Consider the following 121,896-nt stretch of genomic DNA (forward strand, 5'->3'; position numbering starts at 1 on the left):
GTGGGGTTTGTGGGGTTTTGTCAGACTTTAAAGGATTTGTAAGGCACGGCTGGGGGCACAAGCATCCCGTGGGGACATCAGGGTGCAGGTCCCCAGCTCTGCCTCCTCCTCACAGGTGGCTCCTGCAGCCTCACAAGGCCAAATTAAAATGCAAATAATCTCCCTGCCTGCTGGGAACAGATAGTGAACCACTGAACAGGGAAAAGGCAGCAGGAATAAACACAGGGAGCACTGAGAGAGCTGCTTTCTCATTATTTTACCCTTTTTTTTTCTTTCTGTGGCTCTTGGCTGTTTGGTTGGGGATTATTTAATGGGGTCTGAGGCAGCCAAGGGTTTGGGGTAGCACTGGTGGGTTTGGGGCTTGTCCAGCCCCCAGCTGCTACCTCCATCTCCCCATCTCCAACAGCACTCTGGGGTCTTTTTTAAAATTATTGTGTCCCAACTGGATCATTCCTATGGGAAAAAAAATAACTTGGCAGTGGTAGGAGTGAAGAGGACCAGACACCATCAGAGCTTCCAGAGAATTCCCATTTTCCTGGGGTTTGTCCCTGGGTGTTTTGCATTTGCTGATGGACTTCCAGGGCATCAGGACCTTTGAAAAATTGGTGGGGAGTTGTTTTCCTGGTATTGTGAATTCCCAGAGAGACTGGGAGGGTGGGTGAGACTCAGGGGAGTGTATTTAGGCGTGTCTGTAAGTGCACCCCTGCCCCTCAGCAAAGCCTTTTTACATTATACAGCATTTATATATATATATATATGTATACACATCAGAGATTCATATATATGTATGAAGTCTAAATGCATCCATATGTATGAATTATAAATATCTACACCTAAAGGTACCAATAAATAGATGGAGCTACACAGAAGGGTTTGCTCTCTTCACCCTGAGCAGGAGAGGCAGCAGGAACAAACACAAAACCCTGAGCAGGGATTTTTCCCTGGTCCCTCACCCAGGAATGATTGGAACCAGGGATTCTGGGATGCTGGGACTTGCCTGGAGAAGATGCCAGGGGTTGCAGGGATGCTGCAGGACACAAACTGGGGGTACACAACCCTGAGAGCCTCCTGCAAACACCGTGGGGCTGTGGGTGCTGAATTCCCAAAGCTGAGCTGGATCCATCAGCTGGGATGGGAAGTGATGGGCTGGAAAACCTCTGCTGGGGCTTGGTGTCAGACCTTGGGCTTGGCTACAGCTGGGAGAGCAGCCAGGAGAGCTGGGAGAGCCTGGCAGTGGGGACAGCCCCTGCCAAGCCTGGCCAAGCTCCCTGATTCCCACAGATCTGTCCCTGCTGCCTCCATCTCCCACCTCCTCATGGACTGGAGTCAGGCACCGCCAGCTCTTATTACAACTACAAAATTTTATTCCACCCTTTTCTGACCCTTCCCCCCCCTGTTTTTCTTCCCTTTGTAAATTATTTCCCCCCCCCCCCAAATATTCATTTATGGTAATTCAGCAGGGAGGTTTGGAGGCTCCAGGCAGGGGAGGCAGCTGTGTTAATTTTCCTGCTCAGAGCCACAATCAGCTCTGTGGCTGGTTCAGACAAAACCAACTCCCTGCATGCCCTGCCTGCACTCTGAGCACGTCTCAACCACCCTGTATTTATATTTATATGTACATATATGTATATGGAAAACCAGCACAGAGCTCTCAGGTAAATTTTAAGGCCACCCAGGGGAGAAACTTTCACACATCCAAAATTGATAAACTCCTTAAAGAGGCTTTTGAAACACCACACACCACCCCAGACCATGACTCACCTGCCAGGGAAAATGAGGCACGGGTGGGGCTGCTCTCTGCCCACCCAGGCTGCCCAACAGGAGAGGATTTTGGAGGGGAAACCTTCAAAACCACATTTTGACCCCAAAATGCTCAGTCAAAGCTGAGCCATCCCCCAGCAGACCCCACAGCCACCCCCAAACCCACTGGGAAGCCCCACCCCAGGCACCACAGCAGAGATAGGGCCCATGACAGTGCTGCCACTTTGCTTTTTGTTTCATTTTTTTCCTTTTCTGGTCTTTTATTTAAGAAAAAAAAAAAAAAGAAAAGAAAAAAGAAAAAAAAAAAAAGAGACACAGTGGTGGGTAACTTTCGATCCAGAAATAATCTGCTGCCAACTTCCACCAGGTGATGCTGGGGGGTTCCCTGTCCCCACATGCTCAGTGCCCATGGGGACAATTGCACAGCCCAGGGTACCCTGGTGTCCCCCCCCAGGCTGGGGATGCTCCACACTGGGCTGGGAGATGGGGTGGCCCCGGGCTGGGGGGGCCCCTTGGGTGAGCCAGAGGGGCTGGGGGGTGCCACCAGCACGGGGGGACCGGGAGGCATCGGGTTATGGCAGTCAGAAGGCACCACACAGGCTGAGCCTGGCCCCGGGCATCCCTGCTGGGCTGGCACTGGGGAGCTGGGCTGGCACCGGGACACAGGGGCCAAGTCCCATTGAGGGTGTCCCCAGGGCACTGGGAAGCCCCCAGACCACATTCCCAGCCACATTCCAGCAGTGGAATGCCCCTGGAGACCCCAGCGGGGCTGTGGGGTGGAGGGGCTCAGCACTGGCCCCATGGCTGGGACAGAGGGACAGGCAGGGTGGCCCCACTGGTCATCCCCCAAACTGCCCAAGCAGCCTGGGAGCGGGGCACAGTGGGAATTTGGGGCTGGGACACAGCAGGTGATGGGGACAGCAGTGCCTGGGCCTGTGGCCATAGTGCCCCCCACTCCTGCCTCCCCCAGCATCACCCAGCGTGGGCCAACACCCCAAACACCACGGGGCGACCCAGCACTCACCTCCAAAATTGTGCAACTGAGTGCAGCAAAGGCTGGGGGAGACCCTTGGGGAGCCCTCCCCCACCACCTCCCTGCTGAGCTCCGGGGGAAATCGGGATCTCCCCCTTCTCCCAGCCCCTTCCCGGCAGGACCCCCAGCCTCCTCCTGCCCGGGCCACACGCACACCCTGAGCTGTGACCCCATCCCCTCATCCCCTCTGCCCTGTGGGCGGCTGGGGGGCCACGCTGTGCTGCTGCTCCCCTGGGACACCCGCTGGGGAAAGGGCAAGAACTGAAACAAGGCCCCCCCCGGAGGTGCCTTTGGACGGGGTGAGGACGTGAGATGTGCGGAAGAAGGAGCCGAAGGTGCGTCCGGCCCCGGGGAAGCGTGGTGGCGTGGCGTGGCACGGCGTGGCGTGGCGTGGCACAGCGTGGCGGCCCCTCCCTCCCGCCCCGTCCCCGCTGCCCCTGCGTTAAGCGATCTCCTTGATCCTGCGGATGTAGTTGTGGAGCTCCTCGGGGTCCTGCAGCCCCATGTCCTGGCACACCCATTCCAAGTCCTCCTCATCGGCGATGGGGATGGAGTTGTAGGCCAGCTCGTCCGAGGGCATGGTGGCGAAGGTGGTGAACTTCACCCGCTTCCGTTTGGAGGTGGGTGAGTTGAGTGGGTCCTCGCTCTGGTCCCGCGTGGAGCCCCCCGAGGAGCCGTCCCCGCGCCCGTGCACCTGGCTCTGCACGCTGGTCTGCGAGCTCCCGCTGCTGTGGTGGTCCCCGTGGCAGCAGGTCTGCACGTTTTCCAGCGGGTTCCCCGGGCTCTCGGGCTGCGGGGAGAGGTCATTGTGAGCCCTCAAGGGCTGCCCGTTGCCCAGAAAGACCCAGTGGTGGGAGTGGTCCATGTTGGTCTGGCCTTCCGGCGGGATGCGCTTGTGCCGGTACTTCAGCACAAAGACGATGCAGTTGATGAGGAAGACCAAGATGGCCAGGCAGAAGACGCCCAGCAGGGCGTACATCCCGATCTCCAGGTCCGTCAGCCCCCGCGTCACCTGCACGAAGCCGGTGGGGATGGTGGGGAAGTCCTCGGTGGGGTGAGACGCGCTGGACATCCGGCTGTCCTGGCTCGGGTCCGCTTTCCTGTCCACCTCTGCCCGCAGGGTGGTGCTGGCCCCAGCCTCCCCCAGCCCCGGCCTGCTGGACACGTGGTCGTAGTCGTAGGTGGGGTCCTCCTCGGAGCCGAAGTGCACGCGCACCGTGGCCAAGGCCGTGGAGAGGACGCTCTTGCGCTTGGTCTTCTGGCAGCTCTCGCAGATGACCAGCTCCACCCGCAGCAGCTCCCCCGCGCCCTCGCTCTCCGCCACCACCAAGGGGAACGCCCGGTCCTGGGTCACCGTCACCACCTTCTCGTCCAGGCTGCTCACCACCAGGTTGTAGTCCTTGGGGTCGTACAGGGACAGGGGGGCCGTGGTGCCGTCGCTGTAGGAAATCCACAGGCTCAGCAGCGCTTCCTGCGGGACCAACACAGGCACCGGTTGCCCAGCAGGAGGCCAGTCCCACCCCTTTGTCCATCCCCCATCCACCTCTCCGTCCAATCCGCCCTTTATCCCTCCATAATCCATCTTGTTCCAACCATTCCCTGTTTTTTCTCCTCAGCCTATTCTTTCCACCTTCCCTGTGCTTGCCCGGGCTCTACCCAAGTTCCAGATGTGGCTACCAGAGCCAGGCCAGGAGCTGTAGAGGATTCCATCCCTCCTCTTTGTCCCCACGGTTGTGTCCTGTCCCCTGGCTTGGATCACAGGTCTCCGTGAAGGTTTCTGGGGTGTTTTGGGGTCACCAGGGTGCCATGAGGACAGTGGGTGCTGTGAGGGCTGGAGTGTGGGCAGGATTTGGGAGGAGGGGGCTGCACCCTAAGTTCCCCCCCAAGCCAGGGTGCCTCCCCGGCCTCACCTGCTTGAAGAAGCTCAGGGTTTGCTGCACGGACGTGCGGGCGATGATGGTGTGGCTGTTGCCAGGGCTGGGGTGGAGGGACAGCGAGAGGCTGGAGACCACCTGGGCCTTCAGGTCCGTGATGCTGACCTTCTCCTCCGCCACCGTCACCAGCGTCTCGCCCAGCACCGCCTCCACCAGCGGGGACACCACCTGCAGGGGACAGGGTTCCTGTCACCGCCTGCCAGCCCAGCCAGGCTGGCAGAGGTGGGAAAGGTGGCCAGGGATACCTTGAAGAGGGTGGTCCCTGGCTCCCGCCCTGCCAGTGTGGAGCTGTCCACCATGTGGGCCACCCGCGGGTCGTCCACGCGCATGAAGTCGCTGACCAGGTCAGTGACCTCCACCAGCCAGTCCGGGCCCAGCATGGTGACCACCTGGCCCGTGCCCTCGGCCGCCGTGGTGTGGAACTGGGTGAAGACCTGCAGCGTGGAGTGCTGGTACTGCAGGGCACAGCCCCGGCTCTGCTTCCGCTCATCCTCATCTTCCTCGTGCTCGCTGTCCCGCACCGACCTGCGGGATGGATGGACGGGCAGATGGACAGGGCAGAGGGTGGGAAGTGCTGCCAAACTCCCCCCACCATGGCTCCTCAGGCCCTCCCAGGAAAGGTGGTCAATGAGGAAAAAACAAGATGTCACCAAAAATGGTGGCTCCTGGGCAAAAGATGCCTGCTGTCCATGAGGGATTCAGGGGATTTAGCAGGAGATGGTAATAGCAGGGTCACCAGCATCTCTGCCCACTCAACAAATGAGAGGACAAGGTATCTCTGCTTGGGATGGACACCTGGAGGTCTCTAGACCTCAAAAAAGGGACTTGGGAGCTTGGCTGTTCCCAGTTTCATCCACAGAACTTTTGACCACTGCCGAGGAGGGATGTTCTCCACCAGCCTCACTGTGAAATTTATTCCTTCCCCCTAACCTGTGTCCATGACCTCTCCCCTTTCCACCCAAGACCCCTGAGATGCCCCTGTCCCCACCACCTTTAAAACCTCCTCATGAAATAACTGAGCAAGACAATTAACCCATGACCACCACCTCCACCTCGCCTTCTCCAGGCCGGCCAGTGCGGCTCCTCAGCACCCACCTCCTGTCCGGCAGGATGGGCACCCTCCAGCCCTTGACCTGGCTCAGCCGGGCGTCCGAGAGCTCGATGTGCAGGGGCAGTTTGGGCACCCACACCGTCATCTCCAGCGGGGCCGACAGGTGCTCGTAGGTGAAGGTGACCCGGGCGCTCATGGAGCCCCGCGACTCCTTCCCGCTGACGAAGACGTAGTCGCAGCTGCTGGAAACCTGTGGGACAAGAGAGGGTGGGGATGGTCCTGTAGGCACGGCAGAGATGCTGGCAGGAGGCTGGAAGAGCAGAATGTCACCCGGCATGAATCCAGTTCATGCCCCTGGAGCAGAGATGATCCCTCCTCCCAGAGATCCTGCTCAGAGGGAGGTCCACACCCTGTGTCCACCATGCAAAGTGTGCCCTGACCCAGATGCTCCTGAGATACAGATCCACACCTCATGTCCACCATGCAAAGTGTGCCCTGACCCAGGTCCTCCTGAGGCACAGATCCACAGATCCATGTCCACCCAAAGCATCCCTTGGCCCAGGTCCTCCTGAGGCACAGATCCACATCTCGTGACCACCATAAAAGATGTCTCCTGACTCAGGTCCCCCAGCCAGCCCTCACTCTCTCTCACCTCACCAAGAACCTCCACTTGGTGCCTCAGTTTCTCTTTGGCCTCCACACTGAATCATTCCTGAGCTAGAGGCACCCATGGGTGCTTCACAGGGGCTGCAAATTGCTCAACCTGGAATTTTGCCCCAAAATCTCCTCCAGAGGAGGCAGCAAACACAGACCCCTCTCATTCCTGTCCCCACTGGTGTCTTGTTCCCATCCCTCCTGCTCACTCTAGAGCAGGATTTCTGTGGTTTGAATGAATCCTTCTGAACCTCTTCTCACTCCTCCTCTTTTAATTCCCACTTATTTAAATACCTTTGGTGAAATTTGCTATAAAACAAATCCATCCTGCAGGGAGGTCACTCAATACCACCACCTGAGCCAACAAAGGAGCTCAGGGGACACCAGGCCAGCATCTCCCAGGGTTTGAGCTCAGCTCACCAGCCAGCAGCTCCTTCCCAGCCAGAGTGGCAGAGGACAACCAGAAGGGCACTCCAACCTCTGATCTGCAGCAGCCCCATGGTCCAACCCCCTGTCAGGAATTGCATCTGATTTGTTGGATGCTGGAGAAGAGCAGAACCCGTTGGCTCAGCCAGCAGCACTGAGCACCTGAAGAGCACAGAAGAGCTGATCTCCAGCAGTCAGGAATCCCTGGATTCTCTGATGGCTGATAAAGGGCTGAGGCCAGGCTGCAGGTGACAGCAGCTGACAGTGGTGGTGACAGCATCCCTGTCTATCTCCCAGCCTATTCCTTGAGAACCTCTGGGCAACCAGATGCAGGAACTTTGCATTTCTAAGCCCACAGCAGGGTTTGACTTCTACAACAGCTCCAGGAGCTCAGTGCACGGTGTCCATGGTCCCCTGGGGCTGGTGGAGGAGGCAGAGCTCCTGGGGACATCCCTGAGCCCAGGAGGGAAGGACGATGCAGGAGGGTTTGTTCCTTGTCTTCCTATCCGAGGTACCAGCTCAGCAAGTCTGACAAGACAATCTCATCCGTGGAGAGGCAGAGCCTGAATAAAGATGAGCTCCCAGGTGAATCCTGCAGCAGAGGATCTCTGAATATTGTGCCATTTATCACAATAAACACGATGGGCTCTGCTTGCTTTACCTCGGCTAATAAACCCCCCGGCACCTCCTTCTGGGCACCACTTGCTCTGCACCCGGGAGGGGGTTGAAACTATGACAACAAAAAATCCCTGCACACCAGGCCTGTCCCGAAGATGGAGTGACTGCAGATTAGCTCGGAAATGAAGCTTGTTCGGGGAAACTTCCCGGATTTACAGCCAGGTGTCAGGAACAGAGAGGCTGAGGGCTGCCTGGGCTCCCAGCCAAGGCGCTGCTGCCTCTGCTGCTGTGGCCAGGAGTTCCCGGCTTGGCACGGGGACAGGCGTGGGATCAAGGGGACATGTGTTCTCCAAAGCCCCCAGGAGTGGGGAGAGCCACCATGGTGCTGGTGGTGGCTGTGGGTGAGCAAGGTCCCTGAGGATTGGTCCCATTGAGCTTCTGGGGGTTTCTCCAGGGAATGTGGAATATGGGGTTCTCAGAAGGGTCACACACAGGTGAGGCTGAGCATCTCCCACTCCCTGTGTGACCCTCCACAGCCCACAAGGTCACCACCCATTTTAAAAATGGGGGGTGATTTCTACACTCCCCTGAGTAGTGATGTCCTCCTGTACAACTTTGTCACCACAGAAGGGGACGAGCATGACAACTCCCACTCATTCTCTCCCACCACATCCTTCAGAGCCACTTCCACACCAAGCCCAGGACAAATTCCACGTTACACAAGAGAGCAACCACCAGGGAGTCACCCCAGAGTGGGGAGAGGCAGCTCCCCAGCCCGCCCTCACGTTAAATTATTTACAGTAACAGATAGCACATCCCACTCCGTAAGCTGTGATTTATGGAGCAGGTTTAGAGCCCTGACACCGCAATCATACTCCCCGATCTCAGCAGGTAACTGAGAGCTCCCTCGGAAATGAAGCTCCAACACAAACACCAAATAACTCAGCAAGAAATTGCGCAGGGCTGCGAGCGGGATGAGAGCCGGGGCCGGAGGGCTGCTCCCTGCATCATTCATCCCAGCTCCTGGGCATGTGCCTGCTCCCCCCAGGCCTGGGGACAGAGTGTCAATAGATTTATGAGCAGAAAGGCAGCACATTAAACAGTTTAAGTGTCTTGGAGTCCATCCTGAAGTGTATTATTGCTCCAGTGTTTTATCACGCTGGGGAGGACTGGGCTCCATAAATTAGAGCCGGTCCTGTAAATCCCACGGATGTGAGTTTTAGTCAAGAACTTGGGTAAGCACTTTGTGGCACTGGATGTCCCCCATGGAGAGCAAATCCCAGCAGGGACAGAGCTCTGCCATCACCCCTGTGGCAAAGAGAACAAGGGGATACAGCCTCCTGGAGAATCCAGACCCCTTCCCTGCCTCTGCCCAACGCAGCAGAGCATGGAAAGGCAGAGCTGGCTGGGTGCATGCAGGGAGAGGGGTGGGAGGTGTTCAGGAGAAGGGAATGATGTCTGGGGGTGGATGGATGGATGGAAATGGCGGCAGAGTGACACGGGCAGGTGGGCAGATGGATTTATTCAGGGATGGAAAAATGTATATGGATGAACAGGACTGGTGATGGAAAATTGGAGGGTTCGAGGATCAGGGGCTGCCTCGGGGCAGGGAGACTTTGGCACAGGCCCCATCAGCACCTCTCCCACCTGGATCTTCCCCCTCAGCTCCCGTTTTCCCTCCATCATTCCCATCTCACCAATCCCTTGATCCAATCAGGACACCAATGTCACTCCAAGGCCTGAGTGCCAGCGCTGATGGGAACGTGCAGCTCAGCCCACAGTGACAATATTTCCCCTTATCAGCACTAACTGTTGTGATAACCCACAGTCATTGCTGCTGCCTGCTGCCAGAGTGGGAGCATCCCATGGCCTCTCCAGGGACAGTGACAAAGTGCCTTGTCCTCCCAGCAGGCCCCAGGGAGAAGCTTGCACAGACTGGAGCCACCAAGAGGTTGACACTTGGTTTGGGTGGGCTTGTGAGCCAATCAGCTCAGCCACCAGCCCCACCCCAGGGCGCTGTTGGGGTCAGCACTCCTGGAAGAACCCCAGCCACTCACGAGGGTCACAAGACCCCCCCATTCCCCACACCCACCTTGATGATGTCCTCGTTGTTGGACTTGCACTCCACCATGGCCGAGACATCCACGATGACGCCGCTGAGCTCGATGGCAATGACCTTCACGGGAATGGCCACCGTGCGCCCCGTCAGGATGGCTGTGTTGATGATCTCTGTGTCCTGGGGGTGGCATGGAGAGGGCACCATCGTGTTAGAAGGCAGAGAAGGACCTGGGTGTGCGTGGGATGGAGGGATGGAGGGAGGGAGGGAGGGATGGATGGATGGATGGATGGATGGATGGATGGATGGAGGGAGGGAGGGAGGGATGGAGGGAGGGATGGATGGATGGAGAGGTGCTATAGGGTAGGTGGTCCATCCCTCAGGGGGTGCCAGCCCCTCAAAACAGATAACAACTGAGAGCAGGAACCTGCTCACCATGGCCAGGGGCACGATGGCCCTGATGTCCCTCTGGATGACCGTCAGCTCCGTGACCACCTTCTCCAGGTCGGGCGGGGGGTTGCGGCCCCGGTAGTCGATGTGCCACATGATGCGGCGCGTCACCGACTGGCTCGTGAAGTTCTCCATCTCGAAATCCAGCTGCATGATCTCAGACGAAGAGTCCCCATCCCTGGGCAGGGGCACAGGAGGAGGGGACATGGTGAGGTGGCTGTCCCAGGTCCCACAGACGCCCTGGGATAAGCACCATGCCACCATAGTCCCCAGCAGGTGTCCTTGGTGTCCCCAAGCTGCCAAGGACAGTTGGTGCCACCCAAAAGCAGCAGCCCTGACCCCACCTCTGCAGAGGCTGCTCTGACGGGATCCTGCAGATTCTCACGGGAATCTTCCCGGTGGGAGAGAGAAATGTTTTTCACCACCTCCCCCAGCAGGACCAAAACCTCATCAGCTCTGTCAGGGCTGCTGGGTGACATCAGAGGGTGGGCGTGTGGCCATGGTCTCGGGGGACAGTGGGTGGCTGCAGGTGCTGGCCTTGTCTCCCTGACTCCATCTTCCCAGCAGTGTGGATGGATTTACTGCTCCTGCCTGGACACTCATGTCCCACAGGTCAGATCCCGAGTGTCCCACACCCAGAGCACTCAGGAATGACAAACAAGTGTCAACACATGAGCTCAGCCCAAGCTGGTGACTTTACAGGCCTTTCCAAGGGGATCCCACAGGGAAACTGAGTCACAGGAGAGTTTCAAGCCCACACAGCAGGTGGGACAGCACTGAGCTGGGACATGGGACAGGGCTGTCCCCAGCCTGTGAGGACAGGGGAGAACAGCCTGGGACCATCAGCTCAGCAAACACACACAGATTAATGCCAGGGCTGAGGACAGCAGGACATGGAACTAAAGGACAGGGTGGACACCACCTCTGGGGTGTCCCCAAGGCAGGACATCATGGCTTGGACACAAACCCACAGCTGCAACATAAATTATTCCTACACCCCATCCCTACAAATCAAGCCTTCCCAGACCTGATCCCGCCCTCCCAGCTCTGCAAATCCTGGGAGTGACACAGGGCTCAACCTGCCCCAAGTCAAACTTCACTGCTCCCCAAAAGTTGAACAGCCCCAGAGGAAACCCCAGAGCCCCCACAAACCACAGCACTGGTAAAAGCCCCCCAGAGCCAGCGAGGAGGGGAGGAGAAGTGAAATTCCAGTGGGAGGGAAGCCAGGACTGGCTCCAGTTCCATCTCAGTGCAGCAGCAATTGAGAAGGTCCCATCGATCTGGGGATGCAGGGCACAGCTGGGTTTCTCTCTAATCAATATCTAGTGAGTGACAGGGAGCAGGGAGAGAGCAGAGAAAGAAGCTGGAGCTGCTCCAGGCCACGGCAAGCCCTGATCCCTGCTCCCTTCTCCCTCATCCCACAGCAGCTGTGAAGGGCTTTGCAGTGGAGCAGATCCACAGGGGCTGGTGGGGTCTTGCTCTGCCCCAAGGCAGCTCTGGGGTTCAGGAGGACTCATCAAAGGCCACAGGGTTTAAAAAGCAGATTTGGCTGCTTTCCCAATGCCAGGAGTACCAAACCCAGCTGGGAAGAGGCAGGTCCAAAGGCAAAGCAGAGCCAGAGGTGGTGTGGCAATGGGACTCCTCGCTGTGGGGTGCCCCAAGGTGTCCCAGGAGCACTGCCAGGCCCAGCCACCACCCTCTGCCCTCCCCCAGCACCACCTGCTCCAAACAGACAGGAGCCAGGCTGCCATCATTGGGGGAACAACTCAGGATGCATCTGCTGGGCTGTAAAACACCCCAAAGTGGCCATTCTGACCCCAAAGCTCAGGGCTCGCAGCCCCTCCCTGCACAGCCAGCGCTGCCAAAAGCCCCCAGGGCTCCAGAGAAGCAACTCCTCTGTTTGCACAGCCTGGAGGGCAACACGGCTTGGAGTCATTCATCCTCTCCATTCCGTTAATATTTGATGGAGTTGTTTGTCTAAAAGGTGATTGTAATCACTTGAAATTCCTCCCCCGCCTCTAACCTTTGCAGGCTGATTGGAAGCGGTGCTGGCAGCGGGAGAGGGGGAAGGGGGAGAGGATCCTACTGCTGGCAGCTCTGCTCTGGGTGCCGTGGGGTGGCCATGGATGGGACAGGAGGCTGGTGGCCCTGGGGACACTCCTGAATCAGCCATGGGGCCGTGGATGCTTTTCCTGCCTAGGGTGAGGGTTACACCTAGGGTTATCATCTCAGAAACCACAAAGCCCAGAGCTCCAGGCACACTGCAGCTGCCAAAGGCATCCCAAGGGGAACTCAAAACTGCCACGACATGCCTTTCTCCACGGCTTTTTCCTTGGAAACAGCCCTGGCCCAAGGCTGCCTTTACTGACAGGGGTTAGGGTTAGGGTTATACCTAGGGTTAGGATTTTGAAACCACAAAGCCCAGAGCTCTACAGCTGCAAAAGGCATCCCAAGGGAAGCACAAAAGTGCCACAACATGCCTGCCTCCACAGCTTTTTCCTTGGAACCAGCCCTGGCCCAAGGCTGCCTTTGCTGACTGGGGTTAAGGTTAGGGTTATACCTAGGGTTAGGGTTAGAGTTAGGGTTAGGGTTTTGAAACCACAAAGCCCAGAGCTCCAGGCACACTGCAGCTGCCAAAGCCATCCCAAGGGAAACAAAATGCTGCCACATCATGCCTTCCTCCATGGCTTTTTCCTTGGGAACAACCCTGGCTGGTTTCGATGCTGGGGGTGCAGTTTGGAAGCAGCGGGATGGGGTGAAGGAAAATCTGCTCTGCTGGTAAGAAAGGGGTTCTGCAGGGCTTTGGAGGTCACACCAGGGTAGGCAGAGCTGAGGGGATCTTTCTCCAAGAGACTGGCCCCAGATTAGCTCAGTTTTGGGGTGGAGGACAGAGATGTGGGGAGATTTCCGTGGCAGAGGACAGGAATGGCGTGAGCACATCCTGTTGCTTTCACCCAGCTCCTGGAGACACTTGTGTCCCTTTCTCCAAGGCGCAGTGACAGAGACATCAGTGCTGTTTTCCAGCACTTCAGAATCTTTCCTGCTGCTGTTTTTGACCCCATGCCCTCACATGCCATGTTCTGCCAGTCTCACATCTCCCCTTCAGGCTGAGAACCCTCTGAGGTCTCAACTTGGCTTTGTGGGTCCTTTCTCCTTCAGATCATTCTCAGTTCCATCTCCAGGGCTCTCCTCAGCTGCTCTTTCCCAGCCTTTCCCAGAGCCTCAGGAATGTGTGAGCAGGGCAGAACTGCCTGTCTCAGGGGCTGACTTGGATCCTGCTCCCCAGCCAACACTCATCCATCACTTTAGAGCTCAGATGGGACCTTGCCTTTCTCCCCTTCCTTCCCAGAGGAGACACCAGGATAGACAGCAAAGAGCTGCTGCTTCTCACAGCATTAAAACCTAATAACAAAACTAAAATTCTTCCATCCCAGTCTAAGGAATCCTCTATAGCTTCACAACTCAGCCCTGAAATCCTCATTTTCCCCTGCCAGCACCCAGGTGGCACTGCAGCCACCCAGGGACAACTGCTCCAGGCCCAATCCCAGCACTCCCCCGGCATTCCCAGAGGTGCAGCCCTTACCTGGGCCCAGCCCCATCCACCCTGGACACGTCGACGGTGGCAGTGGAGTGTTTGCCTCCCGTCAGCAGCTCCGAGCTCACCAGCCACTGCCCGCTCCTGGACTTGGTGCTGAGCAGGTTCACACCTTTCTTGGCCTTCACCCTGCAGAGAGCAAGTCAGGGATGGATCCTCACCCTCAGGCACTCCTGGATCCCCTGGGATACCCTGCCATGGCACAGGTGGAGTTTTTTCCCTGATCCCTTCAGGCTGTAGGAAGCATCACCCAGGCTGGCAGCAACAGCCCATTCCAGCTCCTCTTTCATGGCATTGTGTCCCTTCAATCACTGCTCCAGCAGGATTTCAGACCCCCAGCCCCAGTGCTGACTCCAGGCATTGGGCACCCCTGGCATGAAGGTCAGGGGAGCCTGGAGCAGCACATCCCCCATTGCAGGGGCTCCCTGCTGGTCCAGAGGCCATAGGAACACTTGCAAGTGCCCTTTGAAGAGGTGTGGCCAGGGCTTGTGTCCCCATCTTTAGGGACACGCAGCGATGGGGGTCCCCCTTGCACACCTGCCCACACTGGGGTTCTCAGCACCTCCTGCCCACCACCCCATTCTGCTCCCACCTGGCTCTGGGGCAGGAGGAGGGGATATGGGGGGCCCCCCTCAGTCCACAGCAGCCCCAAGGCCATACCACACCTTGTCCCCAAAGTGGCTGGGAATAAACCCAGAGCTGCTGGCAGGATCCCAGTGCAACTGGGAACACTGGGAGAGCAAAGGCAGCAGTGCACAGAGCCAGTGTAGAGATGTCCTGCATGGACAGCCCTTCCCTTTCCTGCAGGAAGATCCCACTGCAAACCCACATTCCAGATATTCCAGACCCGCTCCAGCCTCCAGCAGATCCTACAAACACCACACCCTCCCACAGCTGCTTTTCCACACTCACCCCTTGGCAAAAGGAGCGGGAACAGCCCCGGTGCCTCACCTGAGGGTGAAGTGCTCCACCGTGGAGTTGGACATCAGGTAGAGGAGGATGCTCAGCACCTCCCCCGGCTTCAGGGGCTTGTCGGGCAGGCGGATGAAGACGTTTCCATCCAGGTGATGCTCCTGCAGGGCGGGCCCGGGCGGGGGCTGCAGGAGGCTGACGCTGCCGATGCGCAGCAGCGGGTGCTGCGTGGGACCCTCGGTGCGAGCACCCCCGGCCCCGCGGCGAGCGGCCGCGTCCCCGAGGCACTGCCCGGCGCTGTCGGGAGCGTGCAGGGTGTAGTACAGCTCGGCCTGCTGGCTCTCCCCCTCCAGGGCTTCAGGACTCTTCCTCCTGCCCAGCGGCACGGCTGAGGGGCCGAACCAGGCGTGGGGCAGCTCGGCCTGCACCAGGCACATGGCCAGGCTGCCCCGCAGCCGGCACGAGCTCTTGAGCTCGCGGGCGTCGCGGAAGGCGTGGAGCCGCACGCAGGGCAGGCGGTCCGTCACGTCGAAGTCATCCCAATCCCGGCCGGCCACGTAGAAGAGCACTTGGACCACGGGCTGGCTGGCCACCAGCCGGGGCTGGACGATGAAGGCGCGCACCTTCCAGTTGACGGTGAGGCGGTCGGGCACCTCCAGGGTGCTGGAGGGCTGCAGGTGCTCCTTGGGCAGCACCAGCCCCGTGCTGAAGGGCCCCAGGGTGACGTTGAGGACGGGCAGCTCCTTGGTCTGGAAGACGACGAAGGGCTCGGAGCGCTGCAGAGGGGCGCTGCCGTTGCCCGCCGGGCTGGCTCCCAGCTCCTTGAGGAAGAAGGCCAGGCGGGTGTTGGACAGGCGGTAGCTGACGGGCAGCAGGATGGCACCAGGGGGCTCGGCGGGCTCGGGGCTGGGGGCTGGGCCCTTGGCGTGGGCTGCAGAGGGGAGGGAGAGTGCTGGTTAGCATGGGCATCCCCTCTGGAACAGCTCCTGAGCAGGGAATGCTGAGCCAGGCACGAGCAGAGCGAGGAGGAGTTGGAGTTTCAGCCCTCAAACCTCTGAGGAGGGCAGCAAGAGCCTGACTGGGTTTCTGTGCCACAAACCAAAAATGCAGAAGATCACGGGCGCTCAAGCAGGATTGTGCCTCCTGACGGGTGGCAGCTGCCTCACCAATGCCACACTCATGGGATGGGGTGTCCAGGGTGTGCTGAAGCCACCTCCAGCCTCGTGTTGTCCCTGGGGAGCCCAAAGCACGGGTCACCCTCCCCAGAACTGCCTGAACCAGCACAAACCCTTCCACAGAAACAGGGCTGGCTTCATCCCAGCTCCTCCCTGCTTCCTGAGGCACAGATGCTGAGTTTCTCCAGAGGCTCACAACCAAAAGTTACATCCAGGTTAATTTTTGGCTGGCAGATCCCACCATGTATTTATTATTATCATCAAGGCTTTCCTTCTCCTTCCAGCTCCTAGATCTTCCAGGGAAGGTGGCTAAATCAGCCCTCAGATCTGCTCTGTCCCCACAACTGCCTTAAGATTGGTGTCACAGCCAGTCTGTCACCTGCCACCCACCCAGGGATGTCACCCACATTCTGCTGTCCCCATGTGATAAACCTGTCCCAGACCAAATTATCCTAGACCTGGTGGAAAGGTGACACAGATTATGTTGGTGCCACTTTGTGCAAACCCCAGCAGCACCCAGGACCCTTCAAAACTCCCCTTTTGTCCTTCATTTTGATCAATTTTGCCTTAATAAAATAACTCCACGGCTGGCAGAGCAGGGAACCCCTGCCAGCCGAGGGGCAGAGCTGCCCGAGCCCCTCGGAATGATCTGGTTACAGCACTCCAAGCAGAGGGAAAACCCATGGAAATCTTCCTGGGAAAGGCGGCCGGCGCCCGGCACGCGTTGTGCTGGCAGCTGCGGGAGCCTGGAAGACATCTCAAGGTCTTTGCCTTCTCCAGCGGCTGCCAGGAATTCCCAAGAGAGCTGGATCCCCCCCGCTCCCCTCGGCTCCCCGCATCCCCCGCTCCCGGCGCTGATTGCAGCCGCTCCCAAGCGGCTCCCGAGCAGCAGAGCCCAAATTACCGGTGTCAAACGGCGAGGAAAGGTGTGGATGTGACGGCTCCGCTCCCGGCAATCACTCAGTCCCCCTTCCCCACAGGACCCGGAGGAATTTTCCAGCCGTGAAAAGTGGCCCCAGCCGCTTTCCTCGGGGCTCAAGGGATGCAGGAACCCCCGGCCCAGCCGGGGAGGTCTCTGCTGCGGGGCACAGGGGGGTTAAGCAGCTTAGAGGGCTCATAAAAGGATTAGCACTGGATACGGGACAGGCAGAATCCGCATCCCGGGATGGGAGCTGTCCCGAGCCAAGCAGAGAATTCCCCCGGGCTGTGGGAATGCTGGGGATGCGCTGCCACAGCTCCAGCCCCTGCCACCCCATCCCACTTGCTCTGCCTGTTTTCCCATCTCCCGGAGAGCCAGGAGCTGCAGGAGAGGTGTTAAACGCTGGGAAGCTCCCCTGGGTGTCCCTGTGCTCAGTGACACCAGCACTGCTCCAGAACCAGCAGCTTTCCTCCCTCGGGATTCATGGAAGTTGTTTTCTGCTGTGAAGGGTGAAGGTTTGCATCCTCCTGCCATCCCCAACAGGTGGAAAAGGGGATTTTTTTCCAAGGCCTGAGATTATTTGAGGAAAAGGATCCAGCAGCTGGAGCGACACGAGCTGGACCCACTTGGGTACAAGGAAAAGGGCTTTGCTCAACCCACAGATTTCAGCCCTTCAAAACCTCCAGGGCTCACAGCAGGATCAGGACATTTCACAGGGAAACCCACCCAAATCCCACCCAGCTCACTGCCCAGCACAGCCCCAAGCAGAATCCAGCCTTGAGGGGCTGCAGAATTTCTGGTGTCACCCTTGAGCAGGGGACAAGGGAAGCTCTGTGCCACCCTGGTGAGCACCCAGTGCCTGCAGTGAGGGGCACCCTCTGTCACCCATCCTCTGTCACAGGGTTTGGGTGCGATTTGGCCCCTCCAGCACCCAGCTCCTCCCTCCCTGCGTGGGGATTCTCAGCTGGATAATCAGGGCTGGGTGTAGCAGGACGAGGAAAGCGCCTCCCAAACTCGTTTTGGTGCCACAATGGGGACACGCAGGGTGGCCCTGTCACCGAGCCCTGTGCCCCGGCTGTGCCAGCTGGGGCGGGGACGGGGACAGGGACAGAGCCAGGCTGGGCTGGAGATTAATGGCATGGCCATGATTAGTTGAGCTCCGGCGGATTGGCGGCACCCAGGGAAGCGATTTCCTTCCCAGACAAAATGCATTTAAATGATGCTCTAATCTGTAGCCGCGAGGGGACGGGAGCGGCGCCTCCCTTCCCTGGCCCTAAACTAATCCTGCCAGGACCGGGTCTAACCCAGGCTGGAATTACAGGGACGGGAGGGAAGGAGAAGGGAGGCAGGAGGTGCGTGGAGTTGCGGGTGCGAGAAAGAGGGAATAGGGATAAATAAAACAGGAGGGAGAATAAAGGATGGATGGGGGTCATAAATGGCTGGACAGCAAGAGAACAGGTCCAGGATGGGGGAAAAGAGGGGAAGGAAGGGAAGGAAGGGAAGGACCCAACAACTCAAGAGATGGCAGAAGGGTGCCTGGAAGGAGACAGGAAGGATGGACAGACAGCCCAGCTCAGCAGACTGCAGTCCCCACACCACTGTCCCCAGCCCCTGTCCTTCTTCCTTGTCACCCCCAGGAGGGGAGGTGGCCTCACGTCCCCCTCTGGCCGGGTCTGGGCGACCAAAGGGTTAAGCCCTGCCGGCTGGCTCTGCTCTGCAGCCCTGCTGCCGCTGTGGTGAGCGGGATTTGCAGCACCTGACCTGCATTCCGGGTTTATTGGGCCGGCACTGAGGGGCCCATATGGCCCTTCCAGCCCGGCAGCTCAGCACGGGCAGCCAGAGCACAGCTCTCCGTGCCTGGCCACATCCCCACTGGCCCGGGGACTTCCCGAGCCCCCCGGGCTGAGGAGCCACCCCCAGCCCCACGGCGGGACGGGGTGGGACTCCCGTGTGTCCCCTGGGGAAGCTGAGGTGACCTGCCCAGATGTAAACACACAACTGGTGACCCCTTTGTGGAGCCCCACATCTGCCCGGCCAGATGTGCCCCAGACATGGGGCCAGATGGGCCGAGCTGCTCTGCCTGCCCGGGAGGGCACGTGGGGACAGTGGCAGCGCCCTCCAGCCCTGCCTTAAATCCCAGACCTGGAAAAAACAGCACCAAAAGCCCCTGCACACCCTCCCAACATCGGGCAGGCGGATGCCCCATGAAAATAAATTCATCCTCATGTTTTGCCAGTCCTGGGGAAGAGCTCGGAGCAAACCCAAACTCCTGCAGGGGATGGGAGGTGACAGCACCACGTGAGGTGGCAAAGCCACCCCAGCAGAACCTGGTTGGGCTTTTAGGGAAAATCCAGGATGACATCATCATCATCATCATCATCATCATCCCCACTCCTGATGCAGGGGATGCTGGGCTCAGCCAGCCTGGTGGAGAGGAGCCTGATGGACAGACTGGATGGAGCCACCAGCTCAGCCACCTTGCCGTCCTGCCCTGAATCCCCAGAAAATGGGGCATGGGCAGAGCCTCCCCATCCTGCTGCCTCCATCCCTGCTCTTCTAGGGCTGGAGACCCTCCTCCTCCTCCTCCTCCTCCTCCTCCTCTTGTTCCCCTGCTCCAGAACCAGCAGCTTAGCCCAGCCCAGCTGTCGGCCCTCGGGATCACTGCAGCCACGCTCCAGGGGGGAATCTTGATCCTGGCTTATCCCCTGGGCCACAGCGGGGGCTCCCGGGGCTATATCCCCACTTATGGGGGGAAAGCACACAGGGAAAGCCCTGGAGAGGAGGGAGGGGAGGTTTGAGGTCAGCCCAGGAGGGTTCAAAGCTCCCTGGATGTTAATGGGTGGCACTGGGGGCTTGGAGGATCGATGGATGAATGCAGCTCCAAGGAATGTGGGGCTCCAGGCCCAGCTCTCACAGCTCCTGCCAGGTTCCCACGGTGGTCCCAGCTGGAACAAGGCAGGAGAGATGTCCCTAAAGCAGTGACTTGAGCTGCCATAGTGACAAAGCCACCCCAAATGCCCAGGGAGGGATGGAGGGGCTGTCACTGTCCCTGCCAGAGGGCTCCACCCCAGCTCCCACCCTGGCTCAGGGTTCTTCTGGAGGGGTTTTGGTGCCCACCAGTCCCCAGTACCACCAGTGCTCCTTATCCCCAGCTCCAGTGCCATTCCAAGGTGACAATTTTAGCCCTGAGCAGGGTGATGATGGCAGGACACACCCAGAGGAGTCAGTGGGGTGACGGATCCTCCCAAAACCCTGAGCACCAGAAGCCCCCAAAGAGGACACCCAGCCTGGCTATTCCCCACGGGACACCAGCATGGACCTTTCACTTCCCTTTGCTTCCACCCCATTGCCCTGAGCATCCTGTGGATCCCAGGCCCAGCCCCAAAATCTGCTGGTTCAGGCTTTGCCACAGCATCCATCGGGACCACACACGAAGGGAAAACAGGGCTGACAGCAGCCCCAAATACCTGGGATGTGCCACATCTGGAGCTTCTAGATATGCCCCACACCTGGAGCTCCCACAGCTGGAGCTGGTCCCAGGGAAGGGTCAGGCTCAGACATCTCCCTACCTGTCCTGGGAATCCCTTCCCTCCTCATCCCACAGCATCGACCCTGCCGCCCCCACTCCCAGTGGGGTCAGCACCTCAAACACCCTAAAAAGCAACAAAAGGGGAGAAAAGAATCCTCCAGGCCTCCACTAAATCTCAGCCAGCCCCAACACGTGCCCCTCTCCACTCCACATCCCAGAGTGAAGCAAAAAAAAGAGCCAAGAATTAAATACAAAGCAAAAGCAGAAAATACAGAGAGACCCCTCATGGAAACCTCCAAAACATTCCCTCCAGGCAGAGCCTTGGAAATTGGTTTTGGTGACATAAATGACAACAAGCTCCCCCTTCCCTCTGATGCATCCAGAGCCTCCATCTCCAGTCCCAGCTAATTGGAACTCAATTAAGTGAATAATTGTTACAAATGTGGAATCACCTTCCCTTGGCGTGCGGCGGGGAGAGCGTGGGAAGAGCAGGAAGCAGGGATGCTCCTGGAACTGTCCAGGAGCCAGGGCAGGGATGAGCTGGGAATTCCCATGGCTCTGAGGCTAAACTGCTTCCCAAAATCAGCCTGGGGTTGGAATTGAGTGGGAGCTGGATGGGATTGGAGTTCTGGGATTGGAGTTCTGGGATTGGAGTCCTGGGAGCAGCAGGAGTGGATTCTCTAACACAGGGCTGTGCCTGGTGGGCTTTTCTTGTAGATCCCTGAGATTTCTCCCTCTCCAAAAAGTCCAACCTGGCTCTTCCATCAACAGGAGCAATAAAATCCAGTAACAGTGGTGGGACATATCCTGAGATTTTTTTGGGGGGAGAAGCAGCATGGAACAAAAGGGAACCATTCCAGCAGTGCCGAGGGCTGTGCTTCCCCCAGGAAATTAATAAAAGGGAATAAACAAAACAGGGAAGGAAAAAACCAACAAACCAGAGACCTAAAGGAATAAATAAATATGGCCTAAATGGGATGTGCCGTGCAGAGGCACAGCCTGCCATAAATTCCTGGAGCCAGCAAGGCTTTTACACAGCAGCTACTTTAGAGCAATTTCCACAAATCACACAAGGGACAGGCTGGGGGACAGGGAGGAGAAAGCCTTTCCAGAGGAGGGAGGAAAAAGAAGAAATTAATTAAAAAGGGGAGGATAAAAAAAGGAGAGGGAAGTGGCTGATTATGAATGTCCAAAAAGGAATGGGAGGGGAAATACCCCGGGATTAACGGGGCAGCCCCAGAATGTTCTGTGGGGCTGCTGGGCTGGGGGAGCCCCACGCCGGGAGCAGCCCAGGTGGCTTCTCCTAAAAACCACCCTGGGGAGCCAGAAATGGGAATCAGGGACAGCAGCTCTCAAGGGACAAACCCCCAACAGCCCAGTGTGGAGACAGAGGCACTGCAGGCACACCCCCAAGGCCACGTGTCCTGCTCGGATCACCCCATCCCCTCTCCATCCCTTGCCAGCAGGGCCAGGAGCAGGAACATCCCCCCAGCACCCTCTGAGCACTGAATTTGTCCCCAGGCTGCCCTCCCCAGCACTCCAGGCTGTGCCCAGCAACCCCTTCCAGAAGGATTCTGTGCCAGCTCCCTCCTTTCCCTCTGGTGGCGCGTGGTGGAGCCGGATTCAATTCCAGAGGATTTTCCAAGGGAAATCCAGCCTCAGATCTCAGGTTTGGGGTCCAACATCAGCCCCAGACCCCCAAAAGCAGGGCTGGAAGCTGGTACCAGCTCAAACACAGCTGGAATTCATCCCCTTCCCTGGCTCCAGGAGAGGAGCTGATCCCGCAGCCGCACCGAGCTGGCAGCAGCAGGGATTGCATTTCCAACCTGATTTATCCTCCACAGCAAAAACCACAGCTTCTCCTTAAAGGAAAAATAAATGAAAAATTAATTCATTCTCATGTTTTGCCAGTCCTGGGGAAGAGCTCGGAGCAAACCCAAACTCCTGCAGGGGATGGGAGGTGACAGCACCACGTGAGGTGGCAAAGCCACCCCAGCAGCACCTGGTTGGGCTTTTAGGGAAAATCCAGGATGAGAAATATTATCCAGGTGGTGGGAAAATGCTCACCAGAAGGTGACAGTGGCTTCAGAAGACTGAATTGGCCTTGCTGGTGCTGTCCTCCCCAAGGCCAGGGCAGAGGTGAGGGGGGATGAGGGACATGAGACAGGCCAGGAGCAGCAACAGGTCAGGGAGCAGCTCAAGGAGAAGGGAGAGGCACATCCTGAGGAACAACCTCTGCATGCCAGCTCTGGGGTGCTGGTGGCACAGGTGACAGCCCAGAAATCCCCCTGCCCAGCTGGTGCCTCCCCAAACGTGGCTGGAGGAGCCCAGAGCTCCCAAATTCCACTTAGGGGAGCTCCAGCCTCCTTTTCCCAGGGGAATGAGCAGCAGGACTGCCTCACTCCAGCCCACTGAACCATTTCTCCTTCTGCCACCACCACCTCCAGGGGAGGTCTCATCCCCAGAGCCACCCCTGGTGTCCCCAACCTCAATCCCACGTGTCCCACCCCAGGAGCAGCCACTTCCCTGCCTGCCTGCCCGGGGGCTGCTCGTTAGCAGAGCCAAGTATTTAATAAAAAAAGATTCTGATTAGATTAGCAAGAGTGACCTTTTCCAGATGGATGGGACGCTCCTGTGGTGGCAGTGACGGGTGCCACGCGGGAGGGGACACCCAGCAGCTCCCACACACCCAACATTATTTTGGCCAGGCAATGCAGGAGCCAAAACAATCAGGTGGTGCTGTCTAAGCAGCCCTTCCCTCCCCCACCATCCCCCAGGGTGATGCCACTTCCCCCTGACTCCCTCCACAAGAGGCTCTGGAGCTGGGATGTGCTGAAGGAATGTTTGGGATGCTCTGCAGGGATCCTCAGTTTTCCCTTTTTTTGGTCTTTTTTAGGACGCTGAGGAGCTGGAGAAGGACCTCAGCAGCTGGAGTGGTTTAAATAATAGCACTTCAAAAAAAAAAAATTCTCAAGGAAATAGCCTGGTTTTCAAAAGGCCTGAGCAATCCCCATCCCCTGCCTCAGTTTCCCCCAAAAGGACAGGTCTGGATGAGGACCAAACCCTGTGGCTTCTGCTCCCCAAAATCATTGCTCAAAGGATCTCCCTCAGCCTTTTCCCTTCCCTCAAAATCACCAAGAGGGCAAAAGGGAGAGAAGAAAAGACAATTTCCCAGGGGTGTGCCCAGCCTCACCCCCCTAAATCCCAGCATTTAGGATTTCAGGTATTGGGGTTTGGGGGAGCTGGAGTGGGTTTTGGGGTCCCAAAGGGGCACTTCAGAGCCAAAATCCAAAAGGAATATCCCTTTCCTGTGGCACCAAAGGTAAAACTCGTGCCAGCTTTAACCCAGCTCAGAGGCCGGGTCCTCCCTCCTTACCCACCTGCCAAAAATCCTATCGCCCTTCCCTGCTCCTGGCAATGCTCAGCTGCTCCGAGCCCATCCCAAAAGCCGGCCTGGGGGCTGCAAACCCCGGGCGGGGGTCCCGGGGCGCATTCCCGGTGTTCCCTGAGCCCAGGCTGGTGTAGGTTCCCGGTTCCCGGCAAGTTATGGCACATCTCCACCTGCTGGTGCGAGAGCCCCGGAGCTGGAGCCGCTCACAGGGACGGGCACGGGGCACGGGGTGTGTCCCCCGCTGGCTGTGGGGGGTCCGGGCTGGACCCCCCGGCAGGGATGGAGCCCTGGAGCACCATCCTCCTCCTCCAGGATCCCACTGGCCGGGGGTGGGGGGCAGCCAGGGATGGAAACACGGGGAGGGCAGCACAGCCCAGCAGTGGGATGGGATGGGGGATCCAGCCCAGGACCCCAAACCTGCCGGAATGCTGGCACAGGATCACCCCAGCAGAGCCTCCAGGCTCGTTTGGGAGCAGGGAAACTGAGGCACGCTGCAGGGAGCTGAGGGAGGATGCAGAGAACAGGTTCAACCCTACAGACAGCTGAAATCACCCCATAAACCCATCAATCCCCCGTGCTGCATCCCAACAGGTCCCAACACAACTGCACCGAGCAGACACCACCAGCATCCATGCTCCACACGTCCATCTGTCCATCCTGCCACCCTGGGGCCACCCCAACCCAGAGATGCCAAAAAAAACCCCCAAAATCCCATTTCTGGAAGCAGCTGATCCGGGGCCTCGGCCAAGCAGCTCCCGGGGAGCGCAGCGGGAGCGAGGCTGGCACAGAGGCTGCTCTTAAATAAAAAACAAGGGGAAAAGGGAAAAAGGGAGTGAAATCCTGCGAGCAGGAGAGGCAGGCACTGCTTCACCGCGGGCTGACCCCGCCGCTAGCCCGAGCCATTTGGAAGGAGCTCTGGAGAATCGGGAGCTCTCGGCCGCTTTTTCCGCCTCCCTCCGAGACCTTTATTTGTCCACGAAAGGCCAGAGAGGGCAGCTGAGTGTCCTGGAAGGGGAATAAAAACTCCTGGCTGAGGTTTCCCTTCCCATAGGCACAGGCAGCACAGCCAGCCCTGGCACGGGCCACTACGGGCCACTCTCGCCCACCTCCCAGTGGTACCAGGGACCCCCCAGTGACGGGGACATCGCATCCCCCAGCCCAGGGGACACGTCCAGGCCTGACCCTGTGGGTCTGTGGGGTCCCAGCAGCCTTGGGGGATCAGAAACCCCCAGGAGGGGATGGGGAGCAGGGGGCACGTTCAGCCCCTGCAGCAGAGGCCGTTCCCCGTGGATCACATTCCTACAGGGATGCTTCCCACAGCCCAGGCAGACAGCTGGATCTGATCCAGGGCAATGGGGCAGGAGGAGATCCTGCTTCTCTCCAGGCTGCCAGACCCCTGAGCTGGTGCTCCCAACGAGCTGTGCCAGCAAAGCCTGCCCAGGGAGCACCCCAGGAACAGGCTGAGGTGGGGACAGGGAGCTCTGCCACCCCCGAGGATGCTACGGAAAGTTGTGGCTTCATAGCCTGGAGCATCCCTGCTCCTCCGCTGGGCTCTGAATTTCCAGGGTGGAAAACCCCTTCCAGCCCCCATCAATGCTCCCAACATCCCCCTCCTCATTATTTCAGCCCTCCTCAAGCTCCTCCAAGACCCTCAGGTGCTGCAGTTGCTGGGAGAGCCCTGCCTGAGCCCCCAGAGTGCCTGGCCGTGGGCTGCTGGTGTGACACAGAGCCAGGCACGGTCCAGGGATCCCTGCAGCTCCTGGAGGGATCACTTGAGCCAGACAGTGTCCCCAGGACACCCCGAGCCCGAGGCCAGGGCCAGGTGTCCCCCCAGACTGCAAACAGCCCCCGCTTTCTGCTTGGCCAGGCTGGGGAAAGCGGCTTCAGCCGGGGCTCGATTTTAAATGGAAAGCACCCACAAAAATCATTCCTGGAAACCAGCCCCGTGTCCCTCGGGGTGTGTGACCCCTCGCTGGCCCCGCTGGCCCATCACAGCCCCCAGCAGCAGGTGCTGTCACCGGGGCAGGCCGGGATGCCACCGCAGCCCGGCGGTGGCACGGCAGCGCTTGGGATGCCACTCAGAGCGAGGGGGTGCAGGGCCCCTGAGCCCCACGGGTGGGAGAAGGAGGGAGGGGGATGCCAGGGGCTGCACCCCCACCCCAAATCGCTGCCACCTGGGCAGAGCCTGCCCAGCAACTCGGCGTGGAGCGGGGAAGTGTCTGGGTGGGGGTCAGGGGGATCAGCGAGTGGATAATAGCGGATAAACCCCTGATCCTGCCGCTAAAGCAGCTCTGCATTAAGGAGACAAGATTCGGGAGGGGGGTCAGGGGACACCCCCTCGCCTCGTGTGTCCCCCTGCCACCCTGCTGGCAGCCCAGGCTCAGCCCAGCCCGCTGCCAGCTCTCACAAGCACAAGCTGTCATTTTGTTAAGCCAGGAATAAACTCTAATCTTCACCCATTTGGCTTTGGGGGGGCACGGAGGGAGCCAGGGAGGGGTGGCCGTGGGAGGGGGGAGCCAGGCAGGCACGGAGGGGCCGGGGGTGCCCCGGGGGGGGCAGATGGTGCAGAGCCCCGTATTGCAGGCATGTATAACATAGAGATGTATTTGTAAATATTGCCCCCTCCCCATCTCCCCCGGTGCCAGCACTTACCGGGGAGCAGCAGGGAGCACAGGCAGCAGAGCAGCGCTGCCGGTCCGGGCAGCATCTTCTCCAGAGAGGCCATTGCAAGGTGGGGGACAGCCAGAAAAAGCGAGGGGGGAAGAAAAAAACCCGAGGCACCCCAGCGGCGAAAAAAAAAATTAAAAAAAAATAAATAAATAAAAGGAATCCAAACCAAGCACCGAAAAACCCGCAGAAATCCCCCTAAATCCAACCACGTGCGAGCCGGGAGCAGCAGCCAACGGCGGAATTTGGGGAGGGGGGGGAACCGGGTCAGACTGGGGGGGCTCGGCTTTGCCCCCCCCAGCTCAGCGAGCAGAGCGCCCCATCTCCGGTCCCCCACCCCTCCCCACCCCGCACCCCAAAGCTGCCGCAACCCCCCCCCAGTGCCTGCAGGGCGGCCGGGGGAGCGCCCAGCTGGCGGGGGAGGGTCCCCCTCCTCTTCCTCCTCCTCCTCTTCCTCCTCAGGAGCCGCGAGCGGGGGGAGCAGAGCACGTGGAACCCCCTCCCGGAGGCAAAAGCAGCCCCGATGTGCTGATGGAGGATGATGCTGCAGGGTTCGGGTCGCCAGCCCCCCCTGCACGAGAAGAAAAATCAGAATTCCAAGCGCTTTTCTTCCAAAGGGGGGAAAAAATAATTGGGGGGGTGGGAGGGGAGGAAGCAAAAAAAAAAAAAAAAAAGCGGAATTAACGCGCTCCCCCCGAGGAAAAAGATAAACAGGCCAAAAAAAAAAAAAAAAAACCAACCAAAAAACAAGAAAACAAGAAGAACGTAACACAAAAACCACAACCCAGAGCCGGGTGAATAATTAATCCCAGGCAGATGCGATTAATCGGCGGCAGGAGCAGCTCGGCGGCGGAGTCCCCGCATCCGAAGGCAAAGTTTGGGGGGGTGGGGGGACACCCCGGGGCTCGGCGCTGGCAGCGGGGGGACCCCGCCAGGACCGCTCCAAGGAGGGGGTCCCCGCCTCCCCCGCCTTAAAGAGGGGGTGCCCCCCCCGCTGCTCGCAGGTGGAGGCAGACAGGGGGTGCCGGGGGCTCGGGCAGTGGAGGGGGGCTCTGCCGCGGCCCCCCCAGCCTGTGCCGGGCCGGGCTGGGCGCTCCGGTGCCCGCTCGCCCGGCCCGAGCCGCATCGGGCTCCGCTGGGTGCCAGAGAGCGGCAGGGGGAGGCGCCTTCCTCCTCCTCCTCCTCCTCCTCCTCCTCCACTCCCTCCTCCTCCTCCTCCTCCCTCTCCTCGCAGCCCCCACCTCCCGCTCCCCGAGCGCCCCCGGGGGTGCCCGGCCCTGCCCCGGGGTGGTGAAAATTGGGGGGTTCCGAGCCCTCCTGGGCAAGGTGAGTGTGGGGAGGAGCAGCCGGGCTTGGCCGCTTGTGGCCACTCTGGCGGCCCCCGAGTCACACCTGTCGCGTGTGTCCCCCCCCCCGAGTCACACCTGCGGCGTGTGTCCCCCCCCACCGTGCCACACCTGCGGCGTGTGTCCCCCCTGTGTCATCCGGGGGGATCAGCCCTGTCACCCCCTCCTGGCTGTGCACATGGGCTGGGTGTATTGGGGACCCCCTGTGGCCCCCTGGGGGGGGGGATCTCTCACCCCGTCCCTTCCTTGTGCCCTCCACACCCTGGCACATCCCGGGATTGCTCCTACAGGGCCTGGAGATGCTCCCAGCAAGGCTGGGGAGGGGATTCCCTTATCCCTTATTCCATCTTGCTGGAGGCACGGGAGAGTTGGGTTTTTGGGAATGCCACACTCCCCTCAGCTGCCCAACGGGAATGGGAGAGCATTTGGGGGCTGAGACCCCCATTCCCAGCCATTCCCACCAGGGCTGGCTGGTTTTTCCTGCCCACACCAAGCCCGGGTGCCTCCCCTCTCCCTGCTGGGCTTCCATCCATTCCCCCATCTCCCTTTCCCAGGAAAGCTCGGCCAGCACGTTCCTCCTGGCAGCCTCATTCGCAGTGGAAGCGCACAAGACATCTCCATTAACGCCAAAATAATTCATGGCAATTAATGGGACTGACCTTGAGCAGTGACAGGAGCTGGAGATGCCCCCGGGAAGAGGCAGCCCCGCAGCGCTGAGGAGGAGGATGGATCCCCCCGAGGGCCCCCAGCACCTTTGGGTGCTGCTGGGAGAGCTTTGGGAACAGCACCAGGGTGAGGAAGAGGAGGGAGATGGGGATGTGCCTCAATCCCCGCCACCTGGAATTCCGCAGGAATGGCCGAGCGTTGTTTTGGAGCGGCCCCGCCACCTCCCAGGCTGGTTTCCATAAAAATCCCATGATTTATAATCCAATCTCCCAATTGCTTCGGGAGGGGAGGGCTGACCCCCGGGCTGAGCCCCCCGGGACGGCACCGCCCAGCCCCTGATCTCCTCCTCCCCAGCCTGCCCAGGTGGGACAAAGCCTCAATTTCCCCACTCCAGAACGAGGCCTGGGAGCTGGAGATGGTGCCCTGTCCTTCCCCGCCTCGGGATCCTTTTCCCACTGATGGATGAGGCTTTTAAAGAGGGATGTTTGGGTGCAATCCCTCCCGCGTTCCCGCGGTGCCTCTGGCAGGTTCTTGGCAGCACCGCTGCGAGATAATTTTTTTTTTTCAGCCGTTCCAGAAAGGAGTATTTTTACCCCAGCTGGATTTTATTTATGACTCCGGCGCTGGCGGGCGGAGGGGGCTGGAGTGGGCTGGGATCTCTCCCAGGGAGTGAGGAGCAAATCCAGGGGGAGATGCCAGAGATAAATCCCCTTATTTCAGCGGGAGCTGAGGCAGGGAAGGGCAAAACGTAACCCCAGAACAATTTCCCACCTGTCCTTGTGGAGACCCACCCGAGCAACTCCCGGATGGATTTTCCAAGGAGTCATCCCAAAAAAAAAATCCACTGAGGGATGTTCAGGCAGGATTGGGTCTGGACAAATCCCCCAAATGGTGATTCCCAAATGGTGATTCCCAAATGGTGATTCCCAAATCACTCACTCCAAAACACCTCGAGCACCCCGTGGTCACAGAGCGGGACGGGACGGGCTGGAGGCGCTTCCCACGTGGATAAATCCCGGCTGCGGGAGCCAACCCCACGGATGCGGTGCCAGCTCGGGCAGGGAGCACGGCCGGCCTCTCCATCCCGGGAATCCCTGGCCGGCGTTTCACCTGCCCTAATCCCGGGCAGCACTAATCGCTGGGATAACAGGGCGCTGATCACCCGAGCCAGCCCTAATCCCTGTGGGAGCCGCTCTGGAGGTGTCGCTGCTGCCAGTGGACCTCCGGAGGTGGCATCAGAAGGGAGCCACTTTTCCCGGGGAAACTGAGGCACGGCCTCTCTCCAGCTCTGCTGTTTCCAAGGTTTTGCTGGGATGAATCCATGAGGAGCAAGGAGAGCTCCTGGCGTGCAAACCCCTCCTCTGGGTGCATGAAAACACATCCCAAACCCCATTTTTGGGGGGCTTTACCAAAAAGCCAAGGGCCAGCACTAAGCTTTGCACCTGGAGTTGATTTTTTTCACCCCCAGGACCCTCCAAAGAAGATAAATCCCTCACAAACCAGAAAGAATTAATCCAAACCAGCTCTGGGGACACGTCAGGTGAGTGAAAGCCTCACTCCAAGCCTCTGTTTTCCCCATTATTTTCCAATAATGCACGCAGGGAAATTCCTTGGTAGTGGCAGGAGCATCCCAGCCCTGCCCCAGAGCTAACCCTGGGTGGGAGCTGAGTCACTGATCCTAAAACATGATTAAAAATACACCCCAATTCCCTCCCTTCCAGAAATCCATTTGTATCCTCAGCCCTTCCTCCTACAGGTCTGATAATGACAGAAATAGAGAAATCCTGTAATTGCCATAAATTCATTTTATGTGATTATTTCTAAGGAGATGGGGGTGGGGGGGAAAGCCTTTTATTGGAATTAATTGTCCAGATGGATTCATGGTTTATTCTGTGGATCCATGGCTCTGTCACTGGTCCCAGAGGCCACCCCAAGGTTCTCCATCCTCCCTGAAAAATGGGTGGGAAAAGCAAAAATAAAAAGGGCTGAAATACTTCAGGTATTTGCTGCAGGTCCAGAGCACCTCCCAGCAAATTGGTCTGACTTTTGGGTGCCCCAAAGAGTGCAAAGGCACATTAGGTATGGAATGCAATATTTATAATATTAAAATGAATATTTTAATGGCCCCATAAAAGGAGAGGAAGGAAGAAGCAAAGCAGTGGCGCCAAAGCCGCTCCTTCCTGCCAGATAAAAATGTTTCATTTCAGTTTTACTGCTCAGCTCCATCCCTGCCTCGACTTTTATATTCTATTAAAATATTAATTTCGGGGTAGAACGGAGGAATTTAATATTTTAGCTGATTTAAAAAGTCAATATTATCAAAGTTGGGGGTTGGGGGGGGTCTCAGAGGAGAACATCTCAATAGACCAGCAGTGACACTATTTCCCTTTTCCTTCCAAAAATTTTCATCCCGTGGGGAAATTTCTCCATTTCCACTTTTACCTCTACTTTTGAGAGGAAAGAAAACACCAAGGATGGGTTCCCCGATGTTTAAATCACTGTTTGGTGTGCATCCAGAACTCCCTGATGGAAACAGAGCATCCCAACATCCTCCAAATCCAGGGAATTGATGAGCACCCCCTTCCTCCAGCAGCAGGGAATCAAAGCACCTAATTACAGCAGCTCGTTAGGAGGGGGGTTATCTTGGCAGCCAGAGAGGCCAACAAGAGAGTTTCTCTCCTTGGCTTGCTGTTTGTTTTGGGTTCAAAAAAAAAAAGAAATAAATTAAAATGTGGAGGTTTGGAGTTGGGTTTAAGCACTGGGTGAGCTCAAAAGCAGCTCCTCTGAAATCAGGGTTGGGCTGGCCAAGGGAATTTGGGGTTGGGAGCAGTGGGGTGAGGACCAGAACATCATTTTACCCCACTTTTGGAAGGGCTGAGGGGATTTATGGCACAGTGAGGACCAACACCTCATTTTATCCTCGTTTTTGAGGGAATTTATGGCATGGTGAGGACCAGCACCTCATTTTATCCTCATTTTGGAGGGGCTGAGGGGGCATTTGCAGCACAGTGAGGACCAGCCCATCATTTTATCCTCATTTTGGAGGGTTTGAGGGCATTTGCAGCCCCTAAATCAGGCTCTTGAAGTGAGCAAGGCCTAGCAGATGCTGATAAAACCCAAAAGCAACAGGTCCTGCCTTAAACAAAGCCCATTTTGCCTGCTGACCCCGAGTTGTCGTGAGGGCAGGACCCCAAATATATAAACACATAAAAATTGAAGCATCCTTTCTTTTCCAGCCCTGCTCCACTCCCTGTGCAGGTGGGAGCTTGCAGGAGAGCACCTGGAGGTGTCCCCAGCAGCATCAAGGGACACCCTGGGGACTGTCCCCACTCCCTCCCCAGCCTGATTGGGTTTTGGGGTGCCTTGAAATCAATTTAGTCCATCCCACAGCCTGGTTTGGGGTTTGGGGTGCCTTGGGATCAGTTTGCTCCATCCCACAGCCTGATTTGGGTTTTGATTTCGGTTTTTTTGGTTTTTTGATTTGGGGTGCTTTGGGATCAGTTTGCTCCATGCCACAGCCTGATTTGGATTTTTGGGGTGCTTTGAGATCAGCTTTCTCCATCCCACAGCCTGATTTGGTTTCTCAGGGTTCCTTGGCATCAATTTGCTCCATGCCACAGCCTGACTTGGATTTTTGGGATTCTTTGGATCAATTTTCTCCATCCCACAGCCTGATTTTGTTTGGAGGTGCCTTGGGATCAGTTTGCTCCATCCCACAGCCTGATTTGAATTTTTGGGGTGCTTTGAGATCAGCTTTCTCCATCCCACAGCCTGATTTGGTTTCTCAGGGTTCCTTGGCATCAATTTGCTCCATGCCACAGCCTGATTTGAATTTTTGGGGTGCTTCGGGATCTGTTTGCTCCATGCCACAGCCTGATTTGAATTTTTGGGGTGCTTTGGAAACAATTTGCTCCATCCCACAGCCTGATTTGAATTTTTGGGGTGCTTTGGAAACAATTTGCTCCATCCCACAGCCTGATTTGGATTTTTGGGGTGCTTTGGGATCAGTTTGGTCCTGACCACGGGGTGGTGGCAGCTCAGGGGTCCCACCACCCCCAGGAGTGTCACCTGTGTCCCCAGCTGGGCACTGCTGCACCCCAAACCCCAACAGCAGCGGCAGGAGGGGGTTCCCATTCTCCCTCCCCCGGGGGATTTTAACCCAAACACTCCCCAAGGGAATCTCCCCGAGCAAGGAGGGACCAAACCGATCCCAAAGCGCCCCCGGAGCCCCAGCGGGCACTGCCCAGCCCGGAGCCCTCCGGAGCCTGGCTTTGATCCCGGAGCTCCCTCCCGGCTGCCGCGTCCAGCGGGATAACGATGGAGCAGCTGCGAAACCAGCTGGGTCAGCCTAATGGGCATCCCATAATAGCCAGGGGGTGCTGGGGCTGTGGATCCCAGCTGGAACAGGAACAGGATCCGGGAAAATCCTTCCCTCGCTGCCATTAGCAATCCCAGCTGGGATGGGGGCCGCTCCCATCCCGCCTGGACGGGCAGAACCCCCCTGGAAAGAGCATTTAGGAGCATGAATTTTTCAGGAGCTCGTTTAGCAGCGAGCATCTTCCCAGCTGGCTCTGGGCAAAGGGGATTAACCCCTTGGGGTGGGGACGGAGGGGGCAGATCCCCAGCGTGAATGGGGCAGCTGGGATTTGGGGGTGGAAAAAGCAGAATTAGGAGCAAGGGGATGGGTTTGGCTCCTTGTTTTCCTCTCCGGGAGCAGGGAATGGCAGCAGGAATTGGGTGTCACCCAAAAATATCCCTGAAACAAGCAGGAAAACCCCTCACGGTGCTCCTGGGGAGGCAAAACCTGCCGGGAAATCCGTGCCGAGGGTTTTGCCTGCATCCCCCATCAGCTGCTCGGAGCCTCCGGGATCCCGGGCAAACCTGGATCCGACGGGAAGGAGCCACCGGCAGGACTGGGAGGCGTCGGGGAAAATTGCATTTGAAGCACAGCCAGTGCTGGAGTCTGGAATAATTATAGCAGCGGGGTCAAAAGAGCCTCCTGCAACATCGTTTTTCCCTGCTCAATAGGCAGCAGCTGTTTAAAATAAAATAAAAAAGCCCCCAGAAAGTCCACACGAGGGAAAGGTGGAGAACAACCAGGAGAGAGGGAGGATTCTCCAGTGGGAGCATGGCTGGGCTGTCCTGGGGGCAGAATCAGCATTTTCTGGCCAACTCTGCTGCTGAAGGTTTCTAGCAATGATTTCTCTCCGAGGTTTTCCAGCCAGACTCCCCTGCCCTCGGTGCTGCCTGGCCAAAAATGGTTCAGGGTTTGGCTGCAGGTGGGCACAGCTCGATTAGAGCCTCTGGGGAGTGTCTGATCGATCCTTTCCATCGACCTGCTAATGGGGCTGGCTGTGGGGAGGGATTTTCTGATGTCTCCAACCCTTTCAGACCCTCTGGGAGCTGAGGGAGGGTCTGCTGGGTTATCCCACCCTTCCTCAGCCTCATCTTCCTCCCCGGAGCTGGGAGGGCAGAGGGTGCCCATAGCTGCATTTCTCCAGCCTGGGATTAGGGTTTGTAAATCCCAACAGCCTTGGAGGGCTCTGAGGTGCTGTCACCGATGTCCAGGGTGCCCTTAAAGTGTCACCTCCCCTCACTTGAAAAAAAATTCAAAGCCAAACACCCTGGGAATTTTGACCAAAATCCCACAAATTCGAAGCCAAACCCCCTGGAATGGCCAAACCATCTGATCCCAGAGCATCTCTGCCCAGTGGGGGATGGCAGAGAAGAGCCTGGATCCACACAGGGAGCAATTCCTGGGAGGAATAAAAAACTTCCCAACCAATGGATGGGAGTTGTACCAGCAGCTTTTGGTAATATCCCAGTTTTATTGCTGGGGAAAATGTGAGGATTCCAAGTGGCTTTTGGGGTCCTTAAAAGCATTTTTCAGTCATTTCTCCCTTCTCCCATCACTGCTGCTTCATCCAGGGGTGCTGAAGGATCTGGGAGAGGGATGGGAAGGTGGAGAATCCCAGTGAAACCAGTGGGCAGGTGGATGGGATGCACTGGTGAGGATTTGTGGTTTGGGATGGGATGGATTGGGATGGGTTCATCCCACCAGGGCAGCTGCTGCAAGCACCAGGGATTATCCTGAGAAAAACCCCTGAATTCCCTTTCCTCCAGACAGAATGCCTGGTTCTGTGCCTGACATGGGATATTTGTTCCTCTTTTCAGGGGTAAAATAGGGGAAATTCCCGAGGGATCCTCAGCCCCTCCTCATCCTGGTGATGGAGGGAGGAAGGGGAGCATGGAGAGTGGGGAAATGGCCAAAATGCTGGGAAAAGGGGTTGGAAAACCCAGGAGAGGGCTGGGCAGGGAGTGAGGGGTGGCAGCTCCTCCGTGCCTGCAGCTGAATTCTGGCACTGGCTTTGGGCAAAGACAGGAAAGAAAATCCCCCTCTGGGACTGCAGGCTGGGATGCTCTGGATCACCCAAATGGGGTTATTTTCCTGCTTTTTGGCCAAAGCTGCTGGAACTTGACCTTGAACCAGTGTCTGGTTCCCTCCTGCCAGCCCTGAACTGCTGGGTTTCCAGCAGAATGAAATCAGGAGCTGGGTGAGAGCTGCTCCTGCCCAGCCCTGGGTCCAGGGAGCTTGGCTGGCATCCCAAACATCCCAAACGACCTCAGGGTGGCTGCCAGGCTCCAGGGGGGGGGTTGCAGGTGAATTTTGGGGGCTCCAGCAGCAGTGAAAGGGGAGCCTGGGGAAGGAGGGGAAGCAAACAGCCCCTCCCACCCCCAAATCTCCCAATTAATGCCCCTAATTCCCCGTTTGCAGCCCAATCATGGTGCTGATGGAATCAAGGATCCCTCTGGAGGCTCGGGGAGCCACGGGCCGAGCCTGACTCCACCTCGGCGGCGTCACACGGGGGATATTGAATTATTTCCCTGCCTTTTTCTGGGAATTGCCAGTTAAGGCTCTCAGGCAGGGCTCACTCCCAGCTCCTAATCTCATTCACCTGCCATTTCCCCCAGGAGCAGAGCAGGAGGCAGCCCTGCCTCCCCAGCATGCTCAGACATGGGGGAGCACGCCACTAATTAGGGGGAATAATCAATATTTATCAATGGGATGGCATTGCTTAGGAGAGGGAATAATCAATATTTATCAATGGGATGGCATTGCTTAGGAGAGGGAATAATCAATATTTATCAATGGGATGGCATTGCTTAGGAGAGGGAATAATCAATATTTACCAGGGTGCTGTAAATTGCAGAGCAGGGCAATTCCAGGTGTGTGGAGTTGGGGTGCAGCAAAGGGAAAAATGGGTCCTGGCACCCTAAAATTCCTCAAGAAAGGAAATGGAAAAGAAATTGGGGTTTGTTGTGAGTGTGGATTAATCAAATTAATAAAAAATCAAAATAATTACCGAGCTTTTTAAATTAAAAAAATATATTATATTATATTATATTATATTATATTATATTATATTATATTATATTATATTATATTATATTATATTATATTATATTATATTATATTATATTATATTATATTATATTATATTATATTATATATTACAATATATTGTAATACTTTATATATTAAATTATATTTAATTTAAAATTTTATTTTAATTTAAAAAATTAAAGTAATTCCCTAAGCACCCAAAACTCCAGCCTGGCACCTGGGAGTCTCAAGGGAATGTTCTCCCAATCCCCAGGATTTCTGGGCCCTAAAACCAGATTTAGGGACACCAAAACCATTTCCAAGCTCGATCAAACTTGGCCAAGTTGCTCATGAAATAACGAGAGAGGAAATCTGACAGTTTGGGTTTCACACTGGCAGAGGGAGAGGCTTTGTCCTGAATTCCCTTCTCCACTTCCAAGTTGCCTTCAGGGATGCTGGAAATGCCCTTAAATCCAAGGAGCCCCCCTCAAATCCCTTCCTTTCAGCCCTCAAAGTTATCATTTAATTAAATACAACCCAAAATGCTTTGATTAGGGCCCAAGACTGATATGTCTCTTTTTTCAAAAAATTAAAAACCCCAGAAGCCATGGGGGTGGAAGTTCCCATCAGTTTTGAGGCAGAACAGGGACAAAGCAGCACCAGGAATGGATGAGGTGCCACAGAGGCAGATGGAAGAGAGTTCTGGATGAGAAATCCTCTTTAACCCACCTATATTTTGCTAAATTTTGATTCTTTTTTGACCACAAAGTTTTTTACAAACCCTGGTTTTTAACACCTTCCCGAGGGCTGCAGCTCCCTGCCGAAAATAGGGAGGCTGCTGACACCCACTCCACGACTCCTCCCGTCCTCAGTTCCACTTTTTTGTGCTATTGATATGATTTTTTTCTTTCTCCTGGCTCATTTCAAGCCTGAGCTCCCCAGACTCCCTGCTGACATCTGTTAATATCCTGAAACCCGAGCCCCGAGGCTTTGGAACCACACTGCAGCTATTTTCAGGCCACGCTGGGATCAGGAGGGGTTTTCCCCACCCTGGGCTCCCTGGCAGCCCCGGGCGGTGCAGGACATCAACTCGCCGAGTTTCCCACTGGATTTGTTCTCCAGGGACTGCAGAGGCTGCAGAGAAAGTGGAGAAGCTGCTGGGAGAGGGTGAAACCAAAATTGTCCCCAATAGCAGGGACAGAGGTGAGAGGAACAGTGAGTTTGTCTTTCCAAACCAGCTGTGGGTCTGCTGGGAGATAAAACCAGCACTGGGAGATAAACAACAGGAAGGATTCCACTGATGGATGAATGGAAAAAGATATTTATTTTTATAAATAAACTTTAGGTTTGCTGAGAAATGAAATTAGACATTGAGAGATGAAAGAAACAATGGGGAAGAAAAAAAACTAAATTCCATAAAAATTAAAAATTAAAAGGGAAGGTTGTACATTAGAGGGGAATCTTTGGGATTGGGTGTTCTGGGAAGTCTGTACCTCTCAAGTGCCCCAGCCAGTGGGGAAAGAGAGAAGGGAAATGTGGCTGGGAAATTGGGATAAAAAGGGAGGCTGCATCCTCCAAAAATCTGAGAGATCCCAGGGGAATGCCCCATGGCCTCTCCCTTTATTGGAATAAAGTCAAAGGACTCCTCTGTCTCCTTTTAGGACATAAACCTCTGGTGTTTGTGCATTAATTTTCCTAACAGAGGGGACCAGCAGACCCTGGGAAAGACAAAGCACATCCCGTCATGCCCAGCCCACCTTCCAGCCTCGCCTCCTTATTCTGCTAACTCCAAACAAGGAAAACTCCGTTGTGGAGAAGAGAAAAAAATAATTTAATTTTTTTTAATTACTTTTTCCAGTGTATATTGAGTGTGCCGCGCTCTCTGCCCGAGCCCAGCCTCTGTTTTACTGTACTAATGACTTTTTACACTCCAGGTAAAATCAGAACAAGACGAGAAGGCTTTTCGAAAGCTCGTTCTGACAAATTCCTCACTGTAATTACTGGAGCAGAAAGAACTCATCAGCAGCACACGCCGTTGCTCGGGGCGCTAAAAGTCTCGAGTGGCGGTGAATGGCCCAGATCCGGGAGCGGGGCAGGGCTCGGCAGGTCCCGCACGCCCAGCCCCGCTCCCCTCCCCGACCCAGCAGCGATTTTATACCCCAGTGATCCCGGGAAATGCCCGTCCCCCCGGGCACGGCGGGGGCTGGGCTGGGTTTGGTGGTTCACGGAGATTTGGGGCTGGTTGGATTCCCTGTGAAGGGTCAGGGTCCCCCGGGATGGTTCTCGCTGCTCACCCAGCTCTGCGTGCTGTGGTGGGGGAAAAACCAAAAAAAATCCATTTCCATCAAAATCAAAATGAAATTCGTGGAAAGCAAGAGGGGGAAATAAAACCCAGCCTGGGCTGGTGGCAAAGCACACGGTGCAGGGCTTCAGCAGCCAGCTGAACATCCCTTGGAATATCCCTTGGAATATCCCTTGGAACGTCCCTTGGAACATCCTTGGAACATCCCTTGGAACGTCCCTTGGAACGTCCTTGGAATATCCCTTGGAACGTCCCTTGGAACGTCCCTTGGAATATCCTTGGGATATCCCTTGGAATATCCTTGTAACATCCCTTGGAATATCCCTTGTAAGGTCCCTTGTAACATGCCTTGGAATATCCCTTGGAATATCCTTGGAATATCCCTTGGAATATCCTTGAAATATCCCTTGGGATATCCCTTGGAACGTCCCTTGGAACATCCCTTGGAATATCCCTTGGAACATCCCTTGGAATATCCTTGGGATATCCCTTGGAACATCCCTTGGAACGTCCCTTGGGATATCCCTTGGAACGTCCCTTGGAACGTCCCTTGGAACATCCCTGGGAACGTCCCTTGGAACGTCCCTTGGAACGTCCCTTGGAATGTCCCTTTTGGGCTGCATCCACAGCTGAGGAGACGCTGGGGAACAGCTCAGGAGGGGAAAGCCCCCGGGTGTCCCCAGGTGCAGGAGGAGGTGGCAGCTGAGGGGCACGGGCTGGGGGAGCAGCACTGGGGTGGCAGGAGGGGACAGGGCAGGGGGTCCCAGGACCATCCCAAGCCCAGGCCAGGCACCCTCCTGCTCACACCCACAAAATGTTTCCCTTCCACGAGCGATGGCTTGGCCGGGAAGGGGTTTGGGAAGAGCTTTTGGGGCATTTTGAGGGAACTGCAGGTGTGCTGTGACATTCCTGGCCCTCATCTTGTAAGGGGTAGAATACAAGGAAATGAAGATGGTGTAGAAAGTAATCTTACCCCCAAGGAGCTGCAGCTGGGTCAATTATCAAAGATCAGGAGCAGGCCTGACTTGAACAGGCCACAGCTGTGACCAGTGAGAAGAAGAGTGCTATAAAAGAGTGGGGTGGGTGGTTGAGAGGGGAACTGGAGGCAGTTGGCTGCTTTGTGGAGAAGAAAGAGTCAGTGCTCTGAGGAGCTGCCCACGAGAAACACCAAGGAGGTGTGAAACTTTTGTGATGAGGAGACAACAGTATGAACCTCAATTCATCCAGAGCATGGATGGATCCATGATGGACCTGGATGCATCCAGAGCATGGATGGATCCATGATGGACCTGGATGCATCCAGAGCATGGATGGATCCATGATGGAAATGGATGGATCCAGAGCATGGATGGAAATGGATGGGTCCATGATGGACCTGGATGGATCCAGAGCATGGATACATCCATGACGGACCTGGATGGATCCAGAGCATGGATGGATCCATGATGGACCTGGATGGATCCATAGACCTGGATGGATCCAGAGCAAGGGAAGTGACCTCCAGCTCACCCCCATGGAGGTCAGCCCCACAGAGCATCCCAAAGTGAGCACTTCCAGCAGCACCATGATCCCACAAAGCTTTCCCTGCCCCCTGGAAAAGCTGGAGCTTGGATCCTGACCCACCCTCTGCACTCTCCAACTGCGTGTGCTGCCCTCAGCAGCCAATCCATTAATGGGCAAAGCTGCTTTTTTGGAGCATCCTAAATCTCCAAAAAGACTTTTAGATGTTTCCTTGGCTGGCTGGTTTGGATTTACAACACCCAGGTCATGCAAGAGTTCTCTCTGCCCTCTCCCAGAATGTGACTTGGAAAACAAAACCTTCCCTTTTGGGGGGCTCCCTCCCTTCCTTTGGGGTCCCTGCGCCCCGATTTTGGCACAGAGTGTGACCCCAAGAGTCCCCCAGCACCCCGAGAGTGAGGCTGGAGCAAACAGGGAGAATGGATCCCTCTGCTCATAATCTCCCTCTATCTTCTAATTAAATATTGATGGTCGTTAAATATTCATAGAACATTTGGCTCGGAGTTTTTATCCGTCTTCAGGCGGACGTGGGGTCTTTGATGTGTTACTTTCCTGGTCACCCAAGGTCCCAGAAGCCTCCAGACTTGTCAACACTCTTTTGAGGGAGTTTTTTCACCCCCCTTTTGCCACGTGTTGTTGGGAGAGGGTTTGGCTTCTTTCATCCCCAGCTTCTTTTCCCTTTTTATCCTCTTTCCTCCTGGATCCCTCCCCCAGTTGATTCCCATGGTTCTGGAGGTGTCTGGGAGCCTCGTGGTGCCTCCAAAGGGAAGGGTGAGCATCACCCGCTGTTCTGGGAGCCTCTCCATCAGCAGGGAGAAGCCCCGGTGGGTCCCTGCAGGTACAGGGGGGCACGTCCGGACCCCGGGGTGCTGCACCCCGGCTTGGGGATCCCCAAGGAGCACCGTGACCCGGCCAGGCCGTGTGGAGGAACAGCACCGAGAGCCGTTCGTGGGGCAGCACTGACATCTTGTGCCAGACGCCGGGAAAACATCCAGGGATTGCTGGGATGGATGCAGGAGCTCCTGCGCTGCTGCTGCGCCCCAAACCCTGCCCGTGCCCACCCGGGGCTGGCACCTCACCCAGCTCAGGGCTGGGCCACTGCCATGAACGCCCTGAGGTGCCAAAAATGACAGAGGGACCCAGGACTAAGCCCAGCCCTGCATTGCTGGTGCTCATCCCCCACCATCATCCCCCCCATCATTCTCATCTCCATCTTCATCCCTACATTCATCCCCATCATCCCCATCTTCACCATCTTCATCCCCCTTGATCATCCCCAGCTTCACTCCCACCATCTCCCTCATCCCCTTCGAGCTGTCCCATCCCAACCTTTCCCACCTGGAACGTTCCCTGCAGCAAACTCCTGGGGACATCAGGAAGGTTCTTCCCCACTCCCAGCCCAGGAAATATTTCTGGAAGGATTTTAGGGGAGTTTCCAAAGCGGGGGAAGGGGAATCCACACCGGGGCTCCACCCACCCCACCTGCTCGGAACGGAACGATGCCAGGGGAGCATTCTCAAGGAAAATACCCCGGGGTGGGCCTGGAGGAAATTAATTCATCTGCCCTGGGTTGTCTTTTCCTCCCTGGTCAGGCGGTGGCAGAAAATACGTGTGAAAAAGGTCACCGAGGCCACAAAGGCAGATCGGAGCTGCTGATAGCTGGGAAAACCCCGCGGGAAGCAGCGGCCAGCTCGGGGAGGGGGATTCGGGTGGGCTGAAACAGAATTCTCCAAACCCTGGTGATGCTGATCCCCCTCACCCATCACCACCTCCCTGCATCCCATGGGCACTGCCCAGCCTTGGGGCTGGAGCCTGGAGAAAACCCAGAGAGCTCCCAGTGTGGATTGCTGGGATTAGTTTTGATCCCAGCACCTGGGTGCAGAGGATTTTACGAGATCTTCCTTGCTGGTTTGGGATTTATCCTTCTTTTTCTTGCTCTGTGCCTTTCAGGTTGCTGGGAAATAATGAGGAGTGGAAACTGCAGGAATGGAGATGCAGATCAGGAATGGGGGTAGGGATCAGGAATGGGAGTGCAGATCAGGAGTCAGAGGAGGCTTTGGCTTTATTTGAGTTCTAAACTCGGGGTTTTCAAAGGCCAGGGTTGGCAAGAGCTCACTCAGCTCGAGCAGCCCAGCCCTGATCGCAATCTCAGGCAGAGGAGTTCGGTGTGAAATCAGCGTCTGAGCCGGGGCCGTCCCTGCGGGGGCAGCCAGGATGCCGGGGCCAGAGGACACGGGAAATGAGTCAGTGAGCACCCGGAGATGTGTCGGGAAGGGGGAGAGTTCAGCTCGGGACAGCTGAGAGAGGATGAAATGCCCAGGGACAAGGGGACAGCCACAAAACCCCTGTCCTGTGCCCAGGGACAAGGGGACAGCCACAAAACCCCTGTCCTGTGCCCAGGGACAAGGGGACAGCCACAAAACCCCTTCCCAGGGACAAGGGGACAGCCACAAAACCCCTGCCCAGGGACAAGGGGACAAACACAAAACCCCTGTCCTGTGCCCAGGGACAAGGGGACAGCCACAAAACCCCTGCCCTCAGGAGATGGGGACAGGGATTGTCATCCCAAATGGGAATTTTTCACCTCTCTGAGGTCCCCACCACTGTTTTGGGCTCAAACCCCTTCCCTTTGGGGCTGCTCTCCCTCTGGGCCAGCGGGATGTGGGGGCACAGCTCCAAATTCAAGAGAGGAGCCCAAACCCCCAGAGATTTGCACCAAAGCCACACAATGCCACGTTTTTCACAGTGTTTCCACTTCCCACAGGTGGGAACATCGCTCCCAACCTTTCCCTGAGCCAGAATTAGGGAGGTGAGGGTAACATGGGCTGGTCCAAGCCTGGACCAGCTTCTTCTTCCAGCAACACCTGTGGCATGGCCAGCATTCCTCCCACGGGAGATATCTCTGAAATTGGGTTTAGCTGTGATTTTCCTGGTGAAATCTCCCCTGGAGAAGGATGGCAGCACTCATTCCATCCTAATTCCATAGGAGGAAGGAGTCTCAGGCCAGCTGGGTGCCAGGCAATGCCTTGGACAAAAAAAAAAAAAAAAAAACCAAAACATCTCCATTGCTTTCTGGGAGCAGAATGCAGCTGGGAGCTGCAGGGATGTGGGTGGCAAAGGGGACACCTATTTTTGGGGACGTTTTTTTGGTGACCCAATCTGATAGAAACCATCTCTGCAGCAGCTGGGGAAGTCCTGGGTGGCTGGGGCCGGACAAGGACTTTAAAAAAGGAAACGGCCCCAATGAGGTGTGAATTCAGTGGTTACCTCAGCGTCAGATGGAAAAGCTGACCTGACCACGCTTGAAAAGGGAGAAGAAGAAATCAAACAGAGGCAGAAGAAGAAATCAAACAAATCCTCGTTAGAAACAGCCCTGACCTGGCAAAGCAGCTCCGCTCCGGGCTGACTTTGGCTGCCCCAGCCGCAGCAGCAGCCCCGGGGGTTATTGATCGGCTGGGAGGGAAATGCAGCATCGATAAAGCATCGGCTGGAAAAGCAGCTCTGCCCCGGGGGCGAGCGGCATTCCCGGTGTGCCCCGGTGTGTCCCGGGCTGTCCCAGACTGTCCCGGTGTGTCCCGGTGTGTCCTGGGCTGTCCCGGGCTGTCCTGGTGTGTCCCCGGCTGTCTCACAGCCAGAGCTGGGAGTGCAGCCACGGAGCCCCCAAGAAACAGTGTTGTTTTGTTTTTCAAAGTTTTTCTAAGCCTTCTGATGTTTAAATTTTTGTAACGATTATTTTTAACGCCCTTTATGTAAATAGCTTATTGTTTTGTATCCTTCTACAGAGGAAGAAAAATTTAATAATTTTGTTAAATTGTTAATTTGTCTAGAGTCATTGGAGAGGTAGCACTGTCATCTTCTAATCTACTGTCACTTTTGGAAATCTGTAAATACTAAAGTCAGAAATTAAACTTTCTTCTTTTTTGTTTTAGCGAGCTGCGTGTCGGCGTCGTTTTATTTCGTGTCCTATAGCAACAGAAACAGGGAAAGAAAGGGAGGAAAAAGATGTTTTCCAGCCCAGATGATTTGTGGGATCCGTGGATTTTGGGGCCACCCCAGAGCAGAGACTCTGCCCATGTCCCGTGCCCCTCTCTGCATCAAACACTGATGAGCTGGGAATGTCATTCCCGGCCTTCTTTCCCTGCTGCAATTTTAAAAATTCCTGCAATGGAATTTTACCTCGGAGTCATTAAAAGGGGTTTTCTCAGAAATATAAACCCTGTTTTGTTTCCCTGTCTTTTGTTTTCCAGGAAACATTTTCTACCCTGAGAGGGCCGAGTTTGCCCCAGCTGCAGCAGGAGCTCTGTGGGGGTAGGAAAAGGGATGAGGGAAAAGAAGGATCCAGCCAGGGAAAGTCAAGCCAAGGGCTGGGCTGAGAGCCAGAGACATCTCTGCTCCCCCAGGAGGGATGAACTGGGAATTTGGGTGATGACAAAAGGTGCTCAGCTCTGCCAGACAAACACAGACCCCAGCTATCTGCCCCCACCACCCCTGGGGCATCACCCGGCACCTCACTGTCATCCCAAACAAACTGAGGCTGGTTTCTGGGAAGTGGCTTTGGAGATGAGCAAATTCCCATTCCCATTCCAGGAGCAGCACCTCAAGGCAGTGCAGGACACAGTCTCAAGCTGCACCAAGGGAAGTACAGGTTGGAGGTTAGGAAGAAGTTTTTCATAGAGCGATAAAGTTCTGGAATGGCTGCCTGGGGAGGTGGTGGAGTCCCCATCCCTGGGTGTGTTTAACAAAGCCTGGATGTGGCACTGGGTGCCAGGGTTTAGTTGGGGTGTTAGGGCTGAGTTGAACTCGATCTTGAAGGTCTTTTCCAACCTGGTGGATCTGTGATTCTGTGTTCCCAGGTCCCCAGGAGCCCTCGGCGTTCCCAGCGCAGCCTCTGCCCCTCCCCACTGCTCCCCTTCCTCCACCAGCTGCCGGCAGCTGGGAAGTGCCCTGGGATCTGCAGGGCTGGGGGGAGAAGGGGCTTTTTTGACAGCTGCATCCAGGCAAAATCCACCAGGGATTCCCTCTCTGGCCCCTGCCTTTCCCAGCCCAGCACGGCCAAGAACATGAGCTGCTGCTTTGGCAGCGAGAGTGGGGAAGTGGAGCCACCTGCCCGTCCTCCCCCTGGGCCCCAAACACCCCCAAAAATGCACAGAGGAGTTTGTGTGCCTGATGCAACCAGGCAGAACATGTTTCTCTACGTTTTGTGGGTTTTCTCTATGGCTGTTTTTTTGTGGGGGAGAGGTAAAAGGGTTTTTGGCTGGTGGTCCCAAGGGCCGGATACAAAACTGCAGGGCAGGGGAAGGACAGGGACCATGGGAGAGCCTGCAGGATGCTGTGCCTGTCCCCTGACCCATCCAAAGGACATCCCCAAACCCTCTCACCTCCCCTGGGCTCCTTCCACGAGGCCTGGACACAGCCTCCTCAGGGAGTCAGGGTACAGAGCCAAGCTTTGGGAACAGCCTGTCCATCAGCCCCAACGCTGGGGGCCCGAGCTCAGGAAAAATCCCAAGCCCATCGGTGCCAGAAGCACGGCCTGGGAGCACATTTTTCCTTTCCCAGGGCTGGGGAGGGGATGAGGGGATGAGTATCACTTACCCTCTGTGCTTTGGGACCTGGCAGGGGCCAGGCCCTCCCCCTGGCCCTGGGGGAAGATCCCCCATAAAAGCAGCCGGGGCGGGCTGGCCCCAGCACAGGCGGCTCAGCCACTGCCACAGCCCGGCATGGGGACAGCCACCAGGGTGGTCTGTGCCCTCCTCATCCTCTGCACGCTGTGCTGGCACAGCCTGGCTCAGAGTGAGCATTGCCCCCACCCCAGGGGCTGGGGATGGGGACAGAACCCAGGGATGGGGGGGACAGGGACAGAACCCAGGGCTGGGGGACAGAGGCAGAACCCAGGGCTGTGGGGGATAGGGACAGAACCCAGGGACAGGGACAGAACCCAGGGATGGGGACAGAGCCCAGGGCTGGGGAACAGGGACAGAACCCAGGGCTGTGGGGTCGGGTTTGCTTCATGCACAGAGTGCAGGGGGATCCCACCAAAGAGCTGCCACTGCCATGGCAGGAGGGCTGAGGAGGGGCTGGGGGTCTCCAGGCTGAGCCAGGCTTGTGCTGCCCCCCAGGAGCTCCAGCCATGCCGGACAAGTGCTGCTTCAACTTCCAGACCAGAAGGATCAAGAGGGACAACGTGGTGGCCTGCTACCCCACCAGCCCCGAGTGCCCGCACCAGGCTGTGATGTGAGTACCCCAAACCAGCCCTGCACCCTGCCACAGCCCTGGCCCTGCTCTGGTGGGACCAGTCCCGACCCCCTGTGCCCCTGAGCCCCTCAGAAGCTCAGTGTTGGGGTCCCCACTGACCCCAGCCTCTCTGTGCCCCAGCTTCAAGGTGAGGAACGGGAAGGAGATCTGCACCCAGGCCAGCAGGGCGTGGGTCAAGAGGTACCAGCAGAGCTTCCAAGTCAGCTCCTTCTCCATCCCCAGCTAGTGGGGGGGCTGGGGACAGCCCCGTGGGGGACACCACCCTGGCAGAGGGGACACTTCTGGAAGGAGCAGCTCACAAGGATGGACATCCTCCCCGTCACGATGACCCTCACCACCTCCCTGAGGGCAAAGGGTCTTTGCCAACCCAGCAGGAAGGAGAGTCCAGACCCTCTGTGGTCCATGGAGAGGCTGCAGCAGTGGGGAGTGAAGGGGGAGCAGCTCCACAGTTGTTTTTTGCCGACTCTGAACAGAATTAAACGTGATTCCCACATGCAAACATCTGTCTGTGCGAGTCTCTCGGGCCTGGGCAGATCCTGCTGCCGCCTTTCCTGCCCAGGTGTTGGGATCAGCAAGGAGCCAGAGGCAGCTGGAGCCTCAGCCAGGTCTCTGTGAGGGTGTCCAGGGGTGAATGGGGCCAAACCAAACCCAGGAGGGCTCTGGGGAAGAACCAGAGGGAAACAAGCCCAGGAGGAGGGGGCTTCCTCTGCTCCTCATCCACCATCCTAATTACCAGCCCAAATTCCCTTAGAGGGGGATCCCAGGGATGCCTGAGCCAGCCCCAAAACACAGGATGCCACCAGGAAATGTGATGGGTGCTGTGACAGAGCCACCCAGCAATGGGTGATGGAGAAACAAACCCAGCCACCACCCCAGAGCAAGCAGAGGCCCCAGGGCCAGTGGCAAGGGGATGGTTTTTGCACAGGAACTCACAAGTGTGAGCATCATCCTGTGCTCTTTGCTGGTGGCCGCAACCCAACCCAAAATAGACTCCCAGCCCAGCACCAGCAGCCTCTCCCACACCTCTCAGCAGCCCTGGGGTGTCACGGTGGCCAAAGTGGCCACCAGGAGGAATTTCCCCTCACCACTCTCCCCTCACGGAGAGATCCCAGCGGTTCTTTCCACGGGGAGGGTCCAGAGCTGTCATGGAAAGCCTGGCAGGGGCTGTTATAAATCACACAGGGCTGCAGGCAGGAGGGCAGGCAGCTCCTGGAGGGCTGAGGAGAACCAGAGCTGCTGGTGCCAACAGAACCCCGGGGTGGACATGAGGATCTCCTTGGCCCTGCTCATCCTGCTGCTGGCAGCTGCCTGGACTGGAAGCCAGGGGATGTCCTGTAAGTACCAGCAGGGAGATTTTCCCTTCTGAGTGGTCCCAGCTCCTCCTCTGATGGGATTTGGGGCTGGGGAAGGGGAGGAGAGCTCAGCTCCTGATGGGGTTGTGGGGCATCAGCAGCTGCCTGAGCACGGGGCTGGCCTGGATGTGTTCAAAATGAGTAAAACTGGGGTTGGTTCAGCCCCAGAGTGCCAGCTGGAGAGCTCCACGGGCAGGGTGGGCACACCCTGGGGCAGAGCATCACCCCTGGGGCTGCAAGATGCTCCCTTTGTGGGATGGGGAGCAGGAGCAGAACCCACAGCCCTCGTGCCAGGGGTGGGAGAGCACTGAACCCTCCCTGCTGCTCTCAGTCCGCAGCTCCAGAGCCCAGTGCTGCTCCAAGGAAATGTTCTCCCGACGGAAAATCCCCGAGTTCAGGATCCGGGGCTACCTGGAAACAGCCCCCACCTGCACCCACAGGGCTGTTCTGTGAGTAACCCCAGCTCCCAGCCAGCCTTCCTCCCCTCCACCCCATCCTCACCTCCTCCCCCTCCTTCCCCACCAGCTGCTCTGCTTTTGGGTGTGGCAGTGTTCACAAAGGTCCCAGGGTGAGGGAAGAGATGAGAAAGTTGACTCTATGTTCAAAAGGCTTGATTTATTATTTTATGATATATATTATATTTATACTAAAAGAATAGAAGAAAGGATTCCATCAGAAGGAAGCTCAGAATAGAAAGGGAATGAATCACAAAGGTTTGGGACTGACCAAGACAGTCTGGACAGCTGGGCTGGGATTGGCCATTGATTAGAAACAACCAGGTGAGACCAATCCCAGATCCACCTGCTGCATTCCACAGCAGCAGAGAATCATTGTTTGCATTTTGTTCCTGAGGCCTCTCAGCTTCTCAGGAGGGAAAATCCCAAGGAAAGGGTTTTCCATAAAACATGTCGGTGACATTTGGGGACTCCCCAAAAACGAGTCCCCTGCACAGGGGGAGCTGTGTTTACCTGGCTTTCCACACTCACGTCTCTCCCTGCTTGACCCAAAGAGCCCCAAATGGCCCATCTGTGCTGCCAGCAGACCAAGAGTCCCCCCTGGCAGGGAAAAGGGGGCAGGATGCTGCAGGAACCCCTCAGGGGATCCTCCACTCCTGACTCAGGATATTCTTTCCCCCCAAGGGTGAAGCTGCTGAAGGGGATGGTCTGTGTGGACCGGGAGGAGAAATGGTTCCAGGAATACCTGAGGAAGCAGAAGAAGCCAAACAGCACCTCCACGTGAAGCTGCCTTCCCCAAATCTCTATTTAATTATCTACCCCCTAATTCTCCGTGTGGTTTTGTGTCATTAATTTACAGAGCTGGCTCTGTCCCCTCCCCTGCACTCAATAAACCCTCTTGTAAATAAACCTGCAGCTGGAGTGAGATGTCAATCCTGGGCAGGAAATGGGTCACACCCAGGCTCAGCCTTGCCAGGAAGAGCCCAGGAAACCCAAAGGACCCAGCTCCCCTCCAAGGTGGAGCAGCCCTGCCAGGTGTGGGGTTTAAGGATGCCCTGGGCATGCCATGGGATGGGGATAAACGGGAGAAAAATTCCCTCTGGGGTGTTTGAGGGTGTTTAGGGGTTGGGTTGGCTCAGTCCCTGGGGAGCAGCACTGGTGACAGCCCCAGCTGGGTGTCACTGCCTTCCCCACCACCCCTGGGCCATCAGCCAGCTTGTCACCCCAACAGGGCACCCGTCCCAGCCATGGGCAGGCAGCTGCTCCAGAAAAACTCTTCCCTGTTCTCTTCCCTGCTTGTTTGTGACTCACTTGAATCATCTTTTTGATGAGCTAGGACATGCCTCACTCTTAAAGACACCTTTACACACACTGCCAGATTTGCTGCCATTTATCTGCCCCCATTTAGGGCATTTTTTGCACAATCAATGACCAATGGACAATTAATCTGCCACAATGCCCACAGGACTACATCACCTGGAACTGGTCTGGAATTAGAAGGAATATTCTTGCCTAGGACTGTGGAACTGCAATTCTCAATTTTTGCAGGGAAAATGAGATTTAACCAGACTTTTCTAGTTGCTCTTTGGTGCTGGAAATCCCAGAATCCAGCAGAATATTTGAAGGACAGGGCAGGAATTGGTTCCCTAAACCATAGGAGCATTAAGGAAAAGATCTTTAAGGTCAAGTCCAAGCATTGACCCAGCACAAACCACCTCCCCAGGTGACACATCTTTGGGACACCTCCAGGGGTGGGGATCCCACTCAAAGGCCACGTTCACCCCGAGAATGTGACTCAGAGATGGAGCCCACGCAGAGGTGCCAGCTGATGAAGAACTGAACCCTTGGAGATGGAAGATTGCCAAGGCTGGGGCTGAGGGCACCAGCTCCGTGTCCCTGTGCCTCTGGTGGTGCTGGGTGGCAGGAGGGGGGCAGGCAGGATGCCTCAGGTTTTGGCTTTTCTATTTTTCACACTCTGTGCTGCTTCAGTGTGTGGGTCTGGGCTTCATATTATGGGATGGTGAGCTCTGTGCACAGAGCAGGGAGACAAAACAATTCCTGCTCCAGCTGGGCACCAAGGACAAATGAGCCAAATCTCAGCCCAGGAGCACAAACCCCGTGGGCTGGAGAGAGAAAAACAAGCAGGGTGGGACTGCCTGGGCTAAAGCTGGGATGGGACAATGAACTGCAAGGTGCAAATGGAGCAGAACTTTCCTTTTTCACTGAGGCATCTCAGCTTCCCAGGAGAGGAATCCTGGGCAAGGGGATTTTTCAGAAAATGTGATGGTAACAGGGGTCTCACCACAGGATCCTCAGGGAGGGAAGGAACTTGTGGAAATTTGAATTACAAATCCATCAGCAGGGCCTGTTGTAGGAACTTTGCTTTGAAAGCAGAATTACTCCCACAAAACCCCCCCCAGCAGGGTCAGGGCCAGCTCATGAGGCTGCCCCGTGCTCTCCTCGGAACCCCGAGCCACAGGTGCTCTCTGCAGCAATTTTATCAATGAGAGTCACTTCCAGGGGGATGTTGCATAACCCCTGTGGCTTCCTCTGCTCTGGCACGGGATCGGGGTGCTGGCAGTGACTTTCATTTCTTCCTGCTGTGGGTTCCTGCCTTGGGGAAGGCAGAGGATGCTCTGATCCTTTGGTGCTCCCTGGAAAGGGGTGCCCAGAGCATCCCTCTGCCTCATGGTCAGAGCTGGACTTGATGATCCTTGTGGATCCCTTCCAGCTCAAGAATATCCAGTGATTCTCCTCTTATCCCTTATTTCTGGGGCAAGAGCCCTAAGGGAGAGGTTCCTCACCCTGGGACTGAGCAAATTTGGGATCTGCTCTGGCCTCACACCATCCCTGCTGCTCCCCCTTGTCCTGCCTCAGTCAGGGATGGTCCCTCTGCACAGCCCCAGGGGGGGAGGGGGTTCCAGACCTAATTCCCTCCTTTTCTTTGGGATACTCATGCAAGGCAGTGCCAAAATCATCAGGTTTTGTGAGACCAGTGCCACGTTTGCTCTCCCACCCCGTGTGAGTTTGTCTGGTGGTGAGGTGGCCACAGTCTGGATCAGGAGCAATTTATGGGAATCTTTGTAGCCCTTTTTGTTTTGGCCTCAACTGCTTCTTCCTTCCTTATTTATTCCTTATTTATTATTTGTTCTCTTTATTATTTGCCTCTTCCTTCCTTATTTATTCCTTATTTATTATTCCTTATTTATTATTTGTTCTCTTTTCCCTTTTCTTTCCTGGGTGCACAATATTTTGGTGGTGTTGAGTACTCAACCATAACCAGACAAACCAAAAAAGAAATGGCATCTTTGACTCTTTACTCCCCTTCCCAACTAATGGGCTTTTTCTTCCTTTAGTTTTTCAAATTTGCATTTGTAAAGCTGAAGTTTCTCTTTCCCTGTGTTTCCTCCCCTCCAAATCCTTGTTCCTCTGCTGGATTCAAACGTCACCTGCTCACAGAGATCTTCCAAGGCAGGAGAAATAAAACCAGAAGTCATTTCTTTACTCTCCCTTTATACCAGTTCCTGATATGTAATTCCTTAAACAGAATTAAACACCAACTGCCTGCTCTTGCTGAGCTGCCCTTTTGTGCAATTCTCTGTAATATCCTCCATTCCAGTCACAATGGAAAGTATTTCATCAGCATCCAGTAAGAAGTCCCATCCGGCCCTCAGCTGAATGGAGAACTGAAAGCTTGGCCAGTCACTTCTGCAGCAAAGAGGAAATATTTTTTGCTTTTTCCATCAGAAATATTCTATTAATTGTGAGATTTTCCGTGGTCCCTGCCGGATGAGAATTCATCCTCTGCAACCTGCAGTGCCCACAGTGCCCTGATCTCAGTTTCCAGGCTTTTCTGGCTGGGGGATATTCCTCACCAGGCTCCTGGTGTTTGTTGGCCCCCAGTGCTGCTCTCTTGCCCATCCTGCCCCTTTTCCCTCTGTTTGGGCACCCACCAAGCCAAGCTCAGCTCATCCCTGGCTCACGGCTGCTCTCTCCAGAAAAAATTCCATCCAGGCTTTGGATAGCTCAGGATCTCATTCCTGTGTTGTCACAGACAGCAATTCCCAGTTTCCTTCCCCATGTCAGTCCCACTCCCACTTCTCCCCCATGCACAAACCCAGCTGGCCCTGGTGAGGCAGGAGAGGTGCCAGAACTCCAGGGGTGGCTGGAGAGCAGAGCTGTGGGGAAATCTCTGTGGGACACGTGGGGTTTACAGGGAGAGAGGGTCATGAAAACACAAAAAACTTCCACTGGCTGATCTGAACTTGGGGCTCCTCTGCACACAGAGGGTGCTCTGAGCTCTAGAGAAACCTCTTGGTGTCTCTGCAATCAGCAGGGGCAGAAAAGCAGAATAAACTCATGCAGATCTGCATTACTCTGGGGAACTGAGCCCTTTCCCTCTGCCTCTGTGTATCCAGGGACAGGTGACAAGCAGGAGCCTTTGCAGCAGGTGAATTTTCCAAGCCTTCCTTCAACCACCACAAATGGTTATTGGCAAATCCAAAGGATTTATTGATTTATTTATTCCTTTGTAGCTCCATGCACAGAGTGGCTGAAACACAAAGAGCTGAAAATTGGGAGGTGGAAAAAGAGCTGGAACAGCTGGAACAGCTGGATCTGTTCTTCCACCAGCCCAAGGCCAGACCAGCCCTGCCCAGCTCCTCCTGAGCAGCTCCAGATGATTTGCACCCATTTGCACCAGGCAGGACCTGGTGGCTGGGGAAGCTTTGCTGGACAAGAAGAGGCAGTGCCATGGCTCAGCATTTTGGGCAGTTGGACCTTTCCCTTGAATCAGTCAGGAATTAGTCATACCCCAGGCAGGGTCAGCAGCAGGGCCAGGGCAAGCTGGGGTTTGCAAACCCTCTGTGGCAGCATCAGGAAAAGGCTGGAAAAGGCCAAAAAAATGGAGGAAGGAGTGATTTTGGCAGCTCACTCTGTCTGGGTGTGCAGCAGAGGGGGAAGTTTGGGGAATTACCCTCTGGAATTGCAAATGCTTCCCTTTTTCTGTCACTCTGCAGTTTCCTGGGGATTTTATCTGCAATGAGCTGATCCCAGTGGGTACCAGCAGGATCCTCTCCTCCCTCTGGCTCCAGCCTTTAATGCTGTGTCCTGCCATGGGAGTCTCTGCTTGTTGGGGCTAAATCAGAAGAGATCAAATTGGATTAAATGATCCTGCTTGGGAAGAAGTGGGCAAGCAGTTATTGCAGCAACTTCAGCGTGGAGAGGCTGCAGCCAAAACTGAAACTCCTCTGTGTAAATTCAGTCAGAGGAAAGGGAAGGTGACAGGATCAGCTGCAGCCAAAATGAAACCCTTAGAGAGGTGTAAATTCAGCCAGGGGACAGGGGAGGGTGGCAGGGTGAGCTGCTGGCCTGGATCAGGACACAGAGTCCAGGCCCTGCACCTGCACCTGCAGGGACTCCGTGTCTCTGCAGCCTTTCCAGTCAGGAAATTATTCTTTTGACCAACCAGCAGCAAAAAGGGACAAATGTGAGACCCACAGTGACTTCTAGCTCGACACAACCTCATTCCCTCATCATTTTCCCTGTCCAAGCAGGAGTTGGTGCTATCAGCAGGGATGAACGTGCGTGCCGTGGTTGTGGACTTCACTCTGGTGGCATTTGTGGCAAACCCAGGGAGAAGCTGGCATCAGTCTCCTGGCAGGGCTTTCCTGCCAGCACCCCCAGAGCTGCTGCAGAGCCCTGACACAGTCTGGGAGCACCAGGCACCCAAGGAGCACTCGGAAGCTGCAGCCTCGTGGACGGCGCTTCCCTTTCTGCGGTTTCGTTGCCTTTTCCAGCTCAGCAAAATTGGGTGGTCCTGACATAATTTTCCTGGTATGATGCTCTCACTTTCCTTCTCTGAAACCCTGCAACCGCCCCTGGGATGGGAATAAAAGGGGAGCACGGCCCCAGGTCCACAGAGAGAGTCCTGCAGCCTCCCCAGCTCCAGCTCCAGCTCCTCGCAGAGCCCACAGCGACAGCACCATGAAGGTCCTGGCAGCCACCCTGGCCACTCTGCTCCTCCTGGCCACCTGCTCCCCAGCTGAAGGTCACCTCGGTGAGTCCAGCATGGCTGTGTCCTCCTGGAGAGTCCCAGCCCTGTCAGGGTGGCTCTGGGGAGGGTTGGGGGGGGGTCTGTGTCACACTGGAGGATGCAGGTTCGGAGCTGGGGGTTCTGCCAGGGGATGTGGAAATCCCTGAGGGGGGCAGAGGCTGTGCTGGGCTCTCACCAGGGCCATGTGTGTGTCCCTTGTCCTCACAGATGGTGTCCCCAGCACCTGCTGCTTCAGCTACCAGAGGCAGCCCATCCCTCGGCGCCGCGTCAGCTCCGTCTTTGTCACCAGCAGCTCCTGCAGCCAGCCGGGCGTGATGTGAGTACCCAGCAGGGCCAGGGGGGACCTGGGGGACCTGGGGACACACATGGGGGTGATGTGAGTACCCAGCAGTGCCAGCACTGAGGGGGGACCTGGGGACACACATGGGACACTCAGGGTGCTGCTGCTGGCGCTCAGATCCTGCTGCCCCAGCCCAGCAGCTCAAGGCAGGTTTTGTCCTGGCAGTGTGGTCACCCAGAAGAAGAAGCAGCTGTGTGCAGATCCACAGGCAGCATGGGTGCAGCAGCTCCTGAAGCACTTCCAGAGCCTGGAAAACTGAGCCTTCCCTGCTGGCAGCCACCAGCCCACCCCTGCACAGCTTCCAGCCTCGGACACAACTGAGAGGATTTGACCCCCAGCCGTCTTCAACAGAGAAAATTATTTTATTTAAATTATTTAAGTTAAACTAAATATTGTTTTTCTAAGCATTATTTTTAAATAATTTCTAAAAATTATTTAAACTATGTCAGAATAATACACTAAAATAAAGATAATTTCAATCATATCCTCTGTTAATGGTCAGTTTTGATGCCTCATTGCACCAAGGTGGGAGAAGGGACCACAGGGACCCCTGGGTTTGCTGTTCCCCAGCCTGGTCCAGCTCTGGTGCCACCCAGTTTGTCCCCATAGGTGACACCTGTGTCTCACCTGGAGCTGCCAGTGGTGCCTATTGTTTGGGGAATGTTCTGGAAGTACCTGGGGTATGATTTTCCATGGGATGGAAAATCCTTTGGTCAGCTTGGATCACCTAGCCTGACTGCCCCCTCACAGCAGCTCCTGAGTCCTTGATGAAGGAAAACACCTCTCAGGAATAGCTAAAACATCAACATCATTCTCATGCTGAATCCATCAGCAAATAGCTAAAAAAAAATAATAAAATTGAGCTGCAGATCCTTCCCCAGCTCCATTGTCCCACACCACCAGCCAGCAGACAGGACACAGGGCATGGGGACAGCAGACCCAAATTTCTGTGCCACCCAACTCTTCCTCTACAGGCACATTGATTTAATGGAAACTATTTTTGTGTGAACTTATTACCCAGACATATTTGAAATACCACACCTAATAGCTGCCTTCTGTAAGTTCAGAGGTATTTGTGCTGAAGGAAATGCAGTAGGTTTCACTCATCTGGGCTCCAGGAAGACACTTGAATTAAGGCCAGATAGTAAATTATGAGCAAAGGCAGAGAAGATGTGACTGGCATGTGAAAAGTAAATTTGAAAGGGGCATGGTAATTGCTTCAGCTGGAAGGGGCTGTGTCACACTCACAGGGGCTTACCCACACAGTTCCTTCAGTTTCTGCCTTAAAAATTATCCTGCTTGACATTTGCATTAATGACCTTGGCACACAAAGCAGGAGAAGGCAGAGGAAATGTGCTGATGAGGCAAAACGAGATGGGATCATCAATCTGGAGCAGGCCAGGACATCACACAGAAGGATTCCAACGACCTTGGGGGGTGGAGGAGGCTCCAAGGCAGCGGTGCAGAGCAGGATCCTGCTGGTGGGGACAGGGATAACAGCAACAGGCACTCCAGTCTGGGAGCTGGGAATGGCTGGGGCAGGGAAAAGCCCTTGGCACACATCACAGGACTGATGTTACCATGAAAAGAGTTAAATGCAAAAGGTTGGGGTTGAAAAGTGAGGGACTGGTCCATGGGAAGGCACCAGGGGTTGGAAGGAGGTGCAGGGGGCACTGCTGGTGCGAGGCCAGGCTGGAAACCAACAGAGAGGAAATCAGGTTTGCACAGGGATGTTGTAGGGTTCTCATGCAGGTTCTGACCCAAGATAAAAACCAAGCACTGCTCCCAGGGACACCAGTCCCACCGATGGCTCAGGTTTTGGCTTTTCTATTTTTCAGATCATGTGCTGCTTCAGTGTGTGGGTCTGGGCTTCATATGGGATGGTGAGCTCTGCACAGAGCAGGGAAACAAAACAATTCCTGCTCCAGCTGGGACCAAGGACAAATGATCCAAATCTCAGCCCAAGAGCACAAACAACAGTGAACTGATGAGAGAAAAACAAGCATGATCTAAAGCTGTAACTGGACAATGAACTGCAAGGTGCAAATGGAGCAGAACTGATCCCAGGGAGAGACCCCGTGACCAGTTGTGCATTTTGGGACCATTTTGGTTCATTTTGGGTTCATTTTGGGACCATTTTGGTTCACCTTGGGTGCAGCCCTGGCTGGGCTCTTGCACTGCCCAAGGTGTTCCATGGAGGAATGGATTTTAATAAATCCCTGCTCTATTCTTTAGCTCTGTCCAGCCTCTGCTCTGGCTCAGCCTGCACAAGCACCACCACCACCATGGTTCCACAGCCATCCTGCAGCTGAGATTCCTTCCCAGGAGAGCTGCCCTGTCTTCAATTCCCAGAGGCCTTTCAGAGCCCAAGGTGTCCCCCAAAGCAGCACTGCTGTGGAATCCACAGTTCTCCAAGGCTGTCCAAGCACCCCAGGAAACTCCTTCCCAGGAAAAGCTTCCCTCATTCCCCTGCAGGCCTGGAGGTGGTTTTGGTGGGAGCTGCCTCACTCTGAAGCTGCTCAGCTCATCCCTGCAGTCTGGAGCAGCAGAATAGCAGCACCTCTGCCCAATTTCCTCCAGAATTTCCTTTTGGACACTCCAGCCTCCAACCCCTCTCGTTCTGTGCCCTGAAGGAGCAGAGCTGAGGCAGCCTGGGTGCAGACACCCCCATTTCTTGAGCTGACCCCTTGTGCTCATTTTGTGGTTCCAACCTTCCCTGGGTGTGCCCATCCCAGCTCACTGGCCTTGGGATGTGTCACCATCTCCGCAGTACTCCAGGACATCAATCCTCCTCTGGGCTCATCAGAGGTTTCTATTTCTTTATTTCCCTCCTTTTGGTTTCCTCCACATCCTCATCTCTGACCAAGTCCCTCAGAGCTTCCTGGGCCACCTCACTGCTGAGCTGGAAGATTTTTATAGCACTGTTTTAAATTTTCAGGCTTTTTCTGTCAACTTCCTCTTTCTCTGGAATTTCTCTTTCGAATTAACTGGGACAGACTAATCCTGGGGTCTGCTTGGATCCTTTTCCTTTTCAACCACAGGATGTGGGACTGACTCACATTTTAGGGAGAAATACTTCTATCCCCCCTGATCTGTGCATCCCAGCACCCACAGCATCCCTGCACTCCCAAATGCCAGCCAAAGCTGTCTCTCTGGACACTCTCCTGAATTTTCCTTCTGTGAATTCCCCAGCAGGACAGCTGTGAAACTTTTGCTTTGCTTTTAGGACCAAGCCAGGAGTAATGGCAACCATCAGCCCTTTCCCATCCTTTTCAGAGTCACTTTTTTCCTGCAGCCTCCATGCCTGGACCCTGCTGGGTGTAATTCAGCATGACAAAGCCTCCTCCTCCTCCCAGGAGAGGCATCACTCCTGATTCCAAGTGCTTTTTGGTGTGAAATCTGCTTTTTACCCTGGGTTAAATGCCTCAGAGCAGCCCCAGGGTGGGCTCCCCTGTGTGCCTCCAAAAAGCTGACCCTGCTACCCCCAAAAATGCCTTGCAGGAAGGTGGGGAAGAGTCCAGAGAGTGCAGAGAACCAGAAATAACAAAACACAGGCAGGTTTTGCATCTGGGCCTGCCTTTTGCCCATGGAGATGAGTGAAAAAAAAGGTGATTTTACAAGTGAGGACTCACCACAGCAGGACTGTGTCCTCATCACCAAGAGCAGCAGGCTGGGAGCTCAGGTGACAATGACAAATGACAGGTGCCAGCCTGGAGCTCCATGCAGAGCCCTGAGGGTGGGGCACAAGTGGCAGGGATGCTCTGGGAAGCAAACACCAACCTCCAGCAAACACCCTGGGCACCAGAGGCAGCAGATCTTGGTGGCTCAGGGGGCACAAGCAGAGGGACAAGGCAGACACAGGGATGTCTGCAAGGAGAAAGAGGAAGGAATTTGCTCTGGGTGTGATTCTGCAAGAGGCAAGATGTCAACTCACCCTGCTGCTGGTAAGTGGCTCCAGAGCAGCAGCACGGGCAGGAAAGGGTCAGGATGAGTCAGGGCTCAGCCACTTGTGTGCTGGTGCCCAAATTCCAGGGCCAGGTCAACCCTGGATCATCGAGGAGGTGAAAATAATCAGGTTTTTGAGAGATAGTCCCAGCAGAGGATGTGCTGTCTCCAAGGATTGAACATTCACAGTTCCCCCTCCAAGGGCTTCTGAGGGAAGGGAGAGGCCCTTGGGCTTAGAGCACGTGGTTTGTCAGAGAAACAGAGCAGGCAGGGCTGGGGAAACACAACTTCCACTCCCTGGGTCCTCTAGGAACAGACTTCCCCTCTGCCCAGGTGATCTCACTGCTGCAGGATTTTTCCTCCCTTTTTTTTTTTTTTTTTTTTGCTGTTTGAGATCAGAACACAGTCACCAACATGTTCCATGAAAAATCCTTTCCTTAGGATTTTTCCTCCTGAGAAGCTGAGAGGCCTGAAGAACAAAATGCAAACAATGATTATCTGCTGCTGTGGAATGCAACAGGTGGATCTGGGATTGGTCTCACCTGGTTGTTTCTGATTAAAACAGTTAATTAGACAGTTTAATTTCTAATTAAAACAGTCCACGTGTCCAGACTGTCTTGGTCAGAGACAAACCTTTGTGATTCATTTCTTCTCTATTCTTAGCTAAGCTTTCTGATGAAATCCTTTCTTCTATTCTTTTAGTATAGTTTTTAACATAATATATATCATAAAATAATAAACCAAGCCTTCTGAACATGGAGTCAACTTTCTCTTCACTTCCCTCATCCTGGGACCCCTGTGAACATTGTCACAGAACACCATGTCCTTTCCAGCAGAAATAACAAAGGATGAAATTGCTCAGTGACCCCTGTGGCCCATTCTCAGGCCTCTCTCACCCTCTTTGCACTGCACACCACCATTCTTCCACGCTCTGCAAATGTAACAGATCCACACTTGGTTCAAGCAGCATTAATAAAAACAGCACACAGCAGCAGAGCTGTGGGGTCCCACACACCCCTGGCAGGCAGGGGTGAAATCCACCCAGGCCATTTCCACAGGCTGACAAGGACAATGAGGTGTCAGAAGCATTAGGGGATTTTTTTGCAATTTGGGGAGCTGCACAGGACTGAGCTGCTCATGCCCAGAGCACACCACTCCCAGGTTTTGAATCCCTGTCAAAAATGACGTCAGGGTAAACTCCAGGAAAAGAACAGGAGCGAGTGCCTGCTGGTGTGGGAACACAGGGCTGGGCAGAGATTCCCAAGGATTTCCCAGCCAGCTCTTCTCAAGCTGCAGCAGAGCAGCATTGCAGCACCATCTGCTGCCTGCTGCTCCTCAGCTCCTCAGCAGGCAGCTGAGAAATGCCTCACTCTCCCCTCAGGGTGACAAATCCTGCAGTCACTGCTGAGAAAGTGGATCTGTCTTCTCTTCTTGGGGGAAATCAGGGCTCAGGCTCCCCAGAGGTCCCTCAGCTGAAGCACAGGCTCAGATCTCGTGGTCAGTGCTGCAGGTGAGTGTGAGCAGCAGAAGCACCAACTCACAGAGGTTAATTGCTGCAAATATTTACTCAGGGTTTAAGCAAATTAACACCCTGCTGGCACTTCTCTTTGCAGCAGCCTCCCTGGGAGGGCACAGCACACCTGACTCTGTGTGGGGCTGTGCCTTTCTCAAGCTGATCCCAGCTCCTCCTGCCCCATCTGAAAGGCTCACAGGAGAGTCCAACTTCTCCTGATATCTAAAAGGCTCACAGCAGATCTCAGCTGCTCCTGACACATCTGAAAGGCTCACATGAGATCCCAGCTCCTCCTGTTATCTAAAAGGTTCACAGCACATCCAAGCTCCTCCTTGCCCATCTAAAAGGTTCACAGCAGATCCCAGCTCCTCTTTCTTGATCTAAAAGGTTCAACACCACATCCAAGCTCCTCCTTGCTCATCTAAAGGGCTCACAACAGTTCCCAGCTCCCCTTTCTCCATCTAAAAGGGTCACAGCAGATCCCAGCTCCTCTTTCTTGATCTAAAAGGGTCACAGCAGATCCCAGCTCCTCTTTCTTGATCTAAAAGGGTCACATCAGATCCCAGCTCCTCTTTCTTGATCTTAAAGGTTCACAGCACATCCCAGCTCCTCCTTGCTCATCTAAAGGGCCCACAACAGTTCCCAGCTCCCCTTTCTCCATCTAAAGGGCTCACAACAGTTCCCAGCTCCCCTTTCTCCATCTAAAAGGTTCACAGCAGATCCCAGCTCCTCTTTCTCCTTTTAAAAGGTTCACAGGAGACCTCCCCAGCTCCTCCTGGCCCACCTCAGAGCTCAAACACCCAGCCCAGCCTGCAGGAAGGGGGTGCTGCACAGGAGCAGTGCCCAGCAAGGACACAGCAGGCTGAGAACACCATGGAAAGGCAGGTTTTGTATTTGAGCTGGCAGGAGTGTGACCTTGTCCTTTTCTCACCAGGATTTACAGGATTGAATCCCAAGAAATCAAAGGTGCACATGGAGCAGGTCTCCTCCTCTGAGCCCTGCTGCACAGGGCAGCTCAGCCACAGGAGCAGAAGGAAGGCCCAGCACATGTGGAGGATGAGGGCACAAGCTCCCTTGGCTGTGGGAAGGCACATGCCAGAAAAGAAGAGGGAACAGGAAAAGAAGAACCAGGGGAATCCCAGTATTTCTCTTCACCCTCAAATCCGAGAATGCCACATTCAAAGCTGCTGCAGCACTTCCTGGCTAATACAGGAGATGGTTCACTGTCCCAAATCCTGGCCCATGCCCCCCTCCCCAGCCTTGGGACCATGACAGCATCTGCCTCATCATTCTGGCATTTCTGACAGCTTCACACACCAGGCTCCTGCAGACAGCTCAGGAACTGTGTGTAACAGCCAATATTCTGCAAACATCTCGTGCCAGATGGAGCTGGGAGAGAATGACCACAGCCCAAGGCACCCAGGCAAGGCAGGGCAGCCCTGCAGAGCACTCCTGGCCCTCTGCACAGGCAGCTGCCATCCCCCCCTGTGCTCAGCCTGCTGCAGATGTGTACAGGGGAGATTTGGGTGTTTGCTCTCCAAAGCTGCCTTGTTCATGCTGGAGGAATATTGACACAATGCTCCCTTTGAAGCAAGTGGAAATTGAAGCTTTTTGTTGAACCTGTTTTTTTTTTCTTTAATCTTAGCTTTTAGAACAAGACATTTAACAACATTACCATTCATTTTTACATCACATGTCACAAGTTCAGCTGGGCTCCTGCTTTGGCTGCAGCTGAATGTTGCCTGCTCCCCCAGAAGTCCTCAGAGTGAAGATTTATGGAGAAGCAGACACTTAAACACACACAAAACCAGAAAATGCAAGTGGGTTTTACTAATGAGGCAGGCACTTTGCTGCATGCACCTCTCCACCAGAAACAAGTCCCACTTTAGCAGACACCAAGAGCATCTTTTGTCTTTGTCTAATTTGGGAGCTGTGCTGCACAGAAGTGGAAAGGCACTTAATGTATGCAAAGTTTGCTCGAGCAGAAAATGCTTGATCTGGTCAGGGACTGGAAGAACAGAAGCTTTGCATTCCAAACAAAGGATTCCCCCAGGAATGGGAGGTCCTTGAAGATGTCCACTTCTGCATCTGGAATTAAAAGCTGAGATTTCTCACAGAGAAATGCAAATCAATTAAGTGAACCAAGAAATGTTTGGGGAGGAGAAGGAAAATACTTGGCAGGCAAACACTAAAACGTCGAGCAGCTCTGTGGGAGTCATGTCCCAGGGACTGGACCAAAACCATAATTAGTCTTTTGTGGAGATAAACACCAAGCTTATGTTCTGTTTTCTCATCCCAGACACCTCCTGGGCACTTGCTGCCTCACATCCTTCCTCCAGCAGCAGAGCTCTAAGTGTGTGAAACACCTGGGGGAGGAAGGGTTTTAGCAAAGTGGGAAGTGTTCCTTCCAAAGTGCACAGGCAGTAAACAACATTTCCTCTGGCTCTGCACTGCTCCCAGCCTCACTGGGGGCACTTGTGGCATTCCCAGCTGATGGCACCTGCCTGGGAGCTGGATGGCAGCTCTGGATCCCCAGGGCCTTGTCTCTCACACCTGGCAGCAGCCAGAGCTGCCCAAGTGTCCCCACAGAGGCAAAAAGGCCACCAGTCCCAGCAGGCTGGCAGGGAAATGAGGGGCTTCAAATGTAGATCACATCTGAGTCATGCTGCTGAACCTGCAGGCAAATCAAAGAGGGAGAGTTAGTGCTGGCTGAAAGTAACTCCCTTTGTTCTGGGTCTTCCTCTCCTCCAACTCTGGAGTCTTTTGCAAGATGCTCTCCAGTAGTTTTTTCCTCCTTCTTTAAACAAATTTGCCTCACCCCTGAGTTTAGTCTTAAAAGTTGCTTCTGTTGCCTCAGAAGGAGCTGCTCCCTCAGCTGCTGCTGCACTCAGCTGTGTCCTTTAGTTCCAAGCACACCAACCCTGAAGGAGGTACTGAATGTTATATTCAGGAGCTTTTAATTGATCCTAAACCCCTCCAGTTGTGTTCAGATAAACCACAGCAAATCCATCAGGCTTTCCCCATTCCCAAAGCCTTGCCCAATTAGCATTGCCTACAGGCAGCTGATTGCCTTCCCACTGCTCCAGACCACATTTCCTTCCAGCTCTTCCTCATTCTCTAGCCCAGTGACATTTCAAAGCAGGCTGTTTTCTCCTGACACCCAGCTCATTGCTCTTCAGGCCTCTTTGACAGGGAGCACATGGAAGAGAACTGAGCTGTTGGGAGCCTGGGGATTTACTGGTCTCTTCCTCCCTGCCTTTTAAAAGCAGGAGACAGGCACAGTATGTTTTAAGCTCTCTATACCTGGGAGCACATTTCTCATTTCCAAGTCTGGCTGGTAGAAATAAAATTTAACACAGATCCTCCTACTGTGTACAGACATCTCTGCTTCATTTACCAAGGCTTACAGCTTTGCACTCCAGCTTAGATCAGAAGTGAGAAAAAACAGGCAGCCTCGAGTTATAAACATTCCCAAATGATGTGCCAGCACCAGGGGCTCCAAAATCCTGCAAAATCCTTGTCAGCTCTGAGGCTGGGACAGAGCAGGACAAACCAGGTCCCTACAGGCAGCCACGCTCTCTGAACTCTCAACTTTCAGGCAACATTTAGGAATTTATTTATGAATCTGATTACCTTTATAATCTGTTTTCTGGTTCCTGTGCCCACACTGTTGGCAGCCAGGGAATTGGCTTGGGAAGATGACTTTTCCACTGGCACCATGTGCTGAATTTTGTTGGTGCAGGGCCAGCTGCTTGCAGTGTTTAACAAGTAAGCAGGGAAAGGTCTTTCAAGATTTACATCCACTGCCTCTCCAGTTTCGAAGGTTTTCATCCATGATGGGGCCTTTGAAAGAACAGAGCACATGGAAATTTAATGCCCTCTCTATATCAACACTCATCAAGCCAAAAAGAACATCAGATGAGTAGTCAGAAAATAAAGGCCATCTTTCCTCATCATTTTTCAAGCCTCCCTTCTGTCTCCAAAAAACCATTGAGTCAGAGCCATTTTTGCTACATGAGGAACAACCTGCAGACAAAGCCAGCCCTATTCCTGACCTGCTGCAGGAAGAAGCCAAAGAGTTTATTTAAATAACAAGCAACTTATGACAAAAATCTGGGTCGAGTTCCTCATTGCTTTCAAAAAAAAAAAAAAAGACACCAAGGCTTTTATGACTTTCAGCAACCACAAAGCACATGAATGAGAATGTGAAGCAAACTGTAAGAAACCACATTTAAATGTGTTAGTCACAACAATTTCATTTGCTCCAAGACCTTAAACCCTGACTGCGATTTCATAATCATAAAATGAGATTATTATTTTTTGCTGATGGTGCTGGTATTCAGTGCAGGAAAAAAGGCCTTAAGATTTTGTTTTGACATGAATTTTCCTCTAAAAGTGCTCATGCTTCTAATATTTTATCATCAAGGGTAGTGAAGGCTTGGACTGGAATAGAGCAGCTCCCTTTGGCACAACCATACTGTTCCATTTGGGGCTCATGGTGGAGAAAGGGGCAGGGATTTGGGGTTCTTACACTTCCTAAGGAGCGATCCAAGGAGCCCAGGACTTCATTCCAGGGACTGTAAAGCCCAGCCTGTTTCTCCTCCAGCTTCAGAGCATGAATTTCAGACTTCAGTTCTTTCAGTCGATCTTCGAATTTCCTGCTGTTTTCTAAGTAGTCCAGCCTGAGCCCACACATTGGAGGCAAAAGGTTTAGGGTGGCACAGTTTAACCCAAGAACAGGTGTTTGTGGAAGGAGGAGAGGTTTTTGTTTCCTTTTATGTTTTATAAGTAAAATGAACTCTTGCAATGCCAGCCTGGCTCCCCTGACCCAGTGACAAGTTCAGTTCTTTCCTTTTTGCTGCCTAACTTTGCACCAACATTTCCTTCCAGACCAAGGGATGGCTGATGGATCAGCCCCAGCACTTCCACACTTTAGCACTAGAGGGAAACTTCTATCCTCTCACATGCTGTTAGCTCAGCAAGGTGCTTTGTCCCTCCCCAAGACAGAAGGTTCTGGATTTATCATGGCTTGATGCCACCAAAAAACCCTTCCCCTGCGTGAAAAGCCAGTGTGACACAGACATCACCCACACCAGCTCAGTAAAAGGCCTCCAGCCACATGCACATCCCAAATTATTTAAAAATTAACTGTGATTCCCAAAGATTTCATTGCCTTTCTCATCCATTTGCACCACAAGCATGCTGATACCTCTCTCTCTCTATCTCAAAGGAGAGTCTCTTGAGGTCGATGTCCTTCAAATCCAGCTTGATGGATCCTTTGTCAAAGTTGGCATCTCTGCTGTCACCTGGGGAGTACTGGGGGTACTTGGCCATGTGCTGGAAGAGGCAACACAAGCACTGTCAGCCAGCTCTGATGGACTGATTTGGGATTTCTCTCCCCAGTTCTGCAAGACTGCCATGTTGAGCTATTTCCTACGTTTCTGAGACACACAGATCCTCCTGCAGCCCTTCCCTTGCACCCAGCTCAAGTCCACAACCCACAGATCCAAGAGCAGAGATTTATCCTGGCTGCAGTGCTTCCATTTCAGCAGAGAATGGAAACCCAGCCTCAGCAGGGCTGGAGCAGAAGAGGGAGTTGGGGCACAGACCTTCAGCAGTGCCTTCTTGCTGGGGAACTTCAACCTGCTTTGCTTCAAGACAGATGGATGTGCCAGGATGACACAGCTGGCTCAGCACAACCACAAAAACTGCCTGGCTGAGTGGCACCACAACTTGGGCATGAAGGCAAGACAGCCTCTGCTCCCTAAGTGCATCACCAGTTCTGGTTTTAACTCCTGCCTTGCCTTTCTGACCACCCTGCACAAACCCAGCTCCCACCCTCACTACGCTGCTTTTCCACACCACTTTGTCCCCCAGCTGGATGCAGCCATGCCACCACTCAGCTTGATGAGGGCTATAAAAATGGCATCAACACCTAGACTAGCCCTGAGGAAGAAGTGGTGCCCAGTGGAGCAGAACTTACAGGATAATTCAGCCTGGTTATGTCTAAGAGCTTCTGCTTGGCTTTGCGCTCGGCCTCGCGGGCTTCGTGCAGGTCTTGTTTCAGGTGCTCTGCTTCCTTGGCTCTGCAACAGAAACATCCTGAGGGCAATGGCTGATGGTTTCCAACCAACACATGGATTTCAGGGCTCACTACCTCCCAGAGAAGTTATCTTTACACCAAGGCACTCATGGAGGATGCTCCTGACTGGGCACAGCAGGACAGAGACACCGCTGCACAAAGTGGCTGAACTACCATGATTTTCCTACTCCTAATTTCCATGGGCTCAGTTACAACCTGCTGATACAGATTCTCTCCAGGCCATCAGATCCTCCCTGAGGTGGGGAGAGGTTGCTCTTTATTTTGGCAAGCTTCTTGGCAGTATCCTAAAACAAGTAGAAGGATTTCTTAATAACAGGGTTAAAAATCCTCTGCCAACACTGGCCTGCTCTGCACGCTCAGGGAACATGCAAACACTCAGAGCTGTTTATATTCCACATGAGTTTACCTGGTTTTACACTTCCTAAAGATGGGAAAGAGAAACAAGAGACCATTCACTTGGTACTAATGACTGAGAACAGCTCCATATCTCACAGGGTATAAAGAGTGAATTTAGATAGGTAGCAGTGCTCATTTAATAACACTAAACAGAAGATGCTTCAGCATTCTGGATCTTTCTTGCTAAACATCTCTTTCTTGTCAAACAAGCTTTGCATCTGATCCTCTGTAAACTTGACCTGCAACACAACAACTGCATCCAGGTGGAACAAACCAGGCCCAAGGAGGCTTAGTCCCTCTGAAGTGTCACTTCAGGAGTAATTCCCCCTTCCTGGGCTGGGCTCTGGGGAAAGCAGCACTCCCTGCAGGCCAGCTGAGAGCACACAGAGCCGGGGAAGCAAACCCCACCTCCTGTCAGACTCCTTCACCAGCTTCACGGCGATCAGCTCCGCCTCCCGCATCTTCTGCTCCATCAGCCGCTTCTCCTCCTTGCTCTTCAGAGCTGTGATCTCCAGCCTCTGGCGTTCCTGCTCGGCCTCTGCAGCATTCTGAGCCAGCAGCTTGGCCTCTTCTTCTGCAATCTGGGCTTTCTCAGCCAGCAGCTCTGCTGCTTCCTGGGATCGGAGCTGAGGAGAAAGAATTTTCCTTAGTTCCTCGTCTAGAACCTCCAAAATCACCCCTGCAGGCAGAGGACATCTTTTACCAAGTGATAAAATATTATTTCTTAAATAAAAACCAGACAATTTAAGGGTCTGTTCCTCCTCTGCTCCAGAATTTCCTGTGTCTCACCTCTACAAAGCAAGGAGGAAAATCTTAGAGCTGGGCAAAGCTGAAGTCAGCCCCTTCAGTTGCCTCTTTCTCCCAATTTTTCAGCTCCAAGATTGTTTCCTTTCCCCTCCTCTTAGCCTGCAGAGAGCACTGTGAGCCAAACACAGGGAGGGAATGGCTCAGATTATGGCAGACCAGGGTTTTCCCAGGGATTCCTGCATGCCCTTTCCACCAGTGATCAGAAACTCTCCAGCCTCATCTGAGCTACAACTCCCAGTGTCAAAAAAAATCCTGCTCCCAAACCAAGAAAGCCCATCAAGCACAAGAATATTCAGTCTGACCCACCAGGGCCTCGTTGGCCTGCCTGGCTTCATCTTCCAGCTGGAAAAGGCGCCTTTCCAGCTCTTCTTTGGCTCTCTCAGCTTCTTCCCTGAGCTGCTTCTCCCTGGCCAGCCTCTGGTTCTCCATCTGGAAGCAGGATGAGCAATGGTTGGTGGGATGTTGTATTTTCAGGGACCCCCAAGGAAAGGAGGAATGATGGATCTGACTCCATGTTCTTAGAAGGCTATTATATTATATATTATGATATGATAAATTATTTATGATATATTCTTTATTATTTATGATTTATTATTTATGATTTATGATTTATGAAATTATATTATATTACATTATACAGAAAGGATTCAGACAGAAGGCTAAAAGATAATAATGAAAACTCCTGGCTCCTTCTAGAGTCCCAATACAGCTTGACAGTAATTGGTCCTTAAGTTAAAACAATTCACATGGAACCAATCAAACAATGACCAGTTGGTAAACAATGTCCAAACCACATTCCAAAGCAGCAAAACACAGGAGAAGCAAATGAGATAATGATTGTTTTCCTTTTTCTCTGAGGCTTCTCAGCTTCCCAGGAGAAGAAATCCTAGGCAAAGAGATTTTTCAGACAATGTGACAGTGGGATTGCAGCAGAATCTCACCTGGGCCTGAGTGAAATGCATCAAATGAAGAAGGAGCTGCTCTCCAGCTCACCAGAGATGCTGAAGCTGCCTGAACTTTGCAGCAGTGAACTCCTCAGGCAGCACTCCTGGTTATTTCAGAGTGCTGGGAGAGCCCTTGGGTTGATCTGGTTTGTGCCCCAAATCTTTGGGATCACCTCTCCACACAAACACCTCTGACCTCCTCAGATGCCAGAGCTGTTCCCACGCTCAATCCTGCTGCACTTCCTCACCTCCCACACACACACTGATGGAATACAGAGCTGCAGTAATAATCACTGTCTTCAACAACAGAGGAGCAGGAAAATTCTACCTTTTTTCTAGCTTTTTCTTCCCTGGCTTGTGCTTTCATCTGCTGGATCTCTATGGAGTCCACTTTTCTCCTCCTCATAAAGAGGTCGTGGTTTCCAATGCACAGCTGGAAAATCTGGATGGGAAAGGCAAAGCAAATGGGGTTTTGATGGATTTGTGCCCCTGCCAGAGGGACAGAAGGCCCACACTGGCCTCACAGGACAATTCTGACTTCAGCACAAGGGCTGGCAGCTCCAAGAAAATCAGCACCCAGGGCAGGCTCACAGCCAGGCACACAACAGCTCAGGTAAATTTGTAACAGGATCAGAGATTCCTCCTGTCCTTCATCTCCCTCTGATCCCATTTTCCTGAATTACACAGGCTGAGATCCCAAGATCACAATTTGGTTTACAAACAATATTTCTCAGTCAGTATCACCAGGCTCAGCTTTAAAGCAGGAAAGCAGTTCACTCACCAGTTTGTTCACTTTGAGCTGAGAGGAGAAGAACTTGAAGACCTCTGCTTTTTTGTCAAGGGGTTTAATAGTTAACTACACAGGCAAAAAGAAAAAAAAAAAAAAAGAAAGGAAGCACAGTGAGGAGGAAAGTAAGTTTAAACTATTAAACCAATGCAAACTTGAGCTCATCTCCATTTCCCTCTGGGGAGGCAGTGATTTATGCCACAAATAGGGGCAGAGTGATGTAAAACTGGTTTTGTTCAGTGATTTATGCCACAAATAGGGGCAGGGTGATGTAAAACTGGTTTTGGTCACAGAATTAAGCTGTGTTGGAGGATAAACCCCAGGCCCAGCCCAGTGCCAGTGGGGATGGGGATTTTCCTGATGCCACCTGTGCACTGTCCCCAGAGCTCTGGAACAAGCCCTGGATATCAGGAGAACAGGACACAGCAGCTACACCTGGAAGCAACTCCTAGAACCTGGCCTTAAAGCCAGGGAAATGTCAAACCTCTCAGAGCAGCAACAATTGAAGGGATAAACAAATGTGTCAAGGGCCTAAGGGCTTGTTCTTCAGAGCAGCAGGTCAAAGTCCTGGAGACTTCCTCACTGTTTCAGTCCCAAGCTGCTCCCAGAGGCCAGGCAGGTTTTCCTGCTGCCAGCTCAGTGCTCCACTCCATACCTTGGGCTCTGTTTGGCTGCAGAACAAAATTTGGCCTTTTTTTTTTTTTTTTTTTTTTTTTTTAAGGTCCTGTTTTCTGTTCCTTAGGGCTCCCTGGCATTCAATTCCTCTAATTCAGCTGCAAGGTAATTCCTGTTTAATTCCAGGGCATCTGAGTCACCAGGATCATGTCCTAGAGCTCCTTTCACCCTCTAGGTAATGACTGGCTGCTTTTTGAGGGGCAAGGCTGTGATGTGTCACTGAATAAAGTGAACCTTAAACACAAAATTTCCCCCCAAAAGGGAGTTAAAGCAGTTTATTCACACATCTCAGGGGAAGTTTGATGATATCAGAGACCAAAACTGTTGTGGAGGCAGCAGACCTGCAGTCCCCTCTGATTTAATGGATGTGAATCTAAAATCTCATCTCAATTTTAGACCTCAGTTTCTGTGGGCTGTTTTCCAAAAGTCCCACAGAAAATGGAACAGGCTGTGCTGCCCTTTGCCTGACAAATTCCAGGTATTCCAGTACCACTGTAGTTTCCCTGGGTTTGTTTTTTCTGATTACAGCTTTCCACACAGCCCATGATTTGGACTGAGAATCAATTTTCCCCACTCCTTCCCTTTCTAGAAGCAAAAGCTGAGCTTCCCAGTGAAATTGCAGTGGTGGGGAGTGAAATCATGTCCCAGCAAACTGGCAGAAGTGAGGCAGAAAACCATTAATACCTCCCTGCATGTCTCCTCTTGCCACTGGGCTCCAAGGCTCAGCTGCAAGGACTTCTGTGTGTGCAAACAGCATTTAGGTTTTATGGATCATGGAGTTCCTGCTGGGATAACTGAGGAAGGCAGGCACGCTGGCATTCATAATATCTGTCTTTTTCAGAGATCAACACATTTGTTTTGCAAAGGCCAAGCAGCAGGGAAGGAGCCAGAAGAGAGTCAGAGCTCAGAGCAGCCTCAGGGAACTGAGCTTTCGAGCTCATCTGCGAGGCAGGGCTGTTATTTTTAGTTTTGTAACAAAGCTCCCCAGGATTTTCCCCTTCTCCCCCAAAATTATTTCAACAGAGGAAGCTTTCAGCCTGTTCCAAGAATCCCAGTCCACACCCATGCCCATGGAAAAAGAATAATACATCAAAGCCATCATACCTCTTTCTCACTACAGGAAATGTTTCTGATGGAGCTCCACTCAAAGGATTTATTGGGGGAGAACCTGTTATTAATGCTGTAGATATGAATACCCTTGGCATCAACTCCAAGCAGGAGATCTGTGTGGTTTTTGTTTTGCTAAAAAACAAGAGAGATGAGTAAATGGCATTTTTTGGTGACATTAAACAACCACAGACAAGAAGCACCTATTTTAATATACTGATATTTGTTTGTATTCAGGCAATTGGTGTTAATATAAAATATTATGAGTGCTGTCACTGGTAATATTAAACTCAGTCCTCTAGGCTGCTTATAGCAGCTCAAACTATTTCTCCTTCCTATTCCATACCTGAGTTACTCAAAACTTTTTGTCAGGTTGTAAAATATTAATCTTAACTGTTTTATTCACCTGCTTATTTAGCAGGCAAGAAAAACCAAGTCAGAACAAAACCAGAAGTCAGGAGTCTCAGTTCCAACCTCCCTGGAGGACTTGGAAAGGACAACACCATCATCTGCAGCAAGTGAAAACTGCTAAAATAAGGCACTTACAGCAATTGGGAAATAATTGACACCATACATTTCCAAGTCTTGGGCAATTTTCAGATAGTTCATCTCAGCTTCATCCCTGGAGAATAAAGCCATGATTATGAAATGCCTTTCCAGCCTTTCTCTCCTGGCTGACTCTCCATTTCCCACTCAGAACAGGCAATCTGACCCTTTGTACAAACTTAGTTTTGCCATCTTGCTCTCAATAATAGAAAAAAAAAAAAAAAAAAAGGATAATAAAAACAGCATCTGGACAGAATAAAGAATAAAATAAAGAATAATAAAGAATAAAAGTTGCATCTATTTCAAAAGATGACTCATGGATAGTGTAATCTTCATTAAAATTCATTAAAAGTCTTATCCTTGTGTTAGTTTTGCCACTCCATGTCTTGGAAAACCACCCTCCCATTGTTTTCCATGAATATATTTCTTTCAGGAAATAGAGTTCATTGAGAAATGAGTCTTGGACAGAGCTTTTGGCCAAGGCCAAAGAAGAGTGAGAATCTCTCCACCCACTTTTCTCCTCCCTTCAGGGTAAATCAGTAAATCTTGAGGAAAATACTCACAAAAAATAATCCTGAGAAGTCTCCAGAACAGAGAGAAACAGAACCCAAATATTAGGAAAAGCTGCCTCTGGGTGCTAACAGATCCTAATGTTTAATTAGATTTCCAGACAGGCTGAATTACACTGAAAACAACAAATCCCATAAATAAAGAATTTTTCCAAGAGATGCAAAGGTTTCCTACCTGGCAATACCCCTGTGCTCAGCATACCAAGCAGTGATCTTCTCTTCCCACATCTCTGCTGTCAGCTGGTACTGCCTGAGCACCTGCAGGACAAGGAGGGAGGTTGGATCCTTGGGAAAATCCAAATCCAACCTCTGCCTCTCCCAAGCAAGGTGAATGCAGAGGTGCAGTTCACAGCCTGAGCATTTTGCAGGGTTTTTAATGCTCTGATTAATCCCCAGCAACATCAGCACTGCAAAGAGGAGACTCAAAGATTTTGCACTGCAAAAAGGAAACTCAAATGTTTTGCACTTCAAAAAGGAGATTTAAAGATTTTGCACTGCAAAAGAGAATCAAAGATTTGGTTTTTTATCAAAGACTCACCCTTTTGGGCAACAGCTCATCATGGGCTAGAAAGCCTGGCTCGTGGAAATTTGGGTCGTAGTCACCATACTGCCCCAAAAAAAGAAAAATTATTTCAGTTTGTTAGAGGCAGAATGCTGAGGGAGTTGTTCCTTGCATAGTTGGAAGTGAAAGCTTTGAGGCAGATTTTATTTTGGTTCCCCTGAATACATCCCCTCATCTGAGCAGTCCATGGAAGATCCTTCCAGAAAGATTACACTAAAATCTTAGGCCCAAATAAATCCCCTAAAATGCAGAAGCATAGAAAAAACTCCTTCTAGTGGCATTTAATGTTGGTTGTTTTTGTTTTTTTTTTCCCTGGCTGTGCTTGTACCTCCCAGGATGACCAGCTTTACCAGCAAATTTTAACCCTGCTGTGTTTTACACATGTAGATGTGTTGGGTTAAACCAGAAAAAAGTCAATTAAAAAAGAGATTTTCTAAGCACAAACCTTGGCCTGAACAGCATAAGAAGCCAGTAAAACTGTAGCTTCTGGTGAGCAATAGATTTCCTCATCCAGGATCTGCTTCTTAACCTAAACCAACAGAAAAAGGGAGCACAAGAAGCTCAAAGTCAGGACTAAGTCAGTCTTGAAATGAAAGCAGGCATGCCCAGACTAGAGCTTGGCACCAAATATCACCTTTAGGAGTTAATAACAGCAACAAGAAATTGGCATTCAGGAACACAGGAAGCCTTTAGTTAGCATTGCATTTAATGAGAGCAAAAATGCCAGTCAGCTCTCTGCACACACTTACATAAAGAGTCCTATAAAAGAAAATCCCATAAAACATCAATTTTATCGTCTGTGCTTCATTTCTTTTAACAATCCTTCTTTTTTTTCTTTTTCCTGCCTTTGGAGAAGTCAGCTTTGCATCACATCAGACATCAGATTTTAGGTTGGGAGGGAGCTCTGGAGGTCAGGTCCAAGCAGGACTGTGCAGCTGCCATATAAAAACCATAAGAAATGTTCTCCAGCTTTCCAGAATGAGACAATAAAGGAGACCCTCAAAAGAGAAGCTGAATAATAAAGCACTTCATTTATGCCTTTTCAATGGTCTAAGCACAATCAGACAATGCTAAAGAGTCTTTCAACATTCTTTTCATTTTAATAACCTGTGGTGCTACCAAGAGCAGAGGTGTTATGGTTTGTAAGGTGTTGTTTGATTTTATATCAGTTGTGCAATTTCTGTTTGAAAACCTAAAGAGGGAAGGGGAAATTAATCTTCCCAAATCCTCCTCTCAGGTGTATTTAGCTTAGGAACAAGCACAAGACAACAACATTTTGCATAGCTCACAGTCTTAAACATTTCCAAATGGAAAAATGACTCGAGCTAGCACAAGTTCTGTTTACAAACACACCTGGGTAGGTGCTGGGAACTGAAATGAGCCACCAAGAAAGTTTTTGCTTTTAAATTTAGTCCCTGGTGAGCACAATCTGTGAAGCTGAGTTACAGTGCAGGGAACATTCCTTCTAAGCTGTTAAAATGGAAAGAATGAAAAAATTTTTCTTCCAATTTGGAAAGCTCCAGCTTTCATTCTCCACAGAGCAAATCATGCTCCAGAATTTAGAACAATGTGGATAAATCCCCCACAAGTGTCTGGGTTATTTTATTTGTTTGTTTTTTCTGATCAGTTTTTACAAGGACTTTTTGTTGAACTTCATGAAGAAGCAACAAATTTCCTCATCTTTAAGCAGACAATATTTAGCTTTAGTCATTGACATTTATTCAGGCATTTATGCCACATTAATTTGCAAAGGTCTGAAGAGTCAGGAGAGCTGAAATCTTCAGGCATCCAGATGTCTGAACATGTTTTTCCTATTAACATCCAGGTGTGAGCTGAAGCTCTTACAGTCAGGAAACTTTGCAAGTTCCAATTTGTTTCAGCCTTGTTTTCCTACTTTGGAATGAGAAGAATTTGCTAATTGCATATCTGCTAGTTAAGGCAGGTTCAAGCAGAAAAGAAGAAAAAAAAACTGGAAAACTCAGGATTAAAAAGAGTTCTGCTGTCCTCATTCCTTTCCAAAATTAGCTGAAGAAATCAATTGCCAAGTGGTTGAATGTTCTGGATGAAGTTCTGGTGGGTTTATGAACCCTCAGAGCTGCAGCATTTCCCCAATATTTCATGAGCAAATCCTCCTCAAGGAACAAGGGAATTTACTGGGTTTATTTCCAGCTGCAGACTGAATTTATGCCAGCTACCTGCACAGACTCATCCTGCTGGAATAAAGCAACACTCCAGGGACTGAAATTTCCAGAGCAACTCAGGAGAGGAGCTGGGTGTCCCAGACAGGGGAAGTGACCATTCCAAACTCAGCTGTGGAGCTTTTCCTGGTTGATCCATCTTTATTTTTGATAAAGTTCCAAGAATTTGCTCCTTCATCTGCTTTTTGATGAAGCTCAAATGGTGTTTGCTGCTCTGCTCCTCTCAAACCTTGCCATGTGAACAAACCTGGATTTCAGAATGCCTATCAAATTCCAGGATCTTTTATCCCTACAATCCAAAATGAAGGTTTAGGGAGTCCTTGTTTTCTAGAGGTTTTGCCCTCCAGCACAAGATCTCTCCAAAAGTCTCACAGTTCTTCCAGCAGCTCCAGCTTTGCATGGAATTTTAAATTTTTTTTAACACATATTAAGGAGCAAAACAAGCCTGGAATATTCAGGTTTGGAATTATCCCCCAAACTGCTGGGTGTTGTCACAAAAACCTGCAGAAGATGAAACATTCAGCTTACCTGGACACAAACCCACAGCAGGCAGGAGAGATGTTTTTATTTCATAAAAATAATGTCTGCAAAGTTCTTGATACAGCTGAAGCAAGCAAAATTACCCTGAGCTGCCAACAAGATCAAAGACAATGCAAAAGGACTGAGGGAAATACAGAAGGAATTCAGGGTTCAAAACTTTTCCTGACCTGAAGGAAGAATAAATGCTGGGTAATTTCCTGTAAGAGTTCCTCTTCTACCTTCTCTGGGTAGAATTTAGCCAAAAAATGAAAGCTAATGGGATCTTCTTTGGGGATTTCTTGATCCAAAACCTGTTTACAGATAAAATCAAATCAAATGAGCAGCAAAAAGGAGACATGAGTGTCTCAAGATAATATTCCTAAGGAAAATCAGAAAGCAGCCAATAATCCACTTAAAGCCTTCCCATATTTGACTTCTGAGCTTTAATCTAACAGCAATCAGGGGTGATTAGTGTGGGATGCTGCAGGTCAAATGGGATAGAAGCAATCAGAGCAAATAATCCTATTTTCACCTTTAAAAAAGCCACCATGTCAAATCCTGAGTTGTCATGGAACACATTCTGCCTGTCATGGAACACATCCCTTTAGCTCTCACGCTCCAGAAAGTCAATATTTATAGAAGTAAATAATTCATTGCCACCCATTTTGTCTCCTGTACCTTTTTGTCCATCTTTAACCAGGTGCACATTCCTTTAATTGTGTACTGCAAGCCAAAGAACCAGGTCTCCCTTAAACCAAGGGCTCGGCACACCAGGTCAAACAAATCCTTCCCCTTCCACTTCATCTGAGAGAGAGAAAAATCAAGAAAAACATATACCCTAAATCAATTTGCTCCATTTGAGCCCTTTCTCCTATGAAATCTCATTTCATCTTTAGGTTTTTAATGAAATATTCTTGCTGCTGTGTCAGTGTTCCACCTCCTCTCCCTCTCCAGACACATCCAGAGAGCAGCTGGAGTCATTTCACCACCAAGCACTTGAGGGAATGAGGATTGTATTATTGATTCCCTGGGATGTGGCAAATCTTTATTAATATTTGTCCAGAATTTTCACTCAATGGTTTATACAAATTGGAGAGACTGAGAGAAAGCCAGGGGAAATTAAATCAGGACACGGGGTAGGAATGCTGAACAATGAGAACAGATCCACCTCTCACACCCCTCAGGTATTTCAGTGGCACCAGGCCGAGCCTTTATCCTACTCTGATTTAAATGAGTCTTCTTAAATATTTTCATTTCAATTTAGCAGCCACAGAGAGCAAACTTTGATTCAAGGTCCCAAATTCACACAAGTCTGATGCCTTGTTCCCTTCACCAAAGAGGCTGCTCATCTGTTTCACCACAGTTCAGAAAGATGATTTTATCTAATTGCTAAAATCAAAAACTGAATGGCAAAGAAAAAAAAAAGGGGGAACTTTTAGGCAGTATTGGAGTGGAAAGCTGGAAATCATCCCAGCAAAAGAGCAGTGTCTGGGGAGGAAGGAGAGGTAGCAAAGGAAGGAATACAATATTTGTTAACAAGGACTCTGATCTCTAAATCAGATTTTCCAAATCCTTTATTTGCACAATTCTACCTGCAAGTACTCCAGAGCAGTAAGTCATCCAAGATTAATCTCTCCTGTTTCTGAAGGACCTAATAAATTACATTAAATGGCTCACAGAGCAGTCTCACTAAAACTGCCAGTCCCACTGGAACTGAGTTTTCTAACTCCCCAAAATACCTGTGTGGCTTGTTTTGCTTTTGCTGGATGATTAGGAATTAATTAATCAGGGACAGTTCTGTCCCTTTAATTGTGCAGCCCAATTTGTTTAGCAATCGATCATGTATTTTTCCCCTGCCATGATTTCCCTAATTAATTTATCAGCCATAATTAATAGAACTGCCAGCTTTTTCATCAATCTTTTTTTTTCTTTTCTGCCCAGAGATCCAAACACCCATTGCAGGTAAAGAACTGAGGTTTTTAAATGGTAAATTGGAAGAGAATGTCCCAGCTCAACAAAAGTACCAGTTTATAAATTATTTTATCAACATCTTAGCACCAGCTCTGACCAGTTTATCCAAGCTGGATGTGTCTTAAAGAGCTGTGTCAGTTCCAAAAAAAAGAATCTCATGGAGAAGTAGGAATCCTTGCAAACAACTGGAATGAAGAAAGCAGGTTTAGTCTCAATTTAGCTGTGTCAGTCAAATGGATTTCATGCAAACAGCTTTAATTCTGAACAGAGTTAAGAGAAGAACACACCTGAGATGAAATAATCCATTATTTGTAAAATAACAGATCAGTTTTAAGACCAACCACAAGCTGATAATCTGATTTTTTTCCAATTTCTTGCTAACACAAAGGGCACTGCCCAGCCCTTGCTGACTCTCTCACCTCACAGCTGAACTCCATCTCAGCATCCACTGTTATAATTCTGACTTTAAAAGTCTTTGGTTGTTTCTTCTTCAGGCCTCTGATGGACATATTTTTCAGCTGGTGAGGGCAGCCACACCTGAAATCAAACATTGAGGGATGGAAATCCAGCAGCATTTTCTTGGTTAGATTCCAAACTAGGATGAGTCCAAACATGCAGAATAAATTCACCGTTAGAGATGCATTTTTTGTGGCTGACAAGGATGTTGAAAGAAAAACCTTTTAAATTAGTTTGTTCCTTAAAGGAAGTGACTCTGAAAAATGTTACTGCTGTCATTTCTCAGATTTGGCTATCACAAATAAAATTCTCTTTCTCTGCAGCATCTCCACTCAGCAGAAACTGCAGCTAAACTTTATTATATCAAATCCAGCACAATCCTTTCCCATCAGTTATGGCTCCTTCAACAACTAAACCACTGGATTCCTTTATAACACAAGATTTTAACTCCCTGAAATTACATAAATGTCAAGAACATATGCATTGAAATTCAGTTGAATTTACCACATTCCCATGTGCTGCTCACTCACAATGATAAAAGTCATTTAAAACAGGAATTTTCCCAGTGAAGTCCTCGTGAAATTAATTTAATTTTGCAGAAGCTGACAGAAAATTCCATCAGAAATCTTCTATTCTAAATGTAATCACCTCCATGCCACCCAAAAAATTGAGGAGATGCTGCTCCCACAGGCACAAGAGCCTTGTGGAAACCAAATATTGAAAGCTGGAGTGCAATGATGGAGTGACTCTGCTCCAGGCAGTTCTCAGGCATTTCTTTCTGAGCACAGGAAATCACCCTGTAAAGGTTTTTGTTTCTTTTTACTTTATAAAATTAACAGGTCAGACTTGTAGAATGTAGTGAGAATCTGTGAACTGTTCAGGGCAAGAGACTGAGGCATTCCTGGTTTCCTGCAACACAAGGCTATTACAGTGTGGCAGAATTCCAACCTCCCCTCGAGGAATTCCAAAATAAAGCTCCAGTTTAAACTGAAAATTTCCATTTGCCTGCATCTTCCAGGATTTCATAAAATATTTTGCTCCTTTTTTTTTTCTGCTGAGCTCTGAATTTGCTTGCAAGTGTATTGATTTTTCCACTTGTTTGTGCCACCCACCCACAAATTCTGAGGGGTTAAATAGGAGGTGAAACAGATATGGAAGGGTTTTTTTTGAGGTGAAACAGATATGGAAGTTTTTCTTTAGAGATTATAGGGAAGTAGAGGCAGGGAATAGATAAAATAGTTACCAAATCATAGGGATATCAGAGGCAGAGCTGAGAACAAGTGATGGAGACAACTCAGAGTGGGGAAGAGGAGCTCAGGAGGAAATTCATCCTTCTGACACCACTGGGGAGGTGGGGAGTCCTCTCCTTTCAGCTGGCTCTGCTGGAGCTTCTGCTGAACTCTTCTTTGGGTGTGGGGCACCACTTCTGGAGCTGGGAAGACAACTGGAGTCCAAAGGAGAGGTCCAAGGGCTAGAAGATCATCTGTGGGGAGAGGAGAGCACGGGTTAGAACAGAGGAAGGATGAGTGGTGAGCCATGGCAATGGCTGCTCTTCAGGACAAGGAATAATGGCCTTCAGAAGTTGCAGACTGAGGGAAATTCAAGAATAATCAGGATATTGCAGTGCTGGAAAAGCACAGGGAGGCATTTCTCTTTCTGAACTTCCCCCCAAAGCAGTGTGACAGCATTGTCCTGGAGACTGGAGGCACCTAAACCCTCCAAGGACTCCTCCCAAGCTGGTTCCTTCTGGCAGTGCCCACCACCAGCCCAGGAGAGGCCACAGCACCCAAAACCAGTGAAATGCACAATAAATAAAGAACAGCACACCCAGAGCCCAAATCCCATCACCCCCAGGACACCTTTCTCCTCAGGGATTGTATTTTAGAGTGAAAACCAGATCTTGCCACAAACTTTCCTCTATAATCTAGGCAGCTCAGCTGAGCAGAGCTCAGGTCTTTCCTACTTAGCACAGCAAAGAGGTTTCAATTAAGGAAAAATATTGAAAATCCCCAAAGTGACCACAGCAAAATTGACAAGGAGAGCATCATGTGAGGGCATCCACACCAGCAGTAAATTACCAAAGACATCTTTTGATCTCCAATCTGCAAAATTAAATTTTAACCTGTTGCATTCCAAAGATCTTTTCCATCAGGTTTTTTTTTTTCTCAAAACTGTAAATAATTATATCATACAGTATTTATAGCCTGAGAACTACAGACTTCTACAGAAAAATGGAAATAGTTTTACTAGTTTCAAGAAGAAACATCAATGGCTGAAAATAAGGAGAAAAAGCTTCATAATTCATTTTTAATATGTAACCTGAAGCAGCCAGCTGAGTTAAACAGGAACTTGGAGTTAAGACCAGTACAGAACATTCTCAGAGTTTCATATGGAAAATTCTTAACAGATAAAATTGAGCAGCTGGAGAAAAATGTACTCATTTTCTGAAAATATTAGAAAAATACCAGAGCTTTTCATTTGGACTTTGAAGTTATTTCTTTTTTCTTATATAACCAGGTTGAAACGACAATATAATTTGTTCAACATTTCCAAGAGCATTTTTTTTTTTTTGCTCTTTCCAGAATTTTTATTCCATGGAAAAGTACATTCTGACTCACAGCAAAAAAGACATTTTTGAATATCAAATTTTCCCCAGAAAAGTAAACTGCATTTTAATCAATAGCACTGGTAAAGAAATTGGAAAGGGTTTTCACACTGAATAGCTGAAATGAATGTCAGATCCTGACAACAGAAGCAAGAGCACTTAGCAGACAAGATTTTAGAGAAAGAACTTTTGCAAATAAGAAAAAAAGAAAAAAGATTTTAAAAAAGAAATTTTTTGTGTAAATGCAAAAGCAATTCCTTCTAACAACAGGGAATCGAGTGTTCCAAGGCTCCTGACACCCAGCTCCAGTGATTTATTCCTGCAGGTACCACAGGGATCCAGAAGGAGCAAAATGTGATGGATCAGAGCACGAATGCAAAACAGGGCAGGGTGAGGAAAGATTCCTGCCCAGGCAGAACCTGGGAACAGAGAGTTCAGGAGCTGGGAACAAGCACAAGGAGATGAGTGATAAAAGCTTGGTGTGGTGAGGGGAACAGCAAGGCAGAGATGGGGAATAAAATGGGAAAGAACAAAGGAACCCCAAGTCTCTGTGGGTGCCCAGGACGAAAGGAGGAACATCCAGCAGCTCTGGGTTTGAGTGTTCTCCCTCCTGGACAGTGAGAAAGCAGGAGCAGAGCGTGGGGGAGCCGTGGGAAGAGCAGGAAGAACTGGCCAGGTGGCTGTGTCACAGCGATGCTGGTGTGGCACAGCACAGCCCTGCACTTTGATCCACGTGGGGAGGCACTCACAGGCAGGCAGAGAGGGAAAGGGGAAACCAGCAGCACCACACACACTCACCAAGCTCGAGAAATCCACCAGAACTCAGCACCTTGGAGGCAAATGTCTCAAGCTGGCCAAGAGTGAGAGTGCAATTTATTCTCAGCTCCAATATGAATGGATGGGTTTGGTAGGGTTCTCCTCGGGGTGTAAAAACTTCCCTTCAGGTGGCACTGGCTCTCAGTGACAGTCACGACCATCCATCACCCTTGGGGCAGCCACACTGGGGTGAAAAATCATCTGTTTTCACACACACACCAAAACCCAGCAGCACTTTTTAAGGTGAGAACTCGGGGGCAGACAGGCAAAGAATTAATGGCAATCGAGACCCCTCCCTTACACCCCCAAAATGAATCAGCCTTGAAAGGATCAGCATGGTCCTTCCAGGAGCTGGAAACACAAAACCTTTGGGACAGCAGTGAGGATTCCAGAGACAAGGCTTGGGAATGACTTAAGAGCCACCACCAGAAGATGCTTGAAGCACCCCACTGCAAAAGCACATGAGCACAGCCACTACTACAGCTTGAAAGAGTGTCAGCGCTGAAATATTTACTGCAACTCCGAGTGGCAAATTCCCCTGACTCATTTATGTTTCTCCCAGTTGCTGAATTTCCATACTCCAGCTCAGGAATTAATGCAAGCGATTTGAATGCAGACAACACAGGCGAGCGAGCGTCGTGGGCTCGGCGCAGTTGTTGACTCACGCTCCTGCCTCTGCTCCCTGCCCGGGGAACGATTTCAGCAAAGAATTCGCTGCTTTAAAACGGGTCAGCCAGATAAAGGGGTTTTTTACCCCTCTCTCTTAAAAGAAGTTCTCTAAAGTCACCACTTGGATCAAGACTTACCTCACAGATGCTTTTTTGAATGACGATAAGAAGGGGAAAAAAAATCCCTTTTAATCCAAAAACTCCGTATTTTCCCCGCAGACATCAATATGCAGCCCTCACAAGTTTTGCCACTGAGAATAAAATCCAAGAACAACTTTTCTACTTGATCCCCTTCCCTTTGTTTCCATGAACTGCAGCATGTTAGCGCCCTCTGAAAAATCAAAGGATTGCTTTCCCAGGTGATAGCAACTCTTTAACCATTTCCTGCCTGCACCAGGGCTCCTCCCCACTTCCCTGCTCTGTAATTCAAATAACCTGGCACTAAATTAAGAGAAACCCACGAGTTTTGGCTTGGATAGCTGTAAAAATGGATCATGAGCTTCTGAATAATTCCTTGGATGGTATCTGATCAAATAATTTCAACAGTGTCTCCTGTTCTGCCCATATCAGCCACCTTAAGAAGGGAAGCTGCCTGGAGTTGTGCTGTTAATTAAATATAATTCCCTACCTGTCCTCTTCCTGCCCTGAGAGATGATGGGACACCCAGAGCAAAAAGAGAACAAGGCTCTAAACTGGGCAGCAGCCAAAATATCAGCAGAAAGGGGTAAGTGAGCACATTTAAATAAAAAAAAGGGATGGTCTCAGCCTGAAGTCACAGGAAAGACCAGGAGCGTGTTACCTCAAAGTCCAATAATTTTGCCATTATTCAGTTTCTAAGTGGTTTGGGGTTTTTTGCTAACCCTCCATTCTATACAGAGATTTACAGAAACTGGATTATGGATATATATCCAGGTAATGGATAGCAAGGACAGGCCAGCTCTCCATATCTACTATAATTATTCCAGATTTATATGGAAAACCTTCAAGATTTGCCTCATATCCATCACTTATCAGCAGGGGGAAGAGTCCAGCATTTGTTGCTGTGCAGAAACCTCAAAGAGGCCGCACTGAGAGTCAGCTCCATCCCCAAAATTCCATGTAAAGGGGTCCCTCGGCACCCACAGCATGTGTTTGTTTGGAAGAGGCTCAGGGAGGAACCTCATCCTTCCCCACAATCACCTGAGGGGAGGTTGTGGTGAGGTAGGGTCACTCTGTTCTACTTGCAGTGAGAAGACAAGAAACAACAGCTTTAAACTGAGATGGGAGATTCAGATTAGATATAAGGAAAAAGTGTTTTTGCTCTTTGGGTGGTCAGGCTGCCATGGTGGCGCTCCATCCCTGGAAATGTCTGGATTGAGTGCTGGGTGATGTGGCTTGGGGTTATGGTGGCAGGGCTGGATACACAGCTGGACTTGACAACCAAAGAATCAGAATATCCTGACTTAGAAGAGACGCATCAGGAACATCGAGTCCGACTCCTGACAGTGCACAGAACATTCCAGGAATCCCACCACGGCTCAGAGTTCTTGAGCTCTGTAAGGTTTGCTGTCATAACCATTGCTCTAAGGAGCCTGGTCCAGTGCTCCACCACGCTCTGGTTACAAAACTTTCCCTGATATCCAGCATAAACCTCCCCTGACTCAGCTCCAGCCATTTCCTCGAGTCCTGTCACACATGAGACAGAAGGGATCAGAACTTGCTCTATCTCTTCACAGCATGAGAATACTGAAGACCACAATGAGGTCTGACCTCAGTTTCATCATCTCCAAGCTGAACGAATGGAGTGACCTCAGCCACTCCTCTTAAGGCTTCCCCTCCACCACCCTTAAAGGATCCCCAAAGAGCTCTTAGGGAATCTTTTTCAACTTTAACCAATCTCTACACGCACAACCCACACGCTTATCTCCCTCACCGTTTGTGAGGGGGCGGCCGCCGCCTGCGCCTTTAAATACCCCGGGAAGCCCCGCCCCTCAGGCCCCGCCCAGGCCCCGCCCCTTCCCGCCGCGCGGCGCTTCCGTGCTCGGCGCCGCCCGTTCCGGGCCCGTCTCTTTAAGGCCCCCGAGGCGCGGCGGCGGCAGCGGCGGTGAGAGGGGACGGGGCTGCCCGGGGCCGGCAGTCGTTCGTGCGGGTTCCCCCCGTGCCGCGGGTGCTGTATGACCCGCCTGGCTGAGCCTCGCTGCCTGCGCGGCCCTGCTGGCACGGAGGCGCCGGGGCAGGGCCTGGCGCGGAGCGCTGTGGGGAGCCGCGGTGGGGGGGGCTCAGGGCTCCGTCTCTTCAGTTTCTTCTTTTCTCCCTGCCTGCCGGTGCTCGGTGGGTGTTGTCCGTGCTGCACACGCCTGGCTGCGTGGGGTGTTTAGCCGTGGGGTGCAGCAGGGCCCCCCACGCTGATTCCTTCCAGCGCTGAGCGCCCACAGCTGAGTCAGGCGTGGGAAAAGCAGCCCCCGAGTGTTTGCTGACGCGTTTCATCCCAGGCTGTGTCCCTGGCTCCCTAAACTCTGCTTTTGATGGGCTGGGACATCAAAGCGAGTGTCTTATAAATTGGGGGGCATGCAGAGTTCACAGGTGTTGGTTGTGCTAAACCAGTGTGAGTGGGAGAGAAAATGGCCATTAATCTCCATTAGTTTTAATATTGATCCAAGTCTTCTGTTGGCTTTTCCCCTGACTCTTGCAAGAGTGGTACAGAAAGCTCTCCCTAATTAAACCAAATAAGGTAATGGAATAGAATTTACTTGCAGGAAAGAGCTCAAAAGCAAACACATGTACCATGGATCAGACAGCTCTTTGATGTGTCATTTATGGCTTGAGAAGCTCATTACCTTCCTTAGGTTCCATCAGCTCTGCTGGTAATGAGAGGCACAGAAGCAAATGACTTCGAACAAAAGCTGTAGGCTGCTCCCTTGTTTGGGTGCACTCTCTTCTGATGAACAGGTTTCCAGCCAAAACAGCTGCTGAAGCATGTGTAATTCATTATTAAATGAATAATTTCCACAGCTACACTTTTCTCTGTTGTGTTTGTTACAATTGGGATTCATTTTTGTGGGGCAAGGTCTCCTCCTCATGCTGTTCTGTCCAGTTTTGCTGCTGTCCTGAAGGAACTTTTACTGATAACAAGGACATAGTGGCATCCCTTCTGTATTGTCAGAAAGGCTGAGCTAGTGCAATAAATGGAGTTTTGAACTGTTCTTCCAACAAAATGACCTGATGAAGCTGTTAGTCTAAAGTAAGGAAATTTTTGGGATTGCTCAGAAAGCCTTGATTTTTTTTTTTACTTTATTATAGTAACACATCTGCTTTTCTTGCTGCCAGGCACTGCATGACCATAACTGCACCATGTCTGTCCCACGTGGAGCTGTCCATGCAAAATGGATAGTGGGGAAAGTCATTGGGACCAAAATGCAGAAAACTGCCAAAGTGAGAGTGACAAGGCTCGTGCTGGATCCCTACTTGCTAAAGGTAACATCAGTGAACAACCTCTCCTGCCTGGTGGGTTTTGTGCAGAAATGTTCTGCTGATTCAACTCTTAAAAGTTTTGATGACTCTTTACAAATCGAACTCCTTAAGGATCTGGCTGTGGGGGTGACTGCAAAGGATGAAAAGCAGTGAGTGGTGAGGACTTACAAATTACCTGCTAAATGTATTTCTTTGAAGTGCCTTGTTAATGCACTTCATTTGATCTTTTGGGGAAGGTAAGCTTTTGTTGTTTCACGCTTAGATTTAATTTTTCATGTCGATGTGGAGCATGCTTTGGAGACTTGACAGTTTATTAGTCACTTGTACAATAAATTTTATAGCTGTTTTTTCTGTATGTGTAATTGTAACATTACTGTGATCTTGGATATGGCCCTAATGGAGGCTCTTCAAACAAGAAGGTTAAAAATTGTATTTTCTCCATTTTAAATAGGGAAACAGTGGTACATGAAAAAACTTCACAATACAGATTTCAGAGCTTTTTCTTCACCATCATCTTTCCTCCAGGCTCAGTTGGCAATCCTGGCAAGAGAGTGGGAAGGCAGTGCTGTGCTGTCTGTGGAGAACCTGTAGAGTGCACAGTTGCATTTCTCCTCCTGATCCAAACTGAATCTCACTTTAAAACATACATAAAACTTCAGTGAAGTTTTAAATATGTTTTAAAGTGAGATTCACTGAATCTCACTTTAAAACATATTTAAAACTTCATATTAAATAAATGAAATATTTATTTGATATTAATTATATATTTACCCATCACATAATTTTGAAATATAATATCAAGGTTTCTTTTCTTTTATTTTTTGTTCCTTTTACAGTTCTTTAACAAAAGAAAAACCTATTTTGCCCATGACCCACTGCAGCAGTGTGTTGTTGGAGACATTGTTCTTCTGAAAGCTCTGCCTGAGAGAAGGAGCAAACACGTGAAACACGAACTGGCTGAAATTGTGTTCAAGGTTGGCAATGTCATAGATCCCATCACAGGAAAGCCCTGTGCAGGAACCAGATTCCTGGAAAACCTGTCAGATTCAGAAAATCTCACCGAGGCAGATACCACCTATCTAAGTGAGAAACTTCAGGAACTTAAAGTTTGTTCAACAGACAAATAGTGGGGGAGATATTTTAAGCAGAGGGCTTCCAGCTTTTATGTCTCTCTGTCAGGGATGTTTGAGGCCCTGCTGTGATATGTTAAATGTTTCAGTGAAATTTGTAGTCAAAATAAATAGTAAATGTAGTTGCTTATGCAAAGAGATGTTGCAGATTGATGGGCACCTGGAGCTTTGAATGAAAATACAGAGAAAAATGCAAGTTTAGTGTTCACACCTCATTTTGTTGCCTGTAGTTTTGCCCCAGTGACAGTTCCCAAAGGCAGCTGCCCTCCTGGAACGACCTCTCTATGTTAAGACAAGACTACAACTGTGTGATGTTTCATTTTGGTGGGAGGGTCATGATCTTATTTGGTTGTTCTGTATTTCAGGCAGTCTTTTGTGCTTTCTAGGGTTACTGGAGATGATGCTATTAAAGCTTTTGAAAGGAAGTGTAGAATTTTAAAACCAGCTGCATGCTTGTGTCCTTATTTCCTCTTACAGTGCCTTCTGACTTCCAAAGTCTAACAAAAACACAGCCCTCTGCCTTTATAGTGGCAGAGAGGTGAGAATCAAAGCTTTGGGCAGCTGAGTGGGGGTGGCTCTGTCCCTGTCCAAAGGCAGGATTTCATTCTGGGAGAGCTGGATCTCTTGGAGCTGATGAGAATACAAAGCCTAAAAGTGATTAGATTTACTCTCATCAGAAAAGCTAATTAAAACAACATATTTTGGGGAGCTAGAGGGGCTGGTTTGCTGCATGCTTTAATGTGGAGCTAAAGGGCAGAGCAGTTAGTGATGAAAGATGACTTTATCCTGGGACAGCTCTGGGGATCTCATGTCCTCTCCTCCAGGGCATGCAGCAAGCTGAGAGCCTGCAGCTGTTGCAGCAGCCTCAAGTCCTGCCTTTGGATCTAAAAGGGCACCTGCATCAAAATTTGTAGGTGTGGGAGGGGACAGTGGCATAGGAGAGCTGTGAGAAATCCTTTCCAAAGTGTCTGTTGGTCTGGAGGATCAGAGGCAAAACAAGGTGTATCAATCTTTTCCTCTGACCTAAAATATCTTCCTTTAAGCAGCTGAGTAGCTTCCAGTTGTGTTTTCTGCTGTTGTCAAGTTATTAAAGATGATTTGCCCTTTAACTTCCTGCTCAAAATCAGTTCTGGCTGCCTTAAAAAGCCTGACTGAGCTCACCAAATTATTTGGGACAGAGGAATGAGGAACTTAAAGTTCCTTTAGTGCTTCAAAGCAAAAAATGCTGCCCTTTGGATGCCAGTGTTCATGTGGGATGTCAAGAAACTTTCACTGAAATGTTTCTGTGTAAAATTCAGTGGGCACAGGCTCTGAGCTTGAGGAAGTGCCTTAAACATGTGGCTGTAGGGTTTTTTCTTGTTGTTTGTGGCAGAGGTTTAGGTTTATGTAAATTCCTCAGGAACTGGAGCTGGCTGATCAAAGCAGAGGAAAGGAAAAACCTGAGCTCTGATTGCTGCCCAGGTGAATGCAAAATGTGAAACTTCATCCAGCAGAGATTGGGAGAACTTGGATACAGGGTAGAACTTGGCCCTGGGCTTTAGGAAATGCACTGAGGTTGTATCCAAGCAGAACTTGACCCTCAATATATGGGATATAAATGTTCTAATAGCTAAATAATTATAAAAAATAGAAAAGGTTTCCTCTTTGCTTAATAGGTTGCATCTACATCTAATTAGGGGAATGAATATTTTCTTGTCTTGTAATTCCCCTTGAGTAGCTGTGAAAATGCCTTTTTTTTTTCCCTAGAAGATTGATTAATCACAGAAGGTTATAATTTTTCCAGTGTAGGCTCTGGGAGGGTTGCTCAAGAACTTGCCATGCTGTCAGATCAAAATGTGACTAAAACCAAATTACATATCAGACTGTGTTATTTAATAGAGTGATGGCAATTGTAGGTTAAATTGTTTTAACATACAAAGATTGTACTTTTGTGATGTTAAAGCACATCATATGTGTTATCTTCTGGATTAGTCTGAGAGTGCTGATAGAAAAATCATAAAATGGGAAGGGAAAGTTTATAGGGCCAAGATAGAATCATTATAGGTGTTATGTGGAATGATAAGGATTAGTCACTGACTGCTTTCTGTGTTTATTGGCTTGTTGCATTTAGAGCTGCCCTTTAATTATTACCCTAATTATCGCTTTATCCTTAATTTGAAGTGATTTAAGGATTCGATGCCAGCACACACCTCCTCCTCAGCCAAAATATCTCTGAGTACAGCAGAGCAGCATGAGGAAAACCCTTCAGCTGCCAGCGAGTGAAAAATGTACTGGGAGACCAACAAACCGGGGCTGGGGGATTTAGTCCCTAAATCCAACTGGGTCCCCTAAAACCAGGGCTGGGATTCCCCTAAATCTGACTGGGGGGCCCCAAACTGGGCCTGGAGTCTCTCAAAACTGGGGCTGGGGGGGGGTCTCACTAAATTCAAGTGGGTCCCTCCCAAAACTGGCGCTTGGGTACCCCTAAACCAGACTGGGGATACTCCAAAACTGTGGCTGGGGTCCCCCCAAATGCAGTTAGATCCCCCCAAACCAGGCTAAATTTGTCAGAGTCTTCCCAAACTGGGACTGACTGGGGCTTCTCTATGTCTGACTAAGTGTTCCTAAACCGGGGCAGGGTCCTCCTAAACCCGACTTGGTCCCCCCAAACCGATGCTGGGGGACCCCGAAAGTAGAGCTGGGTCCCCTATATCTGAGTAGCGGTCCCCAAAGCTGGGCAGGGTCCCCCTAAACCCGACTTGATCCCCCCCAAACCGAGTCCTGGCGGTTCCCTCTCAGCTGAGGGGCCGTGAGGGGGTCCCGGGGCCGCCAGGGCCGCGCATGCGCAGGCGGCGCTGCCCGCCAGGGGGCGTGGCCGCAGCCCCCGGCCCAGGAGGGAGGCGGCGGGAGCAAGATGGCGGCGCGAGTGCTGCTGCGGGGGAGCCTGGCGGGAGCGCCCGCCGTGCCGCGCCTGCAGCCCGGCGCCGGGCTGACCCTCAGGTGAGCCCTGAGGGGGCGAGGCGGGCGGGACGGGGCCGCCCGGGGGAAGCCGCACGCGGAGCCGGCGCCGCCCGAGCCACCCGGCGCCCCGTCGCGCTGAGCGTCCCCTTGCCAGGCTGGAAATGGCGCCCCGCTGGCGGGGCAGCGGCCGGGCCTGGGGCGGGGAGTGCGAGGCGCCGGGGTGTCCCTCAAGGTCACGGGCCGCAAGGCCGGCCCCTTCCTTCCCTCCTCCCAGTCCGCCCATGGGTGCGAGCGTGGCCATTCCCGGGATGAGGCGGCCGCCGGTGCCCGGGCTCGGGGGGCAGCGAGCGCCGTTCCCTGCACCGCCGCCTCAGCCCCGCAGCCCTGCATGGACACCCCCGCATGGAGCACATGGAGCGGGGCACCCCGCGCCTCTCGGGCCGCCCTGCACACCTGTACTGCCGGCATTTAAATACCTGGAGGCTCGCTGGCCCTCCAGGAGCGGGGCGTGCAGCCGCTCCGCATCCCAACTCCTCCGAGCAACAGGGTGCACAGCCCAAAATCTGCATCTTTCCCCGGGGCTGGGCTGCCTGGCTGCACATCTTCCTGCCTTCGCCATTCGCGGCCACTCGTAGGATCGCCTTGGGAGTCACGGCTGGTGTTTCCATGTCCCCACGGGAGCTGGGATCTGCACCCCTCTCCCGGTGCCAGGGCGCGCAGAGAGGCACATCCCGCAAGTTTTGGGGTGCAGAAATTGGCATTTCTGTGTGCGGAGATGCCCGAGGTGCAGACACACACACGCAGCTCCTGGGGCGCCTCCCAGGTGTAGGAAGCAGGCACAGGGTGATGGAAATACAGGAATTCCCAAGCTGGGATGGGTCTACACAGTTTTTCCTCCCTTTCTTTGAAACAGGGAAAGCTGCTGCTTCAAGCCTCAGAACAGGCAAGACTAAAAGCATCCCTGCAAGCAGCTGTTCAGGGGATATGTTTTGAGGTTTTACCTGCATGTTTTGGGGTTATTTTAGTTTCAAATAAACTTTGTTTAGACCACAGATCAAAACCTGTCAAAGACAAGTTGTTTTTCTTACTCTTCCAGGCAGATTTTGATTACTGCAAAATCTAAATATTCACCTGGTGTGTCCCACCCAGGTTATATTTTATGCTGAAGCAGGAGCTAAGTGTGAAGAAGTGTTTTCCCTTACATTTTTAATCTAATCTAAGCAAGCTGTTCAGTGTTATCCTTTGTGTTCAGAGCCCAGCCTTTGCAGCAGGAAAGCAAAGCCCACAGTTAATATTTGCAGCTTGAGAACTTGCTGCCAAAGACAAGTTGATGCTCACAGCTGTTGAAAGACCTGAATTCAGTCCCTGTTCCTCCAGAGCTAATTTTGGGTACAGATTGCCCAAAAAATTGCACCAGTGATCAGTTCAGGGCTTCTTGGTTCACTGGTATTTTAGGATATTGATTAAAAATCAGACCCTTGAATCTCAGTTTGGGTGCAGTGAGCATCTGCTTTAATAAACTCAGCCTGTTATCTTTGTTCTGTGTGAAGTGTATCTTTAATTGTGATTTGTTAATCAGTGCTCCTGAGGAGCTTTACAGCTGCTGGGGAAAAGATTTTCCATAAATGTAAAGTATTACTCATGTCATTGTTTTGAAAATTAACCATATCTCCAGTTTTAGGTGCAAGTCATGAGATTCTCCTAAGAGCAAAGAAATTTGCTTTTCAGAGTTATCCCTGTAGCTCCAGCTTACTCCTGCTGCTGCTGAAGTTCACAAAAAAGCATCAGGATTATTTATTTCTCTTTCCTCTTTGAAGTTTTCTGCAAATAATGATCCTCAAATAATGAGTTTTCTAAATGTTACTTTGCTAACTCTGTTGAATAAAGGGAGGGGCATGGTTTAAGATGAGAGTTTACAGGTGTGAGTATTGCAGGAGTGGGCTTGACTTCTGCCCCCTGGAGCCAGTGAGGGCTTAACTTGAGGGAGCTTTATAAAACAAAACTTGAATTTCTGAGGGGATGTCACCCCTGTGCTCAGAGCTCAGAGCTAGCTCCACTCCAGCAGCAGCCTTATCATGGAATGCCCTTCAAATGCCTGCCCTCAGGAAGAGCTGCTTGGCTTCCAGCTCAGCCAATGTCTGTGTGTGCCCAGAGCAAGGGAGGCACCATTTGCAATAAACACACCAAGATTTAGACATTATTTCTTCCTGCTGAAGGTCATCTCAGCTGTGGTTGTTGTTTCTCTGCTGTGAAATACTTTCCCTCTCCTCCATGCTGCTCCCATGGGCAGAACCAGGTCATTATGTTCTTTTCTGACACTGAGATTAAAAGGTGGATTGTTGTTAAAAATTGCCTTTGTGTAATACAGGTGTGTCCAGGGGAATATTTTTCCCAAAGGAAATTGAGATTTTATTTCCCTATTTTTTTTCCCCTGGTAGAAAGCCTTGGGCTAGAGGTCCTTCTGTCTTCTGGATCCCCAAGTCAGTAGTTAAGGGTGAAAAGTTGATATTTGAGATGGGAAAAGGTTGAGATTTCCAGCTTAGAAGTAAATATATGTGGTATAAATAACCATATTTAATATTTTAGTATTTCAGGAGAAGCTTGTGACAGAATTAATTTTCTTCACTGTGGCTACTATGAGGCTGTCAAAAAAAAAAAAAAGGCAAATTGAAGGAAGAGAAAGAAGCAAAACCATTTCAGCTTCTCAGACATTGTAGAGGATCAGTTAAATGCATCAGATTCCTTGTCCTGCTCATCTGGAAAAGAGGAAGAATTCCTTTAACACATCACACAAAAAAGCACAGTTATCACTTGGTCTGTGTGCTCTGATGTAAAGGGAGGGGACACTGTTCTGAAAGTGTACTTGGAGAAGCTGAATAAAGACTAGATAAGAAAACAGTGAAAATCTTGTGTTTTGAGGCCAGGAAATGTGGATGTTGTGCAGAGAGCCTGCTGGAATCTGGAATTGAAATATTTCCTGGCTGGTTATTTCCCACCACTCATCTTCTTTCCCAAATTAGTCTTTCATGCTATTTTTCCTCTTGAAAGACATTTCCCTTTCCCTTTTGTAGAGCTGTCTTTGAGCAGCACAGGAACATATGGCAGTTCCTTTCCCTTTTACACTCTGCAGTTTTCCCTTTGCACCTTTTTTGCTCTTTTTCACTCCTGACTGTTTACACCAGGCCAGACCCAGCCCTGGGCAAAGACAGTGGGTTAAAAAGGGGAGAAATAGCAGCAGAAGCAGCCATTGCACAGGGAAAAACCATGGATGATGTGCATTGTGGGAAATGGATTTGTGGAGAATTTTTAAAGTTTTCTAGAAGATTTTATATACATTAATTGTAGTGGCTTATATAGTCATAGTGTAATAGTGCCTTGTGTCCTTCGCTGCACACAGCAAATGATGAAGTTTTTTCTGTCCAAGAGGGAGGGGGAAATGTGGGAAATGGATTTGTAGAGGATTCTCAAAGCCTGGCAGAAGGCTCTCACAGTGTGTTCATCTCTATGCAAGCTTGGAGATAAGAAATGCTGACTTAGAAATGCCATAAAACAGAATAGACATTGTTGAGAGAGAAATGGAACTAGAAACAAGTGTCAAAGGATGGCCTTGCAAATCAGACTGGATACTTTGGAGACATAGAACTATGGAATATGCACTGGAGTGGGACCCAGAGGGGTAATTTTAGGTGATTGGCTTTAAGACATTTACAGCATGGTGTGGCAAAAGCTGATAGGCCAAGAAATGTATAATGTAATATTAATTTTATAATATTTATATTATATGTCATTATAACTATAATGCAATTAAGCTTATAATGTATTTTAATTTAAAATAACTAGCTTCTGATTGTGATAGCGTGAATTATAACATATAACATTATAATATGTATTATATTATATTATACTATATTATATTATATTATATATTAATATTAATTTATTAATGTAGTATATTATAGTATTAATTATAACATCATATTACAACATACCATTATAACATATTGTCTCACCCTTCGCATGAGACAGAAAACAGAATAAAAATTTTTAGAAGACTTCTCAGTTGCCCCATCTCTGGGTCAAAAAAAAGAGCATAATCCCACAGTGGATAACTGTGGGATGATCATCTCTGTGAAATGATAATCTCCAATGTCTAGTGAAATAATATAATAATGCTATTTTATTTTATTTTATTTTATTTTATTTTATTTTATTTTATTTTATTTTATTTTATTTTATTTTATTTTATTTTATTTTATTTTATTTTATTTTATTTTATTTTATTTTATTTTATTTTATTTTATTAATCTAGTGAAATGATAAATCTCAGTGGGGATGAGCTGCCTTTGCCTTGCTGGGAGGGACTGGCTGGGATGTTTCAGCAGTGTGTGAGTGTCCCTTGTGCCATTACAATTTCTGGTTGTGCTGTGATCATTTCCATGCAGTGACATGAATTTCCTGCCTGGTGGCCGTGCTCAGGGCTGTCCTTGTTCCCTGCAGGGGGCTGGGCTCCTCAGCCCGCAGTGCCCGTGAGGACAGCTGGCTGAAATCCCTCTTTGTGCGCAAGGTGGACCCCAGGAAAGACGCCCACTCCAACCTCCTGGCCAAAAGAGAGACCAGCAGCCTGTACAAACTGCAGTGTGAGTGATGGCTCTGCCCCTGTCCCTGTCCCTGTCCCAGTCCCTGTCCCTGTCCCTGTCCCTGTCCCTGTCCCAGCCTGTACAACCTGCAGTGTGAGTGATGGCTCTGTCCCTGTCCCTGTTCCTGTCCCAGGCCCTGTCCCAGCCTGTACAAACTGCAGTGTGAGTGATGGCTCTGCCCCTGTCCCTGTCCCTGTTCCTGTCCCTGTCCCTGTCCCAGCCTGTACAAACTGCAGTGTGAGTGATGGCTCTGCCCCTGTCCCTGTCCCTGTCCCAGCCTGTACAAACTGCAGTGTGAGTGATGGCTCTGCCCCTGTCCCTGTCCCTGTCCCTGTCCCTGTCCCAGCCTGTACAAACTGCAGTGTGAGTGATGGCTCTGTCCCTGTCCCTGTTCCTGTCCCAGTCCCTGTCCCTGCCTGTACAAACTGCAGTGTGAGTGATGGCTCTGCCCCTGTCCCTGTCCCAGTCCCTGTCCCTGCCTGCACAAACTGCAGTGTGAGTGATGGCTCTGTCCCAGTCCCTGTTCCTGTCCCAGCCTGTACAAACTGCAGTGTGAGTGATGGCTCTGTCCCTGTCCCTGTCCCTGTCCCTGTCCCTGTCCCTGTCCCTGTCCCTGTCCCTGTCCCAGCCTGTACAAACTGCAGTGTGAGTGATGGCTCTGCCCCTGTCCCTGTCCCTGTCCCAGCCTGTACAAACTGCAGTGTGAGTGATGGCTCTGCCCCTGTCCCTGTCCCTGTCCCTGTCCCTGTCCCAGCCTGTACAAACTGCAGTGTGAGTGATGGCTCTGTCCCTGTCCCTGTTCCTGTCCCAGTCCCTGTCCCTGCCTGTACAAACTGCAGTGTGAGTGATGGCTCTGCCCCTGTCCCTGTCCCAGTCCCTGTCCCTGCCTGCACAAACTGCAGTGTGAGTGATGGCTCTGTCCCAGTCCCTGTTCCTGTCCCAGCCTGTACAAACTGCAGTGTGAGTGATGGCTCTGTCCCTGTCCCTGTCCCTGTCCCTGTCCCTGTCCCTGTCCCTGTCCCTGCCTGTACAAACTGCAGTGTGAGTGATGGCTCTGACTCTGTCCCTGTCCCTGTCCCAGCCTGTACAAACTGCAGTGTGAGTGATGGCTCTGCCCCTGTCCCTGTTCCTGTCCCTGTCCCAGCCTGTACAAACTGCAGTGTGAGTGATGGCTCTGCCCCTGTCCCTGTCCCTGTCCCTGTCCCTGCCTGCACAAACTGCAGTGTGAGTGATGGCTCTGTCCCTGTCCCTGTCCCTGTCCCAGCCTGTACAAACTGCAGTGTGAGTGATGGCTCTGCCCCTGTCCCTGTCCCAGTCCCTGTCCCTGTCCCTGTCCCTGCCTGCACAACCTGCAGTGTGAGTGATGGCTCTGTGCTCAGCACCACCCTGTCCTGTCCCTGTCCCTGTCCCTGTCCCAGCCTGTACAAACTGCAGTGTGAGTGATGGCTCTGTCCCTGTCCCTGTTCCTGTCCCAGTCCCTGTCCCTGTCCCTGCCTGCACAACCTGCAGTGTGAGTGATGGCTCTGTGCTCAGCACCACTCCTGTCCCTGTCCCTGTCCCTGTCCCTATCCCTTTCCCTGTTCCTGTCCCAGTCCCTGTCCCAGCCTGCACAACCTGCAGTGTGAGTGATGGCTCTGTGCTCAGCACCACCCTGTCCCTGTCCCTATCCCTGTCCCTGTTCCTGTCCCTGTCCCTGCCTGCCTCACGGCCCCTCTTGTTGTCATTGCAGTTCACAATGTCAAACCTGAATGTCTAGAGGCCTACAACAAGCTCTGGTAAGTGTGTGAGTTCTCTTTTCACCTTTTAGACATGTTGATTTGGCAGTTACCATAGTTATGTCTGGGTGAGGTAGAGGGGAGGTGACAAAAATTCTGATTTTTTAGGATTTGGTATTAAATAGATCCTATGAAAGAGTAAAAAGTCCTGATCCCAGTTCACCCCACTTCCCTCTTGGCATTGCCATTTCCTGAGCTGCAGTTGAGGATGATTCCTGTCCTGAGAGCTTTGGTGACATTTGCTGGAGCAGCTCTCCCCCTTCCCTGAGTGGTCCTAAAGTTCTGATCCCTGCAGGGAAAGGTGGAATGTTGGCATTCCCACTGCAGCTGCCAGGTTGAGGGTGGGTTTTGTGTGCACACTGGAAGGAAAGAGAGATCAGTGTTGAATAAAACTACACCAGTGTTAAACTCAGGTGTTAACAACCCAGGGGTTGATTTCCTCTCAGCTCTTGTGAATCCCTCTGCACAAGTGCTGCTGCTGAGCTGCTCCCAAGGACTTACACAAACCCTTGCATGGGGTCTGTGCACTGGGGTCATTCCCTCCAGAGGGAGCAGTATTGGGACACCTTTCCCAAACAGTTACAGCTTTAGGAATCACTCACATTTGAAATAGCCTGCTTTAAGAGTAAAACTGCAGAAATCTGACTCCTTTTCTGCCTCCACACTCTCCCCTCTGGAGCCCTGAAAGAACTGTGTGTTTAAATTTGGGGCTGGAGTGAGCCTGGCACCCAGCAGTGCTTTCCTCACTGACAATACAAACATTCTCAGCATGATGACACCTTCCTGCAACCAGCATTGAGGTGTGAGCACAGCAGCTGGGCTGCAGGGAGGGGAGGAAGTCCCAGCTCCCAGATCATGTCCTCAGCTCATCTGTCACCTCTGTGTTGGGCTGGATAACCCAGAACTGTTCTCCCTGCTATAGAAGCATAAAAAGCCTCTAGAATAACATTCAATCAAGGTATTTTTAGCTTTGTTTTGTTTGAAAAAATAAATACACAGTAAAGGGCAGTTAGCATTCAGCCAGCTTGCTGTTTAAAAGCTGAATATAAACATGTCCAATTATGCAAGACAGGGAATCACTTCTCTGCAGTTTTTCATGAGCTGCCTGAATGTTGAGTGAGAGCAGAGATTTCTGTTTTCAAGGAAAGAGACAAACAGCAAAGAAAGAAACTGCTGACAGCAGTCAGATGAAATATCTGTGGTTAGATTGATTCTTTCCAAAGCAAATGGAAGCATTTCAGGCAAGGAGACAACTTGAATAAAGTGATAAACAAAATTAAACCTCTCTGAACTTCCCTTCTGCCTCTTCCTAAAGAAAAAAAAAAAAGAACAGATTAATTCTGTATCATATCAAATTGAGGATTAGTCATCATCATCATCAGCTATTCATAAATAAAGTAATGAAGACAATTACAAGAATATTTCATGAATCATTGTGGTTTAGGAGCCCTTCTGAAGAATTAGGGGTAGGTTTTTTTAGAAGGTGTTCAGCTGGCATTTTTTCTCTAAATTTCAACAATATATGGTTGAATTATGCAATAATTTCCCATTCCTCTTCAAAGCTGCCTTTCCAGGATCTCATCCTGCTTTGCAAAAATGAACTGGTGGTGAAACATCCTTGAGAATATCCTTGTAAATAATTCTATCGTATTATTTACACTGGCTAGTGAGAAAATGTCGAGGTACAAATTGGTGATGAGATTTGCTCAAGGTTGTCTGGAAAGTCAGTGGCAGAATCCAGAGGAAAACTCATCTCTAATGACTCCCAGCCCCAGCCCAGCCTACTTTTTATCCCTTGATACTGTGCAGAGGCTCATTGCCTGTGAGCCAGACTGAGGAAGAAGGGTAATTATTCAGGGAAAAATAGAAAAGGCAGAGTTCAACCAGACTAATTGACTTATTCATCAAGGCACAGTGCAGGGAAAGCTGTCTTGACTGAGTCAGCAATCAGCAAAACTTAATTTCCTCATGCTAATATGGGCCACTTCTAAAGTTTGAAAGAGTGGTAGGAATCCTGGGCAAAGTCAGACAGGAATTTTGTGTTGGAGGAATTTTGAAGGCAGTTCCAGTGTTCATTAGTGGGTGAGTTGCCTCAGAGTCAGAGCACTTTCTGCAATCAAAAATCCATACTGTGAGCTACAGCCATTATTTCATTTATCAAATTATTTTTGTTCATTCAGCTCAGCAGTTGTAACTGGTTTAGAAGAGTGTGCTTTCATATTTCTGAGTTCTCCCCCCTTGAGGGGAGCTTTTCCTCAAGCAAAGAAAAGCTTTTCCTCAAGCAAAGAAAAGCTTTTCCTCAAGCAAATCCCCCATGTGGGCTGAGTTTTCAGTGAGATATCCTGATGTTTGTTTTCCTGATGTGTTGGATAACCTTTTAGACAGACATAATTGTTTAGATACACCTAATTGACTGCATCCAAAGATGCAGTAAATGTTCTATATTATAGAAATGTTATAGATCTTTGTTATAAATTTCTAAAAAATGGTGTCACTCACCTTAATTCTCCCTGGGGGTGTAGCCACCTTCCCCCTGCATAGCAGGATTTGCAATTTCAGCTTTCTCCTCTGCAAAATAAAGCTTGTGAATGTTCCTAGCATGATGCTGTGTTATACATTGATCAACTGTGGCCTCCCTGAAGGCAATGCAACCCAGTGTCTGTGTGTTCCTTGTTTTCAAGTCAAGAGGTGCTGCCAAAGATTCATGAAGAAAAACACTACCCTTGTGCTCTGGTGGGGACTTGGAACACGTGGTACGGAGAGCAGGATCAGGCTGGTAGGAGATAGAAGTACAACCCAATGTACACCCATGTGCTTGGCAGGTTTTCTTCTTTTTAAATCATCTCCCCTGTGTGCAGTGAGGGGGTGTGTGCATCACTCCTCAGCTGTCTTCAGTGTGCACTGCTTGCTTTTTGTGCTGGGTTGGACAGCAGAGCCTTCATCCCTTCAGTTCTGTCTCCTTGTTGATGTATTTTCATGTTTTCCACGTGGTGATGGTTGGTAAAATAAAGAGGTTTTGGGGATATATTTGTGAAATACACTCCTGTGGGAACCTGAATATTTATGGGTGACTCTTGCAAAGCCAGAGTTTGGGCACTCTAAAAGCTTTGCTCAGCCTCTCAGGCTGGAATTGCTGTATGATAATGAATTGCAAATCATTCCAGCCCATCTGCATTGTAAACTTCACATTAAACTTTACTGGGGGAAAGTAAAAATCTCTCTGTTCATGTTCATACAAGGACACTGCCTAACTCTGAAAACAAACTGGAGCTAGACATGGCTGAAGAGCTGCTACAGAGGTAACTCCAAAGAGCCCAGTGTAGAGAGAAAACCTGAAAAATGCCCTGGGATTGGAAGGAATGGGAAACCACAGATCCAAATCCACAGAGGTTCTGTGAGAGCTGTGCCAGGCTCAGTGCTGGGGCTTCCTAATTAAAAAATAAACTCCTGCACACAGCAATTCTCCCTGCACTGCCAGCACATTGCAATATTGACACTGAACAAATGCAGAGAATTACAGCAGATGATCCAAACAATGTCTGAGACAGCCCTGGAAGTAGAAGGGGAATTGGGGAATGAGGACAATTGAAATGGGAATTCCTCAGGCAAGTCCCAGTGGCTGCTTTTGGAGCAGATGAACACAGGCTGGGTCTGTCACTGCATCCCCAGCCTGCCTTGGGAATGTTCTTGCAACACTGGAATAAAGCAGATTGTGGGGTTTGACTTGTTAGCATATTATTTACACTGGCTAGTGAGAAAATGAGCAATCATTAATGATTTATTAGTGTTCAGTGCTGGGTTAATACCAGGTGGATCCATCAAATCTGCCCTGGGGGTGAGGCAGCAGGAGCAGGAGGAGAAATCTGCTCTCCCATCAGCCTCCTTTGCTCTCTTGGAAAAGGCACAGAGCTGCTCAAGAGGGCAGAAAATAAGTTTTATTTTTCTGTGAGGTGAAATGATTCCCTTTCTATACTAAATGCTTGAAATACATCTTTCAGTGATTTATTAAAGGGGCTTATTCTGATTTATTAAAGAGGGAATGCTTTGAAAAAAAAAAACTAGATGCAAACATAGATACTGGAATTGTTTTTATAGGAAAAATCCCAGCAAATATTCAGTTTTCTTCTGCTTTTATTCATGTTGAGCTCAGAAATAACATTTGCATCATTTTTCATGTCCTACAGAAAGTGTCATGCTTGTGTGCTGGAGTCATTCACTGAACTGAAAATCTGCCCCTTACTGCTCTTTGATGAAATTGGTACAAAGCACATTTTTGGAACTAAGTCATCCTCTTCAGCTGAATCTTAATTTCAATAACAGTCATGACAAGTCACCACATCTTACTAGCATGGCAACAAAAGTCCTTCCAGAAATTCCTCTGTTACCCTCAGAGTGGATTGCAGAATTTTTGCAAAGAGAACCCCTTTTTCAAAAAGCAGATGATTCCATTATCCCTAAAATAATTCTGATTTTCATTAATGACAATCTGTTTTCAAACCTGCTGCCTGGTTTCTATTTTTGTGTGATTTTGTAGTGTGAAGAGCATTTTATAGTGTGATTTTTTTCCATAAGATTTACCACTGAAATCCCTGAAAAAAAAACCTGAAATTTTCTCTGTTTCAGTTCATTTGTGGAGATATGAGGGAGGTTACCCAGCTCTCAATGAGGTCATGAGCAAACTTCGTCAAAATAAGGTAAAAAATATTGATTTTGTCAGGCAGAGGAAATAAAAAAAAGCAGATTTAGATACCAAAATGTTTCATTCCTGAATACTTCCCCTATAAATCCTTGGAATTCTCAAATTCACCATGGAGAATTCAGATTCCTTTCAGCATTTCGCTGTCCCACAACCCTGACAGCATTAAAAAACCCCAATCTAAGGCACAGCTGGTGTCCTGCTGTTTGTTGTTACAGAATTTGCCCCATTTTTCCCCATTATTTTTGTAGGAATTCACAGAATTCCGGAAGGAGAGGGGTAACATGCTCCTGTCCAGGAAGAACCAGCTCCTGCTGGAGTTCAGCTTCTGGAATGAACCTGTTCCCAGAGATGGCCCTAATATTTATGAACTGAGATCCTACCAACTCAGAGTAAGTCCAGATTTTATTTCTTTCTGATTTTTGGAGTTCTGGGCTGATCCTAAAACCTTTGGGAGGTTTTTATGGCAAACAGAGCTTCTCTGGAAAATCTGGTTTTTATCCAGGGTGGTTTCTGAGTCAGGGCTGCTCTCAGAGTGTGGGGTCTGAGGTGAAGGCAGGCTCCAACAAGATCCTGATGTCTGCAGGGCTGAAACCCTGTGGGTGCTTTGAGGGATGCTTCAGAGATGACTAAGAGGTGGTAAACAGAGCAATTAGAGATTATTTGAATATTCTTATCACTCCCAGGAAGGGACTGTGTTAAACGGGGTGGTTTCCATGCAGAAAGGGTGTGAACATTGGATAGTATTTTGTTTTTAACAGTGTGTTTTGTTTTTGCAGCCTGGAACAATGATTGAATGGGGCAATTACTGGTAAGTGTTCATGAGTTAAGGTAAGTGTTGCCTTCAGCCCTGGGGTGCTCCTGGTTGAGAGGTGCAGGTGTAGAAAAAGCAGGACAGGAGGTGCCAGGGTGGCACCAAAGCCACCAGACCCCCAGTTAAGGGGCTGCTGCTGCATGTGCACCCCTGCTCAGACAGTCCTGTCACCCTCTGAGGGGAAAAAAAGGAATTTTGTGCACAAACAACCCCCTGTGGTTTGGCTTTGCTTCCCAAAACCCTTTTAGTTTGCTGCAGAAATCCTGGGCTTTCAGCAGAAAGCTGCCTGGGAAGAGTGGCACTTGTGGGAGGCTTGGGTCACCTTCCCCAAACCACTTTTGGCTGAAATCTTGGCTCTTTAGGCTTTCAGAGTCAAATTGCTTCTTGAAAAGCTGCTGAGCAGCACATTTGTATTTTAATATTTGGGTTAGAAGTATTTGAGACAGTTTTCTATTGATTTCATGCTCATGAGTTTGTCTTATTTTTAACCAGTGTAAGTTCATTTCAATTTACACTCAGTGTCCTTGCAGTTCTAGTGGTTGATAGTTAAACAATCTGAAGTATTTTCAATTATTTGGACAAAGGTGAGGACTTTTGTCATTGATACAATTTTTTTCAATTTGAACAAATTGAATTTAGGAATTTTTTTTATAAAATAGGCACATCTCTGCTGGTAGAAAATCTGTTTTATAAGCTACAACAAGAGAAATGTTTATCTTAATTTATGCAAAGATCTGCATGAATAAAAAGTTGTATTCTACTACCACAAAATCTGTGGAAAATTAATGTGGCAAAGCTGACATGACTAAAACTTAAGGATTTAGTGATAAAACCTTCTATAAAGGTTAACTGGTTAACTATAAAGTTAACTGCTGGGTTTTACTGTCCCAGCAGTTATCTTTATCCTGAATTTGGTTGAAAAAAATTATTAATATAAAATTTAGTGGAAATGTACCCTCCAATTTTAAAGCATCCTGACCAGACACAGAGGTAAATCTCAATTACTTGGTGCTGAAAATGAGCATGCTGCAGCTTTTTTCTCACTTTGAATTGCTGAAATACACAGCAAATACAGTTTAACATTCCAGCTTCCCTTCCAGGCTGGTTTTTCCCATTTTCCCATGGTTTTTCCCCAATTTCCCTGATGTCCCAACAATTACCTTTTTCCTGACTTTGGTTGAGAAATGATTAATGCAAAATTTAGTGAAAATGTGGCCTCCAATTTTAAAGCATCCTAATGTAGGATGCCAAAATTTAGTGAAAATGTATTCTCCAAAATTTAGTGAAAATGTATTCTCCAATTTTAAAGCATCCTGACAAGACACAGAGGTCAATCTTAATTACTTGGTGCTGAAAATGAGCATGCTGCAGTGCACAGCAAATGCAGTTTAACATTCCAGCTTCCCTTCCACTCTGGTTTTTCCCATTTTCCCATGGTTTTACCCAATTTCCCTGATGTCCCAACAATTATCTTTATCCTGACTTTGGTTGAAAAAATGATTAATACAAAATTTAGTGGAAATGTAGCTTCCAATTTTAAAGCATCCTGACCAGACACAGAGGTAAATCTCAATTACTTGGTGCTGAAATTGAGCATGCTGCAGCTTTTTTCTCACTTTGAATTGCTGAAATGCACAGCAAATGCAGTTTAACATTCCAGCTTTCCTTCCAGGCTGGTTTTCCCCATTTTCCCATGGTTTTCCCCATTTTCCCTGATTTCCTGGCCAGCTGTGCAGGCTCTGATGTCCCTCTGCTCCCTGCAGGGCTCGTGCCATCCGGTTCCGGCAGGACAGCAATGAAGCAGTTGGGGGCTTTTTCTCCCAGATTGGACAGCTCTACATGGTCCATCACCTCTGGGGTAAATTCCTCTTGCTGCTTTCTTCTCCCACTGAGCCAACCCTGTCACTTGGCCCAGGAGTTTAGTTTTACAAAAGTTTTACAAATAGTTTTACAAAAGGCAGTGTCTTAAAAGTTGTGGTTTAAATTTTTTTTTATTTTCCCAATTTTTTTTAATTTCTTAATTTGCTGATTTTTAAAAAAATTTTTGTGTAGGCAAATTTATTTTTCACCTAACAAGAAATGAATATTTCCTGTTTTGTTCTGGTTTTCCCCCAGTTTCTGCTGTTCCTTTCTCATTGGGAGCTCAGTGTTTGCTCTCAGTCCCTCAGCCATGACCCTGCTGTCCCAACTCTTGCTGAAATCAGTTTTTTTACAGTTTCATTTCAAACCTCACATTCACCACCCCTGCAGAAAGGAAAATCAGGCATTTATTTCCATTCCTGCATGGAGGTGTTTTGGCTCTCCCTGTACATTCATGTTCATAAACACCTTAGGATTGTTTCAACTTGAAAAACAATCATTTGTTAGAAATGCCTCAGTTTTTTTCTTCATATCCCAACAATCCAGAACTTTAGATTTCAGCAGTCTGGCAGCTCTCATGTAGAGCTCTGCCCTGCTTTATCTTACCTGTGCCCAGGCATTTTCTGTCTTCCCCAGCTCCTTCTGTTTCTGCTGCTCTGGGAGCTTTTCCTTCTGGCAGAGAACTCCTGATTTTCTTCCTTCCTGCTTTTCCCAGCCTCCTCATTCCTCCTTGGAATTCTTTGAAGGGAAAGGAGTCACTTTGTGCTTGTTTTTCCCAGCTTACAAAGACCTGCAGACCAGGGAAGATATAAGGAATGCAGCGTGGCATAAACCTGGCTGGGATGAACTGGTTTATTACACAGGTAACCCATTAACTTCTCTGGAATGCTGGGGGCAGACTTTGGGCTGTGCCACCCTCTCTGCTCCTCAGCACATCCCACTGGGAGGAAAAGTTTTGTATCTCGGGGGGAAATGTGGCTCTGTGTCAGTTTTTAGTCTGTAAAGGAGCAGAGGGGGTTGCACTGAGCTGTAAAGTGAATTTTGCAGCTGGTTGTGCTTGGAAAGGTTGCCCAAGTGCTAAAAAATTACTGCATTAATCTGAATTTTTATAGCAGCATTTCTGTGGAAGAACAGATTGATGTAAATGCTTGTCCAAAGATTTAGGAGCCAGGAGTAAAATTTACCTTGATATTAAATGATTACTTCTGATATTTAATGAAATACAGGAGCCTTGTTAAATGCATTGCTGGGAAAAGGGAATTTAGACTTTGGAAGAAAAGCCAGGAGATCTTTGAGATCAAAGAAAGCTGTCACAACAGAGCTCCCAGAAGTGTGCCAAGATGTCAGGTTTGGGCTCCACAGGGCACATTTCAAAGGAAGTTACACCACAAAAATGTAGGATCACTTCCATTTTGGTGGAAAAAATGGAAATATTTGTCTTCAAACGAGCAGAGAGATGATATTAAAATCATTTTTCCCCACAACCACCGTGCTAGAGGGATGATTACTGAATGTGCTGAGCTCTGCCAGTGAAATTCAAACCTCTCTCCATTTTTTTCAGTGCCCCTTATTCAGGAGATGGAGTCCAGAATCATGATACCCTTGAAGATTTCTCCACTTCAGTAAAGTCACTGATTTTCTTGTGCCTACATAGATGAAGTGACAAGTATTTGTCTTAATTTATGGTATACACTGTATATCATAGTCTGAAATATAAAAGTACTGTATTGAGCTTATAAAAGAGACCTCTTTTCTTCAGAACCCACCACCTTCTGCTCTTAGGGGGAAAAAAATAACAACAAGACTGTGATTAAAAGGTTGGTGAATTGAAAACAAGTCCAGATCTGTGGGCCAGGTCCCCAGGGAATGTGTGAGCTGCAGGATTCGGGATCTCCTGCTCCACAGGCACTGCCCAGAGCTCAGGAGCAGCGTTGCTGTGAGCATTTAGTGACTGCAGCTCTCCAAAACAAACGTGGGAGTGAAATGAGAAGCTCTGGAGAAATGAGAATTTCATTTCCAGTTGTGAAAGGAGCAGCTCTGGGGTTGCTGTGAAATCACCCCTGGCTGGTGGAGCAGGCCTGAAATCAGCAAATCTCCATTTCCAAGCAGGCAGTGATTAATTTGGGATAATGCTGTGTGGCAGGGGGTGGGTTTGGGACAGCAAGGGGCAGTGCAGGGTCTCTGAGCACACCCTTGTGTGGAACCTCCCCTGGAATGGATCCCAGGCAGGGTGAGCCACACTTCCCCCACAGACACTGCCTGAACACCCTGCAGGGAATCAATCCACCCCAAAGCATTTCCCTCCCCAAACAGCTCCAAAATCTGGGAAAAGGGGTTGAATTTAATAAGCAGTGCTGGTTCAGCCTCAGAGGGGGGCTGCAGTCCCCGTGGCTGGGTTGGTGTGTGAAGCTGGGCTTGGCATTTCTGTGTACCATGGTGTCCAGTTCTGTTTTGGTTTCACTTTTAGGCTAGAATGTATCCACACTTTTTGGTGTCTGCCACGATGTGAACATCCTGTAAGTGACAATAATATTCTCTCTCTCTCTCTCTCTCTCAAGTGGCTCCAAGAATCAGTGTAACATACTGAATGTACAAATCAGTTCTGAATGTCCAGTTTGTACATTTCAAGAAGTTTTCAGGAAGAACATATCAGTCAATAAAAACCTTTTAATTTTCACTTTTTGCTGGCATCTCCTGTGTATTGCACCACTTGTGTTTTCTCTCCTGAAAAATTTAGAATATTGCAGCTTAATTAACCAATATCACTTGTCTGGGTTGGGGACAGCATTTCCCATTTTCTACTCTCCTTCTCCAAAGTGAATTTACAATCTGTCCATCCCATCCCATTCTGCTGAGTGTTCTGTGATGATGAACACAAAACACTTTTCCTTTTGATTTTTCTCCACAAATGATGCTTCGTTTTTCAGGTGTTGTTTCTTTCCTCCTTGCACTCGTGCCTCCCCCTGAGTTTCCCCTTGAACAAAGTCAATATTTGATCTGGTTCTTGTCTGGTTTTATATTTTCCTCCTGTTGCCAAGTGATGATGGGATGTTACTGAGTCACACTCTGCTGTATCAGCTTGAGGTTGCTCAGTGGGCCAAGGAAATCATTTGAGCTGATCCTCCTTGCAAGTCAGCCCTGAGCACTGAGATCACCTGGGGCTGCCATTTTATCTGATTTTTGGGGCTGCCCTTCAGCTGCAGAAGGAAAAAAGGAATGCCAGTATCACCTTCCAGTCCTTTTGATCTCTCCCAGATTTCTTTTCCCTGGAGAATTGTCCTTGTAACTCCCACCCAGCAATCTCAGCCAGAGACAAACAGCAAAAAACATTTCTGGAGCTACAGGATTTTTTGTGTTCTGATGCAATCCACAGGTTTTACCTTCACCAGGAATTAAATTCTGCCTGGCACAGCTCTTCTTGTCCAAAGACCACGAAGTTTTGCCTGGATGAGGAATCAGAGGAGTGACTGGGTGTCCTGTGGGCTGAGATCACAGAGTGCAGGTCCCTCACCCACTCCCAGGATCTGAATTCCCCCTGGAATTCTGAATTCCCCCTGCCTTGATGTGTCATGGATGAGCCTCCCCTCATTCTGAGCTTCCTGCTCTGCTCTGGCTGCCCTCAGGGACTGATCAAACTGATCAAACTTCTTGTTTTACCTGCAGCTGAAGCAGTTCCTGTTATTTTCCTCACAGATAACAGTGTAAGCTCCAATGGCAATGGGCAATGCCAATTTTTCCTTGGCTTCCCTTTGCCTGAGCTTGGTTTTCCCTGGTTCTGTGAACTTTTGGGATTTTCCCTCTTGATTCCATGGCTGAGCTCAGGGTTTCTTTAGCTGAGCAATCCCTCAGCATTTCTTTCAGAACAATCCCTCAGCATTTCTTTCAGAACAATCCCTCAGCATTTCTTTCAGCCCCACTGCTGCAGTTCTGAGCTGAAGTCACTTCCCAGAGGTTGAAAAGTGGGGACAGTGCTTGGAAAAGCCTCTGGCAACTCTCAGCTCTTGTTCCACTGCAATGACACAGTTAAAACTCAGGTTTAATTCTCCTGGAGAAGGCTGCAAACCCTCCCACATGCAAATACATAATTTAAAGCAATTCTGCCTCATTGAATACTCACATGAAAAGCTTTTTTATAAAGGCTGGTGGTCAAAAGAGCCACCTGGAGCCCAGGTCCTCCCTGTGTGACCTGTGCTGCTCCCCAGACTTTGCCCCTCTGGGCTGGGATGTGTCCAGGCAAATCTGTGACACTGAAACTTTTCCTCCCCCTGCTCTATTCCCTGCTGGGAATTTTCCACTATTTCACAGACAAAACAGCTGAGCCTCCCCTGAGCTCAGCAATGCTCCTGCTGCCTCCTGGGCTAGAGGTCAGCCTCCACATTTGCCCAGTGGAAGGGGAGGGGGGCATTTTTTTTTTCCCCAAGGCAGTGTGACCCAAAGAGCTGTTGTGAAATCCCTGGCACAGCCCCACGTTTCCATAGAGCCCCGAGTGGCAGCAGCTCCTGCTGTGAATGTTAACTTCCCTTCCAGGGCTCTGCCTGGGGCACTGGGGGAGCTGCAGAGCCCTGAGCCATGCCCCAGTGCCCTCCAGCTGATCAGCTCCATGGCAGATTTATTTCCTTTGGGGCCTTTTAATGCCATAAAAGCAGCACAGAAACTCCTTCACCTCCTGACTCTGGGGAAAAGTGGGAGCAGAAACTCTTCAGATGTGCCCTGCTGGTGCCTGAACAGAAGCAGGATTGTCCAGGAGCTGTCCTGGGAGCTGGCTGGGACTTCCCTCAGAAAGGATTTCCATCTTGAACACTCCCAGAAGTTGTGGGGAGCACTGCCAGCCATTGTCTGCTTGGCTTTTGTGGGGTTTGCTGGAGCCTCTGCAGATCCTCTGGGCTCTTACGTGTCTGCCTTGCTCCCAAAACCATCCCGAGTTTGGTTCTGGATTTTTCTTTCAGCCCTTCTGCTTCTCTGCTATTTAAATCCTCAAGCCAAAAGCATTTCTCAGCATCCCTGAGAGCTGCAGCCCTCACTCTGGGCTGTGGTAACTCCTCTGCCCCCATCTCCTCCTCAGAATGAACAGAGCCAGGGTTTGCTTTGATTGCTGGTGCTGCCTTAACAACGGGACAGCAGCTGTGGTGTGGCACCTTGGTTTAATCATCATAAATTAAAGAAATTCAGTGCAAATTGTCAAAAGCAGTGATTATTAAGTGACATTGTGAAATTTTGGAGGGTAGGGGCATCACTTGTTTCTGTTTCTGAGATTTGTGGTGGGGTGAAAGAGAATTGCCACGCTTCAGTTTCTGGAAAAATATTTGGGCTCTTTGTGAGCACTTAGAAGATAAAAACCTCAGCAGATATTCAATGTTTTTTACATTAAATCAGGCCATATTTACCCATCTTTGTCCTGTGTGCTGTGGGGGTGGAAGGAAGGGCCAGGTGTGATGGATTTTAACATTGGTAAAGCTTTTCCCATCCTCACAGGTGAGATTCTCACAAGTCAGGGAAATGAAAGTCCCACAATGTGAAAAACACCCAGGAGAATTGTCAGCATTTACCAGGTGTGTTCTCCTGGATCAGACACTAAAGAGACTCCTTAAAAACCAGGATCCACCAGCTGGAGCTCAGAGGAGCTCTTAGAACAGGTCAGGCTTAACTCTGGCAGAGTTTAGGGGTGGTTAATCCCCACTGGAGGCAGAGGAAGGGACTGAAGTTGTCCAGAATTTCCTTTCAAGGTTGATGAATTCACTCCCATCCTGTTAGAGCTGCTGGGGGTGGGTTGGGAAATGAATTAAACATTCCACAAACACTGGGACCACTTCCCAAAATCAGCAGTTTGGAGTTTGATTGGAGTATTCTGATGAAGGATGGGAAGCACTCAATCCCCCACCTGAAAATGTTTCTTGGCCAGGGATGAAGATTGGATCTCAGATTTCCCTGCAGCTCCTGCCCCAGACAGCTTGAGTGACTGAGGTTCAGTAACAAATGACACCACAGGTTCTCTGTAGCCACAATTTTAATGAAATCAGAGATATTTACTGATGTTTTCCACCTGTTCACTGCTCACCTGCAGCTGAGATTCTGTGCAGTGAGAGGCACTTGCCAAACTGCAGCCTGAATTACATTATTAACATTAGCATCATCATAATCATTATTATTATTATTATTGTTGTTTTTATTGATTAGGCAAAGTTCTTATTTGTAACAGTGAAAGGTACTTGCCAAACTACAGCCTGAATTACATTAATAATAATAATAATAATAATAATAATAATAATTTGGTAAAGTTCTTGTTTGTGGCCTTGTTCTTTCTTTGTCACCCAAAAATCAGCAGAGGCATCACTGATGAAACAACAGCTGTGCAATGTTGACCAGGAGATAATCTCTTAAGGTATTTTTAACTTTTTATTTTCTATGTTTGGTCTTCCCTTGGAAGTAAATAATTTATTTCTTCCACCACAGGAAAGCTTTATTAAAAATTTTACCCATTTTCATTCCAACCTATTGGAATAGCATGGTGCCATTTGCCACAGGAGCCAGAGTGGAACTCCCCAACTCCCAGAATCATTAAAAATCTCCAGCCCACGAGTTTGCAAACAAATAAATGTTTAATGGCATTGTGGAATGGATTTACAGGTGTTAAATAGATTATTTTACAGGAGGATTTATCGCTCTTCCAGCTCCTTTAGCAGTTCATCAAAGTGGGTGATGTACCACTTGGCTTTCTCCTTCACTTGCTTTCTGACCACATTGCCTCCAAACCCAATGAAGCAATCCTGGAAAAACACAAGGGATGGGCACATGGGTTATGGCATGGAAGGAGGAGAGTTTCAGTCATTAAATTTGCTTTTCAGGTTGGATTTTAAAATCCCTGCCCCGTTTTCCTTCGCATGTTCATTTTTCAGATTTATCAATGATTCACTCTGCAGCATTTTGGGTATTGGGGTTTTCCTCAGTGCCTTGTGGCTTCCAGATTTTACTGAGATTTTACTGAGATTTTACTGAGATTTTACTGAGATTTTACTGAGATTTTACTGAGATTTTACTGAGATTTTACTGAGATTTTACTGAGATTTTACTGAGATTTTACTGAGATTTTACTGAGATTTTACTGAGATTTTACTGAGAATCTGATGTAAATGTGATGCAATTCCATTCAAGAGCAGGTAAACATTGGCTCATGCACCAGCATCCCACAATTACCCCTCTCCTGTTTATCTTACCTCTGTTTGCCTCATCTCAGAGATACCAAAAGCAAACTTTAACCCTGTCCTCAATCATTAACCAGAGCAATCATCATTTCTACATCTCACAAAACCCCCTGCAGTGAAAGTGCAGGGTTTAAAATTTCCACTGCAGCTTTTTTTTGCTTTTTTGCTTTTTTTTTTTGCCTTTAGATGGGAAGCATTAAACAAATCCTGAGCAGTTTTGGGGTATGGGGAGACTTTTGTGGGGGAAAAGAGCTGAAGGGGAGATGGAATTAAAATCTCTCCCTGGGACATGAGCATATATAAAAGTTATCTTTCTATAATTTTTTTTTTTTTATTAAAGAATCCAAAGCTCACTCTTCTCTTTGCCCCAGGGATTTGCTCAGAAGGAATTCAGGATTTCTGTAATACTCACTCCAGGGGGGCAGGCTTCCATGTCTGTAGCTCCATCTCCAATCATGACCACTTTCTTGAAATGGAACTGCTCTTTCAGATGAGTGATGACCTTTCCTTTCCCCCCTGATTCAGCTGTTGGTTGTGTTTCATCAAACCCTGCATATTCTCCTAGAAAACAATGCAAGGACAAGTTGGAAATACAGATATTTTCTGGGAAATGAAGGAAGATCTCTGTCTGTGGTCTTGACTTCAGGGCATGCAGTCAAAACCCACAGCACAGCATCCCAAATCAGTGATTCCAAGGTAAGTTTAGGCTGGGATTTCACCCAAGTCTTTCAAAGAAAAGCAGAGACATTTTCAGAGAAAACCAGAAACCTGTGTGGGCAGTGCTACCCACCCATTCCCAGCCACTCTGGTGTGAACATCCCAAAACAGCAGCCAGGATGATGCAGAGTGTAGGAAACCCTGAGTAAGAACAACCTCAGCACCTACAGCTCTGCTGGAGCAGAGCTCCAAACCCAGAGCAGCTCTGCTCCAGGGCCCAGAGCCCCTGAAAGGGAGGCTTGTGAGAGCAGCTCAGGTCATGGACTCTTTACCTTGAAGGAGAGGAGAAAATGAAACTCTGCTCTCAGCAGCTGTAACAAGTTTTACCTTTGGCACAGCCTGCAATTAAAAAGTAACTGCAGCTCTGCTGCTGACACTGAGCAGACCCTGAGCTGCTTTTTGGCAAGGTTTTGTAGCTTTCCTCCATGGGCTGGTACCAGGACAGTGCCTGCAGCCCATCATCTGCGAGCTGGAGGCAGGAAAGTGCCATTAACCAGCAGAGGGAGGAGGCTGGAGAGGGCTCTCACCGTTGAAGTAGAACTTGAGCCTGTTGGCAAAGACGTTTGCTGTGGGGATGTTCAGCTGCAGGGCCACGTGTTCCACAATGCTCTGAAAGCCCCCCGAGACCAGGAACACCTGAACCCCTCGTTGGTGGAGTCTGCTCACCAGCTCCCTGGGAAGAGACAGCACAAAGAGATCCTCCCTGAGCCAGGCTTTGTGCTCCTCCAGCTTAGTTTGGGGTGTGCTGCTTCCAGCTCCATCCATCTCTGCTGCCCAAAGCTTCTCCCTCTTTGCTTGTGCCCACACCTGGTTTTGTCCAGCTCTTGTCAGCCATCATTTCATTCCTCAAAAACAAACACTCCCTAAAACTGTTTTCTTTCCACTTTCACATTAGTTCCCTTGAACAAGAGAGAGCAGATTCAATTCAATTTTTTTTTTTTTTTATCTTAGCAAGAAAATGAATCTGGAATGCAGCAAAAAGCAGGGGATGAGATAAAACCCCTGCTCCAAAATGCTAAGTGGGCTGAGAAGTGCAAAGTGCAAATGTTTTCTAGCTCAGAGTTGGTTCACCAGATGCTGGACATCAATGACATCTTTAGAAAAGGGCAGCAGCTACAGAAAAGGAATCAAAAAAAGAAGTTTGTGACTCCAGTAATGCCAGCAGGACTTGAAGGTAGGGCAGAGTTCTGGGGATTTGGCTCTGGAGGCAGAAGATCAGCCTGCAGCAGGGGGAGCAGGGGAAGGGGTGGCAGGACCAGCAGAAACACTGAAGGCTGAAAAGCAAAGCAGAGACTTAAAGCAGGACACAGAAAAGGAGGAAGAAAGGGAAGGAATGAAAAGGAGGAAGAAAGGGAAGGAATGAAAAGGAAAATCACATGATCCTGAACAAGGAAACAATGTTCTCTTTGTAGCTACCTCTAGCTGTCTTCTACAGAAATAAAAGATATCATACAAGCACAGGATCATCAAAAACTCTTTTTATATGCTAAAAATATTTCAGACTTGAAGCTATGGTCAGATTTTGTAGTAAAGGAATTATTTTCAATTGATAGAAACAATTTGAATAGGGAGAAAATCCCCAGAGCTTTTCAGTTTAAATAGTTCATGTTCATTCCAAACCTCAAGGATGAATGAATACACATATTTATGTGTGTTTGCTTTAATTTTAATGTTTTAGGGACTGCAGAATGGGTAGCTCTGAGCAATGGATCCCCTAAACTGACTGCACGGTGCAGAGAGAGGTTACAGTTGCAGAACGGACCAAATTTAAGGAGGTATTAAATCTCCTCCCAGGCCCATCACCCCTGAGAAACCAGTGGTTGAACAGACTCTTTTCCATGCCCATTTTATCCTCCAGACAGGATCTGAGCTTGGCAGCCAAGGTGCCAGTTAGTATCTAAGAATCTTCTCTTTTCCCATGGATGTTTAACCACCAGCCATGGAGCCAGGCTCCTGATCAAGCTCTGTACACACCCAGCATGGAGATGGGGCAGGAAGGCAACACAAACCAGCTCTGTGGCCTTACAGCATCACTAATGACACAGAATTTGCTTTATTTATTCCATCTGCTTCCTGAATACTTAAAAAACAGAAAAAAAAATCAATTCTTCTTACCTTATTCCTGGAGTTAGCTGAGGTGGGTTGTCAGATATTAATTTCTGCACTTGTTCATAGGAGGGCCTGATGAGACCTAACCGTGCTGTGAGAGCTGCCTTGAATGTCACAGTGCCACCCATGGCTCTGCGGGTCCTGAGGGACAGCCAGAAACCAAATCAGGGACACGTCACCAGCTGGGGCTTCTCCCAACGACACAGCATTCACGAGCAGTGACAAGGAGCCAGGGGAGAGAGGTCATGCTGAGCCCCAAGGATTGGGGGCTAGGAGATCTCCATGGATGGGACAGCCAGTGCAGCAAAGGACAATGGCTCCATTCCCTCTGGGATGCCAGCCTGGGACCACATTCCCGAGCTGAATCCAACAGGGCTTTGGCTAAAAGCTTCAGCTGGTGCTGTTTCCCAGCCTCAGCCCCAGCAATGGGTTAGGAGTGCTGTCCCCTCTCCTCCATCCCATGGTAAGGTTTCCTCATTCAGAACAGGGTTTAGTGCTTAGCCAAGTTTAATGATGAGGGCTGCTCTTAGTCTATCAAAATTACCAGTGGAGATTTAATTCAAAATTACCAATAGAGATTTAATTCCAGGATAATTTTCTTGGGCAGCCTCACAATTCCCAAACCAAGTCACCTCATCCTGCATTAATCCTTCTTATTACCCCAACCCCTTTACAAACTATAATCTACATTAGAACCAGATGACTGTAAAGGACAAATCCACGCTCACAGCTCCATCACCCCTGGCTCATTCTGCCTGGCCCTGTGTGAGCTCCCCAGCCTTACACACACCTCAGCCATGGCTCACTGTTCTGTGTGAGCTCCCCAGCCTTACACACACCCCTGCCATGGCTCACTGTTCTGTGTGAGCTCCCCAGCCTTACACACACCTCAGCCATGGCTCACTGTTCTGTGTGAGCTCCCCAGCCTTACACACCCCTCTGCCATGGCTCATTCTGCCTGTGTGAGCTCCCCAGCCTTACACACCCCCCTGCCATGGCTCACTGTTCTGTGTGAGCTCCCCAGCCTCACACACATCTCAGCCATGGCTCACTGTGCCTGTGTGAGCTCCCCAGCCTCACACACCTCTGCCATGGCTCACTGTGCCTGTGTGAGCTCCCCAAGCCTCACACACACCTCTGCCATGGCTCACTGTTCTGTGTGAGCTCCCCAGCCTTACACACACCTCTGCCATGGCTCATTCTGCCTGTGTGAGCTCCCCAGCCTTACACACACCTCAGCCATGGCTCACTGTTCTGTGTGAGCTCCCCAGCCTCACACACACCTCAGCCATGGCTCACTGTTCTGTGTGAGCTCCCCAGCCTCACACACATCTCAGCCATGGCTCACTGTTCTGTGTGAGCTCCCCAAGCCTTACACACACCTCTGCCATGGCTCACTGTTCTGTGTGAGCTCCCCAGCCTCACACACCTCTGCCATGGCTCACTGTTCTGTGTGAGCTCCCCAGCCTCACACACATCTCAGCCATGGCTCACTGTTCTGTGTGAGCTCCCCAGCCTTACACACATCTCAGCCATGGCTCACTGTGCCTGTGTGAGCTCCCCAGCCTTACACACACCTCAGCCATGGCTCACTGTTCTGTGTGAGCTCCCCAGCCTCACACACACCCCTGCCATGGCTCATTCTGCCTGTGTGAGCTCCCCAGCCTTACACACACCTCAGCCATGGCTCACTGTTCTGTGTGAGCTCCCCAGCCTCACACACATCTCAGCCATGGCTCACTGTGCCTGTGTGAGCTCCCCAGCCTCACACACCTCTGCCATGGCTCACTGTGCCTGTGTGAGCTCCCCAAGCCTCACACACACCTCTGCCATGGCTCACTGTTCTGTGTGAGCTCCCCAGCCTTACACACACCTCAGCCATGGCTCACTGTTCTGTGTGAGCTCCCCAGCCTTACACACACCCCTGCCATGGCTCACTGTTCTGTGTGAGCTCCCCAGCCTCACACACACCCCTGCCATGGCTCACTGTTCTGTGTGAGCTCCCCTGCCTCACACACACCTCTGCCATGGCTCACTGTGCCTGTGTGAGCTCCCCAGCCTTACACACCCCCCTGCCATGGCTCACTGTGCTTGTGTGAGCTCCCCAGCCTCACACACACCTCAGCCATGGCTCACTGTGCCTGTGTGAGCTCCCCAGCCTCACACACACCCCTGCCATGGCTCACTGTTCTGTGTGAGCTCCCCAGCCTTACACACACCTCAGCCATGGCTCACTGTTCTGTGTGAGCTCCCCAGCCTTACACACACCCCTGCCATGGCTCACTGTTCTGTGTGAGCTCCCCAGCCTTACACACACCTCAGCCATGGCTCACTGTGCCTGTGTGAGCTCCCCAGCCTTACACACCCCCCTGCCATGGCTCACTGTGCCTGTGTGAGCTCCCCAGCCTTACACACACCTCAGCCATGGCTCACTGTGCCTGTGTGAGCTCCCCAGCCTTATGTACATCTCAGCCATGGCTCACTGTGCCTGTGTGAGCTCCCCAGCCTTACACACACCTCAGCCATGGCTCACTGTTCTGTGTGAGCTCCCCAGCCTTACACACACCTCTGCCATGGCTCACTGTGCCTGTGTGAGCTCCCCAGCCTCACACACATCTCTGCCATGGCTCACTGTGCCTGTGTGAGCTCCCCAGCCTTATGTACATCTCAGCCATGGCTCACTGTTCTGTGTGAGCTCCCCAGCCTCACACACACCTCAGCCATGGCTCACTGTTCTGTGTGAGCTCCCCAGCCTCACACACACCCCTGCCATGGCTCACTGTGCCTGTGTGAGCTCCCCAGCCTTACACACACCTCTGCCATGGCTCACTGTTCTGTGTGAGCTCCCCAGCCTTACACACACCTCAGCCATGGCTCACTGTGCCTGTGTGAGCTCCCCAGCCTCACACACACCTCAGCCATGGCTCACTGTTCTGTGTGAGCTCCCCAGCCTTACACACACCTCTGCCATGGCTCACTGTGCCTGTGTGAGCTCCCCAGCCTTACACACCCCCCTGCCATGGCTCACTGTGCCTGTGTGAGCTCCCCAGCCTTACACACACCTCAGCCATGGCTCACTGTGCCTGTGTGAGCTCCCCAGCCTTATGTACATCTCAGCCATGGCTCACTGTGCCTGTGTGAGCTCCCCAGCCTTACACACACCTCAGCCATGGCTCACTGTTCTGTGTGAGCTCCCCAGCCTTACACACACCTCTGCCATGGCTCACTGTGCCTGTGTGAGCTCCCCAGCCTCACACACATCTCTGCCATGGCTCACTGTGCCTGTGTGAGCTCCCCAGCCTTATGTACATCTCAGCCATGGCTCACTGTTCTGTGTGAGCTCCCCAGCCTCACACACACCTCAGCCATGGCTCACTGTTCTGTGTGAGCTCCCCAGCCTTACACACACCTCTGCCATGGCTCACTGTTCTGTGTGAGCTCCCCAGCCTTACACACACCTCAGCCATGGCTCACTGTGCCTGTGTGAGCTCCCCAGCCTCACACACACCTCAGCCATGGCTCACTGTGCCTGTGTGAGCTCCCCAGCCTCACACACATCTCAGCCATGGCTCACTGTTCTGTGTGAGCTCCCCAGCCTCACACACATCTCAGCCATGGCTCACTGTTCTGTGTGAGCTCCCCAGCCTTACACACACCCCTGCCATGGCTCACTGTTCTGTGTGAGCTCCCCAGCCTCACACACACCTCTGCCATGGCTCACTGTGCTTGTATGAACTCCCCAGCCTTACACACACCTGAGCCATGGCTCACTGTTCTGTGTGAGCTCCCCAGCCTTACACACACCCCTGCCATGGCTCACTGTTCTGTGTGAGCTCCCCAGCCTTACACACACCTCTGCCACGGCTCACTGTGCCTGTGTGAGCTCCCCAGCCTTACACACACCTCAGCCATGGCTCACTGTTCTGTGTGAGCCCCCCAGCCTTACACACACCCCTGCAATGGCTCACTGTTCTGTGTGAGCTCCCCAGCCTCACACACACCCCTGCCATGGCTCACTGTTCTGTGTGAGCTCCCCAGCCTTACACACACCCCTGCCATGGCTCACTGTGCCTGTGTGAGCTCCCCAGCCTCACACACATCTCTGCCATGGCTCACTGTTCTGTGTGAGCTCCCCAGCCTTACACACACCTCTGCCATGGCTCACTGTGCCTGTGTGAGCTCCCCAGCCTCACACACATCTCTGCCATGGCTCACTGTTCTGTGTGAGCTCCCCAGCCTTACGTACATCTCTGCCACGGCGTCCCCGACCCCGCAGAACTTGGCCAGCTCGTCGATGCCCTCCTCCCTGATGACGGTGCTGTCCACGTCGAAGCACACGGCGTCGGCGCTGCGGAAGATCTCCTTCAGCTCCATTAGTGATGCCATCCTTTTGGGAGTCTTCTTACTGTGAGGGGACAAGATGAAGTCTTTCTCAGAGGGAGAGAAGAGCACTGTTTCCTGAGCCATTGGTGCTGCTGCTCTGGCGCGGGCGAGAAGGGCCGAGCGCAGGCGGCTCAGGGCTTTTATCCCGGGGGCAATGGTGGTGGAGGTCTGGCTCAGCTGCTGATTTGCTCCTGCTGTTGCTGCCTACTGATGGTCACCTCGTGCTCCAGGTGGGCCGTGGAGCCCTGGGCTGCTGCTGATTTGTTCCCTGCTGCCTCAGCCCATTGGCGGGTTCAAGGTTGTAATCCTTGGCATTGCCTGAGGCACCAGGCTGCCAAGAGCTCTGTGGGGTTGCAGGGCTCTGGTTCAGCTCAGGGGGGGTCTTGGCTTCTCATCTCTCCCAGGCTGGGGTGTCAGAGCAGTTGCTGCAGGACACCCAGGCCCTAAGGATTGATTGCAAACTAATCTAAACCTATCATGAGTGGTTGTCTCTAAATCAGGAAGGTTTAGATCCTGTCCTACATCTTCATTAATAAAAGACTGGACCATTAACATTGGGGATTAGCCTTTTAGAAACCCATCAAATGCTTGGCCCTTGAGAACTTCACCCAGCCCATCAAGACATCACATTTTCCATAATAGTCCCTGAAATATAATTTTAATCCCTTTCCATAATAGTCCCATTTTCTACCCCTTTTGATGACAAGTTTCTTTTTCACCCTTTTAGATCTGTCCACTTCAACATGTTGAGCACTTCTGCAGATCAGAAGCTTAAGGAGTTAAGTATCTTCTTACTCATCCCTATTCACTTTGTGCTTCATCCCTTCACAGGGGAATTAATTCAGTGTGGATTTTACTGTCTACTAACCCATAATTTAGACACAAACAACACCTGCCTATTTCTCTCACTTCTCAGATTTTTGTAGAAGTTTTTGTTTCTTCCAATCTCTCAGACATCACTCAGGACATGTCTTGTATAATTGATCTGGGTTGCAGGTTCTTTTCCTGGGACAGGGGAAAAACACCATCAAACAGAACATTCTTAAGAATTATGGATGTCTTCATAACCTTTCATCTTTTGTTTTCCTCTCACTAATGGTCAAAGCAGGAACAAAACCTTTGGGTTTATTCCCAGGATGTGATGAATATTGGGATACACAAAAGGCTTTATGAAAAATTCCCACCATCACTACAAATGTGGAGCACACACCTCTTCTATGTGCTCTTGAGCATGGAATAAAAGAGAATGCTCCAATCTATTGTTGGGAGGTGGAAATCTGTCTGAAGGCACCACCCAGCCTGAGTGGTGAAACCTGTTGTGAACAGCCAGGAGCTGTGTCTGCCTGACAGGCAGGAGATGTCAAGGAGCAAGGGACAGAGACAAGTGACATGAGAGGCACAGGCAGCCCTCAGACAGGACAGGACATTTTTGGGGTTTATTCTGCTGCTTTTGAGGGGGGTGGTGGCACTAGAAAAGGTGTCCCAGAAAAAGGCTTTAACAGAGCCCCTCTGAACTGCAGTTTGGCACAACTCTGCCCTTGGTGCATGGACACACCATAAAACTCCAGCCCAGCCTTAGGATCATGGCTAAAGGATTATTGGCTGCAGGCCATGTGGGGTTTTATCTTTTTCTACAAAGACTGCACCAGACATGTAAGAAAAACAGTTATCAGCCATCAGCACAGCATCTAAAAGAAAAGTGGACATCAGAACTTCCCTCTGCCAGCAGCCAGCTCTGAGGTGAGGCCAGGTGGCCAGAGGCCAGCTCTGAGGTCAGGCTTGGCACTGGCTGGGCAGGTGCCACGTGAATTGCACGTTTGCTTTAGCCTTGACTTGCCCTGGGCTGCAGAGCCGTGCTGGTGTTTGCAGTGAAAGCTCCCAGATTTCCAGGCAGCAGGGCCGTGTTCCAGGGCAGCTGTGACACTGGCGTCACCAATGTGTGCTCCAGCAGCCAGCCCTGCTGATGCAAAGCCACCATTGCCACACCTGGGGCTGCTCTGTAACCCTGTGAGGCAATGGCACCCCGCGGGGATACGTCACTGTCACATTTTCTGAAAAATCCCCTCGCCAGGATTTCTTCTCCTGGGAAGCTGAGAAGCCTCAGAGAAAAATGTAAATAATAATTATCTGATTGCTTCTCCTGTGTTTGCTGCTTTGGAATGTGGTCTGGACATTGTTTACCAACAGGGGCATGTTTGATTGGTTCCATGTGAGTTGTGTTGACTTAATGACCAACCACCATCAGCTGTGTCAGACTCTCTGATCAGTCACAGGTTTTTATGATCATTCTTGTTAAGCCTTCTGTAAGTATCCTTTCTCTTTCTTTAGTATAGTATTTTTTTAATATAATATATCATAAAATAATACATCAGCCTTCTGAGAACATGGAGCCAAAGTCATCTCTTCCCTCACCCTGGGGACCTCACAAAGACCACAGGGACACTGCTCTGTGACGTGAGTGCTCGGTGACAAACTGCAGTTTGGGTCTGGATGCAAGGCTTTAATCTGCCCCAGAAAAAGGTTATCTCTGCACAGGTGTGCTGGGAGTGATGAAATGTTCACGTTTCCCTCTCTCTGATATCCACATTCCCATGCTCCTGTCCCTGCTGGATGAGCTGACAATGAAAGCTGTGTTGGACTTTGCACTTTGATGGACAAATAAAGGAGAAATATTGTGGAGTCATAGTTGGAATTAACCCTGTCCTCTCTTTATTCCTCTTTGAAAATAGTTTCAAACTGTGGTTTATGTGGTCTAAAAATGACAAATTGGAAGGCAAGAATTGCAAAAAAATCATCAGTAGCACATCAGAGCAAAAAGAATTGAAATTGTGTAAAACTCTTCTATGGACAAATCTCAGCAGCAGTCAGGAAAAATCAATTTTGTATTCCAGAGTGGTCCAGGCCTGTGTAAGTGGCAGAGATTAATTATTCCAAATACAGAGCATCTGACTGCTTTAAAGTGTAAATGTTTTGATGAGATGGGAAGAAAAAAAAGAAATTCCCACAAATAACGGGTTCTGTTTCCATATGAAAAACACTGACAGGGAATCTCTGATCTTCCTACCACTGAAATGCAGGTAGGAAATCAATTCCTAGCCTGACAAGTATCCAAGCAGCAAACATTTCAATAGATCTGATCTAAAATATCATGGGGAAAAGCTAGAAAGAAGAATATGGGGAAGAGAAGAACAGTGGGCCAAGAAGTGGCTAAAAAAGACAAAAGAGTGAGAGAGAAGCAGGGTGAAACTTGAGATAAAGATGGAGAAAAAAGAAAATTACAAGAGAAAAGGGGAACTCCCATGAGACCTCCTTGCCCCCAGACTATGAAGTGTTTCATTAGGCTGTTTAAAAAAAAAAAAGACAGTTTCACAATAAATAATTCTCTTTCAAAATAGACAGGGTGGAGTCACAAAGAGGGGAATTATGTAAGAGCACATGGGAAAGGAAAACAACTGAAATCCTCTCTGTTTGCTGTCCCTTCAAAGAAGGGCACTTGCCTCACAGGGAAAAACTGCCCCATCCTCTGTACCCACAGGTAATGCAAATGGAAGCAGTAAGTGGTGCTCAGATCTGCAGGTGTTCTGGGGCTGCAAGGTGCTGATGAGATCTCAAACCCTTCACAGTGACTAAACCTCCCTTGTTGTCATATTTCAGCTTTCAGAAGTGCTGCCACGCTGCTACTTTGCATGATGATCACATTTATTGCTGTTAAAAATGAAGATTAAGTGAATCTTAATGAAATATTACCCAGTACTCAGGAATATCCTTGTTTGCAAACAATTTCTGATTCACTTCCCCATTTAACATTGTACTGAACAGTAACAGAAGTTCAACCACATTAAACTGTTTCTTTTGCCTTAAAGGGAAATTGCTGCTCAGAGAAAAGGATTTGGAGAAAATAGTTCTTGAAAGTTTTTTCAGGACCTTTTCCTCCTACAGCTTCTAAGAACATTCCCAGGAGTGTTTCCATGGTATGAGTTTAAACAAACCACTTAATCCTCATTGTTTCCAGTCCTGTGTCTGTAAAATGGGAATAATACAGTGGCACAGCTTTTCTGTGCTGAGCTTTCATCCTCAGAATTAGCAACGTCTTGAAAGCTTTAGAGGAAAGCTGATACATTTAAGCAGATTAGTTATATTTAAGCAAATTGTGTTTGTGTTTTATATAAGTTTTAGAAGTTCAACCCTTCCACACATAACTGTCTGTGGTTTGCAGGGTGAGAATAGGAAGATTCAGTCCTTAATCTCCTGAGTCTTCTTCATTTTTTTAGGTTTTTGTTAAACCTCCTGGGTTTTCTATTTCATTTTAGATTTTGCTTTAACCTCCTGCTCAGTTTGTAAAGGCAGTGGCACAAAGCTGTCTGCAAGTCAAGAGATGAGCTGCTCGCAGCTCCGCACGATTATCTGCACAGCAGTGCCTCACAGCGAACTCATTTAAGCACCTCGCGAAAAGCAGGTGAAAAAGGGCAGAAGGAACCTGTTGGATGTTGACATCCACCTCCCAACTCTCCAATCCCCTCTCGCCCGTCCTGCCAAAATGCTGCTGCTCCCCCCGTGCCCGATTGCATCATTCATTCACGCTGCTGCTATAAACCAGCCACCACGCCGGTGCCCGGCAGCACAGGCACACGATCCTCCTCATTTTCCCTGCTGGAAAAACCCCCCTTGTGTTATGGATCTGCGAGCCAAGCTCCAACCCCTTCCGACCTGCGAGAAAAGCGCGGTGCCGGGCACTCACAGAAGGGAACCGGCCGTGGCCGCTGCTGCCGCCGGGAGCCTCCTGGCTGCGCCTCGCAGGGAGGGATCAGCTGAGCCCTCAGCGGCACAAACCCCGCGCACGGGCTGCGCTGGACGAGAGCCGCATTTTGCCGCTCGGCCCCTGATAAAGCGCTGAGTCAGGCAGCCCGGGGGGTTTGTTTGAGGTGCTCGCACACATGGGAGCAGAGCAGGGCAGCTGTTCGCTGCCAGCGAAGGCGGCAGAGGTGTGACCGCCCCGGGGCAGGGGAGGAGCCGCTCCGGGCCTCGCTCAGCCCTGCCGGGCAGCTCCGACCAGCAGCCATCGGGAGCTTCTCCTGACTGAAATCAGCGAGGAGGGAGGCTGTTTTCGGGAGAGAAGGGAGGATTGGTGAGCTGGGATCACAGAATGACCCGGTTGGAA

At 50.6% G+C, this 121,896-nt stretch overlaps 8 protein-coding genes and 1 long non-coding RNA gene across 14 annotated transcripts; 5 read left to right on the forward strand and 4 right to left on the reverse strand.

The window, feature by feature from the left end:
* Positions 1-3,201: 3,201 nt before the first annotated feature.
* TMEM132E (transmembrane protein 132E) lies at positions 3,202-26,272 on the reverse strand. The gene is made up of 9 exons (XM_059866148.1): positions 26,157-26,272; positions 14,530-15,421; positions 13,567-13,707; positions 9,969-10,161; positions 9,570-9,713; positions 5,824-6,029; positions 4,974-5,253; positions 4,705-4,896; positions 3,202-4,265 (listed from the first exon to the last, which is right to left on the reverse strand). Exons 1-9 carry the CDS (start codon positions 26,227-26,229, stop codon positions 3,237-3,239), a joined length of 3,150 nt encoding a protein of 1,049 aa, XP_059722131.1. The 5' UTR covers positions 26,230-26,272; the 3' UTR covers positions 3,202-3,236.
* Positions 26,273-45,039: 18,767 nt separating this feature from the next.
* Positions 45,040-46,138, forward strand: LOC132337493 (C-C motif chemokine 3-like). The gene is made up of 3 exons (XM_059866124.1): positions 45,040-45,177; positions 45,504-45,618; positions 45,760-46,138. Exons 1-3 carry the CDS (start codon positions 45,105-45,107, stop codon positions 45,863-45,865), a joined length of 294 nt encoding a protein of 97 aa, XP_059722107.1. The 5' UTR covers positions 45,040-45,104; the 3' UTR covers positions 45,866-46,138.
* A 147-nt stretch (positions 46,139-46,285) lies between these two features.
* On the forward strand, positions 46,286-48,355 carry LOC132337492 (uncharacterized). The gene is made up of 3 exons (XM_059866122.1): positions 46,286-46,973; positions 47,323-47,440; positions 48,131-48,355. The coding sequence occupies exons 1-3, from the start codon at positions 46,550-46,552 to the stop codon at positions 48,228-48,230; spliced, it is 642 nt and encodes a 213-aa protein (XP_059722105.1). The 5' UTR covers positions 46,286-46,549; the 3' UTR covers positions 48,231-48,355.
* Positions 48,356-53,346: 4,991 nt separating this feature from the next.
* On the forward strand, positions 53,347-54,325 carry LOC132337336 (C-C motif chemokine 5-like). Its single transcript, XM_059865822.1, has 3 exons — positions 53,347-53,504; positions 53,709-53,817; positions 54,007-54,325. Exons 1-3 carry the CDS (start codon positions 53,432-53,434, stop codon positions 54,098-54,100), a joined length of 276 nt encoding a protein of 91 aa, XP_059721805.1. The 5' UTR covers positions 53,347-53,431; the 3' UTR covers positions 54,101-54,325.
* A 6,582-nt stretch (positions 54,326-60,907) lies between these two features.
* LOC132337351 (merlin-like) lies at positions 60,908-81,573 on the reverse strand. Of its 4 annotated transcripts, XM_059865849.1 has the most exons (21): positions 81,167-81,571; positions 80,875-81,042; positions 80,343-80,544; positions 78,183-78,422; positions 76,903-77,020; positions 75,191-75,316; positions 74,701-74,823; positions 72,241-72,324; positions 71,772-71,840; positions 71,409-71,491; positions 70,665-70,740; positions 70,116-70,253; positions 68,331-68,405; positions 67,878-67,991; positions 66,912-67,034; positions 66,207-66,424; positions 65,283-65,385; positions 64,509-64,636; positions 63,831-63,981; positions 62,933-63,142; positions 60,908-61,973 (listed from the first exon to the last, which is right to left on the reverse strand). In XM_059865849.1, the coding sequence occupies exons 4-21, from the start codon at positions 78,188-78,190 to the stop codon at positions 61,938-61,940; spliced, it is 1,983 nt and encodes a 660-aa protein (XP_059721832.1). In that variant the 5' UTR covers positions 78,191-78,422; positions 80,343-80,544; positions 80,875-81,042; positions 81,167-81,571; the 3' UTR covers positions 60,908-61,937. The 4 variants fall into 4 exon arrangements, with proteins under 4 accessions (XP_059721832.1, XP_059721831.1, XP_059721830.1 ...); XM_059865848.1 differs by lacking the exon at positions 80,875-81,042; XM_059865847.1 differs by lacking the exons at positions 80,343-80,544; positions 80,875-81,042.
* A 1,435-nt stretch (positions 81,574-83,008) lies between these two features.
* MRPS17 (mitochondrial ribosomal protein S17) lies at positions 83,009-86,049 on the forward strand. The gene is made up of 3 exons (XM_059866179.1): positions 83,009-83,111; positions 84,335-84,481; positions 85,315-86,049. Exons 2-3 carry the CDS (start codon positions 84,359-84,361, stop codon positions 85,603-85,605), a joined length of 414 nt encoding a protein of 137 aa, XP_059722162.1. The 5' UTR covers positions 83,009-83,111; positions 84,335-84,358; the 3' UTR covers positions 85,606-86,049.
* A 2,407-nt stretch (positions 86,050-88,456) lies between these two features.
* Positions 88,457-105,007, forward strand: NIPSNAP2 (nipsnap homolog 2). Its single transcript, XM_059866175.1, has 10 exons — positions 88,457-88,587; positions 93,046-93,185; positions 94,915-94,960; positions 97,642-97,736; positions 99,584-99,654; positions 99,908-100,048; positions 100,436-100,467; positions 102,234-102,328; positions 103,110-103,193; positions 103,892-105,007. The coding sequence occupies exons 1-10, from the start codon at positions 88,502-88,504 to the stop codon at positions 103,954-103,956; spliced, it is 855 nt and encodes a 284-aa protein (XP_059722158.1). The 5' UTR covers positions 88,457-88,501; the 3' UTR covers positions 103,957-105,007.
* On the reverse strand, positions 95,906-103,115 carry LOC132337527 (uncharacterized). Its single transcript, XR_009489195.1, has 3 exons — positions 102,937-103,115; positions 97,460-97,528; positions 95,906-96,269 (listed from the first exon to the last, which is right to left on the reverse strand). It is a non-coding gene; the product is annotated as an uncharacterized LOC132337527 (long non-coding RNA).
* A 3,900-nt stretch (positions 105,008-108,907) lies between the features above and the next one.
* Positions 108,908-121,666, reverse strand: PSPH (phosphoserine phosphatase). Of its 3 annotated transcripts, none has more exons than XM_059866177.1 (6): positions 121,477-121,666; positions 116,602-116,760; positions 112,362-112,496; positions 110,774-110,919; positions 109,942-110,090; positions 108,908-109,094 (listed from the first exon to the last, which is right to left on the reverse strand). In XM_059866177.1, the coding sequence occupies exons 2-6, from the start codon at positions 116,739-116,741 to the stop codon at positions 108,984-108,986; spliced, it is 681 nt and encodes a 226-aa protein (XP_059722160.1). In that variant the 5' UTR covers positions 116,742-116,760; positions 121,477-121,666; the 3' UTR covers positions 108,908-108,983. The 3 variants fall into 3 exon arrangements, with proteins under 3 accessions (XP_059722160.1, XP_059722161.1, XP_059722159.1); XM_059866178.1 differs by having other exon boundaries at positions 121,446-121,666; XM_059866176.1 differs by lacking the exon at positions 121,477-121,666 and having other exon boundaries at positions 116,602-116,852.
* Positions 121,667-121,896: the final 230 nt, after the last annotated feature.

The sequence above is a fragment of the Haemorhous mexicanus genome, chromosome 22 (genome assembly GCF_027477595.1).
Source record: "Haemorhous mexicanus isolate bHaeMex1 chromosome 22, bHaeMex1.pri, whole genome shotgun sequence".
Taxonomy (NCBI): Eukaryota; Metazoa; Chordata; class Aves; order Passeriformes; family Fringillidae; genus Haemorhous; species Haemorhous mexicanus.

Bases quoted from the DNA above. Each gene is read 5' to 3' on its own strand.
- TMEM132E (XM_059866148.1), bottom strand. From the start codon at position 26,229: ATGGCCTCTCTGGAGAAGATGCTGCCCGGACCGGCAGCGCTGCTCTGC. The intron at 9,714-9,968 runs GTGAGCAGGTTC...TGCCACCCCCAG, and splicing joins CCATCGTGCCCCTGGCCATG to GACACAGAGATCATCAACAC. The intron at 5,254-5,823 runs GTGGGTGCTGAG...TCCATCCCGCAG, and splicing joins CCCATCCTGCCGGACAGGAG to GTCGGTGCGGGACAGCGAGC.
- LOC132337493 (XM_059866124.1), top strand. From the start codon at position 45,105: ATGGGGACAGCCACCAGGGTGGTCTGTGCCCTCCTCATCCTCTGCACG. The intron at 45,178-45,503 runs GTGAGCATTGCC...GCTGCCCCCCAG, and splicing joins CTGGCACAGCCTGGCTCAGA to GAGCTCCAGCCATGCCGGAC. The intron at 45,619-45,759 runs GTGAGTACCCCA...TCTGTGCCCCAG, and splicing joins TGCCCGCACCAGGCTGTGAT to CTTCAAGGTGAGGAACGGGA.
- LOC132337492 (XM_059866122.1), top strand. From the start codon at position 46,550: ATGGTTTTTGCACAGGAACTCACAAGTGTGAGCATCATCCTGTGCTCT. The intron at 46,974-47,322 runs GTAAGTACCAGC...TGCTGCTCTCAG, and splicing joins TGGAAGCCAGGGGATGTCCT to TCCGCAGCTCCAGAGCCCAG. The intron at 47,441-48,130 runs GTGAGTAACCCC...TTTCCCCCCAAG, and splicing joins TGCACCCACAGGGCTGTTCT to GGTGAAGCTGCTGAAGGGGA.
- LOC132337336 (XM_059865822.1), top strand. From the start codon at position 53,432: ATGAAGGTCCTGGCAGCCACCCTGGCCACTCTGCTCCTCCTGGCCACC. The intron at 53,505-53,708 runs GTGAGTCCAGCA...TTGTCCTCACAG, and splicing joins CCCAGCTGAAGGTCACCTCG to ATGGTGTCCCCAGCACCTGC. The intron at 53,818-54,006 runs GTGAGTACCCAG...TTGTCCTGGCAG, and splicing joins TGCAGCCAGCCGGGCGTGAT to TGTGGTCACCCAGAAGAAGA.
- LOC132337351 (XM_059865847.1), bottom strand. The intron at 75,317-76,902 runs GTGAGAGAGTCA...TCTCTCTCTCAG, and splicing joins AGATGGAGTTCAGCTGTGAG to ATGAAGTGGAAGGGGAAGGA. The intron at 71,841-72,240 runs GTTTGTGCTTAG...TTTTTGGGGCAG, and splicing joins CTTATGCTGTTCAGGCCAAG to TATGGTGACTACGACCCAAA.
- MRPS17 (XM_059866179.1), top strand. From the start codon at position 84,359: ATGTCTGTCCCACGTGGAGCTGTCCATGCAAAATGGATAGTGGGGAAA. The intron at 84,482-85,314 runs GTAACATCAGTG...TTCCTTTTACAG, and splicing joins TGGATCCCTACTTGCTAAAG to TTCTTTAACAAAAGAAAAAC.
- NIPSNAP2 (XM_059866175.1), top strand. From the start codon at position 88,502: ATGGCGGCGCGAGTGCTGCTGCGGGGGAGCCTGGCGGGAGCGCCCGCC. The intron at 102,329-103,109 runs GTAAATTCCTCT...TGTTTTTCCCAG, and splicing joins CATGGTCCATCACCTCTGGG to CTTACAAAGACCTGCAGACC. The intron at 103,194-103,891 runs GTAACCCATTAA...CATTTTTTTCAG, and splicing joins TGAACTGGTTTATTACACAG to TGCCCCTTATTCAGGAGATG.
- PSPH (XM_059866176.1), bottom strand. From the start codon at position 116,822: ATGGCTCAGGAAACAGTGCTCTTCTCTCCCTCTGAGAAAGACTTCATC. The intron at 112,497-116,601 runs GTACGTAAGGCT...GCTGTCCCTCAG, and splicing joins GGGGACGCCGTGGCAGAGAT to GACCCGCAGAGCCATGGGTG. The intron at 110,091-110,773 runs GTGAGAGCCCTC...ATTGTTTTCTAG, and splicing joins GCTCAAGTTCTACTTCAACG to GAGAATATGCAGGGTTTGAT.